At 35.7% G+C, this 144,179-nt stretch overlaps 8 protein-coding genes, 2 long non-coding RNA genes and 2 pseudogenes across 14 annotated transcripts; 6 read left to right on the top strand and 6 right to left on the bottom strand.

The window, feature by feature from the left end:
• Nucleotides 1–14,631: 14,631 nt before the first annotated feature.
• Nucleotides 14,632–15,640, bottom strand: LOC124444531. Its single transcript, XM_046995153.1, has one exon. The coding sequence runs from the start codon at nucleotides 15,553–15,555 to the stop codon at nucleotides 14,824–14,826; it is 732 nt and encodes a 243-aa protein (XP_046851109.1). The 5' UTR covers nucleotides 15,556–15,640; the 3' UTR covers nucleotides 14,632–14,823.
• A 6,806-nt stretch (nucleotides 15,641–22,446) lies between these two features.
• Nucleotides 22,447–36,799, bottom strand: LOC124444318 (cadherin EGF LAG seven-pass G-type receptor 3-like). The gene is made up of 16 exons (XM_046994900.1): nucleotides 36,525–36,799; nucleotides 31,916–32,050; nucleotides 31,231–31,554; nucleotides 30,652–30,897; nucleotides 30,229–30,357; nucleotides 29,844–29,968; nucleotides 29,524–29,684; nucleotides 28,767–29,040; nucleotides 28,094–28,379; nucleotides 26,708–27,055; nucleotides 26,192–26,515; nucleotides 25,708–25,822; nucleotides 25,368–25,542; nucleotides 25,062–25,155; nucleotides 23,433–23,998; nucleotides 22,447–22,804 (listed from the first exon to the last, which is right to left on the bottom strand). Exons 1-16 carry the CDS (start codon nucleotides 36,661–36,663, stop codon nucleotides 22,511–22,513), a joined length of 3,735 nt encoding a protein of 1,244 aa, XP_046850856.1. The 5' UTR covers nucleotides 36,664–36,799; the 3' UTR covers nucleotides 22,447–22,510.
• LOC124444319 lies at nucleotides 34,747–35,181 on the bottom strand. The gene is made up of 2 exons (XR_006947937.1): nucleotides 34,944–35,181; nucleotides 34,747–34,876 (listed from the first exon to the last, which is right to left on the bottom strand). It is a non-coding gene; the product is annotated as an uncharacterized LOC124444319 (long non-coding RNA).
• Nucleotides 36,800–39,826: 3,027 nt separating the features above from the next.
• On the top strand, nucleotides 39,827–42,815 carry LOC124444611 (annotated as a pseudogene).
• Nucleotides 42,816–47,142: 4,327 nt separating this feature from the next.
• Nucleotides 47,143–58,718, bottom strand: LOC124444059. Of its 4 annotated transcripts, none has more exons than XR_006947809.1 (4): nucleotides 58,560–58,718; nucleotides 52,013–52,214; nucleotides 49,636–49,922; nucleotides 47,143–47,616 (listed from the first exon to the last, which is right to left on the bottom strand). It is a non-coding gene; the product is annotated as an uncharacterized LOC124444059 (long non-coding RNA). The 4 variants fall into 4 exon arrangements; XR_006947811.1 differs by having other exon boundaries at nucleotides 52,013–52,208; XR_006947810.1 differs by lacking the exon at nucleotides 58,560–58,718 and adding an exon at nucleotides 52,444–52,699 and having other exon boundaries at nucleotides 52,013–52,268.
• Nucleotides 58,719–62,257: 3,539 nt separating this feature from the next.
• On the top strand, nucleotides 62,258–91,586 carry LOC124443562 (protein ELYS-like). 2 transcript variants are annotated; one of them, XM_046994031.1, is made up of 30 exons: nucleotides 62,259–62,947; nucleotides 63,477–63,760; nucleotides 64,185–64,396; nucleotides 65,004–65,075; nucleotides 65,157–65,265; nucleotides 65,780–65,834; nucleotides 67,129–67,287; nucleotides 67,893–68,001; nucleotides 71,668–71,724; nucleotides 72,403–72,535; nucleotides 73,332–73,428; nucleotides 74,003–74,096; nucleotides 76,197–76,258; nucleotides 81,119–81,244; nucleotides 81,544–81,631; nucleotides 81,971–82,060; nucleotides 83,101–83,238; nucleotides 83,863–83,912; nucleotides 84,124–84,178; nucleotides 84,762–84,786; nucleotides 85,217–85,291; nucleotides 85,510–85,630; nucleotides 86,709–86,765; nucleotides 86,896–86,952; nucleotides 88,244–88,336; nucleotides 89,238–89,328; nucleotides 89,973–90,099; nucleotides 90,760–90,826; nucleotides 91,021–91,070; nucleotides 91,461–91,586. In XM_046994031.1, the coding sequence occupies exons 1-27, from the start codon at nucleotides 62,768–62,770 to the stop codon at nucleotides 90,008–90,010; spliced, it is 2,727 nt and encodes a 908-aa protein (XP_046849987.1). In that variant the 5' UTR covers nucleotides 62,259–62,767; the 3' UTR covers nucleotides 90,011–90,099; nucleotides 90,760–90,826; nucleotides 91,021–91,070; nucleotides 91,461–91,586. The 2 variants fall into 2 exon arrangements, with proteins under 2 accessions (XP_046849985.1, XP_046849987.1); XM_046994029.1 differs by lacking the exons at nucleotides 89,973–90,099; nucleotides 90,760–90,826; nucleotides 91,021–91,070; nucleotides 91,461–91,586 and having other exon boundaries at nucleotides 62,258–62,947; nucleotides 89,238–89,656.
• Nucleotides 90,847–107,576, top strand: LOC124443563 (flocculation protein FLO11-like). Its single transcript, XM_046994032.1, has 9 exons — nucleotides 90,847–90,851; nucleotides 98,321–98,322; nucleotides 103,022–103,195; nucleotides 103,652–103,691; nucleotides 103,838–103,885; nucleotides 104,453–104,486; nucleotides 104,753–105,187; nucleotides 106,263–106,438; nucleotides 107,215–107,576. Exons 3-9 carry the CDS (start codon nucleotides 103,087–103,089, stop codon nucleotides 107,405–107,407), a joined length of 1,035 nt encoding a protein of 344 aa, XP_046849988.1. The 5' UTR covers nucleotides 90,847–90,851; nucleotides 98,321–98,322; nucleotides 103,022–103,086; the 3' UTR covers nucleotides 107,408–107,576.
• Nucleotides 107,577–108,137: 561 nt separating this feature from the next.
• On the bottom strand, nucleotides 108,138–113,574 carry LOC124443564 (SUZ domain-containing protein 1-like). The gene is made up of 8 exons (XM_046994033.1): nucleotides 113,431–113,574; nucleotides 112,774–112,901; nucleotides 112,087–112,154; nucleotides 111,321–111,387; nucleotides 110,495–110,622; nucleotides 110,040–110,090; nucleotides 109,868–109,927; nucleotides 108,138–109,291 (listed from the first exon to the last, which is right to left on the bottom strand). Exons 2-8 carry the CDS (start codon nucleotides 112,834–112,836, stop codon nucleotides 109,252–109,254), a joined length of 477 nt encoding a protein of 158 aa, XP_046849989.1. The 5' UTR covers nucleotides 112,837–112,901; nucleotides 113,431–113,574; the 3' UTR covers nucleotides 108,138–109,251.
• A 163-nt stretch (nucleotides 113,575–113,737) lies between these two features.
• LOC124444608 (cytosolic acyl coenzyme A thioester hydrolase-like) lies at nucleotides 113,738–121,673 on the top strand. The gene is given in 6 exon segments (XM_046995221.1): nucleotides 113,738–114,578; nucleotides 115,590–115,608; nucleotides 115,672–115,862; nucleotides 115,864–115,889; nucleotides 120,473–120,598; nucleotides 121,109–121,673. Coding segments are annotated over 6 exon segments (1,059 nt in total). The 5' UTR covers nucleotides 113,738–114,042; the 3' UTR covers nucleotides 121,270–121,673.
• Nucleotides 121,674–122,620: 947 nt separating this feature from the next.
• On the top strand, nucleotides 122,621–124,432 carry LOC124444684 (beta-4C adrenergic receptor-like). The gene is made up of 2 exons (XM_046995311.1): nucleotides 122,621–123,586; nucleotides 123,712–124,432. Exons 1-2 carry the CDS (start codon nucleotides 123,131–123,133, stop codon nucleotides 124,210–124,212), a joined length of 957 nt encoding a protein of 318 aa, XP_046851267.1. The 5' UTR covers nucleotides 122,621–123,130; the 3' UTR covers nucleotides 124,213–124,432.
• Nucleotides 124,433–133,300: 8,868 nt separating this feature from the next.
• LOC124444089 (olfactory receptor 2AK2-like) lies at nucleotides 133,301–134,845 on the top strand. Its single transcript, XM_046994666.1, has 2 exons — nucleotides 133,301–133,777; nucleotides 133,981–134,845. Exons 1-2 carry the CDS (start codon nucleotides 133,322–133,324, stop codon nucleotides 134,479–134,481), a joined length of 957 nt encoding a protein of 318 aa, XP_046850622.1. The 5' UTR covers nucleotides 133,301–133,321; the 3' UTR covers nucleotides 134,482–134,845.
• A 4,484-nt stretch (nucleotides 134,846–139,329) lies between these two features.
• Nucleotides 139,330–141,652, bottom strand: LOC124444607 (annotated as a pseudogene).
• Between the last annotated feature and the right edge of the window lie 2,527 nt (nucleotides 141,653–144,179).

The following is a 144,179-nucleotide window of genomic DNA, read 5'->3' as shown; positions in this document are numbered from 1 at the left end:
AACACCAATCAGTTCAGCTATCTTATAATTAGATGACGTCTAAACAAGTGATGGTACCATGTGAATTTAAAACAAACAAAATTTAGTCTGGCTTGCGTAATCAAATATAATTACATCTTGATGTTTACAAGGCTTGTTGTCAACACGGGCAATTTGATGATTTTTCTCATTTCACTGATTTCCAATGTGAATATGTGAAGCATATCTCACTGTTAACGGCGTATGAAAAAACCGAACAGTTAGGAAAACGTCACCATAGTCATCAGCGCGCATGATTTGCTAGAAATTTCGATGGACTGCAAATGTTTTATCTGACAATATGAAATTGTGTAGCCATTTTTGGTGTGAGAATTGTGTTACGGGGAAGAACTTTGGCCGGAAATAGCTTGCGCACATAAACGATACATCTTCTAAAAAGCAATTGGAAAACAAAGGGTTAAAATATAGCAGATATTGTTCAGCATAACAAAGTTTCGGAAAATTTGGCTAAAGCGTACGCAAATGCTAACAAATGTGACCTTAAATTAATGCAAACATGGTTAATTGATGAAGATTTTTAAAAACTTCTAACGGCCTAACCATAAAACAGTTGGTATTACGAACTTCATAAGTGAATATAAGATACATTTATCGCGACGCAGACTCGCGGACAACATGAAAGAGACACAAAAACATAGGAACAGGAAAACAACATTCGAAAAACTGAAGAATGTGGCTTTCATAGATAATTTTGTGAGAGCGTCTTAGAAAGAAGAAAGTATTCTTGCAACATGCAGCTGTTTTTTCAACATAACATATCTCTTAATTAGCTACCATTATAAGTTACAAATTACTTCGGTTTGAGGTCGATAGCTTTGTACAGAACTGATATGCTATTCTTTCCGTGGGAAGATCATTTATGACGATGAATCTTTTGGAAATACGTGATTGATGACAGGAATGACAACAACCGCAAGAATGTCGCCATCTGCATTCCAAACCACCGCGTGGAATGAAAACAGCTTATAAAAGTCGTTACTCTGCCTTATCAAGACAATGTTAGGTGGGTTGCAAGGTTGCCGGCATTCTTTGCTCTGATTAAGTGCTGTCAAGCGAACAACTAAACTCAATCTAGAGAAGAAACGAGAAAAATTAGAAATCATGAGTAACTTGATTTTGAGTTGTTTCATATTTCTTGTTGCCATGATCTTTGTATCGCATTCCGTTTCTGAAAGTTGGGACTGGGATTATGAGGATAAAGAGAAAAACTGCAAATGAAATGGACACAAGCTCACTCGAAGATGTGATTACTTCCAAACGGTTTGGCAGGCAATTGTGTGGATTTACAAGGAAGTGGAATTCCCGGTGTGGGTAGGCCAAACTTCAACAAAATATTCACTACATTATAAAATCTCCATGTGTTATAGCTAGGTATAACACCTGACTTAGAATTAACTCGTTTTTGTTCTTCAGCTAATTTTTCATTCCTACTTTTCTCTTCGACGGCAAACCAACTTCGTGATTTTGATCAATTTTCTAACTCATATTATGAAACGTGAAAATGTGTTTAATCCAAAACTCACGCAAAATGTAAAACAAACGCGTGAATGAAAAGAGAGACTGGCTAAGCTACTCTGAAAACTCGACTTTTGTTTTCATTTCAAACCAACAATTGAAAAACAAACAATTTTTTATTTTGATAACAACTCTTCGTATATAGAGCAAATATCATGATAAATTGCTCCACAAATGGACAAGTTTGGTGAGAGTAGGAATCGCAGCTTGTTTGGCACTGACCTATTCTGCTTACAATTTTGTAAAATAACTTACCGGTCCACGTTAAGAATTTAAGATGGTAGAAATGTACGGATCGATCTTTTAAAACGATGACGGAATATCTAGATATTTCAGCCGCAAAAAGGCAAAAAAATTGTTAAAGTTCGTTGGATATAGGTGTGCTTGTCGTGTCGACATTGTAATTATCGATTGGCTGATCAAACGTTTCCATCAATAAGGATAAGTTGGAAGCAGATTAGTCAATTATTAGAGCTATAATTAGTTCTAATTGTCCCACTGAAGCCGCCAAACAAACTCTAAAGTCATTAAAATATTTATGATCAGCGAACAGAAGATGAACTTTGGACAACACAAAGTCAATTTATCATCAAAATGTCATGAAAATAATCAAATTGTGATCATATGAAAATGTGCAACATAAGTTCTCAAAATGATTTTAAAAAGAGACAAATATAAAGTGAAAGAGACTGGAAAAGATTTAAAAAAAGGCTGAAAATCAATATACATCAAAAGAGGGAAAGCTCAACGCAATGTGTGTATTAAATTTAAGAGATACAATAACCCCTGTGGGCATATAGGTACAACTCCTGAGGCTTGTGAAACAAAAGAAGGGCGTTTCACGGCAATGTGTGTATCAAATGTAAGAGGAACAATATCCCTAAAGGGCATATAGGTACAACTGCTGGAGGTTTGTGATTATAATTTTTGATGAAAGGCAGAGCACAGCAAGCTGAGGTTGCCCACAGGTTTATACAATAAAAGGCGTTAATTCTTTTCTAACATTTGAAAACCTTTATCGTTTCCGTTCTAGGATGCAAACTACAAACGACGATTGTTTTTCAGATCATTAAAAGATAACAAATAAATTTGGCACGCTAAAGGAAAATCATAAAGAAAAATCTCTGAAACAATGTGAACATTTAACGTACTGGCAAAGAAAAATTAGCTCATGTGCTTTAATCAAATTAAGGAATGAAATCTTCAGTTAAACTAACTATATAACCAAATTTGCAGATAATGCAGCATTTAGCATGTAAACGTATATATGAAAAAAATATAGTCATTCTTATTTTTCTTGCTCATAAATAGCTATTGGTGAATATTGCCGGTAGTTAAGGGGCCAAATGCCGGTAGTTAACTTGCCATTGCAAGATCGCGGTCAAACCCACTCATTTTTAGCGCATTTTCTTTCTTTTTCCTTGTTTATTTTATTTCTCTTTAAGCGTTTTTACTGTCAGACTTATTGCAAATTCCTGCTCAATTTTCTTTCAGCTGCTCTCATTGACATTTACTTTCAATTTTTCTTCAAAACACATCTCTAAGCAATCTTATTTAAAGCATACTTTTCTATAAACATGATCACTGCTCACATTTCATTTAGGATAACGGAGCTGCTTTTATTTCCTTTTAAGCTAAACAAACTCTGGACTCGTTTGAAAATCGTCGCACTTGATCTTCATCTCGCTCTTTCCAGCTACAGGCTTTACTTCTTCAAGGGATTAAACAATCTCGTTCATTTACTTAAACCTACCGTAATCATTTTGTCGATCTGTTTGAATTATGTTGACTGAAAAATTATGCTATATTTGTAATTCTATTTTAATCGGTTTGTGCATCGACTTTCTCAACTGTTAAAAAATGCATAATGCAACCCTAGGTAAATATTATTTCATCGTTTTCTCCACTTCACCCATTCTCTCGTTCTGCTATCGTCTTTCATAAAAATAATGACCACGTCGAATATTCTCCATAATTTAATTAGACGATTACGGATAATAATGAGTCGCTGCATTTTGTCCTTCGAAATAAAACGCCATTGATGATAAAGTGCTCAAAGATAATGCTATTAAAGACACAGCAAAAAGAATGTATATTTAGCTATTAATAGAATTAATCAACGTAAATTAATTTTGCTGTTTGTTTAACAACTCAAGACTATCTTCATCGTCATGATATCAGATATAACTGATACACATGTTGCAACGCACACATTACTAAACTCGGTAGTTATTATATGATAATTAAAGCTTTTAGTGACTAAGACACTCAACAGCAGCAAAATTTTCTACTATAGCCCATGTTGTTACATCTTTCAAATAAGAAAAACCATGTAGTTATATATATATATATATATTCCTTAAACCATTGGCGTCAATCCTGTGTTGATTGGGGGACCATATTCTCATATTCTGCTATGCCTGGCTAATTTCTTTTCAAAACAATTTCACTTTTAAAAGAAATTAGCCTGGCATAACAGAATATATGAATATGGTCCCCCCCCTAATTATCGCAGGATTGACGCCCATGCCTTAAAAAAGGACTTCAAAAAATGTCTGTTTAATTATTCACTATTCACAACTTGTTTGCGCAAAAGCGAGCTCAATAAGCAAAGTATTTGCAATTGAGACGTATAGAGAAAGGGAAGCACATGTTCGTCTTGCAGCAAACACAGTGAGTAAAGATGTTGTAAAGTTTCTAAAGTCTTTACATACTTTGTAGTCTTAATCTATAATGCTCGCATATTTGACACGCGCCCGTCAATTGTACTTATGTTTTTTTCGCCACGTTTAAGGTTGAGAGCATTCACCTTTTCTTTGTCTTGTGACTACTTCATCGTAACAATAATACAAAAATAACAACGAAAAACATATCTTTGCCGTCTAAAAATCCCATTCGTATTTGACTTTTATTAAACAAGTATCCATGCATGGTCATATTAACAATTCATGGAGGGGTTGGTCTATGCCACATAATACCAAATTTTGTCTTGGAAAGATGCCGATTGCCACATAAAATACCACATATTATCTTTGAAAATTCTGAATGCTACATAGTGTCCAAAAAAATGGCAGTAAAATGTTGTGATTTGGTAACTGCCAAAAAATCACATTGAATTCTTAATATATTGACGATGAGTATAAATTCAATAAATGTTTTTTGCTGTGCATTCCGGCTTTTGAACTTGTGAATTGAACAACTTGATACCGGCTATATCTTATAAATATTTGCTGTTCTGTAGCCAACAAACTTTGTTTCAATTTTTTGTGACACATCAAGTGCACAAAAGTTAACATGTTTCAATTTTTTGTGACGCATCAAGTGCACAAAAGTTAACATGTTTCAATTTTTTGTGACACATCAAGTGCACAAAAGTTAACATGTTTCAATTTTTTGTGACACATCAAAAAGCACAAAAGTTAACATGTTTCAATTTTTTGTGACACATCAAGTGCACAAAAGTTAACATGTTTCAATTTTTGTGACACATCAAAAGCACAAAGTTAACATATTTCTTTTACATCATATATACAATTGTATGTTACTACTTTAGAAAGTTTCATGTTGCCTTGTGAGAGTATAATGCATTGTATAGATTTTTTAATTTTAAGAAGTTGCTCAAAATGTGTGCAGTTTTATGAAGTTTGGAACAATTTATTCTTTAGTCTATCATGTTTGATTTCTCTTAAAACCAAATAAATAAGAAATTGAGCGTAAAACAACGCGCTATAGCTCATTCAATCTCCGTGCAAGTGATAAAAATTGAAACATTCACCTTAACTTATAAACGATTGGATAATACGAGTAAAGGACGCTGCTACAACATCTTTAATTTTGTTTTCTGCATTTTTTGGATTCTTATGCAATTTTTTTTCTCCCAACCATTTTACACATTAATTGAGTGGTGGTGTTTTTTATAGTAAAACATATAATAATGTAAAAGATTTTTTACTTCTTTATTTTGGAAGACATAATCACAGTAAAAATAAGACATGGCGTTTTTGAGTGTACACAGTTCTTAGACACTTTTCATTGCATCTCGTCCACCGTGTCCAGTCAGCGTCTGATTCAGCTCATGCATGATAAGATATAGGATTTAAAATAAAAATTAGAAAACCACTTGCAAAATTCAGAATATCATATGTATTTTCGATTTCGTTTATTTCAACCCAGTTTGTATATTTCAGACTTCCAAATTCAAATTTTAAGGTTCTCCGTTTGGCCAACTGAGCCATTTGTATCCTTCTTAGTATTGCTACAGAGACACTAATTAACTACAGAGGCTCTTTTGTCGGCCATAGGTGAACCTGTTTTGCCTCGTATCAGCTACGTGATATGTGTATGTCATACGAGTGCATTCTTGGATCAAACATTGCTGACTTGAACCTTGCTATAAATGCAGCTGCTTTTTTCAACGTAACATATCTCTCTTAATTAGCCATCATTATAACTTACAAATTACTTCGGTTTGAGGTCAATATCTCTGTACAGAACTGATATACTACTCATTCCGTGGGAAGATCCTTTATGAGGATGAATCATGTGGTCGAGGACAGGAATGACAACAACCGCAAGAATGTGGCCATCTGCATTCCAGACGACCGTATAGAATGAAAATAGCTTATAAAACTCGCTACTTTGGTTTATCAAGCAGCGCACGATGTTAGTTAAGTGGGTTTCACGATTGCCAGCATTTGCTGCTCAGATTAAAGTGTCTATAACACCCTCAGGGAAATAATTTATTTAGATAGAGTTGAAGATTTTAAGAACATTTGAAAAATATTTTGAAAAATAAGACAAAAATTTGATCTTCTTTGACTTTTTGGGCCTCAAAATTGGCTCTTTTTGTGTTGGACTGTGAGGTGCAGTGACTGGGTCTAGTTCATTGGATGTGACGTCATTAGAGAACACACTGTTTTTAACGCTGTCGTTTATAGTAAAATTTGTAGCAAAGTCCAAAAAATTTTTATCAAGCTTGAGTTATATTGTGCAATTTGAATCACACTGTATTTTTATAGCGTTAAAAAGCAGCGTGTCCTCCAGTGTACGTCACATTACAGTACCCCTCAGTCAAACTAGAAAAAAGCCAACTTTGACGCCAAAAAAGTAAAGACGATCAAATTTTCGTCTTACAAAATATATAACAAATGTTCTTAAAATAGTAACTTCTATCTAAATAGATAAACTTCCTGTAAGTGATATAGAAATATCTGAGTACATTGTTAACACTCAACATACCGGCAGAGAACAAGTAGCTGACGTGATTTATTCTAATCAATAAACGTGAGCTTCAATTGAACTAACTATATTATACCTAATGTCGATATTACTTGTATTGCAGGCATATATTTGTGACGTAGCTACGCATAATAAAGAGAATATAGTAATACATATTCTGCAGCTTGCTCATAAATATCTTTTGGGACCAATGATAATTATTATTTGGACTAAGATCTGGGTTTTATCTTCATCTTTTATGTGCACATTTAAAAGTCAACCCATGCTGTTATTCTTGTGATCAATTTTGCTCAGAACTAGAAATGGTGATTCATCTGACACAATAATCCACATTGTTACAGCGATTAGAAAACTGCAATAGTGATGATACATTTTCATACAGTTTCGCACTACGTAAGGTTAGTTACCACGTGAAATGAACGAATTCCACAAAACTGTATTAGTAATGACACATTTTTATACAATTTCGCACTACGTAAGGTTCGTTACCACGTGAAATGAACGAATTCCACAAAACTGAAGTAGTAATGATATATTTTATACAGTTTCGCACTACGTAAAGTTCGTTACCGCGTGAAATGAACGAATTCCACAAAACTGTAGTAGTAATGATACATTTTATACAGTTTCGCACTACGTAAAGTTCGTTACCACGTGAAATGAACGAATTCCACAAAACTGTAGTAGTAATGATATATTTTTATACAGTTTCGCACTACGTAAAGTTCGTTACCGCGTGAAATGAACGAATTCTACAAAATTGTAGTAGTAATGATATATTTTTATACAGTTTCGCACTACGTAAGGTTAGTTACCACGTGAAATGAACGAATTCTACAAAACTGTAGTAGTAATGATATATTTTATACAGTTTCGCACTACGTAAAGTTCGTTACCGCGTGAAATGAACGAATTCTACAAAACTGTAGTAGTAATGATATATTTTTATACAGTTTCGCACTACGTAAGGTTAGTTACCACGTGAAATGAACGAATTCTACAAAACTGTAGTAGTAATGATATATTTTTATACAGTTTCGCACTACGTAAGGTCCGTTACCGCGTGAAATGAAGGAATTCCACAAAACTGTAGTAGTAATGATACATTTTTATACAGTTTCGCTTTACTTAAGGTTCGTTAGGAAATGTACAGAACTTATATGCTATTCTTTCCGTGGGAAGATCATTTATGACGATGAATCTTTTGGAAATATGTGATTGATAACAGGGATGATAACAACCGCAAGAATGTCGCCATCTTCATTCCAAACCACCGCGTGGAATGAAAACAGCTTATAAAAGTCGTTACTCCGCCTTATCAAGACAATGTTAGGTGGGTTGCAAGGTTGCCGGCATTCTTCGCTCTGATTAAGTGCTGCCAAGACAACAACTAAACTCAATCTAGAGAATAAACGAGAAAAATTACAAATCATGAATAACTTGATTTTGAGTTGTTTCATATTTCTTGTTGCCATGATCTTTGTATCGCATTCCGTTTCTGAAAGTTGGGACTGGGATTATGAGGATAAAGAGAAAACTACTGCAAATGAAATGGACACAAGCTCACTCGAAGATGTGATTACTTCCAAACGGTTTGGCAGGCAATTGTGTGGATTTACAAGCAAGTGGGATTCCCGGTGGGGTAGGCCAAACTTCAACAAAATATTCATTACATTATAAAATCTCCATGTGTTATAGCTAGGTATAACACCTGACTTTGAATTAACTCGTTTTGTTCTTCAGCTAATTTTTCATTCCTACTTTTCTCTTCGACGGCAAACCAACTTCGTGATTTTGATCAATTTTCTAACTCATATTGTTTGAAAAGTTATGAAATGTGAAAATATTTTTAATCCAAAACTCATGCAGAATCTAAAATAAACGCGTGAATTAAAAGAGAGACTGGCTTAGACTACTCTGAAAACTCGACTTTTGTTTTCTTTTAAACAAACAGTTTTTTGTTTTGATAACAACTGTTCAATTATTGAGCAAATATCATGATAAATTGCTCCACAATTGAACAAGTTTGGTGGGAGTACAAACCGCAGCTTGTTTGGCACTGACCTATTCTGCTTACAATTTTTGTAAAATAACTTACCGGTCCACGTTAAGAATTTAAGATGGTAGAAATGTACGGATCGATCTTTTAAACGATGACGGAATAAGTAGATATTTTACCCGCAAAAAGGCAAAAAAATTGTTAAATTTCGTTAGGTTTAGGTGTGCTTGTCGTGTCGACATTGTAATGATCGATTGGCTGATGAAACGTTTCCATCAATAAGGATAAGTTGGAAGCAGATTAGTCAATTATTAGAGCTATAATTAGTTCTAATTGTCCCACTGAAGCCGCCAAACAAGCTCTAAAGTCATTAAAATATTTATGATCAGCGAACAGAAGATGAACTTTGGACAACACAAAGTCAATTTATCATCAAAATGTCATGAAAATAATCAAATTGTGATCATATGAAAATGTGCAACATAAGTTCTCAAAATGATTTTGAAAAGAGACGATATAAAGTGAAAGAGACTGGAAAAGATTTTAAAAAAAAGGCTGAAAATCAATATACATCAAAACAGGGAAAGCTCAACGCAATGTGTGTATCAAATGTAAGAGATACAATATCCCTAAAGGACATATAGGTACAACTGCTGGAGGTTTGTGATTATAATTTTTGATGAAAGGCAGAGCACAGCAAGCTGAGGTTGCCCACAGGTTTATACAATAAAAGGCGTTAATTCTTTTCTAACATTTGAAAACCTTTGTCGTTTCCGTTCTAGGATAAAAACTACAAACAACGAATGTTTTTCAGATCATTAAAAGATAACAAATAAATTTGGCACGCTAAAGGAAAATCATAAAGAAAAATCTGTGAAACAATGTGAACATTTAACGTAATGGCAAAGAAAAATTAGCTCATGTGCTTTATTCAAATTAAGAAACGAAGGCTTCAGTTAAACTAACTACATAACCAAATTTACTGATAATGCAGCATTTAGAATGTAAACGTATATATGAAAAAAATATAGTCATTCTTATTTTTCTTGCTCATAAATAGCTATTGGTGAATACTGCCGGTAGTTAAGGGGCCAAATGCCGGTAGTTAACTTGCCATTGCAAGATCACGATATAATGCTCTTAAAAAAGACACAACAAAAAGAATGTATATTTAGCTATTAATAGAATTAATCAACGTAAAATAATTTTGCTGTTTGGTTAACAACTCAAGACTATCTTCATCGTCATGATATCAGATACAAATGATACATATGTTGCAACGCACACATTACTAAACGCGGTAGTTATTATATGATAATTAAAGCTTTTAGTGACTAAGACACTCAACAGCAGCAAAATTTTCTACTATAGCCCATGTTGTTACATCTTTCAAATAAGAAAAACCATGTAGTTATATATATATATGTGTGTGTTCCTTAAACCATTGGCGTCAATCCTGTGTTGATTGGGGGGGGGGGACAATATTCTCATATTCTGCTATGCCTCGCTACTTTCTTTTCAAAACAATTTCACTTTTAAAAGAAATTATCCTGGCATAACAGAATATATGAATATGGTCCCCCCCTAATTATCGCAGGATTGACGCCCATGCCTTGAAGAAGGATTTCAAAAAATGTCTGTTTAATTATTCACTATTCACAACTCGTTTACGCAAAAGCGAGTTCAATAAGCAAAGTATTTGCAATTGAGACGTATAGAGAAAGGGAAGCACATGTTCGTCTTGCAGCAAACACAGTGAGTAAAGATGTTTGTAAAGTTTCTAAAGTCTTTACATACTTTGTAGTCTTAATCTATAATGCTCACATATTTGACACGCGCCCGTTAATTGTACTTATGTTTTTTTCTCCACGTTTAAGGTTGAGAGCATTCACCTTTTCTTTGTCTTGTGACTACTTCATCGTAACAATAATACGAAAATAAAAACGAAAAACATATCTATGCCGTCTAAAAATCCAATTCGTATTTGACTTTTATTAAACAAGTATCCATGCATGGTCATATTAACAATTCATGGAGGGGTTGGTCTATGCCACATAATGCCAAATTTTGTCTTGGAAAGATGCCGATTGCCACATAAAATACCACATATTATCTTTGAAAAATTCTGTATGCCACATAGATAGTGTCCAAAAAAATGGCCGTAAAACGTCATTTGGTAACTGCAAAAAAATCACATTGAATTCTTAATATATTGACGATGAGTATAAATTCAATAAATGTTTTTTGCTGTGCATTCCGGCTTTTGAACTTGTGAATTGAACAACTTGATACCGGCTATATCTTATAAATACTTACTGTTCTGTAGCCAACAAACTTTGTTTCAATTTTTTGTGACACATCAAGTGCACAAAAGTTGACATGTTTCAGTTTTTGTGACACATCAAGTGCACAAAGTTAACATGTTTCAATTTTTGTGACACATCAAGTGCACAAAAGTTAACATGTTTCAATTTTTTGTGACACATCAAGTGCACAAAAGTTAACATGTTTCAATTTTTTGTGACACATCAAGTGCACAAAAGTTAACATGTTTCAATTTTTTGTGACACATCAAGTGCACAAAAGTTAACATGTTTCAATTTTTTGTGACACATCAAGTGCACAAAAGTTAACATGTTTCAATTTTTTGTGACACATCAAGTGCACAAAGTTAACATGTTTCAATTTTTGTGACACATCAAGTGCACAAAAGTTAACATGTTTCAATTTTTTGTGACACATCAAGTGCACAAAAGTTAACATGTTTCAATTTTTTGTGACACATCAAGTGCACAAAAGTTAACATGTTTCAATTTTTTGTGACACATCAAGTGCACAAAAGTTGACATGTTTGGAAAGTTTCATGTTGCCTTGTGAGAGTATAATGCATTGTATAGATTTTTTAATTTTAAGAAGTTGCTCAAAATGTGTGCTGCTTTATCTAGTTTGGAACAATTGATTCTTTAGTCTAACATGTTTGATCTCTTTTAAAACCAAATAAATCAGAAATTGAGCGTAAAACAACACGCTATAGCTCATTCAATCTCCGTGCAAGTCAAAAAAACTCAAACATTCACCTTAGAGTAAAGGATGCTGCTACAACATCTTTAATTTTGTTTTCTGCATTTTTTGGATTCTTATGCAATTTTTTTTTCGCAACCATTTTACACATAAATTGAGTGGTGGTGTTTTTTATGATAAAACATATATAAATGTAAAAGATTTTTTACTTCTTTAATTTGGAAGACATAATCACAGTAAAAATAAAACATGGCGTTTTTGCTTGTACACAGTTCTGAGACTCTTTTCATTGCATCTCGTCCACTGTGTCCAATCAGCGTCTGATTCAGCTCATGCATGATAAGATATAGGATTTATAATAAAAATTAGAAAACCACTTGCAAAATTCAGAATATCATATGTATTTTCGATTTCGTTTATTTCAACCCAGTTTGTATATTTTGGACTTCCAAATTCAAATTTTAAGGTTCTCCGTTTGGCCAACTGAGCCATTTGTATCCTTCTCAGTATTGCCACAGAGACACTAATTAACTACAGAGCCTCTTTTGTCGGCCATAGGTGAACCTGTTTTGCTTCGTATCAGCCACGTGATATGTGTATGTCATACGAGTGCATTCTTGATCTAACATTGCTGACTTGAACCTTGTTATAAATGCAGCTGCTTTTTTCAATGTAACATATCTCTCTTAATTAGCTATCATTATAATTTACAAATTACTTCGGTTTGCGGTCAATATCTCTGTACAGAACTGATATACTACTCATTCCGTGGGAAGATCCTTTATGAGGATGAATCATGTGGTCGAGGACAAGAATGACAACAACCGCAAGAATGTGGCCATCTGCATTCCAGACCACCGTATAGAATGAAAATAGCTTATAAAACTCGCTACTTTTGTTTATGAAGCATTGCACGATGTTAGTTAAGTGGGTTTCACGATTGCCAGCATTTGCTGCTCAGATTAAAGTGCCTATATCACCCTCAGGAAAATAATTTATTTAGATAGAGCTGAAGATTTTAAGAACACTTGAAAAATATTTTGTAAGACAAAAATTTGATCTTCTTTGACTTTTTGGGCCTCAAAGTGGCTCTTTTTGTGTTTGACTGTGAGGTGCAGTGACTGGGTCTAGTTTATTGGATGTGACGTCATTGGAGAACACGCTGTTTTTAACGCTGTCGTTTATAGTAAAATTTGTAGCAAAGTCAAGAAAATTTTTTATCAAGCTTGAGTTATATTGTGCAATTTGAATCACACTGTATTTTTATAGCGTTAAAAAGCAGCGTGTCCTCAAGTGTACGTCACATTACAGCACCTCTCGGTGAAACTAGAAAAAAGCCAACTTTGACGCCGAAAAAGTAAAGAAGATCAAATTTTCGTCTTACAAAATATATAGCAAATGTTCTTAAAATAGTTAATTCCATCTAAATAGATAAACTTCCTGTAGGTGATATAGAAATATCTGAGTACATTGTTAACACTCAACATACCGGCAGAGAACAATTAGCCGACGTGATTTATTCTAATCAATAAACGGGGCTTCAATTGAACAAACTATATTATACATTAGGTATATATTAAGTCAATATTACTTATATTGCATGCATATATTTGTGACGTAGCTACGCATAGTAAAGAGAATATAGTAATACATATTCTGCAGCTTGCTCATAAATATCTTTTGGTGCCAATGATAATTTTTCTTTGGACTAAGATCTGGGCTTTATCTTCATCTTTTATGTGCACCTTAAAAGTCAACCCATGCTGTTATTCTTGTGATCAATTTTTGCTCAGAACTAGAAATGATCATTCATCTGACACAATAATCCACATTGTTACAGGGATTAGAAAACTGCAATAGTGATGATACATTTTTATACAGTTTCGCATTACGTAAGGTTCGTTACCGCGTGAAATGAACGAATTCCACAAAACTGCAGTAGTAATGATACATTTTTATACAGTTTCGCACTACGTAAGGTCCGTTACCACGTGAAATGAACGAATTCCACAAAACTGTAGTAGTGATGATACATTTTTATACAGTTTCGCACTACGTAAGGTTCGTTACCGCGTGAAATGAACGAATTCCACAAAACTGTAGTAGTAATGATACATTTTTATACAGTTTCGCACTACGTAAAGTTCCTTACCGCGTGAAATGAACGAATTCCACAAAACTGCAGTAGTAATGATACATTTTTATACAGTTTCGCACTACGTAAGGTCCGTTACCACGTGAAATGAACGAATTCCACAAAACTGTAGTAGTAATGATACATTTTTATGCAGTTTCGCACTACGTAAGGTTCGTTACCGCGTGAAATGAACGAATTCCACAAAACTGCAGTAGTAATGATACATTTTTATGCAGTTTTGCACTACGTAAGGTTCGTTACCGCGTGAAAAGAACGAATTCTAACTTTATCTTTTCTGTTCACCTCAAAGATGTACACGTATGCGAAAAGCAAAAGTTAAATGCGTGTCGAATATATGCTGTAATATACAGTGAGATAGTTTCCTCTTTCCCACGAGTGAAAAGCAAGTATTCCCACAGCTGGCTCAGTAACTGAGTGTTTTTACTTTTCAACTTCCCATGCCGAGTGCATGTGCAAAATTAGTTCCCCTTTTTCAATACTCGTTACGTGTTTAAGATGCTTATGCTCCATATGGCTACTATTTTGTAGATAACTTTGACATACGCCATAATTATTTTTAACATCAGGCAAATACATATTACATAAACATCACATATCAAAACATACAGTTGATATATTACAGACGTGACTCGTAGAAAAAAAAATTAAGTAACAAGAAAAATGAAAACACGGCAGACTGTATTTATTTTTTATCATCTTCATGTTAGCTACTTCCCAGTTCATTTACTCATAAAAGCAACCGATCAATCAAACATACAGTTATTCAATAAAATTGAATGGTGTATAGTTCTAAAAAATAACGCAGTGAAGAAATGTTCTGGCAGGGAAACCATGTTTTTGACCTTATCTAGCTTTATAGCATTTTGATGTATGATTTGACCCGAGCTCCAAGCTTCTGCGCAATTGTTGGGCGAACTCTGGCGTATACTTCCTCGTTGAGTTCAAAGATATTTGCCGAGATCTTCAGTTTGACATCAGTACTTTTGTAGGGGACGAACAAAAACTCTTTGCTTACATTTGCAGCTTCAAAATAAAATCCAACAACGACAACATTTACATGATCATTTTTATCAATCTTCACAAGAACCATTTGAAAGTTGGCTGAGTTTCCAGAAACGCTGTGTGTTGCAAATAATTCTCGGTCAGCCAAAATCGAATGTTTCATGGCATCAATCGTCTCCTTGATAACCTCAACAGAGCTTTTCGACAAGCCCTGTATTGACTCGATGATCGCATTTGAAATCTCAAATGTCGACTTGGTTGGTGCGTAATCGATGAACGAGCCAGAATGAGGAAGATTGTAGCCAATATTCTCGAGGATATGAATGTAAAACTTGTACCAGTTTACGTAGTCTCTCGCGCGGTCGAATTTTCTGTCGGCTGCTAACTGAGCTAAAAGCGTGGAATACAGCACGTCTTGCTTGTTCTGCTCGGATACAGACCCAACAAATGATACTAAGCTGCCGTAATCTACATATCCCTTGTCATCTGTTTTCGTTAATCCTTCCAATCGCGAAACTGGTACTGGTGTAGTAGTTTTACATATGACAAATACAAAAAAAAACACGGAACTCAAAATACCCATTTTTTCAATGGTTGTTCGTTTCGAATTCACTTTAGCGTTCTTTGTCGTTCTGCGGCGCAATAATCGTTCAAATGACCCTTGCAAGATTTGTATCAAGGTCGATAACAATCATCCAATAATATTCAACCAATGATATTCAACCAGTTTTGTTCATGCATTTGAGAAATTCAATGATGTAACATATACGTGTAAGTGCGTCAAACAACGAATGTATTACATATTGCAAAATCTAGAGTACGCAAGGGCTACGTTGGTCATTTGTTATCCTAACCATTTTCATTTTTATTCATTTTTCAACAATTCGACTCATAAATAAACACAGTTTGTTCATGGATATGACAAATTTAAGAAATATTAAATATTATACTCTCGGGCATTCAAGAAATAGCAAATGTCGGTAGGAGGAGGAGGGAGGGGGGGGGGTAGTGAGAGTGGAATACAAATTCATCAGTTGTGTATCTAGACTACCCATGTAGTATGAAGATGTCATCATCTCTGATATCTGCATCCACCATTTAAAAGTGTCTGCATTATTTGAGTATATTTTATAATGTACAAATTTGTTTTGTAGCATTTGCATTTTGATGTGTGTACTAACAACTGTAGAGACTTAGTGTGCTACTATACTTAACAATTAGAATTACGAGCTCGAGAATTCTATGAGGTGATCATGGAAATCGAGGGCGAGTAATCTAATTGTTTTATTAGAAGCGTACTCGTGTTCTGGCGTAAAGAAGTGGTTGCTATAGTTTTCCTTAATTTGCTGTTTTATGCATTTGTTGTTTACATCGTTTGCATTAAAAAGTGAATCACTCTTGGTCATTGCTCTTCGTTATTTCAACATAATTGTTGGGTGTTAGACCTTTCAATATATCAACGTATTTTGTGGCAACAGAGTTGCCTTTTGAAATAAACAAACGAGTTTATAGAAGTTTATGTAGTCAGAAACCTTGGTAAAACGCGAGAGGGCAGGGTCTGCAACCATGTTCAGTTTTACTACTCGCTGTCCGTTGCTTTGGTACTCGTTATTTATTGAAAAATAGGTAGAGTAGCCAATCAAATTGAAGCATTTTCTTCAGACTGTTAGTATGACCTAAGTATTACCAACTATTCACCCAACTATATCAAACCAACTATTCACCCTCTTGCTTCAAAATCATCGACACTGCCGACACCTCATTCACCCTTAAAATCAAAGAAGCACTCCACATTAACAAAACTAACCTTGACCTCAATGTTCAAGTTTTTAAATTCAATACAATATTTAGCTTATAATACGCTCGTACGCTCCCCATTAATTTATCTTATTTCCTTTTTATTGTTGTAATTTATGTATCATATTACTTTTATATAAACCTTGTATCACTTATTATTTCACTCATACTGAAGATGGCATCATGAGATGTCGAAACATGTCTATTTTAAAAAAACTTGTCGTGTATATTAAATGCGCATTAGTAATATTGCTTTTACGAAATTGGATACACAAGTATACACAAGAAACGTAAAGCAGGACAACCGCCTCCACTACGACCAATAATCTCATCAACAAACGCTTACAATTATAATTTAGCTAAGTATCTCAGTTCTATACTAACACCACTCATACCAGATGACCACTCCACTAAAGATTCTTTCACTTTCCTCAACGAATTCTAATCTTTCAACTCATCAACTTCATGTCAAAAATTCTTCATCTCCTACGACGTTGAAAGCCTATTCACTAACATACCGCTTACTGAAACGATCAATCTAACCATTGACGCTATTTTCACCAACAACCCTAAGTTCACCATGACCAAGACAGACCTAAAACAACTGTTTTTAATAGCAACGGCACAAACACATTTTTGATTTGATGGAAATTTTTATGACCAGATGGACGGTGTTGCGATGGGCTTTCCCTCAGCACCCATCCTTGCTAACATTTTCATGGGCTCACATGAACGAAACTGGCTAAACAATTACAACAACAAACCACTATTTTACCGCAGATACGTAGACGATATTTTTTGTGTTTTTCTAAGGAAACTGAGGCCATGAAGTTTTATAATTACATTAACACACAGCACGCAAACATTAGATTTTCATTTGAAACTGAACAACAAGATCAACTGCCATTTCTTGATATTTTACTAACAAAATCCCATGACAGCTGTACAACATCTACATATCACAAACCAACATACACAGGACTTCTGACGAACTATTTTAGTTTCACACCACTTTCATACAAAACCGGACTTATACGCACACTAATCGACAGATCATACAAACTTAACAATACGAACAACGGCTTTCAACGAGACGTAAAAAACATCACATCCACTCTTTTACGAAACTCTTTCCCACTACACTTTCATAACAGAACCGTAAAACGATATCTCGACAACAAACAAAGCAACAACCTCAAACTAGGCACCGAAACTCCTGACACGACGATCACGACCAACACAAATGAAAATTCCAAAATAACAACTCTATATTTCAAATTACCATATATCGGACATTACTCACGACACACACAGCGCGGACTTACAAACATTATGAAACGCTTCTGTACAGATATTGACATTCGACTAATTTTCACATCATTCAAAATCAAAAACCTTTTCTCATTCAAAGACCCAATCCCTGATTCAATTAAATCAATGGTAATATATGAATTTAATTGCGCGTGATGTAATTCCCGATACATTGGCGAAACTTCGCGCCATTTATCCACCAGAATTAGGGAACATACCACAACAGACAAAAACTCTAAAGTAAATGGTTTGAACCCGGGAGTATCGTTATATGTTTGTAAATGATGATCGTCCAAGTTAATAAAGTCCTCAGAAGGACTGTTTTCGATGTTGTTGACTGATGTTTCGAGTCAAATGACTCTGAAGATGACTACCGCTAAGGTTGTCGAAACGTCAGTCAACAACAACAAAAACAGTCCTTCTCAGGACTTTATTAACCTGGACGATCATCATTTTCAAACAGACAAAAACTCTCATATCTAGCGACGTCTTCTTAAATCTCACTCATGTAAAACCAACTATTCACAATTTTCATTGCTTTTAGCTAAATCGATTTTAAAAATTGAAATTTCACTTTGCAAGCAAATTTATTGCAAAAATTACTCCATGCGGACTAAGATCAAGATATCATAAAAACAATTTGTTGCTGCAACTAATAAGATTGCAGGAATAGCATTAGAAATGTGTAGATAAAAAGTTATCAACCAAATTGAAACAGTTCAATGTTAATCATCTAACGAAGACATACAGCTACTCGAGCATTTTCACCCAGATTTTCACAATATTGGGACGAAAGTTTCGACCATTTTACTTGAAGTTTGGACTATTTTCAATCTCTCAAAATTACTTCCTATCCCACTTAATCCAAGTTAACAGGATAAAGTGGCGTAACTAAGGGACAAAATCACTGGTAATTCACGATCAAGCCTGTACAGCGCATGGAAAGAGTGTGAAATTAGGCCAGTGTGAACATGACCTTTAGGTCTTGAAAGCATTCTTTCTGCTTTCAAAATTCAAATAACACAAGTCGTTTCTCTACAGTAAATCTACAACTGTCGATCACAAATGTCATGGTAATGTTGCATGAAGACAAAGTCTTGGTTGTTATACAATAAACGAACAAAATTCCAAAAATTTTCTTGTGCTCGTAGGAATTATTTTGATTCATCTTCGATAACAACTGAGATGGGTCGAAATGTTTACACTGCAAGTACATTTTCTATCAATTCTAGACAATTGTCCACAAATTATGTCGAGAAATCTTGCCTTCCGCTTTCAACCAATCTCATGAACGAAAATCGTTTGTAATATCACCCTTTTGCAAGTAAAGGTGCTTTTCTTGCAAAGGCTCAACATGTAATTCGGAGAATATTAAAAGACATGCAAAGTTCGATTGTCATAGTCAAACATAATTTGTGGAGATTCTTCAACTCCACCTAGTCGCAGGCTAATCACTTTCTGAAGCAGCGTCTTCTTCCTGTTCAACGACCTCCTTTAGTTTTGAAGTCCATGCATCAACTTCGTTGCCGTATATCTGATAGAAAAAAACGCAGACGAGTTAACGAGAAATAAATGATCACAGATCGGTGGATTAAAATTGAGCAAACGACATTGATCAGCCAATAAATGGCTATCTTTCAATTTGAGAAATTAGGGGCATAAACACCTTGTGTGTTTGGGATGGGAAGAGAGAGAGAGTAATGTTAGCTACCTCAATAGCGATGTCGTCAATAAATATACAATTACAATTAATACGTGTATTGATCAAATCGACCCGTAAATAAACCACATTGACTGTTAAAGATACATAGAAAATTTCATCATTGCACGTTGAGTCTTTACTAAATGAACAAATGCATCTTTTAACTAAAAGGAAAGCATTACAATTGGCCTTGGTAAATGTAGCTACATTGGTTAAGAAAGAGACGCCTCTGTCAGACAATGCTAATGATTGAAATTGGTCACAATGCTCTTTCTTTTTCTGCAAAGCGGTCACAAACAATTAGAAAAAATACGCAGTTCTTTCAACTATGTGCAATCTGTGTGAGCCATTAAACTTAAATGAAAAAATTGTTTAAGGCTCATAGTCATGGCAATGGCCAACTGAATCTATTTGTACTAATTTCAGACAAAATACCTGGCTTAGTCACCAATAATTAGATAAATCATCTGAGCGCATGCGCAGTCAGTTCAAGCATGTGCGGTCGACTTGACCAGCTGCCCAAATTCATGGTCATGGCAACGACCAACTGCATCTATTAGCCCCAATTTTGAATTAAATAGCATGCTTAGTAACAATTTAATAGAGAAATCATCTGCGCATGCGCTTAAGCATGCGCACTTCACTTGACTAATTGTTTATAGTCATGGTAACGACCACCTATATGTACTTGCACTATATTTGTGGCAATTAGCTCACTCAGTTGCAAATTATAAAAGAAATAATCTCGGCATGCGCAGTAGTGACTTTAATAATACCACAACTTTCGAAAGCCTTTAAATTTTTGTATATATATATATATGAAGCTAAAACTTCATATAGTAGATGTCAACTAGCAGAGGAAGCTGAGTGCGATATAGTATGCAGTAGCTTAGGGGCCCAGACTTCAGTCGCGACCGCACTCTCCCTGCGTACCCCGAGCAAAGCCTATCGCAGGTGATCTCGGGGTCTGATGGGCGGAAGCTTGCTATTGCATCTCCCAAGTAGGATAGCGTGGAGGGGCCGAAATCTCCTACCGAAACGTTAACATGCGGCGTTCTAGTGCTTTAAGATTAACAAGGTATGGCCCGAAAACTGGGTTTTTTGCTTTCGAATTTTATCTTTTTGTTTACAAGATTTCACCTCATAAAACAAAACAAGCAATGTTTCAATAATCGTGTTCTGACACTGTGCCTTTTTCTGACACTTATAATTTAAGACATAATTTGATAAAATTTTTATTGGTTTATATCTTTCTTATTTAACTCTCTCATTTAATGTTTCTCATGTATCACGGGCAAACCATCCATAGGCTTCATGGCAAAGAAGGATTATCTGGTTCCCTTAATTTAACAGATCTCTAATGCGACGCTCTAATGCTCAACTTTTGTCGTTCACATCTGTCACAATGACACTGACATTACACGATGAGCTGTGATCTCCATTGTCTGTCACTTTGATGGTGATGTTATAGATCGGCACAGTCTCCCTATCCAAGGTCGTGTTTGTAATCAATACACCAGTGCTACCATTTATACTGAACGCATAGTCGGTGTTTCCAGATGTTAACATGAAAGTTAAAGGGCTTCCATCTACATCGGTCGCATTAAATTTCACAACATTCGTTCCAATGGCAACTGACTCGCTAACATATAGAATAGGTGAACCAGGTTCAAAGATAGGAGCGTTGTCGTTTGCATTTTCCACAGTAATGTTGACCAGAGCTGTATCATTCAGTGATGGACTACCACCGTCACTTGCTGCAATCAAAAAATGATTGAGATGTGTTGTTTCACTACACCCCTGGAAGACGAGCAGCCAAGTTAGGAATTATGAGAATTTAAATGAAACTCTGGGAGGGGGGGGGACTCAATCTGCACACAGAATGATGGATGAATGTCTTTCGGCAATAAAACTCTGGGAGGAGAGAGGGTCAATCATTAACTTCATGCCAACTGCACACAGAATGATGGATGAATGTCTTTCGGCAGCTACAATGATGGATAGACTGGAATTTATTAAAAATTTAAATCTAAAAGCACTACCTTTAATAGTAAGTAGATAATGTTTTTGGGATTCATAGTCAATCTTCCTGGCGGTAACGATAAAACCATTATCTTTATCGATATTAAAATGATCACTATTGTCTCCTCCTGTAATACTGTACTCAATTTGACGATTGATTCCTTCATCTCTGTCTGTAGCCATAACCTAATGGAAAGACAAAACTAACATCAATATATGATATAATCGAGATGGCGTTTTTATGTAATATCACACCGATTATTTTCATTTTTTTATGTTTTTAATCACGTTCCAGTCCATCTTTTTTAAAATGAAAGCATGACTGTAAAAACCGTGGTTGTATTCCAACCATAAGACCTCTACATCTACCTGAACAACAAAAGAGCCAATTGAAACATCTTCAGCAATCACTCCTTGATATGGATCGTTGGTGAACATCGGTTTATTGTCGTTAACGTCCATCACTTTTATGGTGACGTCAATGCTTGACGACTGACTCGGCGTTCCACGATCGCTGGCTCTCACAGTAACACGATAGCTGGCGACGGCCTCCCGATCTAGCGACGAGTTCACCGCAATAACACCAGTCGAAGGATGGATGGAAAATCTTGAAATTAAGTAAAGTGTAATCATGTGGAGGCACGTTAACACTTACACATTGATATTTGTGATGACACAGATGATTTCCCTATTTAAATACAAACACTTACGTATTAATATTTGTGATGGTAAAGACGATTTCACCGTTCAATCCTTCATCTTTATCATTGGCAAAAACTCGCCCAACCATCGTACTCAAGGAAGCATCCTCACTGACACCAAAACTGAAGGATGACTGATTAAATCTTGGTTCATTATCGTTTAGATCATTTACAATTACGTTAACGATAACATTGGAGCTTTTACTCGGTGATCCCCCGTCTTTTGCGATGATCTCAAGCACGTAGCTGGATGTTTCTTCCCTGTCCAGACTTACCAAGGCCTTTATTTCGCCGTTGTCCTAAAATGAAGGAAAACATTGTCGGAAACATGAAGGAAACATGAAGGAAAACATTGAAGGAAAACATTGTAGTTGCAAGAAAGTTTAAGCAAAAAAAAAACACAATCTAATGGCCATTTTTCGTATGCTAGGAAACAACCAAATTCCGCTGCTTGTTGACACAAATAAAGCCTTGAGTTAAATTGGAGTGATGTTTGATGATCCTAAGTTCTTAACACATGTTGAAGTGGTCGTATCAAACGTTCTGTACAATTAATATCGACACAAATAAAGACGATCATTCACTACAGCCATGAACAAATTATCAAAGAATTTTGAAAAAGCTGAAAAGTGCTGGGCACGAGATTTGATTTTAGGCTTTACAAAAATATACTAATCTTATCATAAATGTAATTGGTTCGATAAGATGTTTGCGCGACTGCGTTAAGAAACTGAGTGAAAATTTTTCTTCATAGGATATTTTGGCTAAAAATACCACTTCAGAAATTGATCATAATCAGCTTTAACATTGAAAAATATTCTGGAAATATGCACAGTAACGATAATAGCAAGATAAAGGCAGGCAAATGTTCATCAGCCAAAATTAATATTCGACATGACAAAACGAGAGACGAAAACATTCCTTTACCTTATCGACGCTAAATCTAGAGTTTTGCCTGGCAAACTCATACGAAATAGAAGCATTTTCGCCAAAGTCGTCATCCAAAGCGCGTACGCTACAAACTCGAGAATTAATGGCAGAATTTTCATCAATAGTACAGTTGTATGGATTCTCAAGGAACTTCGGTGCGTTATCGTTTTTATCCAAGATAATTACTTCGACAGTGGTAGAGGAGGATAACATGGGATTGCTTCGATCAGTTGCCGTCACTACTAGAGAATACCTGGTGACACTCTCGCGATCTAAAACCTTCTTTGCTTTTAGAATTCCAGTAAAATCAATCACGGACCGAAATTGACCCGAGTCTGCATCACGTGCAATGACCGTGCCAACCACGTGGTTAGAGTCAAGATTCTCGCTCTCGGACCCAGTGTATGGATTGCGATCGAATTTGGGAGCGTTATCATTGACATCTGTGACGCTAATCGAGACAGATGTGGAGGTCTTTAACCCACCTCCGTCAGTTGCTACCACCGTTAGATTGTAAGAGTTAACTTTTTCGTAATCCAATGGAGTTAGACTACGAATACGACCTGAAGTAGAAAAAAGATATAAATTACAAATAGCAACGGACCATAAAGATGCCGCCATCAAAGCATGACCGTAAGAAGATCGATAATTGGGAGGGGGGGGGGAGGGGAGTTAGCTAATATTCACATATGCATGATATGCTGTGTTAAGTTCCTATGAAGTCAGTGGTTTTCTACGAATCACAATTTATATAAATGAATGTGAGCCCCCCCCCCACAAATTATCGATTTTCCTACACCCATACATGAAAGTACTGGAGGTTATTATTGTGGAAAACTTTTCATGGGTCAGGTCAAAGGAACTTTCTCTACTTAATAAAAGTATAAATTCATGTAGTATTTCTTAGTTCAGACGATTTAAACAATCATCTAATTATCGCTTGTGTTTCAAACCTCTCTCACAAAAAGGTAATGTAAATGTCTTCCGTAGCAAAGCCCACACATGAAAAGGTAATGTAATATCTTCCGTAGCAAAGCCCACACATGAAAAGGTAAGATTTTTACACAAAAAGGTGATGTACATGTCTTCCGTGGCAAAGCCCACACATGAAAAGGTAATGTAATATCTTCCGTAGCAAAGCCCAAACATGAAAAGGTAAGATTTTTACACAAAAAGATAATGTAAATGTCTTCCGTGGCAAAGCCCACACATGAAAAGGTAAGATTTTTACACAAAAAGGTAATGTAAATGTCTTCCGTGGCAAAGCCCACACATGAAAAGGTAATGTAATATTTTCCGTAGCAAAGCCCACACATGAAGAGGTAAGATTTTTAAACAAAAAGGTAATGTAAATGTCTTCCGTGGCAACGCCCACCCATGAAAAGGTAAGATTTTTACACAAAAAGGTAATGTAAATGTCTTCCGTAGCAAAGCCAACACATGAAAAGGTAATGTAAATATCTTCCGTAGCAAAGCCCACACATGAAAAGGCAAGGTTTTTACAAGAAGCATTTGTTCAATTTTAATATAAGATAATCACAAGAGTATTTTGTAATAAGTAGTGGTTAATCCAGGCTTTGTGTTGTACATTTTCTTGATATCGTACAGATAAAAACAATACTTTACCATTTGCATCTACAGAAAATGTTTCATCCAAAGGAGCATTGATGCTATAGGTTATACTACCAAACACGCCATTATCTTCATCTGTAGCAAATACCTATGTCACAAAAGAAAACTGTTTTTAACAGGCTCTTGAATGGGAAAAAATTCAACATCGCGGGTTAAAAACATAGGATTGAAAATAGCAAATGGATAAGTGGAGAATCATGTGACCGAACAAAACAATGAAAAAGCAGATAGTTAATTCAAGCGCTACAATTGGTACATGTATAAGGACACGTGATCGTAAAATGGATGATGATTGGTTACCGTAATCAAAGGATTTTTGATATCAGCATTCTCGGGAACAGAGATCGAATACGGTGTGCCTTGAAAAACTGGAGAATGGTCATTGGCATCGCCAACATTAATCTTCACTGTTGTCTCAGTACTGAGTGATGGCGAACCAGAATCCTTAGCTTGTACAACCAACGAATATGAAGATCTAAAAATGACGTGAAATGTAATGTAACGTAACATGATGACTGACAAAAATGACCATGTGTACTGACAATATCATAAATCTCAAGTAATCGCATCAGTCCTAACAACTTTAAAGTAAATTGTCCTAAAAGCCATATAATAGCTCATGAAAATGATCAAAACCTACTTTGTTTCCCTGTCCAATGTCAAGGCAACTGTTATAACACCAGTATCAGCGTGAATTTGAAAAGCACCATCACTATTTCCTGAGCTTACAGAGTACTTTACTTCGCCATTGACACCTAAATATATACATTATGACTTTTTACAGTGGAGCTGTAATTTCTCACGGACAACTTTCAACATTCACTTGAACTCTTTATTCGGTAAACTTTTTGGTCGATTGACTTTCATTTCCTTTTCAAATTGTTGCAAATTTGCAAGCGCGTCGATCAAAAGGTTAAAAGTGTTCATTTACTCGATCCCGGCTTTACATAAAGGTTTAAAACTAACACTGGGGTTACATTAGGTAACTAATGATCACTTTGAAAGAGGAAGAAGGATTTTGGTTGAAATACATCAAACTGTTGGACACTGTTCTTTAAATATAAAAATCATGCATGCAATCATATAATTTAACGAGTTTAACGATTTAACTCTAGTTTTCATACCAGAATCCTTATCCGTAGCGTTCACATTTATAACGAATGTGCCAATGCTAGATTTTTCCAACACTTGCACGACATATGGCGTTCCTTGGAACACAGGTTCGTTGTCGTTCACGTCTGTTACATTCACAATGACCATTTCAGAAGCATTATTGTTCCCGGGTCCTTGGTCGCACACAATGGCAGTTAAAACGTAACTCTTCTTCACTTCGTAGTCCAGTGTACCAGTTATTGTTATAGTCCCGTTGTCTTCGTTGATACTAAATTTGCTTGAATCCACTCCAGTTAAAGAATACTTGAGCTCAGCATTAACACCTTTGTCATCGTCTGCAGGTGAAACAAAGATTTGCATGAATATAGGAAATTATTCTGAAAGCCTCTCAGCCAAGTAAATATTGTAAATTCACACTCTTAATAGTTTACGTTTTAAAAGAACATTTTAAACATTAGGATAAATTCGTTTCATACACAAATTAGTCAGTCGATGAGAAATGAAAGTGAAGAACAGATAGTTTATACCTGAAGCTTGAACCTGTAAGATAGGGGTGCCAGATGCTTCACTTTCAGGTACATTAACCTTATAAGGACCGGAAAACTTTGGGCTGTTATCGTTCACGTCACTAACTGTAATGAGCACACGAATACTATCAGTCAGCGGTGGCAACCCGCAATCTTTGACAGTGATGTAAAACATATATTGTGCCTGTGTCTCGCGATCAAGCGCAGCCTTGGTTAGCAAATCTCCATTGCTGTCAATGCTGAACTTTTCTGCTTCTACTCTTGGAACATTGTACTGAAAGGTACAATTTACATCTTTATCTGGATCATTGACGATTAACTTGCCGACGTTCGTACCATTTCTAGACTCTAGAATAACAAAATATGTTTTGATGTTTGGCATATTTTTTAGCAGGAGCAAACTTAAATTTTAACATATGACGCTTTAGTGCCCTAAATTCCCAGGGTGTCGGGAGGCATGAACCAAAAACTTGATTTTTTGGTTCCAAAATTTTTTCTTTTGTTTACAAGTGTTTTTATTATAAAATAAACTGTACTATCCAAGAATACTACAAAGTTTCAAACGTCTTCTCTGTCTTTTATCCTTAAAATTGAAGACAACCTTAAACATTTTTCATTGGTTTATACCTTTCACAATTCAACACTCTCATTGGCTGCTTCATATATTATGAGCAAACTGTCCTTTTTTCAAGACAAACAAAGATAATCTGCTTGTTTAGGATTACAATGAATACAATGATAACATTTAAAAAGCCAAGCCCGACTTGTATAGTCAACGAGAACTCAACTTTCAATCCTTATGTTATGACATTTTATTTCATTTTGGATAAAAAACCGATTTAAATGAATTTATTGAACTATTAGCTCATCAAGTGCTCACTTGCAGCAAAACTCATGATAAAGAGAAACATCAAAATTATCATGAAGTAAATTATAAGTTCTCTTAGTCAATCTACCAAAAAGTGTAGCTGTGTTTCTTTCATTTCAATTGGAGAGTGTAGTTTTTAATTTCGAGGCTTTTACTCGATAATTTTTGACATCTGAGAGCGTGGCGTATGCATGGAAAACAAAAATTTTCAAATACATCGAAAATGTCGGACACCTGACCATGAAAAAGTTAACGTACTCTGACATGTATCGTTCTTATACTCATCGTTCTGCAGTACTGCAAAGTTGCCTGGCAATCTTTCACAAAAAATATCAGAGTTGACAAAAGAAATCCAAATTAAATTAAGGGTTCGAAGAAAACATTTGAAAAACAACACCGTGAAGCAGTAAAAATAAATTATAACAATTTATGATGATTCAGAAATTTATAACGACGCGCGACAAAAAAGGACTAAGTACTAACGATGCACGACAAAAAGTACAAAGCACTAGTCATACCTTCTGATACCGTATAAATACAGTTGGCACTACAACTCAGCTTCAGTGCTTCATTAACATTTGTGACATGTACAACCAACTGGACAGAGCTGGAACGACGATTTGGTCGACCGTTATCCTCTGCCTTGATGATCAACGTGTATTTACGCGTCGATTCAAAGTCCAAAGAACCATGCACAGTGACATCACCATCAACGTCGATTTTAAACAAACCATTTTGACTGCCTGATGTAATGGTGTATGTAATACGTCCATTATCGCCAGAATCTGCATCTGTGGCAGACACCTGAACACCATTCAATAAAAAAAATTATAAAATTAATCTTGTAATAAGTAACCATACCTACGATACGATTTACGAAAACAAAAACTCAACATTTCTACGCAATTGATGATCATTTAACTTCTTATGTGTTCTGACAATTAAAAAAGGAGGCGAACAATCGTTACATGTTTGTAGATGTAGATCGTCAAGGTTAGTAGAGTCCTCGGAAGGACTGTTAGTATTGATGTTGATTGATGTTTCGACAATAATTTCGGTAGTAATCTACAGAGTCCAATGAAAAGCAAATGTCCAGTTCCCCGTGTTTTTTTTTGCACAAAAAGTCATCAAGACGGCACTAATCTAAATGATCAACATCGACAAACACGTAAATAAAAAAGCTAACATCACCTTTATAACATGAGTTCCAGCCCTCGAGTTCTCAGGAACACTGGCAGTGTAACTATTCTTGTCAAATTTTGGACTGTTGTCATTAATGTCAATGACATTGACAATAACGAGCGCACGGCTCTTATGACAAGGATTCAACGTATCAATTGCAACAACGACAACGGTGTGTTTTTTGGCCGTTTCATAATCCAATGCTTTCATCGTTGATAAATTGGGTGCCGATGAAGTAACGGAGAAAATGGACTTGTTTCCGTCGGATATTTGGAAAGTCAAACTAAAATAAAAATAAAAACTGCTAATAAACGTTAAGTTTAGGATCGTATACAACAGACATATCTATCAGTTGACACATCATCCATGGTTGCTAAGTCGTGTGATCAATCTCACACTCTTCCACCCAAAACATTCTCTCCAAAACTCATATACACCAACTCTTATTCTCACCAAACTTTATCTTAAGCAACTCTTATTCTCGCAAGCACTTCAATTTATCAACCATTATATCCTCACAATTCTTTATACGCTCCCCAACCCTCACACCCCCACCAACCGTTACCCTCATCAACCCTTATACTCTCATCAACCCTTATACCCTAATCAACCCTTATACCCTCATCAACCTTTATATCCTAATCAACCCTAATACCCTAATTAACCCTTATACCCTAATCAACCTTATACCCTCATCAACCCTTATACCCTCATCAACCCTTATACACTCGCCAACCCTTACCCTCATCAAACACAAGTTACTTACTTGTAAAGGTTTGGTACCAAACTCAATTGTAGTATTTCACCAGCATTTCCACCTTCAATCACATTCACTTGAAATTTTCCACTATTTGCAAACAAGTTATCCCAAAAGGAAAGAGTAAACTCATTTACGGCAGCTTGTCCTTGTACGGCAACATATACCGTCTACAAGTCAAATAAATAGTCGAAGAAACAAGTCAGTAAATATATAAAGACGCCAAGTCTCTTAAATACCAAGAAACTGTGTACATATGAGCTCGCTCGCTTATCTTCACCATCAACGAGAAAATATTTTTTAAATATATCAAATGCAATTATATTTACCTTAGTAGTGTTGTCAACAACAACGGACACAGCTTTAGGCGAGGTATTCTCTTCATTTTTAACGCTAGCTGTATCCAAAGGTCCGGGATTCTTACTCCTGGAAGATGCGTACAAATGGCTCACACCTATTAAAGCGAAAATAATGATCATAATATGAGGAAATAGACAAGGTTTTTGACGAAATCAATTAAAAGAATAAAAACCCACGATGCACATATGGAAACTTGTAAAGTCCAATAAATAAAATTTATATGAAACGTTTTTGAAACAACCACATAATGACTGTTGAGAAATGAAAAATACCCGATAAAAAGTGTATATCTCCCTTCATAACCTAAACACACCACTAAAATCATTAATGTAGAATCCACACACCCAGTAATACCTTTCAAATCCCTGATTTCAATGCTGACCTCGGAGCTCGTCACGACGACAAACGTTGTACGAAAATATTTAAAAGAACCGCTATCGACTGACGTTTTTGCCACTTTGCATGAATCGATCGAAGAACCCTCTGTTAAGACAACGTTGATTACATTGCAATGACATTAAAAAAGAGAAGTTAGGAATCTTAAAATTAGGATTTCGTGTCTTCTTTAGATGTAAAATTTAAAAATATTACTTAAGTATACAAAGAAGACTATAGAAAGAAAAACACAAAACTTTAAATAATTTTTGCAGTAGTTTTTAAGTGATGTTTGTAATTTGACTAAATCCCCTTCTATAGCTCCAATAAATGTTTTCCTACGCTTCAGTAATAATTTCCTGACAAAATCGCTCATAAAAAGATACATGTAGTACTCCTTACCACCACAGGAATCGGAGCTGACGCGATCCACGAAACTCGCAAGTTCATTGAAATTACTCAGAGTAAAAACATAATCCTCGTCAGGATCAGAGGAAATCTCTCGTAGTTCTGTTTGTGATATGGAATCACCAACGCCAATACAAAAGATACTTACGCCGGCCGCTCGTAACTTAGTGGCTGGTATGATTGGTTTAACATTGCCGTTCGAGTGACCGTCGGTTAAAAGAATTAAAATCTTTGGAATACCTATAAAGGGGAAAAAAATGCGTGAACAAACTGCTAAAAATTCATGTGATGTATCAAAACATAAAATTGGCTTATTTATTGGCTCAAATTTGATTGGTTAAGTATTTCTGGTTGAAAGCGAATCAGCTTCGAGAATGAAGCATAGTATCCACTATGATTGGCAGACTTCTCAGTAGCTTTCGTCTGTTGCAAAAACATGACCACGAAACAATGAAATTAAAGTAAATGAAGATATTTTTAGCAAATCAACACTCGTCCAATCGAAAATTACTATCATCGACACTCAACCAATCACATCTCACCATCGTAAAAAATTCACCAATCACAACTTACCATCATCAACACGCATTCCAGCCTCCTTTGTCAACACACGCTGGCGTACTGCATTCAAAGCTTCACCAGTGTAAGTAAGAAAACCGCGATACTCGACATCATCCACCGCATTCCTAAGCTGGGTTTTATTGAAATACTGACGAAGTTTGAAGGCAATATTTACAACAACATCATATGTGACGACTGAAACATGTGTACCGTCGACTCCAATGTTAAAAAAATTGATTACGCGCTTAACAAACTCCTTTACTTTTTCGAAATCATCTTTTTTGACACTACCAGAGTTGTCCAGGAGAAAAACAAGGTCAATGGACGTCTGACAAACTAAAAAATACCAAAAAACAATCGAATTGAATAAAGTCCCAATGTAACTGGGTTACTGTTGAGATAATTTACCCAAGCAAATTAAAATATAAAAAGATATTACACAATTCGCACACAAGTTATGTTTTGAGCAAGGGAGTAACGTTACATGTTTGTAGATGTAGATCGTCCAGATTAGTATAGCCCTGAGAAGGACAGTTTAGTGTTGACTGTTGTTATGACATCCTTATTAGAAGTCATCTTAAAAGTCAACACTTCTCAGGACAGCACAAACCTTGACGATAAACATTTAGATCACAAGTTATGCTCAAATTACAATAACGCTATAGGATGGCTGCAACGGGGCAATCCAAACACTAACCATCCGGGATAACAGATGCCCGTATGTAATTCGGATCATCAAACGTGACCCAATCAAAACCAGCTTCAATGGCAAGGCCAGCCAGCCGCTCGAGATTACGCTTTCCACCTGTAGTCGTAAGTTTTAGAGAACGACCTGAAGGAAGAAAAGCATGTACAGAGTTAGCATGTTTAGAACATATCTATAGTGAGTCAGGTCTGTTTCAAACGTTGAACTTTACATGCACCGAACGCATTAAAGACAAAAGAAAATGAGATGAACATCCTCATTATCTTTTGTTCTAAATGCGTTTGGTTCATGTAAAGTTCAACGTTTGAAACAGACCTTAGCCTTCCATATGATACGTGAATGAATCGATGTTAATGTCTTGGTATCCCCCCCCCGTTATTCTGTGGGTGAGTGCAAGCGCATCACACAAATGTAGTAAAAAATTACATGTATGGTTACACTGCTTCAGTTGTCTTTAAAACGAGGCGATGCAAGAGATCAATAGACACCAATAATATTTCTATATATCAGCATGTAAACAAGGTGGCCGTATTAACATGCATGTAACTTGTCACATCATATTTTATGATATTATTGATGATGCTCGATCTCATTTGATATTAGGAAAGATTTCATCAAAAGATTACGAAGAAAACAGATAAAAAACTTCAAGGAACATTGAGTTAACTCTAAGATAATAACAAAATGCTTTTAGCTATATTGTCTTTTGAAACGCGAGCCAAAGAAGGTTTTGTCGTCTACGATCATAAATATTTTTTCGTATATTGGTCTCATCGAGTTTCAAAAAAGCAAACGTGTATTCAAATCACCTAAATCCAAACTATGTTCATATCATAAAACTTAAAAAATACGGTAAAGATATCACGTCAAAGCGGAAATTGACACGAGTGGTGCCCATGACGATCCCTTGTTATCTCTTTTATTTAATAAAGTAAATGGTTTTTTATTTAATGTCAACTTTTTTTAATCCTTTTTTTGCGAGATAAGCTAAAGGGATGAAAATAAACTTCACGTGTTAAACACTTCACGAAAATGACTGCAGTATTGAAAATTGAAACGAAGTTCAATATTTTAATCGTGTGAATATGTTAGTTCGGGCAAGTAAAACCGGCAATTGACAGATGTCAATAGTGAAATGAAGACAAATTTAAAAGGGGAAGAAGAAACGCAATGAAGTGTATTCTACGATAACTTACAATTACATGTCTCTGCAAAGTTGTATGTATGTTATTCATTCATATTTTTCTCAAATAAGGTGATTAAGATTAATAAGGCACTTGGTGTATGTAAATAAATTCCAAACGTAAATATTCACTATTTCGAGTGGAATTTCTTACAAATGTCATGTTCATATCGGGGAAAGTAGAGAAAAATTCATCAGCTACACTCCGACAGTCCGACAGGAATTTTCAAACACACTAAAACCTTTCAAAAATGCGTCGATGTCATCGAAGTCTTAAAGGACACATGCAACATAAAATTCGGATTGTTATTTTTGTACTTTACATAAAGGTACAGCTCCAACTAATAGTTCACCAAAGTTTGAGACTCAAAGGATAAATATTTTAGAAGATATGGTGGTTTAAAGTTGATGCTTTACTGATAACGCATTGAAAATGCCCGATGAGCTAACGACGGCTACCGATTGGAAAAAGGTCGTTGTGACGTAATAGTTGACATTCGCTTAACGCGGTCAATTGCGCGCTTCGTTCAAAATATATTGGTAACTTCTTCATAACACGACGATTTAGCATTGAAAATTTGGTTTATTGTGCCGCATTTAATTGTAAAAACGGTTCTTCTAAGAACCACCAAACGCAGCAAAAGGTTTCTTTTTTTTCGTTTTCCGAAAACAAGCGCATGCGAGATATTTGGATTGAAAAAATCCGACGCAAAAATTGGAAGCCAACAAAGAGCTCAAAATTGTGCTCGCAACATTTCGAGAGTTCGTGTTTCGTGCAAAATTTTGAAGCGATGCAATCAGTAGGATGGACAGCAGGACGGCTTCGCCTTAAGAAGGATGCTGTACCCACGATTTTTGAATACTCTGTGGAACCCACAAGTGTAGCATCTAAAAGGAAGCAGCCAACAAATTTTAGAACTGCATTTGAGAAGAGACGAAGGCAAGAGGTGATTATTATAGTTATAGTTAGCAATATTTGTTTACATTTATCAACAACAAAGCTATTACCATTACCAAATTGAGGACAATTTTATAATTTTAGATTATTGACGACGTTCTTGCAGAACATGACGACTTTCTTGAAGGAGACGACCACGATGTGTCGACATCGGCTCGAAATGTCAAAATATATGTAGACAGCGAAACACAAACATATACAGTGGTAACTAATTCAGACTAATGTCGTTTGATTTTTTCTTTGTTATTTTAACTCAGAAAATTCCTTAACGTACCTTAGAAGCGCAATGTGAAATGCCAAGCAGACATAACAATCCGTCCGCAAAAACACGTAAGGTCAAGAACCACTCAAACAAAAGTGCCAAATATGATAAGTAGAGGTATAGACTTTCCAATTCGGCCATTTTGATTTTTGTGAAAAATCCAGCAATACGATAATTTTACGCTAAGGTACGGAGGTTGAGTTAATTTCAACAAAAAATCACAGCACACAAACGACGTCATGTGAAATTGAACATTTTGAGGATAGCGCTGTATGGTCTGATACAGAAAGCACGTCGACGATGAGCAATAGCTACAATGGATCAGACTCTCACTCGTTTTCTTCACTCTCAGGCATAGGTCCAATGTCATGTGTGTACACGACCATAGCTGTTTTTACGACAGCTTCGTTTGTACACACTGTGGCAAACTCTTCCTCTTGTGTGATGCAAATATGATCGCCATGTATCAGAGGATCAGTATTGTTTACCTCTTGGCAAGATATACTTTCCCGTCCTGTACTCATGACCACACAAAAGCCACACTCACACCTAAAAGATAAAAACATTGTTTTTACTTTGGGAAAAAACAATGAAGCATCAATAAAATGCAACTAACCATTCAACATTTCCAATTCTGTGAATGTGTTTATCTTCGCTTTCCGATGACGGAGAATTGTCATCATTATGACCACCTTGCGCGTGGCCAAAGGCTCAAACATGTAAGGTTGTACCTTATTGTTATTGATGATAATATAATAATCGGCTTCTTCTTCAGAAGAATCCATTAATCTTTGATAAATAAAAAAGAGTAATAGCAAACTACCGAAAGCCGTGCAAGCACTGCATGCAAGTCGTAGAACGATATAAGAACGATGCTTGTTTATGTCAACTAAAACGTCACTCTTTCCCAGTTCCCAGACTTAAACAATCTCACGGCGTTTTAGCAATGGTCATCGAATATCGTGTTTTTACCGATTATAATCCTAAATATCTTTTGAAATATTTTGCGGACAACTTTGAAACTTGGTAAGTCTTATTTTCACGCTATAGGCATTACAATAAAATAAAGTTGTTTTCTAGCGTGCATGTGTCCTTTAATAGGATAAGTAGGAAATCTTGCCAAGTTTTCAAGATGTTCTTGACAGGAATACTTGTACACCGGAAAATACTTTGTGCACTTGTTCATACGCGCCTCGATCCAAAATAGGCCAACAACAAAAAATTGGCAATCACGCTACTGTACGCAAGTTCAAGTAAGAGTTTCATTACGTGTAAATTTATGAAGTTTTTTATTCGACAGGCATTACAATATTTTGCTCGTTGCAACGGAAATTAGTTTTCCTATCGTTAAGACAAGAGACAACGCAACAACGACGATAGCAGTGTCAATATTTATAATCCGGAGGTCATAAAACACTAACTGCTTGGACGACACCATTACTCAATCACAAAATACAACAATATGGCAACAAGAAAAACTGAAATTCGCAAGTTTTTTTTTTATCAAAAATGGACAACCACGATATTGACGTTGCATCGCGAAAAATTATTGTAAAGTGTAAAACTTTCATATCTTGTGTAACCAATACAGTTTTAAAGCTATTAACGCTAGGACTTAGTGGTGGTAAATCTAAATGTAGCATTGTGCTTGAAAATGCGCGAATGAAAATGCGCTGTAAGAACAAAGATTCCAATTAACATTCCAAAATCTTGAGTAACGTATATCTTCCTGGCCACTTCCAAACATTACAAAAACTCGAAGAAGTCTTCTTCAGAAACAATGAAATTGTTTCTGTCGAGTTCATGCATCCTAGCGATCAGTTTTAGGATTTTTGCTTAAGACCTAGTTGTAGTTTTTGAATACACAATGAATTTTGTCGAATTCAATAATGAAGATATAGATATATATATGAGAGATCATATAAAATCCTCGCGAAATTCAAGTCAACAACTCAGGATTTCTAAAATGGAGTTTCTTAAAAAATAAGAAGAGTTCATTTGGGTCTGTCACTTTCGTTAAAAATGAATGCAAAAAATAAGAAAAAAACGAAACTGAATTATCATTTCCATTTCGGAAAAAAATCGGTCCGATTGTTTTGTGGCCGATTGCCTTTCAATACATTAGTATAAATAGCAGTCGCATGAGTCAATAGCTGAAATATAGTTTAATACAAATCAATAAATCAAAACAACATACCTTCATAATGCAATGAAATAGGATCATCTTCACGAACTTGATCTGTCCACGCTTGAATCACGCGCACCTTCTCTCTTTTCAATACATTGTTTACAAGAGATGCGAGGACATCCAGTTTGCTTTTTGCACGAGACGTCATAAAACGAGCGTCTTCGTTTTCATACTCTACTTCATTATTTGTGTTTCGTATCAAAATCCTGAAGAAGCGTCCTGAATTGCGAACGATAACATCGCGGATGGTACCACAAACATCTAGCTCATCTCTGTTGGGAAATCTTTCGTTTCGAGATAAGGTTTTAGGTGGCTTGGTAAGAACTGCTACGATGAACAATAAAACTCCATAAATAACTAGACGAGAGCGATACGACATTGCAGTACGCCTCTTCTCCACGGCGTCCAAAACACGGTGAGTTTGATACAATCAATAAAGTATACACGTATTTTACTTGGCTGAAAAACGATCAGGTTGTCTTTTCAACTTTTCACACAAGTCATTGAAAAGAGTTCCACAGTGAGTCTGTCAAAAATTCAATATGATGGTGAGAATATATGGGCACAGGAAGTGACGTAGTACTTGTTATAAGTATATGCTCGTTATGCTAATATACTTCGTGATTATTCGCAAGCGCACCGGAGTGTTTTAGCACTTACAGAAATTTCACATATAAACTAGACAACAAATTCCCAATTTTTAGACATTGTACATCTACGTACATTGTCATATATCGATAAACATGAAACCAAACGACCCCAAACGTCCCAAGGAAAGGATTTCCCGAGGGAAGGGCGATAAATGTAGTAAAGTGTATATATTTGCACCTGGCCAATTGTGGTACTATAAATATATGAGAAATGTCATTTTTACTAAAAAGGTATGACTGATATAATGCGAAAAACCATTTAAAGACAAACTCTTCTGCATGAAACAAGTTTTATATTTGACAAAGAATGGGCGTAAAATTTAAAGACGTAAACTTTAAGAGTCCTTTCCATGGTTCACAAAGAGATGGGTGTAGATAAAAAGCGGACCCGGACGACGGACGCGGACGGTGGACGCAAAACGCGCAAATAAAATGCTTTTACTCCGTTTGTAAAAATACTCTTATTCTACGTCAAAAAATAAACATGGAAAAGCTAAAATAAAAACGAAACTAAATGATGCTTTTAAGATAAGGCACATGCAACGGACTAAAAGCATTTTATTTGCGCGTTTTGCGTCCGCCGTCCGTCGTCCGGGTCCGCTTTTTATCTACACCCGTTGCATGTGCCTTATTGTATTAAACTTAGATTGAAGAATGAGCATGAGATATTCCTTCGGGAATTCGGCATAATTTTCTAGACAAGAGAATCTATTTTGGTGTTGTCATATAGTTTAGGTTTAACAAAAATTATTTATTATTCTGCTGATCTCTTTTTTTGAAGTTTGACTTAAATGCAGTGCAAGCAAAAAGGTCACCTCAAAATTAAGTTTCAAGTAAATTATGTCGAAGAAGATGAACGTATAACATTAAATATACAATTTCAAACTCTTCACATATTTTGGGTTCATTGCCTATTCATTTCTGCATAATTAAGTCTTTCAAAATTTAGCTGTAAATATCATCGTACAATCATTAAAAACAGAGCTGCACGAAACTGTTTCCACTGTTTGCCTATACCTATGTCTCTTAAAAGCATCATTTAGTTTCGTTTTTATTTTAGCTTTTTCAATATTTATTTTTCGACGTAGAATAAGAGTACTTTACGAACGGACTAAAAGCATTTTAATTGCGCGTTTTGCGTCCGCCGTCCGCTTCCGTCGTCCGGGTCCGCTTTTTATCTACACCCACTCTCATATTCTTCCTGTCATTAGTAAATAATTAAGTCAAGTGTAGCTAACTAAATGATTATTTTAAGAGATACTTATGTGCAATAATGACAATATTTTTTATAGTTCCTAATAGCTTTCCGTTGATTGTAAATTAACCATATTTAGTAAAGAAACAAATATATCCACACGTAATATCTTGTATAAATAGAAGTAGTTTAACCTTTGTAAGATAGATCGTAGACAACAGACATTGACGTTGAACATTAAATGTGATCATAACAGTTATCTGTAATATCTCTATTTGTTGGTGTAAGTCAATATATACTAAAGAAGGTAGATGGCTACATCACAAAACCTAACATTTCCTCATTATCTTTTGTGTTAAATGCGTTCGGCTCATGTAAAGTTCGACGTTTGAACCAGGCCTTTTAAGCACTTGTATGACAACAACATCATTTTAATAAAGCATATAAACGCGTTTGCAAGCAAGGCCACGATATTCTTTGTTCAGATCAAAGAAAAACCGTCGTTTGTAAAAAGTGAAGGACTTCATGTCTTTCAACTGCTTGTGAAGCAAAATTTGGCTTTTAAGTGATAGTTAACAAAAGAGAACTTAAAAAAAACACAGCAATCTTCTAAGGGGCTATTCTCATGAGCCTGGTAGCCGTGACTCAGCACAGCATTAAATCATTTTGGCAAATGGAAAAGATAAAATACTTCACAACAAACATTTTCTTTATGCAAGTTCCCTATGCTCTGACTTTTCAAATTCATACTGAAACCTTTAAAATAAAAACAAATAATTTAGCCTGATTTGAAAATTACGACTTAAATGACTTATGACGCTTAAAGTCCTGTTTGATAAAACTATAAATCGAAAAGCAAAATTTTTACTTTATGTGGAATTTTAAGTTTTGACTTATGCATGTTTCATGTCAAAACTGAACTTTCGAAACGTCAATAAACACATTTTATCGAAACTCACACATGCACCCAATGCTTTGGTTAAAGACACACTTAAATTTTTATCGATTTTTCTTGACTTTTATTTCTGATCATCAAATTTTAGTTTCGACTGTTACGGACTGTGCTCATCCGTATTTTTGAAACGCCATAGCTAATTTCAACAAGACATAGCTGTAGCTACAAAAAGTGACAATCTCATCTTCATTTTGCAATAGAACACGGTTATATTGTCTTCTATATAATAATTTATTATCACTAAAAACCATCAGCACGATAAATAAATAAAAAAACAGAATTCAATCTATGCTGGTTAAAGCATAAAACGCGTTTCTATATTTCCACGTGGCCTCTAAAGTTTGATATAGATAAAGAAATTTGCATATTGGCGAAATCTTATGGTACTGTTTTCTTTATATATACACATATCTCGGGTCTGCGAATTCTGTTTGCAAGAACTTAGTGTTTTTTATACTTCTTTGGCCCATTTTTTAGTACTTCGTGGCTCTTCGTGCTAGTTTTTAGGAAAATGGCTAGCAAAAATTCCGTACAAGCTGGTCGTCGTGTTCTTCATCGATCCGACGTCCCATTGTCATCACGTAAAAATGTATTTGTTGTGTGACGATATAGAGTCCAACGGCCATCGTATTCTTCACTCTACATCAGTAGCTATAATTCTAGGAAATACAAAAATTGTCGCACTTTTAGTTTAGAACATATTTTAACAAATGTGAGACTCTATTAACCCTCTAGAGGTCGTTGTTGCTCACAGGCAACAATCACCAAACGCGACGCGTACAAACTTTTGAAAACGCCCGGCTCCTAGAGGGTTAATGGCAAGGACTCAAGTAAGAAAGAACAATCTTAATTTTGTTATACAAACATTTGTACGAACAAAAAATAAATGATTTGAATCCTCGTAAAATGCATAAGTGTATATGTTATGTACTGGCTGGGATGTCTGTATTGAAAAAATATTTTCGCAAGGTCTCAAAAGCGGCCAGATGCGAATAGCCGTGGGACGCTTCTGAGACCAAAGAAAATGTTTTTTTAGCTAATAAGGACCACCCAAAACGGTAAATAACGTTTTTATTTTTCTTTATTCTTATGAAGCAATTCACGTTGTATGTGGCTTATTGAAAGTAGAATTGGATTTTTTTGTACAAAGCTCATTTCGTCTGGATGGTAAAATTCACTCTCTCTATGATAACTACTATCAGAATAAATTCTGCTTTCTCCTTGAACAATTTACATGCATGGCTTTCGAATCAAGTTTAAAAATTTAAATTTCCTTTTTGCCAGGAAATATAGCTATATGTTTGTAAATGTAGATCGTCCAGGTTGGTATAGTCCTGAGAAGGACTGTTGGTGTTGTTGTTGACTGACGTTTAGTCGACCTAAATGGTAGTCATCTTCAGAGTCAAAAATTACATTTTTTGAAGACGACTACCGCTAAGGTTGTCGAAACGTCAGTCAACAACAACAAAAACAGTCCTTCTCAGGACTATACCAACCTGGACGATCTACATTTACAAACATGTAACGATACTCCCGGGTTCAAACCATTTACATTATTACGAAATATAGCTATTGCAAAAAATAGCGCTTTTGAAACTCGCAGTCAAGATATTGAAGAAAGCCGCCCGCCATCAAATCACATTTGCAGAAAATGAAAAAATAACCCTACTCATGAAAGACAAAAAACTAAACATTGTTATTTTGTAGATACACAAGAAAAACACTTGACCTTCTTTAAAAGACCGAAACGCACATATGTGGTCTCATTTTTAAAATTGATGTTTATATATGAATGAAAAATAGAATTCATATAAATACAGCATTGGAGGGGGCTTACAGATTTTTTTGTACTCCAATTACGGATTCAAGCCACTCAATAGAGACGACAAATAATCTCATTGTTATTTATTATGAGTAGTTACATTAATTCATCATTGATGCCGGGCTTTGAAATCGACATTGCCGGTCGTAGCGATTCAATTCACTTGCTGTTATATACATGAATATAAATGATTTGACCTCTTTTTAATTCCGTTTTTTTAGTAGCTTAAAACCGCGGCAGATTATCTTGTTAAAAAGTGCAGCCCTTCTGAGTCACTTATGTTTTTCATGTGCATGTAGGTAGTATCGTGTCGGAAATTGTGATTCTTGCCCAGCAAGACCCAAACTCAAAAACGAACAATTTTGCCACGTGTTAGAACGAAGAAATTTTACTACTTTGGGGGTTTTAATTGTAATTTCGACAACCTAGCTTCAGCATCTAGTGGTCATGCAGGCGGTGAAATACAGCTGCTTTGAAATTCAGTAGCGTTTAACTCCAGTTTCGAGCAACTTTTTGTATAGAAAACTGATCTTGAACAAATCATATTTTTGTTGTATTTCTTAGTTTAATGGAAAACTTCACCAAATGAAAAATGCAATCGATTGTAAGAGAAGTTTTCATCAGGCGTTTTGTTGCAGCTGGTTTTTAATGCACATCACTGTTTGCGCATGAATCACAGCGATAAGAAGTCTACGTACGCGTTTGCAATCTGCAATGTCTGAAAAGCGCCAAATTCGCTAAAAGCATCGGCTTACTAGTGTGTTCTTATACGATTTAAAATTCAGAACATAAGAAATATTATTTCTTTAGAAATCTATTCGTCTTACAGTGGGCAAAGATCGGAATATTTACATAGCATGAGCAACATTATTTGCTGACGATACCAAAATCTACCGACAGATAAATAATATCGATGATTCTATTGCTTTACAGATAGATCTGACAACCCTCGACCTATGGGCGGATCGTTGGCAGATGAAATATAATTCTACCAAATGTGAAGTCATGAGAATTACACATAACAGAGACAAAAAGTCCACGCGGTACAATATATCGAGTACAGTGTTGAGGAATGTATCTAATTACAAAGATCTTTGAGTTATTATGTCTAGTGATCTATTGAACAAATAGTTCACAAAGCAAATAAGTTTCTTGGCTTACTTAAACGCACAGTAGGCGGTAAAAACAAAGATATTTTTTCAAACTTGTACAAAACCTTGGTTCGTCCAATCTTGGAATACGCCTGCCCGGTGTGGTCACCACACCTCATGAAAGAGATCGATGAAATTGAGAAGATACAAAGAAGAGCCTCGTGAATTGCCTTAGGCCAAAGAAGACAAGAGATGGCGTACACGGAGAGGTGTAAAATTCTTAAATGGAACTCTTTAGTACAATGGAGAGATTTCCTTTTCTTAGTGGAATGTTATAAAACTATATTCAATCTAAATGGATTGAATTTCAGCGAATATTTTGAACTTTGTAAAAACATTAAATCGAGATCTAACCACCCATGTAAACTACAACTCAAACTCGCAAGACTGAACTGTTAAAAAATTCTTTTTTTGTCAGAATTATCAAACCCTGGAATAATCTTCCTATTAATTTATTTAATTTTTGTGACAACCCTAACGTTCGTGAGTTTAAATCAAAATTGAAGAAACACATGAATATTTATTGAATCGTCAGTTAATTGATATTTAGCTGTTTCTTATTTGACATTTTTTTTATTTATTATTTACTATTTATTTTTTTATATTTATTATTTTTTATTTTTTATCGACTAGTTCTGTAAGATTTTTTACATAAATAGGAGACCCTTGATATAGGGCTAACCTCTGGGTTTCCTTTTTCCTAATAATGATGTATTTACATGTTGTTCTGAAATAAAGTATTGTAGTAAACATGCGGGTTGGCTAAGTCAATGGCCGAAAAATATTCTCACCCTTCGTCTCCTCCTGCGTCCGCATCGATATCTGACAAATCTGATACGACATGTTCGCCTTCTTCTATATCGTCGACGTCGCCTTCTCCAGCGAGAACCCCGTTTTTCTCGTGATATCACTTTTTCTCCAACAACTTTAAGCAGGCATTCATATTTTAGTCTGTTCGTCAACGCCGCACAATTGCCAATCGCATACGACGTTTCACACTGTAGGATGCGTAGATTAAGTATGAAAACGAGGATCACAATTACGAAGTAATTAATCTCACTTCGCCCACATGCAAAACCTAAACAGAAACAGTAAAAGATGGTGATTTTTGCCAGATAGCTACTACCAATGATCTGAAACCACGAGTCGACTAGATTTACCGATGACAAAAATCGCTGCATCATCATATTTTTAGTAGCTAATTCTACAAAATAATTTTGCCTTAGTTACATGTTGAAATTTAGGATTATTCTCGGATAAACCCTTAATAAATTTGCTCTTTATTCTCGCAAGTTGGTTCCATGGTAAGTAATCTCACGAGAAACAGAACTCTACCATTCTCACACAACGAGACGATAACCAATATGTCATCACACCAATTAAAAGACGAAGAGCTAGAACTCCTGAAAAATGGCCTTGGGTTCAGCATTAAACCACTGCGACTCAACTCAACCGACATTCTGGCAACATTCGAAAAAATCTACCAAACTATAAAACACAACATTCGCAATCAAAATTTGGAAAATTTATGACCAGACGGACGGTTTTGCGATGGGCTCTCCCTTAGCACCCATACTTGCTAACATTTTCATGGGCTCACATGAACGAAATTAATTACAACGACAATTACAATTATAACGACACTAAACCACTATTTTACGGCAGATACGTTGACGATATTTTTTGTGTTTTTACTAGCGAAACCATGCAGTTTTATAATTACATTAACACACAGCACACAAACACTAGATTTTCATTTGAAACTGAACAACAAGATTAGCTGCCATTCTTTGACATTTTACGAACAAAATCCCATGACAGCTGTACAACATCTACATATCACAAACCAACATACACAGGACTTCTGATGAACTATTTTAGTTTCACACCACTTTCATACAAAACCGGACTTATACGCACGGTAATCGACAGAGCATACAAACTTAACAATACGAACAACGGCTTTCAACGAGACGTAAAAAACATCACATCCACTCTTTTACGAAACTCTTTCCCACTACACTTTCATAACAGAACCGTAAAACGATATCTCGACAACAAACAAAGCAACAAACTCAAACTAGGCACCGAAACTCCTGACACGACGATCACGACCAACACAAATGAAAATTCCAAAATAACAATTCTATATTTCGAATTACCATACATCGGACATTACTCACGACACACACAGCGCGTACTTACAAACATTATGAAACGCTTCTGTACAGATATTGACATTCGACTAATTTTCACATCATTCAAAATCAAAAACCTTTTCTCATTCAAAGACCCAATCCCTGATTCAATTAAATCAATGGTGATATATGAATTTAATTGCGCGCGATGTTATTCTCGATACACTGGCGAAACTTCGCACCTTTTTTTCCACCAGAATGAGGGAACACACCACAACAGACAAAAACTCTCATATCTACCGAAATCTTCTTAAATCTCACTCATGTAAAACCATCTATTCACCCTCTTGCTTCAAAATCATCGACACTGCCGACACCTCATTCTCCCTTAAAATCAAAGAAGCACTCCACATTAAAAAAACTAACCCTGACCTTAATGTTCTAGTTTTTAAATTCAACACAATATTTAGTTTATAACGCGCTCCGACGCTCCCCATTACTTTATCTTATTTCCTTATTATTGTTGTAATTTATGTATGATATTACTTTTATATAAACCTAGTATTAATTATCATTTTACTTATACTGAAAATGGCATCATGAGATGTCGAAACATGTCTGTTTTAAAAAAACTCGTATATATTAAATGCTCATTAGCAATGGTGCTTCTACGAAATTATCTTAAAAACAAACCTTTACTGCATCTTGCAGTGATGTGATATGACGTTGTGAAATGAGTGTAGATCTTAATTCAATTCTAACTGAACACTAGTCATCCTTTCATAATTGTTCATCATTTGCCATGGGCTATAATCTAAATTTAATCTTAATATGTTATATTGGCTTGAATACATAATTAATATATAACAAAGTAAACATTTACCACTTGAACTCATGCGGTTATTGCACAAGATGACAACTCTCATGACAACATTTTACTTTAATTGATCTGCAGGATCAATAAAATTCTTTTCATGGAAACACAAACATGCTCACATAAATGCTATTGTCATTAATTGCACAATCAGTAAAAGACTTTGCTTACGTTGAAATCCGAACTTTTCACGTGTGAACAAAAACAAATTAAACTGACAATGGAATTTAATGCATCCAATTTCGTTTCGACTTCACACAAGGCTCTTCAAAGTCAGACTTTCAAAGTTTGTGATTTCCTGTCATTTAAAATCAATTTTCATGTTAAATAGTGTATGATTGTTGTAGACAACATATGACAAAAAGTTTTCAACACATGTTATTTACAGGCTGGCAGGTCCGTACTGAAAAAATATTTTTCAAGTAAGGACCTAAACGGTAAATAACTTTTTTAATGAGACTGAAATTGGATTGTTTTCTACAAAGTTCACTTCGTCTGGATAGTAAAGTTCATAGTTCATTCTCGCAACGATAACAACCATCTAAATACATTTTGCTTTCCCCATGAAAACCCATTGTAAAAACCACGTGTTGCTACAACCAATCAAGTTGCAAGAAATAGCATTAGAAATGTGAAGATAAAAAGTTATCAACCAAATTGAAACAGTTCGATGTTAATCATCTAACGAAGACATGCAGCTACTCGAGCATTTTCACCCAGATTTTCACAATATTGGGACGAAAGTTTCGATCATTTTACTTGAAGTTTGGACTCTTTTCAATCTCTCAAAATTACTTCATATCCCACTTAATCCAAGTTAACAGGATAAAGGGGCGTAACTATAGGACAAAATAACCGGTAAATCACGATCAAGCCGGTACAGCGAAAAAAAATTTGGCAAGAAGTGTTCACTGTCAATAAAAATTCTCCTACAAACGGCTTGTGTCTTGTTGTGAAATGATGACGTCTGTTGATTATGTGTTTCCAGCGCATGTGGTGAAGTTTGGCTGATATGCCAAACTAAACAAAGGCAAAAGACGTGCAGCATATATGAGAGCTTGTTTTGCAATGTGATGGTTATATATACTTTATGTAAATATTTCCTGGTTAAAAATGACTAGTAAACAACTAGCGGTAGGCATATTCAATTGTATAGATCTTCAGGCCATGATATTCTTTTTTCAGATCAAAGAAAAACCGTCATTTTTAAAAAGTGAAGGACTTCATGTCTTTCAACTGCTTGTGAAGCAAAATTTGGCTTTTAAGTGATAGTTAACAAAAGAGAACTTAAAAAAAAAACACAGCAATCTTCTAAGGGGCTGTTCTCATGAGCGTGGTAGCCGTGACTCAGCACAGCATTAAATCATTTTGGCAAATGCAAAAGATAAAATACTTCACAACAAACATTTTCTTTATGCAAGTTCCCTATGCTCTGACTTTTCAAATTCATACTGAAACCTTTAAAATAAAAACAAATAATTTAGCCTGATTTGAAAATTACGACTTAAATGACTTATGACGCTTAAAGTCCTGTTTAATAAAACTATAAATCGAAAAGAAAAATTTTTACTTTATGTGGAATTTTAAGTTTTGACTTATGCATGTTTCATGTCAAAACTGAACTTTTGAAACGTCAATAAACACATTTTATCGAAATTCACACATGCACCCAATGCTATGGTTAAAAACACACTTAAATTTTTATCGATTTTTCTTGACTTTTATTTCTGATCATCGAATTTTAGTTTCGACTGTTAGGGACTTTGCTCATCCGTATTTTTGAAACGCCTTAGCTAATTTCAACAAGACATAGCTGCAGCTACAAAAAGTGACAATCTCATCTTCATTTTGCGATAGAACACAGTTATATTGTCTTCTATATAATAATTTAATATCACTAAAAACCATCAGCACGATAAATAAATAAAAAAACAGAATTCAATCTATGCTGGTTAAAGCATAAAACGCGTTCCTATATTTCCACGTGGCCTCTAAAGTTTGATATAGATAAAGAAATTTGCATATTGGCGAAATCTCATGGTACTGTTTTCTCTATATATACACATATCTCGGGTCTGCGAATTCTGTTTGCAAGAACTTAGTGTTTTTTATACTTCTTTGGCCCATTTTTTAGTACTTCGTGGCTCTTCGTGCTAGTTTTTAGGAAAATGGCTAGCAAAAATTCCGTACAAGCTGGTCGTCGTGTTCTTCATCGATCCGACGTCCCATTGTCATCACGTAAAAATGTATTTGTTGTGTGACGATATAGAGTCCAACGGCCATCGTATTCTTCACACTACTTCAGTAGCTATAATTCTAGGAAATACAAAAATATCGCACTTTTAGTTTAGAACATATTAATGACTGTATTAATGACAAGGACTCAAGGAAGAAAGAACATTCTTAAACTTGTTATACAAACATTTGTACGAGCAAAAAATAAATGATTTGAATCCTCTTAAAATGCATAAGTGTATATGTTATGTACGGGCTGGGATGTCTGTACTGAAAAATATTTTCGCAAAGTCTCAACAGCGACCAGATGCTAATGGCCGTGGGACGCTTCTGAGACCAAAGAAAATGTTTTTTTTTAGCTAATAAGGACCACCCAAAACGGTAAATAACGTTTTTATTTTTCTTTATTCTTATGAAGCAATTCACGTTGTATGTGGCTTATTGAAAGTAGAATTGGATTTTTTTGTACAAAGCTCATTTTGTCTGCATGGTAAAATCCACTCTCTATGATAACTACTATCCGAATAAATTCTGCTTTCTCCTTGAACAATTTACATGCATGGCTTTCGAATCAATTTAAAAACTTAAATTTCCTTTTTGCCAGGAAATATAGCTATATGTTTGTAAATGTAGATCGTCCAGGTTGGTATAGTCCTGAGAAGGACCGTTGGTGTTGTTGTTGACTGACGTTTCGACAACCTAAACGGAAGTCATCTTCAGAGTCAAAAATGACAATTTTTGAAGATGACTACCGCTAAGGTTGTCGAAACGTCAGTCAACAACAACAAAAACAGTCGTTTTCAGGACTATACCAACCTGGACGGTCTTCATTTACAAACATGTAACGATACTCCCGGGTTCAAACTATTTACTTTATTACGAAATATAGCTATCGCAAAAAATAGCACTTTTGAAACTCGCAGTCAAGGTATTGAAGAAAGCCGCCCGCCATCAAATCACATTTGCAGAAAATGAAAAAATAACCCTACACATGAAAGACAAAAAACTAAACATTGTTATTTTGTAGATATACAAGAAAAATACTTGACCTTCTTTAAAAGACCAAAACGCACATATGTGGTCTCATTTTTAAAATTGATGTTGATATGTGAATGAAAAATAGAATTCATATAAATACAGCATTGGAGGGGGCTTACAGATTTTTTTGTACTCCAATTACGGATTCAAGCCACTCAATAGAGACGACAAATAATCTCATTGTTATTTATTATGAGTAGTTACATTAATTCATCATTGATGCCGGGCTTTGAAATCGACATTGCCGGTCGTAGCGATTCAATTCACTTGCTGTTATATACGTGAATATAAATGATTTGACCTCTTTTTTATTCCGTTTTTTTAGTAGGTTAACACCGCGACAGACAATCTTGTTAAAAAATGCAACCCGTCTGAGTCACTTATGTTTTTTATGTGCATGTAGGTAATATCGTGTCGGAAATTGTGATTCCGTTATTAAATTATTGACGTTCTAGAAAAGTAAGATTCCAATTAAAATCTTGCCCAGCAAGACCCAAACTCAAAAACGAACAATTTTGCAACGTGTTAGAACGAAGAAATTATACTACTTTGGGGGTTTTAATTGTAATTTCGACACCTAGCTTCAGCATCTAGTGGTCATGCAGGCGGTGAAATACAGCCGCGTTGAAATTCAGTAGCGTTTAACTCCAGTTTCTAGCAGCTTTTTGTATAAAAAACTGATCTAGAACAAATCATATTTTTTTTGTATTTCTTAGTTTAATGGAAAACTTCACCAAATGAAAAATGCAATCGATTGTAAGAGAAGATTTCATCAGGCGTTTTGTTGCAGCTGATTTTTAACGCGTGCACATCACTGTTTGCGCATGAATCACAGCGATAAGAAGTCTACGTACGCGTTTGCAATCGGCAATGTCTGAAAAGCGCCAAATTCGCTGAAAGCATCGGCTTACTAGTGTGTACTTATACGATTTAAATTTCAGACCATTAGAAATATTATTTCTTTAGAAATCTATTCATCTTACAGTGGGCAAAGATCGGAATATTTACATAGCATGAGCAACATGCGGGTTGGCTAAGTCAATGGCCGAAAAATATTCTCACCCTTCGTCTCCTCCTGCGTCCGCATCGATATCTCACAATTCTGATACGACATGTTCTCCTTCTTCTATATCGTCGACGTCGCCTTCTCCAGCGAGAACCCCGTTTTTCTCGTGATATCACTTTTTCTCCAACAACTTTAAGCAGGCATTCATATTTTAGTCTGTTCGTCAACGCCGCACAATTGCCAATCGCATACGACGTTTCACACTGTAGGATGCGTAGATTAAGTATGAAAACGAGGATCACAATTACGAAGTAATTCATCTCACTTCACCCACATGCAAAACCTAAAAAGAAACAGTAAAAAATGGTGATTTTTGCCAGATAGCTACTACCAATGATCTGAAACCACGAGTCGACTAGATTTACCGATGATAAAAATCGCTGCATCATCATATTTTTAGTAATTCTACAAAATAATTTTGCCTTAGTTGCATGTTGAAATTTAGGATAATTCTCGGATAAACCCTTAATAAATTTGCTCTTTATTCTCGCGAGTTGGTCCCATAGTAATGGCGGCACATTCAAATTTCATAATTTGTCTTCAACTTTTGCGACAGATGCTTGATCCAGTCTTACTTCGAGATCAGTGTTAGTATTTATTACTCTCAGATAGTTTCATGTGCCATCTTACCTATGCGTTTCTGTATGAGATAATTCAATTTTCGGTATACGTGATCACTGTGCCAACTACCACAGGCAAAAAAATCATATTTTCTCAAATGGGTGAATTATCATATGGTGTAACACAATTGAGTCAAAACGTCATGTTTCACGGAGAAGAGCCTCAATTTTTCTTACTAAAACATGCAAATGTGAGAACAATACTAGAGCCTAGCAATGAAAGAGTTGTGTAATGCGTCCCCTTTCATCAACCGTATCATCAAATGGTAACTATTCCAAAACCTCAATTTCTTTCTTAAATTTGCCCAAACGTAATTATATCATCATTTTAGTACGGTAATGCGCTGTCAAATGATCAAAAATACCAAGCTTTTAGCGTAAAAAAGTCATCACCTGTGTATTTTTGTTTTGGGTTTTTTGAATTCTTTGAATAGCAAATCTCTGTTCGCCATTGTGGTTGTCAAGCGCGGCGTGTGGCGTACTTATGCTTTCATTAGTATTAATTAGCTAAATGAAAAAAGATGTTCAACATGCTATTTGCATTAGCTACTACTTTGTTTCGCCCTTACAACAATTTTACTTCTTCTACTGAATATTAAAATAAAATTATAATAACCGTAGAAAATACTCGCACCGCGTAAAATGCTCTCGTGATCAATGATTGATATGTGTTTTAAGTAAACATCAATGTTAAAATAACACAATACATCAACAAAATTCGAATGCTCAGTCATTATTGAAATAACACAACAATACGACAACCGAGCGACAAAATAAAATTCTTGAATGCAAGTACACATGTTTCTGAAAACTATGAGATATTTAACTCTGTTGAAGCTACAACTCCGCCCATTTGAATTCGAATTACGGTCAACAAATTAAAGAGGTTTTCTGTGAAACTTGTATGTTGACAAGTCCATGTAAATGCTTAAACTTTTCTGTGACGTCTTTGTATTGTAATGCACATGCACATGTATTCAACAAAATTCCCAGAACGCTCAAGAATTGTTCAAAGCTGGCAAAGACCTTCACTTTTCCCTTTCTCATCTAATGACTCACCATGCTGTTTTGCTGTCATTCTGCTTCCAATTAAATTTTCCACATTCCAGTCACGAACGAAAATAATTATATGATATAACGATGATGGAGAATTGTCGTCGATGCTACAAAGTACAGTGCTATTTACATGTTTTCATGCACGTTAAAACTTTTAAAACTTTTAGCTTTGAATATAAGAGTGCATTAAAAAAAACTACGAACTACAATGATTGCTTCTTATTTATTAGACATAAAACAGGACACCAAGTTAACGGTAAATCATCACTCGGAACCTTAAATTGCAGTAAGACTACTGTCAATAACGAAGTAATGTATTCAGAAACATATTTATATTTGTTTATTTATGCATACTGATTAGATTGAGCCTGCGTCATTGTTTGTCGGTTATGTGTTAAGAAAAGACTCGGCAGATGTTTCCTGCTCATAGCGTTATGTGCAAATATTTTCTCATAAAGCAACAGGACACGTGATTATGTGCCTCGTTTTTCTGAGTTTTACTTTTAAGAGATAAAAGTTAATGATGCCTGCAGTGGTCACTCAATAAAAAATTACCATCTCATCAGATCTGTGTAAGATATTTGCACTCGTTGTCACGCGCGTAGCATTATTCAACACAACTTTGCACAGAGCAGGAAGTTTTCTTCCTCAAAGGAAAAGTTAACTTTTCAACTAATACAACTATCGACAAATGTACCTTTCTACTTTCCAATTTATCGATCCTTCTTCCCTCAGATAGCGCGAAAACGCCGCAAAGTCGCGTTCAACGTTTTTATTGTTGCATATTTCTTCGAGAGTGAAGACAATTTATATCATGTTTCAATTTGGAGGTAAAATTTATCATCAGTTGCTGATTGACAATGACGTTAATACCATTCAGATTGCCTTCCCCACTGTTACTATGACGGCAAAAGATTGATATCATTTTACATTGCTGCGCCATAGAATTTTTTCTGTAATAAGCAAAGTATCGGCTTTACTATGAAGATGATCAGACAGCAATTTTGCTTAGCGATCAAAGCTACAAATACATCGCACATAAAGCATTATAATACAGTAAAGTTTACATCGCCACCTTTCACATAAGTACCTCAATTAAAACGTATATAGTTGATAGAAGGCACTTACTTTTGAAACAAACTCACAAGTCCTTTGGAGAAAAGCAAACAAGATCCAAATTTTCGAGTCTGATCAATATTGCTGAGTATTGATTGTGCTGTCTACATGTTTAATGTAAAGCGTGGTTTTAAGGGGAAAAAAAGAAAAATTATTTTCCAGACTCCTTGGTGCGTCTGTTTCCTACGAGATCTGGCGCGTCTGCCCTACTCTGCAGTCTGGCCGATGATCTATATACTATAGCTCAAATATTTTTCTTAGAAGCAATCATGGTGACCACACACAACATCTTACACACACATGTCTTTTCCAAATTTGGCAACAATTAGTTTTATGATTTCAGTTACGCAACTTAACCAAAATATTAATAGACTTAGATTATGAAAAACATACGAGCATTTTGCTTGGCAGCTTGCAAACTTCGAGTAATTTCTCTGGTATCGTTCAGAAACATGCAATTGCAACACGTTTGACAAGATAAACGTTATTGAAATCACATTTTGCCACCATATAAGAGAGACACCAAAGATTGATAATTGTTTAAAGAAGGGAGAGGTAGTTTTCCTATATGCATATTCTGCTTTATTCTGTTTAAATCAATTGTGATAATGTGATTACAGATTATAGCATAAACAAATGAATATGAGTCTCCTCAATGATTAATCATCCACTTTCTCTGAATGTCCATACATTGATTGGAAGCAAGGAAGCCGCCAGTTTGATACCTGGAGGGAGGGCAATATCCTAAATGCATATTTCGCCCCATCAAATGAATGTATAAATATGCTTTCCATATGATTATCAAGCTCTCGATCTCGGGCTTCTTCGAAGTGAAGAAAAAATCTAGCTCATTTAAATTTACTGGCAGATATCTTTGTTGCGGCAATTCAACTACGAAAGCTCTGTTGCTCATTAGCGACAGATAAATAACCGTTCCCTTTCATCATATTGCGTGATCTCTGTTATTGTAATCGACGTGTTTTTTCTAATTAAGATGGTGTTTTGATATCACTTAATTAAGGGTTTATTTGAGGGATTATTGCAATTCGCAGTGTTGGAACGTTTGCTGATTGACATACAAGACTGTTATTTGGTTTGTCCAAGAAACATGAAAGAAACTTAAATTAGAGCATGTAGGATTGCAAACAATTTTGTAGATTTTTTATTAACTGTCAATGACAGCTTTTGTCGCCCCTTTTTTTGATTACTTTTGCAGCTTCCTTAATGTTCCCGTTGATACATTCGTGTAAATAGTTTTTCAGCAATATCAAGTAATATAGAGAAAAGCAGGCTTCTATAGACTAGACTACGTATGGTATTAGTTAATTAGCAAACTGTGTGTCAGTCAGTACATGCATCCTCATTTGTAGTTTACAGACAAGAAAGAATTTTGAGAAAGGAAATTGCTCTACGCTTAGGTTTTAGCTAAACTTTGCAACAGTGCAGTTTCCTACAGCAAGCTCCTGTGGATTGTCTCCACAACAATTGACATTAAACATTAAACAAACATATACGCACAAACCACCAAGTGAAGTAGCTGCGTTGTCACAAAGTGTTCCAGATGTGCGAGCAACGACAATACCGAAGGTTTTTTTGTTAATCGTTCTCATCAATATATTATATGCTGTCAAGTATGTTGTGCGGTATATCTTACAAAATAAACAAATAACGATATCTTAGTCTGATCAAAGCAACGTGGTCTTGGTTGAGTTATCCTTTGAACATTTTAATCTAGGATTAAGTCTTAGTCCCGTATGAGCAGGCAAAGATTTTTAGTTGGATTTTTATCACTACGACAACAGAACCACCATAAACCAGCTTCTATCAGCATGAGCTTCATTTTTATGTTCTGTTAAAGTGTCTATGAAGCGAATTTTCTAATTTCATGTTCTTGTAGATTTATAATGTGTAAAATAAAAATAAATCAAACAGTACTCTCTACCCAGCATAGTACCTAGCTCAATAGAGCTAATTAGCGCAAGTGCTTGTTACAATGCACAAAAATGACAATTGATTCAAAAGAACTTAGCACAGCAAAATGATGCAATCCCCCCGCTCCCCACCTTCATTCCACTATCTAGCTACGTATGCTATTGGCTATACCTGGACTAAACTACTTATGGAGTCACTGTTCTATCGTCCAAATAAATGTTTATACTGTATTATAAGTGATATCAACTATATATGTAGCTAGTAGTATATTAAGATGAAATTCATATTGAAATATTAGAACATCCGGTAGGCTAAATCTGCTCTAATTGTCATTCACATTAGTTAAATTGAAAAATTCATATTCGTATACGCGAAGAATAACCGTTAGTTACATTCTTAATGCGAAATAATACACCTCAGGCAACATGCCTGATTGACAAACGTTATAATTTCGAACTATGAATATGAACTATGTTTGTTTTTGTATTCGTAATGATAATAGAGAGCTTTGGCAAGAGGAGTACGACTACGACAACGAGTACGAAGTTTGAAAGTGTAAGGGAATGGCACGAGGAAGTTTGTCAACATGCCTGATTGACAAACGTTATAATTTCGAACTATGAATATGAACTATGTTTGTTTTTGTATTCGTAATGATAATAGAAAGCTTTGGCAAGAGTACGACTACGACAACGAGTACGAAGTTTGAAAGTGTAAGGGAATGGCACGAGGAAGTTTGTTGTCGTTGTCGCTTCGCCAAACTTTTGTTTTAGTTGTAAACAACAGGACGAGCCTTTTTATTATGAAAAACACCGACGTTTGTGAAGCAGCTACGGCTCCATTTGTCAATAATGATATCAACTAATCGGTAATACTGGTTTTGCGAGAATATAGGACTCTTTAGAGCAGGGGTCTCCAAACTACGGCCCACGGGCCAGATGCGGCCCGTTGGGCCTCTCAATCCGGCCTGCAGAGAAACTTAAGAAAAAAAAATTATTAAACAAAATAAACTTTGTGCAGAAAGTTCATGTTATGACGCAAGTCAACTAGCAAGAGTGGCATACGTCAACTTTTGTCCCAACTTCCTACTTCCGTTTCAAGCACATTGCGAAATTTAAAAATCTGAAGGATGACGTGGAAATTCTTTATATTTCAATGCTTCATAATGGCCGATAAAAGAAAAAGAAAATAGATGATGAATGTCGGCGATTTCAAGAAGAGTGGAGTGTAAAATACTTCTTCATGATGTTCTTCGTTATGTACTTCGTTTTAAGTATTCGCTCTTTGACCAGCGGTATACGGTTCGTCGGCCCTCAACATGCTGGATGAAAGTTCATGTGGCCCTCTGGCTAGAAAGTTTGGAGACCCCTGCTTTAGAGTAAAAAATCTTAACTATTTTAAATTTTATGTATTATATATTTGTACTATTTTATTGTTTGTTTACCGTTTATTTTGCGTGCGAAATACATGAAAGTTTTCAAGGTCATATTTTACTTTTAAATGTACATATGCGCTCATAAAAGGTTCTAAAGTAAAGCCTAGATGCTCGAAAATAGTACTGTAAACTAATTTCTTACACAATGAAAAAAATACCTACTTTCTATGCTTAAAAAGACATCGTAGTCGCGACTACGAATTTTTTACAAAACATCGTACTCAAATTGATGACGGCTACGTGTTGTTGTTGTCGCAACAATGTTTTCGCGCCAAAATGACGTATAATTCGTATTCGTAGTCGTTCTCGTAGTCTTTGCTAAAGCTCCCTAATATCTTTTTTTGTGCGTTTAAAGACAATTTATAACTCACAATTCACGTGCACTTTTGACTTAAGCATCCTTTTCGATTAGCATTTTACAATTGGAACTTCAACATCACGGCAAGAAACTTTAAAAGAATCCGTGTCATTTGGATGCGTGCTACATAACAGAGCTAGTTTTTACAAGCTATACGAAGGAATGCAATATAGAATACGAAGAATGAGTGGACCACAAGTAATAAGGCATAGTACGCTATTTTTTATGGTAAAATGTTCAGAAGCGTGCAGGATCTCGCAAGTTTTCCTCCTGCTATAAATTTCAGTGCGTTATCATTATTCATTTCTTTAGAAATCTATTGTTTTTTGCAGCGAGTGAAGGCTAAAAAAGTTAGACAGAAGCAAAACCAAATTTGTAGCAGGCTGCGCCACTGTAATATAATATATAACTAAAATGGCATATGGTTGTGATCATTTTTTATACAGACGCGATGAGAGATAGTAAAAAAAAAATTTTTCATAGAATAGCCTTTATAGGTTCTTTCCAATACGAGAAAAGCAGCTAAGAAAGGATGTAAAATTGTCATGCTTAAAATTGCTTCATGCTTAAAATCTTCAAATGTAAACTAGAATGAACAGGCGCTGTTGGACAATTTACAACAAAAAACACGGGATCGAGCCATATGGTTCTCAACACACTTCAGTCTTTGTCAGGCATGTATCGAAAGCAAACCGCAAGGTGGTTGTACAAAAATATTATTGATGATTATTCATGTGATACAGGTGTAAATTTCGACGTCATGCCGTTCGTAGGATTGAAATATACCAAATTTCAGAGAAGACCGACTCAAACCGGATTTAATCGCGCTTATTAAATAAAACTTGATTCCAACCTTTCCGTTATTGACACGCACTCTGAACTTAATCAAAAAATTTTGTTATCAAAGAAAGGAATGAAGAAGTTAAAGTTGATGAGCAATGGCGTTAGCAGGAGTCTTGGTCACTTTCGAAAGATGTTTCATACAACATGCCGGTCGAGAAGCATAAAAAAATACTGATTTTTTTCCTCGACCAACTGTACTGGTTCGTGTGATTTAATTTAATTAATTGAAGAGTATTTGAACCGGAAAATGCTCTTGAGCACTGCTGTGTAGAACGAGACTATGTCAGCCGTACACGGAATTCAACGATAATTGATTAGTCATGAAAAGTTATTGAAGAAAACAAGCTTATGAAACATTTCTAGCAGTTCTCTGGGCAGATACGCTAACGACCAAAGTTTTTGAGAAGCTGCTTTGCTTTTGGGTGCCTTCTGGTTTTTGAAACCTGCATTCCAAGGGGAACTACTAGCACAAAAATTTTTGATGTGTGTTGTAATAACTCTGACGAAAGCAGTTCTAGTGATGCTATCGCAAGGCGTGATGAATCATTACGCAAAAGTTCAGGTCTTAAGAGTTAAGACTGTCTGAAGAAAGTCTGCTCGCCATATGATAAATATGAAGGTGTTCTGTTAGTTTGCAAAGAAGAACTTTACCACCAAAATTAACTGATAACTACACAAAAGCTACTAAAACTAGACCTTTTTTAGGCAAAGAATGCAGATGCACTAATCACTATAAGTACATCTTAAAATATATATTTGCATGCTTAATTAATACTTTGAATGCATTACTCATAATCTTGTGTAAATACCGTAGGTAAACATTGCCTTTGCTGTAATGCTGCAATTCATCAAAGATGGCACAACGCTTAAAGATTTGGCATTTTGATCATTTTTGGTCAGTGTGATCTCGCGACCACTTAAGCATTGTTTATTACTCTTTTCATAAAAAATGATTTGAATGGAAACTTTGATTCTTTTTAACCATTTATTCTAGTGTCTAAAAACAACAGCATCTCAGCACCTGAGAATATACAGCTTGAACACGACAAATAGGGATCCACGCGTTGTCGTGTTTGTACGTTTGTCGTGTGCCAATACTGTTTACACAAATATACCAGAAAGAAATGAGCGCCGTAACTCAGCTTGATTATCATTTTAAGGTATATAGTTTTAAAGTTCGGAAGCTGTTCATTGGTTACAAGCTTGTAGGGTTTTTTACAACCATTTCTCGTTGTGTAAAAACACATTCAAACGTCAAACATGTAGCTACAAATGTCGTTCAAAAGTTTGAACCTGCGCTTTATCTTGCCTGTCCAAGGCGCGCATCAAAGTATACAGGCAAAAAATCTTGATAAATGTTAGACAAGGCTTGATACATATGAAATGAATTACCACACAATTAGCAACATTTAGTTTCTTATTGAAGGGTGAAGATTTTGATCGCCATAACGGATTGGACGCAACTACAATTTTTAAACCAACGCTATTTTTGCACCGTCAGGCATTTGGCATCGAGAAGTGTAAAACACGACTATATTGAAAGCAAAGAAACATCTTTACCTCTCTAGGAATCCGCGTTCACCTCTGGTTTGAAAAACAGCATGTACACAAGCACCAGTGAAAGGATGAAGAATCTCTAGCTGCGCAAACTTGAGAACAGGAAACCACCTTTGAAGCAAATGCGCAAACAAAAAGTGGTCAAAAGGTCAGTCATAAGAAATAAGTCAAATATTTATCGATGACAGTGCCATGTCATAGTCGACATGCGTGGTGTAGCATTGTCATTATATGAGCAGGAATGTCCAAAAGCGTGAATTTGAAAACCACCTCGTCGTGTTCGATGTCTGCACGAACACCGGAAATAACTTGCATAACGGAAGTCTTTGAAAACTTGAAACGTGAGCCACGCCAACTTAAACCGCTCAGCAGAAACACAAGCCGAAGCATGCGATTTGTGCAAGTGCTTCAAAATTAGCACAAATACGCGCAAATTTTAAGCGTCTCATACCTTGGGCGTATGTTTAAATTAAACCTAGATCTTTGACGGTCGTAATATGACCAAGAAAGCTATCTCTAGTCTTTCGAAGCAATTCTTCTAGTTTTATCTAGTCTATTGTTTTTCAAAGCAAAACAATAACAATCCTGTGTGACCAGTGTTACTCTTTTCACAGCATTTCACATCCAGAACTGACAAACATATTGAATTAGCTGTTCCTGACGATTTCCTTAAACACCTGCCTCGAGAGGTTTTACGCCGATGAAGCCGAAAAATGGCGCATTCCGGGGAATGTGAAAATTTTCGCGACTATAAATATTTTTTATGTTCTGTATTGCACAAATTGCAATTAAAAAGGTAAATTAGCGAAACTAGCTCAAGCTTGGACGTAACCATCCATGTGGTAAGTATGGTAACGATAGATATTAACCGGTGTTACTGGTTCATGTTCATTACAAAATAATTTCACTATAAATTTATGAAAACATTTATCAAAATTTTCAGTGCTCAATGTATTGTATCCATGAAACAGTTAGTTTTACGTTATTAGCATTCCTTCCTGTGAGTTTCACTCCTGCTATGTAAATTAAAAACATTGTTAAAAATTAAGTACTACAATTTTCAACAAAAGTTATGTTTGTTAGTGCTGAAAGATTGCAGAAAACCAACACGACGATATTTGTTTATCCGAAAGTAAAAAGACTGATAATTGGGGCGAGGGGGCTCGTATTCATTTCATTCATACGTTTTTATCCATAATCACAATTGATTTCAAGTGTAATATGCTTATTACTTTATATTACGTAGAACATTATATGCATAATTTCTTTTTTTTGACTCTGAAGATGACTACCTCTAAGGTTGTCGAAACGTCAGTCAAAAACAACAAAAACAGTCCTTCTCAGAACTATACCAACTTGGACGATCTTCATTTACAAACATGTAACGATACTCCCGGGTTCAAACCATTTACTTTATTATATGCATAGTATTACATTATATTAGGACATTATATGAATATCAGACCACCCCCCGATTATCGATGTTCTTCTATGTTTTTAATCAAATAATCACAACTGATTTCAAGTGTAATATGCTTATTCATAATATGACTATTAACCTCTCACCAACTAAAGATTTTTCTCGATTGACGTATGAGAAAAACTTTACTTCGCCCAAACTTTTTTCCTTCATACTTTCTTTCGGAGTCAATTCAACAAAAACAGTTTTTGTTTGCTAAATTATAAAATATTGCAAACTCATCTGCAAATATGTATTTATATTTACACTATGAAATAATCATTGGAATGTACAGAATGTTAAGTTGGTTTCAAGCCAAAAATATTATTATTACATCGCCTTATGTAAAGATGTTGCATAAAGCATCGTCTAAGGTGCTGAGTCTAAGTTTCCGGGAAAAGTACTCATTTCAAATAATACATTGATCGTAAAAAAATGTAAATTTGATAAAAGAAAGAACTGCCTTTTATAAAGAACTGTCACTTCTCACAGTTCTTCCTTTTCCATTCAAAGCATTCCAGCTTCAAATTTTTGAGTTTTATCGGGTTTGAATACAGATCCGTTGTGCATGAAAACATTGCAAATCGCAACACGCCATTACAAAATTAATTAAAATCTGCTACTCCACGGTAGACAGAAAGTTTCATTGACAGACACGAGCAAATAGCAACGTTATCAAAAACATCTTATGTGTTCTCGAAGATACGATGTTTTTTTTTATCACCGTCTGTCTGAATCTTTAGCGCCTTTGACTAAAATTCTCACCAAGAGGCAAGAATCGTCAATGTATCATATGCAATAACGAGCTTTGTTTTGTCTTGCCAATCTTGCATACAAGCCGACGTACATTACTCCTCTGAAGATGTTGCTAACAAGCCGCTGTACTGTACATACACATATATTCAGTTGTGCCCGACTAATCTCTTAAGAAAGCTAGTACACTTTCAATGGAAATTAGTTGGGCACTATTGAATACGTGAATACTCATTCAAAGGCGGCCAGCCTGCAAATTTGGTCAGTGCTGGTGCTGTGTAATATTTTTATCATTAGCATTATTCATTTTTTTTAGAAATGTATCATTTTTACATGAACTTTTACGGGCTGGCTACGCCACTGTTAACACCCCCTCCAATTAATGTTCGGAGCATGCTAATTATATTTTAGAATTTTTTCTAATCCAACCGTTTTTTGACTTATGTTGAGAAGTATGAGATACACTAAAGATCTCAGTGAACTACGAAAACCTTAAAATAGAGCAGCTCTGTTGATCATAAAATTGAAAAATGAGTATGGTTATGACGTACGTCCCTGCTATGGGTAACACCATGTTTAGAAGATGCAAATACCATTTATGATTAAAATTTAAGAGGATTCGGAACCGGGGGGCTGAAGCCTCTCCCCTCTTTTAGAAATAGCAAAACAAAAAATATTTAGACTGAGCTGAAGTTGTTGTTTAGAAGTGTTTTTTAAGTCACTATAGTAGAGTTGAATACTTAGCTTACACACGTCATATGTTGCTTTATCGTCCCTGGGCTTTACAGCCAAACTTTGTATTAAAAAAGCAAAATCGGAATTCCTAAGAAAAATATTAAATGTAGTAAATTGAAACTCTGGCCGAACCAAGCCTATTTCAGGGAATACGAAATTATTAAATTATTTTGTCTTATGCTCTCCTCATCATCGACCTTAATCTAATTTGTAATTTGTATCATCTTTTCAAATTTTTTATGTACGTTTAAATAAAACTGTATAGTGTTTGTGACAAATCCCTTTTGAAAAGCAGCATTTGCTGAAAAATGTAATTAGTGCAAATCAAATTAATCATCATTATGATTTATGATAAAGTAAAATAGTCATCTCACTATTTCTATTTTTATCTACTCGTTGAGTTTCACAAACAGATGTCAGCTCCAATTCATTCTTGGGAGAGTGGGTGTTTTTTAAGGATTTCTCACGCGTGATGACGAATGCTCCCATGACGTTTGCCCTCGTAGGTTTTCTAACCACACGCCCATCACAGTAAATCATGCCAAATGACGTAAAACGAGCATTCTCAAACAACCCACTCTTTTTATCCTCGTAACACACGCATTAGCTATGTTTATTAAATGCTCGTAACAAGCTGAAATTGTCTGGTTAAATTAAAAAAAAAATACAAAGTGTTGCCATGTTATTGAGCTCAATCATGTGTTTGTCTCATTTAATTTGCATTTAACACGTTGAGTCAGGCAAAAACATATTTGTATCGTACAACGTATTATCGTCTGTTTAAAGGCCGATAAAATAATCAGTACAATTTTTCTCAATTGCATACCTTCCCTTTTTTTGACATTCTGGTTACGGCCCTGTGTAATTTAAGCTAGGAAATAATGTGCGTCTATACAATCCCAGCTCTACTGCCTTGCGGTTTCTGATAATTTATGAGCTTTAAATTTGCTTAGAAAAAGGTATGCACTTATTGTAAAGTTATGCGTAAGCGTTTAAAAGGCTGGACATGAGCAGCATAAATTGCGCGCTATTATGGCCGTGTTAGGACTGAAACCAACATCTCTCCTCACTCACTTGAAAAATCAAATAAAAACATGGCGATTGCTTGAGTCTCCGCACGTTGCAAATTTGAACTACGTATTGAACGTGTTTTACGAACGGTAACTGTTGTTTCAAGCCTGGAAATAACTTTACATCATTAAATTTTTTCAAGACAATCGCATTGAAGCACGGATTTGTGCAGGATAGCGAAAATATCATCAACATGGCCCGTCCTCTACGAGAGATACAACCGACACAGACGTCAAAGTTGAAATTGTATTCAAGTTCAACAGTCGAGTGTCTGGAGCGCCTAGAAGGAAACGGTGATACGGCAAGGAGAATTTGCGGTAAATCTAGTCGATGTGGAAGGTATTCGTGGCTGTTTCGTGGTTCTGCACTGGAGGTATAAACGTTTTGTTGCAATAAGCTTATTCCAAATAAATAGACATCTTATTCCACTTATGAATCTGGCAGAATTTAAACCTTGTAATATAAAACTAATATTTTTTGTCCACACATTCTATATATCTTCGCTATGGTGATTATCACGTTTTCTATGATGATGAGCCAGTCTGCCAGACTGTAGTTTTTCTCTTTGTGGACACTGGAAAGTATATATAGCCAAATATAGGTGCTTCTATGGACTACTCTGTTTAGATAAAGGTTTACTGCTGGTATTATTTTGTAAAAGTAAGGCACTAGGGAGTAAAGCAAAGCCATCAATAAGCATTTTTTGCCTTCCCCCTGAGAAAATTTTCTTCGGTTCAAAATTAAATACATATTAGATGGCATCAAATGTCATCAGAAACCAATCGACACTTATTGCTTGATGTTGTTTGACAGTCATTTCTCATTGTGCGGACACTAATTTTCACAAAGTTAATGTTCTGCTTTTTGAAGATTTTTTGTTTTTTTCAAATCAACAAAATTAGGTTATCAATCCAGTTTCTGGTTGTCGTCTTTCGGCCTGGCGGTTTGGGTGGAGTGTGGGCAAAAAATTATCGTTAGTCATCAGTTGTGCCATAGAATATCCAACTTCCAATGGCATATATATACTGGTCGGCTTGCAAAATGTTACAGTCAACACTGGTATGTTGTGTGTATTTGATCCTGTACTATCAAGAGTTATCAAGGCCATTGAACTTCCAAGAAGCATCACATTTATTGAATATTTGACAACATCTGGAGGAGTCAATGCACCACATCATTCGATTAGGTGAATTAGATTTTCTCTGTCTTGAAATTCAATCACATATTAATCAAAGTTTGTGCTGAAAATAGAGGTGATATGATTCACTCCACTTTGCCAACAATTTTTCTAACATGCATTCTTCAGCTTGATTCACAGCATACTTTTTCTCCCTACTAAAACTCTTCTTCTCCTGCTCCACAAACTCCTTCCTTGTCTTCTTTGGTCATCCTCACTTCGTGTCTGCCTTCAAATTTTTATACAAATCAATTGATTATAGTTGTATACTTAATGTTGCAACATCTGTACCTCTTATATTTTTTACTCATGGTATTCCGAACATGATTCAGATTACATTTCTTACTTTACTACAAGTAGGTACTTGCAATTATTAATTTACTTCAACGATGAGGGCTTTTTCTAATTTCGTAATCAACTTCCGATTTTCCAGCTCTTCGTTGTGCGAGTTTTATGGATGTGTAGCTGTTGGTGCACGTGGTGGTCACGTGTACCTAGTCGACCTTCGTTTGGACGATGATGTTGAGGAATTTGACGAATGGAATCCGAGCACTTTGGAAATTGTTGACGCGGATGATCCCGACACTGAAGTGCACAGGATAAGCTCAAGAGAGAATGGCACACATGTCGCCTTCGAACTCGGAGGTTTGTATTGATAAACTTGCTGAACTTTAGTTTAAAATTACATTTCTTTCCATGCTTTTTCATTTATTCAAACATGCAAATTGTTTGGATGGCATTACTGGGAAATTGGACGTTAATCAGGGCATGGGAAACGGAGCATTTCCTAAATAGCATCTCAATGATTGGGGTTCAATACTTTATGTTAGGAATTAAAAAAGAGCATGAAGAGTAAAGCAACGTCTGTGCCGAATGTATTGAAAAATTTATGCCCTTCACAGTTATACGCATTGACATAGTGACGTGATTGTCCGTCGTAGAGGTACTTTAAGACCTGGGGACTACAAACGTTGTGCTCGTGACAGGCACGTGACAATTCAATAGAGACACCTTTTTGTATGGAGGCATTTTTGGTTGTCATTTCAGGAAAACTTTGCTTAACTGAAAATTCCTGTCTTTTATGTTACGATCATTATGTTCGGGTTGTTAACAGGTTGAGCCTGCGATTTGAGTACCACAATCAGATTAGTCGTAGAAAACATTTTTATATTTTCGCTATTATATCGAACTGCGTTGAACGGAAGCTGTTCACAACAAGAAATGGAAGTGTGATATAAAACTATGTCTGTAGGTGAATGTCACGACTTTGGAAGATTTACTTATGTTTCATCCGAAGGCGAAGATCTTGGCAGTTATCCTTCAAGTACGTCTTCTTAAAAGCTAGCTATAAATATTTTAGCCCAAACATCCTTCTGATTTATCTAGCTCGCGTTTCCTCGTTTAGATGACGTAAGCGTGACATGTTTAGCGTACATACGACAGTTGGGTTCATTGATTGTTGGATACAGCTTCGGTTGCTTTCAAATTTGGGATTTGGAACAACATACGAGAGAGTAAGTGAATTAAAGAGAATTTATCTAACGCGATGAGTCGTTTAATAAGTTTGAGCCGACGCTTATTAAATAACTCGTACGTCATTCGGTTTTTTAGCCTACCCGCTTAGCTACTATTTGGTCCTGCAATTTTTTTTCTGGCCTTATTCACTTCGAAAGAAACTTTTTCAAAAATATGAATAAGGATAATGTTTTGAAATTTGCAAAGCAGGACTAAAACTTGTGGGCTGGCTACGTCACTGTATATGGTAAAGAACGCTGTTCGAAGCCGAAAGATGAAGTCCAACAGAATTTGTTGAAGTAAATACGTCGATAAAAATGAAAACGCAGTTTACATAGTTCTATATAAAAAAGCAATGCTAAAGCAATATTACACTAGTACTTACCGTCAATATGGCCATTCACGTGTCCGTGTGTGCAGCACTTGCAGTTTATTCATTTTTGTGTTTCGCAGTGACATTAACCGTGGATGTTTTTATTGTTTATAAATTCGACTTTTTCTTTTTTTTTCTAGGTTCAGCAGTTCGTTCGGTGTGTATGTTTTACCTGTGACTCATGTAACATACCAGGTGGGTAACCTTGCTCAAATGTAGCCGCTATACTCCTCACGTGCTCAAATCATAACCATTAAAAGATAACGCAAATCAGTCCTCATGCTCTTTAGAATCTTTTCATCAACTCTCATGTCATTCACAACAAGCGCTGCTTTCTATTCGCTTTATGCCGTATATGCTTTACAACTGCATCTGCGGAAACGCACATAAATTATGTATTCGCTGCAAGTTTGTGACCAGCATCCACAACAATTCAATAAACTTGACAGTCCTGTGCCTCTGGGATTTTATAGGGTTTGTAAAGTATTCGTTAAATCAAAGCAAGATAAAAGTACTGTCATAAACTGATTTTCATCTCAAATTTATCACACAAAAGCTTTGTAGAATCAAAGCGACATTAACTGAGTTACACCCATTGAACTAAAATACAAGTGTTTCGAGGTTCTCTCGCCGAGTGTAAATTGATTGACTACACACGCGTGTCTGGGTGTAAAATTTGGCTTCAAGAATGTATTGGAATTTTCTATTACAGGTAGTGTTTCATGTATTTTAGCTCAATGGTTATAACAGCCACAAAAACGTCATCAGATTTTCCATGAGTTGTAGCGAACATAGAAAAGCGTATGACTAAATTAACCTGGCGGAACAAATAGCTATGGCATACTTGATATTTTATTCAGATTTCATTTTAATGCATACATAATTATTTGTACTGGTTCCTTTTTTTTTTTCGGAGACACCCTGTATGTGCAATACATTGCTTTTTACAGTAGGTCATCAAGGGATTTGAGTGGGTTACTTTGATAGAGGATTTGCGCAGTTGATTTTCATGTTGGTACAAAGTAGGTCATCAAGGGATTGGAGTGGGTTGCTTTGATAGAGGATTTGCACAGTTGATTTTCATGTTGATACAAAGTAGATCATCAAGGGATTTGAGTGGGTTACTTTAATAGAGGATTTGCACAGTTGATTTTCATGTTTGCACGTACAATGTTGGTCATCAAGGGATCTGAGTGGGTTACTACGTATGATAGAGGATTTGCACAGTTGATTTTCATGTTGATACAAAGTAGGTCTTCAAGGGATTTGAGTGGGTTACTTCGATAGAGGATTTGCACAGTTGATTTTCATGTTGATACAACATGATGTCTTTACATGACATGGCAATTCTTGTCTAAATTCTAACTCCGTGATGCTTGGTATTTTAGACTCGAAATGGGACGTTTGTTTTTGAACGTGTATGAAAAAGTATAAATCTGTTTGATGACACATGAACCTATTACAGCGTTGTTCATTTGTTTGTTTGCAGGAGCCTGAGAACGACCCACGTTTGTGCTGTTACCTGTGGGTTGCACGTGGACAGACTGGAGACGAGGATGTTGAAGATATGGCCACTACCACCATAACCTTGTATCAGTTGATCTACGAGCGAAAAGAAAATTTACCGGGTTATGGTCGTGTGTTAAAGGTATCTATTTTACAAGAAATTGTGTCGATAGGGGAGTGGGAAGATTTATTACGGTTTGATGGTTGCCATTAGGGGTAGAGATGAATGGTGGTTTGATGGTTGTTCTGCCGTTAGGTGTAGAGGTGATGAATGTTTTGGTGGTAGTGCTGCTGTCAGGAGAGGTCTGATTGATATTTTAATGGTTCTTCGGTTGGTAGGGGAGGAGTAATTGATGGCTCTACTGTGGGTAGTCAGGAAGGGGTTGTTCATTTCGGTGTTCGTGAAGCATTTTTATGAATTTAGGCCCCATGGTGTTGTTTAACTTTGGCATATTTTAGAATTTTTTTATGTGCACAAATTGATTTTGCGCGTGCTGCCGATTATAAAACTTTCAATGTTATCATTTACTCCATTTTCATAGACGTGGAGTACTCTAAAAAATGTTTATTTATGTCAGATTGTATAAAAAAGTGTAAAATATTTCATGATGTAGTTATAGCACAGTCTTTGCGCAAACGACTTATGTTATTTGCTTTACAAAACGCTTATATTAAGTGTATCAAGTTTACAATAGACTACCTCACGTATATGTTCTTCAAAATGATGCGTTTCATTTTATATTTAAGGACTTTTCTGGCTGCGGTGGACGATTCGAACACCAGCTGACAGGCGATCCTTACCATTTGGCAGATGCCACCACTTGTGGCAGTAAAGTACTTTGTTTTTACACGTTAGGTACGTTCATAAATATCATGTCTTGAGTTTCTTGTATGGAATGCATGTCTCGAGTCTCATGATTTGAGTGCGATCTTTCGTGATTTGAGACTCATTGGCGAGCTTACGTGGAGATAAAATATATCAGAAGAATTTCCGCACAATCTGTACGAAGTGCTGGTTTACTGTTCTCAAAACTTCACTCGAACGATGGGACTGTATTTTGATAATTATATTTAACACTTCGATAGGATATTTACAGTGGTTGTGCACGATTTTTATGTTACGGAGTTCCTAACGTTGGTTCTTCGCAATACGTAATATTTGAATTGATATCGTTAAGATTACGGACAACCGTCAATCCTTTATTGCCTTCGACTGCTAATTTAATCAAATTTGTATGACCAGTTCATACACCAATAACGTCAACTTTTCTGAAACCCCGAACCAACGCTTGCAAGCTTATATAATTATTAGGAAGTGGTTTACGCGTTTACATGACTTGCAACTTCTCCATTCCGTTTCTAGAGTTTTGTTTTTACCTACATCATACCGCAATGACGCATTGCGTTGAGAAAGCGTTCCCTTGACATGACTGTAGTATTTTAGTTTTACGTTCAGGATTTCCACTGACACCACAATTTTTAACTACGTATTTTCCATCAATTTAATAATATCAGTTTTAATCTTATAATCTATAGCTATAACACAGTCACACGCTACATAACTTCACATGACAATTTACAACAAGAATCTTCTCGAAGCGTTGTTCCGTTCTTGCCCCCTGCGTTCATTTTCTTCCGTGGCCAGCAGTGTTATTCAAAAATCAGCTTATCAATTGAAAAACATCGAATTGAATGCAAAAACCCTATTTTTGTTCCAAAAGCATTGTTCTGAATGCACAACAAATTTGTGACGATACAAATTCAGTCTAAAGTCACGAGGAACTTTATTAACGCAATTCGAAATACAACTGATTTCCTGTACAAAATCAGTAGTAGCAATGCATAATCAAAGTTTATTCAATGCGAGATAAAAGTCTATAGTGTAATAAATCTATTGAAGACCGGGAACGAGAAATTATATAACTGGGGCTCTTAATGCATGTTTGCTTATCATAATTTAATAGAGCTTAATGGTTATTATTCGTACCAGTCAATCCAGGCTTCGAGCAACCGGCCCTGTTATTTTATATTTACATTTATATTTTAATGAATCAATAATGAACAAAACGTTTTGCGCTGTTTGTGGACATATTTAGCAGACTTCATTCGCATTCTATCCGAGTTGTGAGTTAAAGAAAAACGGTGATTCCACTGATGCTTCGTAGTTGGCCCACTTTAGTAATACTTCGCTATTAATTAACCGAATCTAGTTTTTCCTGTTCCGGTTCGATCTCTAGTATTTCTTTTGTTTCTCCTCTGCCAAGCTTGTCTATCTTCACGAAAGGAAAAAACCCTGAAATGAATGACCTTCATCGTAGAAAATCAATGTTGTGGTCATTCCTAAAGGTTTTGTACCCTGGAATGAGTTTTATTTTGCATTGCGTCGATAAAGTTTCTCATAGCATTTGACTGAATTTCTATCGTCGCCAATTTTTTGTGCAATCAGAAAAAAGAATTTTGTATCGGAAACAATGTTTCGCATTCAATGCAATATTTTTGGTTTGATAAATTGCTTTGATAAATTGCTTTGATGAATTGCACTTTGATAAATTGCACTTTGATGAATTGCACTTTGATAAATTGCACTTTGATGATTTATGAATTGCTCCTATGGGCCACCGTAATCTTCTCTATAGATGAAATTTAATGATTGTGTCGAAACAAGAAATATGACAAACCTTCAGTCACTGTCCTATCACTAATGTATTTCATTCTTATCAAATGCATCAATTGCGTGAAATAAAATATTTTAAGTACTTTAGAGTGTAGTATAATTTGACTGTTCAATGCGGTTTGGGTATTTAGTGACTGTATTTTTATATGTGTGTATGACAGTTCAATGTGCTTCAAATTTCTAGCTGCTAAATTTTGTCATCCCTTGGTATGATTTACAAGAAATTTGTTTTTGCACAGCTTGTATTACTTTTACTTATTCGACAGCTTGGTCAAACAAACATGACAACGCTACAGTTTGTCTGTTTGAGTTTGTGATATTATGCTTTTGTTATCTGGATTATGTTTCTGTGATGTTGTTCTTTGCCCATGTTTCCGTTCGTGACGACAGATCAAAAGAATGCCGATGTTATTTTATTATTTTCGTCGTCAATAATGTGTCGTCATCTCGTTTTTGATGTATATCATGTTTTGTTTAACTGCTATTAACCGATAAGTTTGCCTCTCGCCGACAAACGCCTTGGTGCTTGGCATGTGTCCATCAGTATCTTGATTCGAAAAACATTTGCAAAAATTCCGCTTCTTAACAAATGGGACTGACTGTGAAAGGAAGTGAAAACGTCACATTAACCAAAGCAGTTTCATGCTATAAGACGATTTCAACCGCTCCGATGTATTTAAGTATTATTTAGCCAGACAAGCCACGGAATGATCAGAATTTGTAATTACTGTACAACATTTGTCATTACTGACAGATATATCATTCAATAAACATGTTAGATACGCAGTTTGTTACATATAAGATGTAACTAATGACAGATATTCAAATCTTGAACCCCCCCCCCCTCACACACACACAGAGGAGTTCTTATACGTTGTTCATACGTTTACAAGAGCTAAAACATCTCGATCGTAGTGTATTTGAATGTCGAAATTCAAACGCTGGAAAACTTCGCAATTTAAGGTCGCGTTGTTCTACCATAAACTTATTCTTCAATTGATGAACCTTTTTATTCAAAGTCTCGAAAATATCACGAGTCGCTATGTTTAGATGAAAATTGCGTCATCACGACTTGATATGACGTCACGAGATAAACCAAATCAGAGGAAATCAATATGGCTGATTTTAAAATTGCTCGAGACTAACTTTAAATTTTTCGAGACTCATTTCGATCGGGTCGTATCAACTGAAGTCTGGTAAATGCATATTTTGATGGAAATTCTGACACTGCTTACAAATATTGTCGAAGTACATAGCTTGAACGTTTATTGGGGGTGGGGGGTGGTTGTATATTCATATATTCAGCAGTGCCCAACTGACTTCTTTAAAAAGCGTATTCGGTCTCAACTGAATATATGAATGAACACCCCCCCCCCTCCAATTACCTTTTTAGCTACGTCTGTGAGCACATCACAAGATACCGATTCCATCCTTGCTGTACAATTTATTAATAAATATTCTATCGATATTTTTTGGTTACAAGAGTTTTCGAAGTGTCAGAGATACTTTTAGAGATACTTTTAGATACTTGTCAGAGATACTCGAAGTGTCAGAGATACTTTGATTGTGCATTACCTATGGTGACTATATTTTGTTTGGTCTTTTCCGCATCTTTCGGTCACGTGTTCATGGCGTGAGAATATCTGTTCGTTTTTAAAACCCTTCCAATATTGTTAGATTAAGTACAACGTAAGAAGCTAACTCTAAGTTCTATCAACTACATCCTACAGATCCAATTCGATTTTGATAACTTTTTGAACTTTTTGATAACTTTATATTGGATACGCTAGTCAAACGATATGCACTTCATTAGCATAACATTTTCATATCGGCGTTCGTTTTTCTTAGATCGGGACGAGGTAACAGTGGACGTGACGAGGATGGACGATAGTTCTGACGAAATCGGTATGACTGCAATTCACTCATATTTCTATTTGTCTTTCTTTTGTTTTAAGAATAGTTAACTTCAATGTATATGAATTGGTTGCTCAAATGTATTGCTGGATTCATGAAAACTGTAGCGGAAGATTGATGATTAAGGGGGGGGTGGGGCTACATTCATTTATTCTTGTTCTATTGTTTTTGTTTCTATTGAAATCAATTGTGATTACGGACTATTTAATACGAATATAAGAATACGTCTCCCTCCCAGGACGTACCAGATATGCACGATAGATTCATTAGCTTTAAGCGAAAATTGAACGTATAGACCACCAGATGATGCTACGAAAGATTATTTATTTTCTTGTGGCAAATAAATGGAGCTCGTTGAATTCCAGCTTCGCGTCATTTCAATTCGTCCGCGATTTGTATGTTCACAAGAATTTGAAACGAACGTTATGTTGCTGAGGACGTTTGCCAAAAAGTGGAATCTTCAATGTAAAACAGTCCCAGTTTTCTCGCACAACCTCCAAACATTGTTGATTAATATTGCTATTCTTGCATATCAAGTGTGAAATGTATAAGTTCTATAATGTAGACAGGAACTTTAAGTTTTCTCTGTCGATTCGAGATATTTATGTGTAAATTTCAACTTGTGAAACGTTACTGTTCTTGCTTGTTGTTTATTATTCTTTTGTTCAGTATCACGTGATCTGACCTTGGTGGTGTGTGTCTGGGAAGCTCCGGCTGTGGAACTCTATTCCAGTCCTTCGTGTCACATGGCAGTGTTCGACATCAATCGCTGGTACCACTCACAGATGCCCCCAAGTGTGAGGTACGGGTATAAATATGATAGAGACATAGATTAAGATACCATAGTTATGTCTATATGTTTATAGATGTAGATCGTCCAGGTTAGTAGAGTCCTGAGAAGGACTGCTGGTGTTGATGTTGAACCACCTTTTTAGACCCACCGAGCTTATGATGGTATTTACCATTGCCAATATATGCTTTTTAAGTTTCTTACCACAACCAAGTCTTGTGTTGTATTATGATTTTTAGATTATATTAAAAAGCTTCTATATTTACCTACTTGCATGAAGTCGTGGTTTGACGTACGAAAAACATGTTATACGAGTTCCTGATGCTCATTTGACAGTAGGGGTGCAGATTTTCTGAGAGGGGTGTATCGTTATCCTAGCCCAAGTTGCATGGGCGTCGGCTATTGCGGATTTTTCGGCCTTAGAGATGAATGAACCTTGCGAAATGAAAGTGTTACCACCTTTTCAAAAATATTTTTTTTACGGAATGCGCATTTAGTAATTTATTTAAATTTTGATGTTTCAATTAAAACGCACATGGTAATACTCAATTGGAAATGGTGGTGGTGTTAAAATATTTCATTTTCTTTGAAGTGAGAAACTCTATCTTTACTTAGTCTTATTGTACAATTTCATAGCCGCTAATACTGTCGTACTAATCGTCTACAATACGTAATACCATTTTAGAATTTTTCTTGCGAGGGGCTAGAAAAGTTTTTTGGGGTTTGCACTTTCCTGCACTCCCCATCAGAAAATCCGCCCTTCGTGGCGCATTAATTTTAGTTTCTACTATGTTTTTATCATGTATAGGGATGCGATGTACGGCAGCAAGGATCCCACGTGTCCTTTCTTATCCGTTTATTCACTCGCTGATGTATTGGATACTGCAACACCGGATGCTCTTGTTGTAAGTGTATGGTTATATGTCCATATTTATCCATATGCATCCATCAGTGCTTTGATTTGTTGCTGCGTCTTATGTTGATTTTACTCTAGCAGTGTTTCACTTCACAGACTGAAAATAAACCATGAATTTTTTATATTACACTTGAATACCTACGTATTTTTCATTTGCTTTGTTTTACTCGCTGTTCGATGGGATGATGTTGAGATCGATGATAAAATCCCAAAAATTTTTGCTCGCTTTGCTCTAATTAAAATTTTATCTTAATTGTTAAAGGTAGATAACATTGCATGTTAGTAGATGTAGATCGTCCAGGTTAGTAAAGTCCTGAGAAAGATTTTTGGTGTCGATGTTGACTGACGTTTTGACAACCTTAGCGGTAGTCATCTTCAGAGTCAAGTGAGTCGAAACGTCAGTCAACATCAACAAAAACAGTGCTTCTCAGGACTCCACTAACCTGGACGATCTACATCTACAAACATGTAACGATACTCTCGGGTTCAAACCATTTACCTTGGTAGATAACATTGGTAAATAAAAATTGTCCTCTAAGTAGCAACTTCTTTTTCTTTGCAAGGATGTGTCTGTTCGGCCGAATGAAATAACAAGATTTTCAACGACTTACGGAGCTCTACCTGAACAATTCTTTTGGGCGTCTTCATTGACATTTGGTAAGTTTTTATTTTAATGAGGTACGACAATGCTATGTCGTTCTACTTGGACAATTTCATTGGTCAAAAACCTTTTATCAGTTGTAATTTTTTGTTTCAATTGCACTCTACCTATTATATTAGACCAAAAGCCTTCTCATTATTTGAACTTGTGATTTCATTTAAAGTCTGTTTTTCAAAGACATAGTTCGTCACAATTATATAGATGCAATTCATTTGTCGCAATTCGTTGTAGCTGAGATCATATTGTTAAAATATTGTTGTATTTTGTCGGCGATATCGCTTTAAAAAAATCCAACTGACGAAAGACTGCTAAAAGATGATTTCAATTTTCATACATCAGATTGTTCATGTGGAATAAATAAAACAAATAGCGACAGCTGGGGGCTTTTCATACATCAGATTGTTCATGTGGTTTAAATAAAACAAATAGCGACAGCTGGGGGCCTTTCATACATCAGATTGTTCATTTGGAATAAAGAAAACAAATAGCGACAGCTGGGGGCCTTTCATACATCAGATTGTTCATGTGGTTTAAATAAAACAAATAGCGACAGCTGGGGGCTTTTCATACATCAGATTGTTCATGTGGAATAAATAAAACAAATAGTGACAACTGGGGGCTTTTCATAAATTAGATTGTTTGTGTGGAATAAATAAAACAAATAGCTACAGCTTGGGGCTTTTCAAGCATCTAAGTCTAGTACCTTTTTTTTAAGGGAGAAGACCCTAAAATATTTTGCAACCGACGTTTGTACGTAGTTTATTATTTTGCGTTGCTTTTCACGAGTTTCAATTTGAACGACAAATACACAAGAAAGAAATTGTAGTTCATTTTAAACCTTTTATGCGAGTTCAGCATGTTTGAAATTAAATATTTGAGTATGCATGTGTGTATATATGTTTGTTATGTAATATTTTAACTGTGTCGTTATATTTGCATCAGCTGCAACTCCTTTGACGCAATGTGAAAATATTATGGAGGATGAGTGAATTTGAAAACTCTATAAAATAACAAAAAACGCTAACGCTGATTGCTCTATAACTGTGCGTGCATTAGCCTGTGGAAAACAATCAAATCGATCGATCAATCAATCAATCCATCAATCAATCAATCAATCAATCAATCAATCATACAATCAATCAATCAATGAGAATTTGCAAATCAATCATGAATTTATTTTAAAAGAAAAGTTGAAACGTGTGTGTTAAGTTTGTTTCGCATTATTGTTATTTTTTAAAAGAAATAAAAGATTTTTTCGTGTTTCCACAGGCTTATGCAAACCTCAGAGACATTTGTAAGGACTCTCGAGCTCTTGAGCATGTGCACAACCTTCGGTCTTGGGCTTGCACTGATCTGCTCTTGAGTTCTCCCAAAGGTCTCCTCGGTTTGCATAAGCCTGTGCAAACACAGTAAACATCTTGTAGAAGCTTGATTATTCACTATTGTATAACGGTAATAAAAGCTTGCTTGAAAATATCCCCGGATGTAGTGAATTACGACGAAAGATGCATGTCACGTGAATTATGAAAACGATATATTCGATATTTAATTTTAACTGTTTTTCAATTTTATCATACGAAAATTTGTTTTTCCTAATGCTAATTTTGCAATGTGATGTCATAACGATGTCGTTTGCATATTGAAGAAAAGTTACATATCTCCAAAAAGAAAAAAATATTAAAACTCTAGTAAAGAAGCTATTAAGCCATTTTAAATTGCCTTTACAATGCAATCAAAAAACACTATGGTAAGATTTGGTATCATAAATACTTCAATTGAACGCAATGTTCAAAAGATGAGTAATGTTGAGTTAAACTGGAAATTAAACAATCAAGTTGTATGATCTTATTTACCAATTATCCAGCACCACTTATCCAGCACCACTTATCCAGCACCATTTATCCAGCACCATTTATCCAGCACCATTTATCCAGCACCATTTATCCAGCACCATTTATCCAGCACCATTTATCCAGCACCATTTATCCAGCACCACTTATCCAGCACCATTTATCCAGCACCACTTATCCAGCACCAAAACATTGACAAGTTGCGTTTTTCGTTGTTTGTTGATCCTTTGTTAATCCACGATTTAGATGTCGCGTGCTTGATGGAGACGGGCGTAGTCAGTGCTTGCTTTTATGGAGCGCAGTTACAAGTAAGGCAGACTTTAGTTCTACATGTAACAGTTGTTGAAAATTTTCATTTTCATCTGGTCACCATTTTTATTTTGCCCTGATGTGCCGAATTTTTTCTGCTTGCTTATACACTAAATTTCCAAATATAATGAATACACTAATACCGGTGTCACAGTGATTTAAGTATCTCCGTGTTTTGGGTTGTCACAGTGATTTAAGTATCTCCGTGTTTTGGGTATCCCCGTACTTAAATCACTAGTGTTCTGGGCATCCCCAGGAAATATGGCTTCCGTGTTTTAAGTATCCCTACCTGACCACCCAATGTTCACAAATCACTAGTGATAAAGGTCTCCCTATATTCTTGTTCCATTACTACGCTCATTTGAGGGGTTTCCCTTCAATGGATTTCCATTGACTTACCTGGAACAGCAATAATGTTGTATTTTTAGAGGCGTAAAATAGTCTGAGTAATACTGACTTATATTATAAGTAAAGATATTATTACAAAATTTGAACGATTTCGCAAAAGTTAGTTATATTTATCCTTCTAAATGCTAATTTCAGTTAACCATTATAAATAATCAAGTTCTAATATTTATCCTGTGGATTGGCTACCAATTTTTATTATAAGCTATGTTTGGATGAATTAACACAAAAAGTGTTAAAATTTAACACAGTTAAATTACAATTCTATTGAATAATATACGCGTTTAAATTACATCGCTATACTGCCCATACATAATCGAAGTGTGGAAATCGCCACGACAAAATCATATTTCAATGAAAGTTTATTTGAAGCAATTCATGTGTAATTTAAAAAAAGATGGCATATGAGTACGACAAAAAGTTTACCAAGTAAAAGCTTCTCGTCAAATTTCATTTTGATAGTTCTATTACACATTTCCGCTTGAAAAATATCGATTTTCGGTTAAAGCTGCTGCGCAAGCTCTAATATTCTCGGGGTTTTAGGTATTCCCACTGGGGATGCCCAGAAAACTATTGATTTAAGCACCGGGATGGTGAGAAAGTGGTGGGAGTTAACACAAATTTCAGTCTATATTGACACTGTATGTGTAAATACTAAGTTGTAGATACACACCTTTCACGTAAATTTACACCAAACAAGAAAATTATACCATTCACACCAAACTAGTGAAATATACGTTTTACACCTAACCACGGTTTAACTCACACTTTGGTACGTTTTACACCCAACCAGGGTTGAACTCACACTTTGGTACGTTTTACACCCAACCAGGGTTGAACTCACACTTTGGCACGTTTTACACCTATCCAGGGTTGAACTCACACTTTGGTACGTTTTATACCTATCCAGGGTTGAACTCACACTTTGGTACGTTTTACACCTAACCAGGGTTTAACTCACACTTTGGTACGTTTTACAACTATCCAGGGTTGAACTCACACTTTGGTACGTTTTACACCTATCCAGGGTTGAACTCACACTTTGGTACGTTTTACACCCAACCAGGGTTGAACTCACACTTTGGTACGTTTTACACCTAACCAGGGTTGAACTCACACTTTGGTGCGTTTTACACCCAACCAGGGTTGAACTCACACTTTGGTACGTTTTACACCTAACCAGGGTTGAACTCACACTTTGGTACGTTTTACACCTAACCAGGGTTGAACTCACACTTTGGTACGTTTTACACCTAACCAGGGTTGAACTCACACTTTGGCACGTTTTACACCTAACCAGGGTTGAACTCACACTTTGGTACGTTTTACACCTAACCAGGGTTGAACTCACACTTTGGTACGTTTTACACCCAACCAGGGTTGAACTCACACTTTGGTACATTTTACACCTAACCAGGGTTGAACTCACACTTTGGTACGTTTTACAACTATCCAGGGTTGAACTCACACTTTGGTACGTTTTACACCTATCCAGGGTTGAACTCACACTTTGGTACGTTTTACACCTATCCAGGGTTGAACTCACACTTTGGCACGTTTTACAACTATCCAGAGTTGAACTCACACTTTGGTACGTTTTACACCTAACCAGGGTTGAACTCACACTTTGGCACGTTTTACACCTAACCAGGGTTGAACTCACACTTTGGTACGTTTTACATCTATCCAGGGTTGAACTCACACTTTGGTACGTTTTACACCTATCCAGGGTTGAACTCACACTTTGGTACGTTTTACACCTATCCAGGGTTGAACTCACACTTTGGCACGTTTTACACCTATCCAGTGTTGAACTCACACTTTGGCACGTTTTACACCTATCCAGGGTTGAACTCACACTTTGGTACGTTTTACACCTAACCACGGTTGAACTCACACTTTGGTACGTTTTACACCTATCCAGGGTTGAACTCACACTTTGGTACGTTTTACACCTATCCAGGGTTGAACTCACACTTTGGCACGTTTTACAACTATCCAGAGTTGAACTCACACTTTAGTACGTTTTACACCTAACCAGGGTTGAACTCACACTTTGGTACGTTTTACACCTAACCAGGATTGAACTCACACTCTGGTACGTTTTACACCTAACCAGGGTTGAACTCACACTTTGGTGCGTTTTACACCTAACCAGGGTTGAACTCACACTTTGGCACGTTTTACACCTAACCAGGGTTGAACTCACACTTTGGTACGTTTTACACCTAACCAGGGTTGAACTCACACTTTGGTACGTTTTACACCTATCCAGGGTTGAACTCACACTTTGGCACGTTTTACAACTATCCAGAGTTGAACTCACACTTTAGCACGTTTTACACCTAACCAGGGTTGAACTCACACTTTGGTACGTTTTACACCTAACCAGGATTGAACTCACACTCTGGTACGTTTTACACCTAACCAGGGTTGAACTCACACTTTGGAACGTTTTACACCTAACCAGGGTTGAACTCACACTTTGGTACGTTTTACACCTAACCAGGGTTGAACTCACACTTTGGTACGTTTTACACCTAACCAGGGTTGAACTCACACTTTGGTACATTTTACACCTAACCAGGGTTGAACTCACACTTTGGTGCGTTTTACACCTAACCAAGGTTGAACTCACACTTTGGTACGTTTTACACCTAACCAAGGTTGAACTCACACTTTGGTACGTTTTACACCTAACCAAGGTTGAACTCACACTTTGGTACATTTTACACCTAACCAGGGCTGGACTCACACTTTGGTACGTTTTACACCTAACCAGGGTTGAACTCACACTTTGGTACGTTTTACACCTAACCAGGGTTGAACTCACACTTTGGTACGTTTTACACCTAACCAGGTTTGAACTCACACTTTGGTACGTTTTACACCTATCCAGGGTTGAACTCACACTTTGGTACGTTTTACACCTATCCAGGTTTGAACTCACACTTTGGTACGTTTTACACCTAACCAAGGTTGAACTCACACTTTGGTACGTTTTACACCTAACCAGGGTTGAACTCACACTTTTGTACATTTTACACCTAACCAGGGTTGAACTCACACTTTGGTGCGTTTTACACCTAACCAAGGTTGAACTCACACTTTGGTACGTTTTACACCTAACCAAGGTTGAACTCACACTTTGGTACGTTTTACACCTAACCAGGGTTGAACTCACACTTTGGTACATTTTACACCTAACCAGGGTTGAACTCACACTTTGGTACGTTTTACACCTAACCACTGTTGAACTCACACTTTGGTACGTTTTACACCTAACCAAGGTTGAACTCACACTTTGGTACGTTTTACACCTAACCAGGGTTGAACTCACACTTTGGTACATTTTACACCTAACCAGGGTTGAACTCACACTTTGGTACGTTTTACACCTAACCAGGTTTGAACTCACACTTTGGTACGTTTTACACCTAACCAGGGTTGAACTCACACTTTGGTACGTTTTACACCTAACCAGGGTTGAACTCACACTTTGGTACGTTTTACACCTAACCAGGGTTGAACTCACACTTTGATACGTGTAAATTGTTTGTTTACACGAAAGTTGTTTGTTTGCGCTTATACGGTGTATGCTGTAAACTTTGAAATTTAGAATAATAAACTGTAAAACAAGGAATGAATTAAGAAATGTTTCAACATAAAAGCAAAAACTTTGTTCAAAGATTGATCGAAAAAATTTATGCAATGTGAAATTCGATTTGAAATTTGTTTTTACTCTGGTTGTTGTCCAGTGTTTTTCATTTTTCATATTTTATCGTCATTCAGCTTGTTGTTGTTAATCGCAACCATTGTCGTTTCAAAGTTTGATTGCTTTTCAACAAGTAGTAGTCTCCTCCCTTCAAATCTATCAAACATTAGTAGTATAATACTATTATTATATTGCAAATGCTTTAATTTGATTGGCTACTGTACTCGCTATTTAATTTTGGATAGATAGCGAGTAGCCAAATGGCTGTTGACCCTGCCGTGTTGTGTTGTACTCAGGTTTCTGACCATAAAAGGCAATATAGTATTTGTAATTACTTCAAAAGGTAATTCTAGAGAAAAACCCCAAAGTTACCATTAAGTACAATGTATTTAATGGTAAATACGATATTTAAAGGTAAAATTAACAAAATTCAATTAAAATAGCCAAATCATGCAATGAGCAAGAGTCGTTTTTTTTTTTAATATAGACAATGTCAAACTTAACAATTACATAAAACAACAAATGAGGAAGAATTCTAGAAACCCTTTTCTCTGAACCTTAGCATGATTTTAGTAAAACCACCAGATTACTCGCTCTCGATTTCCATAATGCGATAGTTGATTTGGTGGACTTCACTCTCATCAACTATCAACTCATAGAAGACTCGACATTGTTGTCTAGTTGTTATTTCTAACCTTTAGCCATTTGGTCAATCTTGTTTTCTTTCTTCATTTCGAAGGTTTTGAATGATCTAAAGAGAGAAGGGATCAACGCTTTGAACGATGCCTACGAATATTTCCATAGATGTTGGACAGCCAGTTTGATGCCGAAGAACTTCGACTTCTCTCGTGCTCAGGAAAAGACGGTGAGTACAGCTTACCGCGTCTTGTTTGGCTAAAGGAATTTAAATACGAATCAATGGTCCACTCTTACGGATAAAACTGCAAAAATACCTCACTTTTATGTTGATTTGGATTTTTTTCTGAAAATAAACGAAGAAATAAAATGAAGAAATATTATCCTAAAGAAGACAATCTTTGTATTGCTTTGATTTGACACTTCATTAACGCGCTGTTAGTCTCAATCATGTCGAAATAACTCATATACTGTCAAATACCATGTCTTGAACAACCGTGAAGATTGACATTTGTCTCATCTCTTCAGTTTCAAGTTGAAGGCCTGTTGTCCGTCGCTTTGGAGCACAATCTGACCTCGTTTATTATATCTTGTATTCAAGAACTTGGCGAAGATAGTAAGTGAAAACTTATTTCAGATAAAAAATTCAGCATGTTCATAATCAATGTTACTCTCTGACGATTTATTGCGAGAATCGACCACTTAGACAAAATACACGAAGAATTTGTAAATGCGTGTTTCAGTTTCGTTGTATTATAGTTTTGCGTTGATATAATTTCTCACCACCACACCCCTCACCGCCTCGACCCCACACCACATCATCCCACCCCCGCGGTTTCTTGCAAAACATGGTTTCATATTGTATGTATTCCACCATAACTTAATTTTATTTTAATTACAGTGGAAAATTTACGAATCATGATAAGCTTTCCTCACCTCACACATATCTTTACAGATATCACGTACGCTGGATGCAATTTACGTGTCATCTTGGAGTGGGCCTGGGATCAAGTGATCCAAATGAAGCATCACCTGGATCAGTTGTGTACGTAAGAAGGGACAGATCCGCGATGATTTTGTAAGGGGGGGCTACTCTATCTTTTATAAGGAATCGTTTGGTCAGTCTACTTTGGATCAGATTTTGGTTGCTCCTTTGTGGGTGTCGTTATGTCATTCACATGTCAGACTTTGTGGGTTCAACTTGAGACCGCAGAAAATGTGTAGTTCGACAGTTGTTTTTTGCTTAATTGGTTGGTATATTAATATTTCGTTGCGAATTTTGCACCCCGCCACTCGCGGCACTTCATCTCTAAATCCACCCCTGTGCGTAAGACGATGAGGGGTTCCATTAAAGACAAAACGCGGGAAATTTCGCAGTGTTTAATGTCATTTTACGTGATAAAAAACATATTCCAAAAACGTCTTCTTGTAAACTGAAGATTCAAGTTATATTAACAAGAGAGAGAATTTATGAGCAAAATTGTGAACTTATTTCAAAGTCATTATCAAGCCAAGCGATTATATGCAAACAAGCATGATCCTTAAATAGTTGTCACAGGGAAATGAAGTGAGCAAAGAAAAGAAAGTTGAAATTTTACTAATACAAGTAGATGAAGAGATTAAGGAAAATGACCTGTTCTTTAGAAGCTTTAAAACCGGAGTTCAGTGGACGCTTCTTGAAACGTATATAAAACGCCTCAAAAGCAAGAAATTAGGATTTTTATAATGAAGACTGTGTTAAGTTTTATTTTGGAATATGATCACAAGTAGAAAAGTGATGTGGCGAATTTAGTTCATCATGCTTGCGTTATACAACTGATATAAGTTGAAAAATGTATGTGTTGTGTTGTGCTGTGTATCATGGCCTTTACTAAATGATCACATAAGTTGAATGTTTACAAGATGATGATATTCGGAGTACGTTTGCTTTCATATCTCTTCGGCTCAAGAAGTTTTTTACCTGATAATTGATAATTCAAGCAACCTTACTCAAACGAATTCGCATCTTTTATTTACGAATTTACGGAAAGCGACGCTCATTGTTCTAGTTAAAAAAGCAACAACTGTAAAAGGTCTTTTTTCCAGGTGTACCTTTGTTTGATGGTACGGGTATATTTGTGGATAATCAACTTGTCGCCATCTTGGATCATTACAGTGTACAGCTGAATAATCTCGTTGATATCTTTGAAACTTTGTCTTCTGCCGCGCTAACAACGGAACAAGGTTTGAGAAACCATTACATAGCCGAGCCCAGGTCATAGACCCGTTCTTCTCATATGTGTTTGTGCAATATTGAAAGAAAATATGCAATATTGAGCTGTCGCATAAATTCTACTTCTTAATTAACTTTGTAATTGCTATTCGCAAACATCTTATGTGACAGGCTATCGCGAAATGTTTTATTTACTGCTTGGTTGTGTATCTTTCGTAAATTTTGCTTGTAGTTTTATCTACTATAAGGGATGAAAATTTTGTAAGTGATTGTATCAGAACAGAGTGGCAAGCCGTTCGTGTGAGCTTGAATAAAGTACTATATAATTTATGCGACGACTCAAACGTTTGTGACGTATGTGAGGGTAATAATGCAAAGACCCATGGGACTACATAACCGAGCATATGCTGCGAATGATTTATAAACTTAACTTTTTGAGACGAAGTCGGCACGAATGTAAGCCGACAAATTTCAAGACAAAAATAGATAACATCAATAAGTGCTTTAACATCAAACGAGATCGATGTGATAAAATAGTATCAAACCAATGCTTTCTCTCTTCTACTTTTCAATTATCCTTTCAAATATGTTATACCTGTGTTTGTGTTAACAGTTTATTGAATATTTTTCCGCAGGTGTAAAGGAACTTGAGTCACAGCATACTGTGTGCTTTCTATTAAACCAGGTAGTCAAAATTCGTAAATACTGTAATTAAAACTCTGAAATTAAGAAAGTGAAAGTACGTTTACATTGTGGTTGATTCAGAATTTAGAGTAGGCCAAAATCTTAGCCGACCACATAAGCCTTGAGTCCCTTGACCGCCTTGTTTGTTACAGTTTTTTTGGCTTGTCAACAGTTAAGTTATAAGATTCCATCTCTATTCTTGACTTTTGCAGTATCTTCGGGTCGTGTTGTTCTTTGTAAAACAAAGACTTTTACCTGAGCTGTTTGGTGAGTATTTATGTAACTGAAATTTTTCCAATATATGATTCCCTGGTTTAAATTGACTATTTTAACGGAATTTTCATAAAGTGCTTATAATTCCACTTAAGAACTGCGTTTTCGAATATCAAACAATTATTAGATGGGGTTGAGCATGATATCAAAAATAATTTAGACCGAGATCAATGTTAGCTATCTGTCTAAGCGAAGCTGAAGCAGATGACATTGACCAAGGTCTGAATTATTCTTGATATCATGCGAAAGCCGAGTTCAATAATTGTTTGATTATTCACTTTAACGAACTGAAATATTATAGAAATATATCAATATAAAACATTTCTCAAGCCCTTCGCAAATTTGTTTTTTCAGACGGTTTATTCAAGTTCTTTTGTTTTAGATATGTTGTAAATATTCTCAAAGCCAGCTTCGCCGCTTTTTTTTGTTTTCTGCATCCTTTTTGTTTGAATGCTATTGTCGTTTTTAGAAACTGTGGCTAACATCGATATTATATGTGATTTTTTTCAAAAAGTATCGTAGTAATTTTTATAATAAGTGTATATTATAATTGGAATTCTTGTGAATTTTACTGTAGACAATAACGAAGAAGGAGAATTAAGGTTAGTTAAGTTAGTTTGTCGATGCTGTGAATAATTCATAGCATTCAAATCAAGAATAATAATTTTTCATTGGTTAATATTGATGGTTCAACATACTTGTACATGAGGATCATCAGCGTCAGGGCAGTCATAAGAAAGGACTGTCAATATTATACACAAACAATCTTTCTCAGGACTGCAACATAACATGGACGATTCTCATCTTCAAACATGTACGATTCTCATCTACAAACATGTACGATACACTTTCAAGCTCAAACTATTTATGGTTTTGATAACTTTCAACTTTCATTCGTAAACCTTTACCTCATTATTATTAGCTTATACTCCATAGAGTTTTCTCGCGCATCAATCGTCGTTTATAACCACATAATAAAGTTTTACTTTCATTTACGTCATACATTTTCTGATTTTTATAATGTTTATTTAGTTCCCAGTACTATCCGGGCGATGCTCTTTTGCGGGAGTACGCCACCCGAAGAAAGGAGTTGAAACAGTGTGATAGGTAGGCTGGATTGCCTATTTTCACCGAAGACAATTTTAATATTTCTGTCGAACTATTGCCTAAATATTTTTTGTTCGTTGTCTTCTCGTTCATGGCTTATATCTCTGTACGTCAGTTTACTACAGGATAAAATATGATTCAAATGATATTTACTTATTGACGTGTGTTGCTGAAAGAATTTCTGTCCTAAAATTCATAAAGTCTTTTTTTTTATTTAGTGATTCTTTAGGAAGTCTGATGATTGACCGCATTTTATCGACAGTATGCGAGAATATGGACGAAAGTCTGTGGACATCTGGAAACCGCTGGCCGGATTTGTACCCTTCGCCAAACTTGCATGTAGGTTTTCAGCAGTGAACTGTAACATTAACTGGAACGCTATCTCCAATATTGGGGCTACAGACCATTTTTAAGCCAGCCAACCTTTTATCTGCGTTTTTAGGTATATTACATAATCTCGTGAGATATAATTTATCATGGCCTTTTGTGCTACTGTATTTTATGTATATCGTTGTTAATTTTATAAAATGATACTATGGAAATTCAGAAAAAGAAGCATCAGTATATCAGTATTGGCTTCAAAGATGACGGTTCTGTTAGCGTTCCAGTTAATATTACAGTTCACTGGTTTTCAGTCGATTGCAGGCAATGTAACAGCTAATTCGCATATCTGGCTTGTTCCGCTTTGTGTCATGATTTTGAATATTTTACAATGTAGTACAAGGTATAGATCGTTTCTCCGAGGGAGTTTTTTTTAATCATTTCTCTGGTGTCATTTCCCTCTCGTATCTCAGCGGTTGTAAACAAATCTAAGTTGTCCAAGTTAAAAGTTTACAATTTGACTTCGAATTTGATGTGTTTTCTCGCGAATTAGGAACACACATCAAATTTGAAGTCGAATTGTAAACTGATTGAAGTGGATTTATCTGCGAATTAAATTGATGTGGTGGTCTGTAAGGATCTTTCAGCTTTAATTTAATGCAAAGGAATGGTCTGGCTTCCTCGTTACAAATTTTATTGCTTTCCAAAAGCAATAAAATACATCAGTGGCGGGCGGATCAATGCTCATTTGCCTGGAGAGAAGCAGATTTTCCAAGGAGATGCATCCCTGTCCTAGCTAAAGTTGCCAAGCCTTGGGCTATTGTAGATTTTTAGGCACACAAATCAGTGAACTTTGCGTAATGAAAATGTTTATGGGAGGGGACGCTAAAGATTTTTTGTGGGATGTGCATCCCCTACACCACTCAGAATATTCACCCCCGAAATAAACGTCCACATTTGTCACTTATGTTTGCGAGAAGATTTTATGTTGGTAGGGGGGAAATAGCTTTCAAATTATATTCATGCAATTTTATGCTTTGAACTTAATTCTACAATTTATCTTACTATTTATTTACTTGATTTCTGTATCTTGTAGGCTTTGTGTAGTTTGATTCTGCAGGAGAAAATTAATCCAACTTCAAAGATTTGTATTGTATCCTTTTTTGTTCTTTGTGAGTGGACGGGGCTGTTGCATGAAAAGCGTACGCCATTTTTAACGTTTTCTTTCAAAAAAATATTTTAAAAACATATGAACGTCAAACAATTCTTGATTCACGACGAAGATATATTATGCTTTGCTCGATCTATGCTCGTTAAATCCGCAATTTCGAACGAAAAAGGTTTGTGACGTGTTATTGACTGAACCTTACTGGATTTGCTTTAAAGCATTGATTAACAATGTGTAAGATTTTGTCAAAATCAGGGGCGAAACTGGAACGTTAATTTGGAGGGTGTATATTCATATATTCAGTTGTGCTCTGCTGCCTTCTTTTAAAAAGAAATCAATAGAGTATAACTGATTTTATGAATATACACCCTCCCCTCCCCTATTAGCGGTCTGGTTTCGCCTCTGATCAAAACTAATTAATGTCATTGACTCTTCATTCATAGTTATTAAGTGCCAAGTGCGTCAATATTTCGACTCGCACGAAATATTATCAGGCAATTTGAAACTTTGTCGTATTAAGAAAAAATTACTACAATTATTGAAAACTTGATGAAATTTATTCTATCAATCTTGATGATATTTTTAACAGCAAACTTCATAAAATTTTTACTGGAGCTTCGTCGTGTAAGCAAAACGTTCTGTCTTCTTCTGTTCTTTTTTTTTGCCCAAAACAACAGGGCTTTCGAAATTAGACAATATTTTGCATGTTGCATATATTTATTTGAAGAGTTGAATCGATTTTGACTTGCATCAGATGATTTTGCATGTTTCGCCGTGCACCCGAGAATTACCGAGTACGTTCTGCTGTTATGCACTGTATATACAACAATCAATGATCTGATCGAAGCGACTACTATCATCTCAGCCCTAGATCTTATTCTTTTTTTCAATAATCCCCATTAATTATGGCGATTTTTGTTCATACGACCAAGTTTTAATTTGCCTATAATGATAAATCGTGTGATTTGAAATATTGACGCATTTGGCACCTCATAATAAGTACTTCTCATCATTTTAAAAATATTTTATTTTGTAATTAGTTTTATGTTAGTATATCATATTTTATTAGAGTATATATCAAATATCGATAACGTTAGTGACGAAAATATATGTTATATTACAATTAAGACATAGAAAACATTTCACGTTATATAAACACGTGGAAATGTTTGGCAAGAAATGAGAAATTCTGTGGGATCTCGAATTCTCTCAAACTTTCACAAGTTTTTCCATAATTCTCATGGAACAAGTAAATATGTTTTCTGTTTCCTTCATGAAATAGTCTTTTAGGAGCAACAATAAAAAGATCATGTTGTTTTTATTTTTGTTTTTAACTTTCCTTCGCAATGAACGAGCATTCAACCAATCTTGCGCACATGTTTTTTTCAAAAACTGTTTTATTATATGCAATATTATTTGTGTTATTATTGTTAGTTTACGTGCTTACCGTGTTGTTCATTAAGGTTGCGGATAAATTTGCTGCTGCCTTTGGACTTCAACCGGTTCTAGTCAAGCTTTTTCATGGATTTTGGTGCTTGGATCACAAAGACTTTGATGTATGTAGAAAATTTAGCTATATCTGCTTTCACGAAATCATCTTCATTGAAAATAATTTGTCATTTACATATAACGTATAAAACAACACGTTCATTACATAATTTTCAATTCATTCCGTTAAACAATTAATGGAGAACGTGTATTGTTGCGTAAATTTGTGTTTCGTTTTTGACTTCATTTTGTCGCTGTGTTTTAAACATATGGGAGCTTCTTGCGCAATCAATGTGTACAAATATTCACAGCTCAGAACACTTGTCTTGTCCAAAATTTGAAGTAGTAAAATTCTTGCACGAAACAGAGAACTTTTCAGGGCTCCAATATTTATCTTCACTAACTATAATAGAAGGTTCACCTTCATCGATCATCTGTTCATCGATCTAGACAATACGAACCTGTCTGAAGTGGTAACTATAAAATACGCCCTATGATTGGTCGATATTGAAGTACCATACGAAACACGCCTTATGATTGGTCGATATTGGTGGACCATATGATATACATCATATAAAAATTTTTCTTGGAACGTTTCACACGCGAGTGTCAGGAATGACACGTATAATGAAACATGATTTACATACTTAACATTTTACCACATGTGAGATTACATTGCCGTGAATTTCGTTGTGCTATTTTGGCAACTATTGCTAAACAGTGGCGTAGCTAGACAAAAACAACTGGTCGTGCTATAGCGAGAACAAACATGAAGTTCCTGTACAGTTGGTGGCAACATAAGTTGTCTGTACATGTTTGTAAATGTAGATCGTCCAGGTTGGTATAGTCCTGAGAAGGACTGTTTTTGTTGTTGTTGACTGACGTTTCGACAACCTTAGCGGTAGTCATCTTCAGAGTCAAATATTATTATATATTTACGGTGAAAATATCTTTCTTTTCTATTTTTAGAATGCGTTGAAAGACCTTATCGCATCTGCCGATCAACTAAACTTGGCCCCTTGGCAAAACTCTCACATCGTTCGTTTGTTTTTGGAGCAAGGTAAACGATTGTCTCTTGGTTGCTTAGTGTTGAACATCCATGCAAAGTTTTAGGTCTTTTTCGTGAAATGTTTTGTGTTTGTTTCTTGATTCATGCATGCGATCGAACTATTGAACTTTAAACATTTCTCATGGCAATCATCGCCGCATGTAAGTAGCAATTTGCTTTCCTTTCCGTTGACTCCCATATGACAGTTAAGTCTGTAGAGGTCGACCTATAGCTCTGCAACTCTCTAACGAGTTTCGGATACTTCGAGAAGCGTAAAACTCTTTATTAGGAACTGTTCGACTTAATGAAATACAAATAAATTCTAGAAAATACCAAAAAAGACTAAATTAATCTAACTAATTACCGAATTTCGCGTTACTAGCCAGAGAAGTTCTCTTTGATCTTGTGCATACGAGAGTTAGGTGGCCAATGTCCGTTCTCTCTCCATCTGACATCACATGAGCTCAATAAACTATGATTGTCATATTTTCATATTCAATTTGAAGAAACGGAACGTTTTAAATCCAACAGTATCTGTGATGTTAATATTTGGCCTTTTAGTATCTGTGATGTTAATTTCCTCGCGACTCATTTGCTATCGATTTTAACATTGGCTCATGATTTCCAACTGATGTAGGTATTTATTCATTTTCAAGGTGAAAGCAAAAGGCACTTCTGTTCATTAATTCAGTGAAGCCTGCGATGATATCTTCAGCGGATGTCGGACTTCATCTGTCTGTTTTGATAAAGAATGGTCTAATTTTCGAGGCGTTTCAATTTCAGGTACGAACAGCCTTCTCAATAAATTCAGATTACCGTCGGTGGAATGGTGTGATACTCGTGACTAGCTACTTTGAAATGTGAGACTCGTTTTGATGGCAGTAAACTTGACTCGTTCATTATCTTGATGATGAATTTGGAAAACGATAAAATCAAGCTTTATTCAGTTAGATAATGTATCAATGTATCGTATTTTTGCTAAACTTGCCGAAATAACCTTGCCGTTAGTTAAGAAAAATGATGTTTACCGTGTTTGCACAGGCTAAAAACCGAGGAGACCTTTAGGAGAACTCGAGAGCTGACCAGTGCAAGCCCGAGACTGAAGTTCGCGTATTGCATTTCCTCGAGAGCTCCGAGGCTTGCATTAGCCAGTTCAAACAAGAAAAGATCTTTTATTTCTTTTATAAAATAATAATGCGAAACAAAAATTTAAATCATGATTGTTTTGCAAATTCTCTTTGATTGATTCATTGATTTGATTGGTTGAGCTCAGATCTGTTTTGCACAGGCTAATGCAAACACAGCTATAGACTAACCAGCGCACGCGATATACTTTGTTTATTTGATGAACGTTAATAAATATATCCATTAAAGGGAATTTCTGATTGAAGAAAAGTGAAAAACACAATTTCATTGTTAGCGTCACTTTGCTTATCTTTTCAGCGCGAATGTCGTGACCCAGTTAGAAGAGAAGAGCTCCTGCACTATTTCTTTATGGGATGTCATGAATGTAAGTACGCTAACAGCTCATACGAGTGATAACAACAAAGTTGTTGTCGGCTTTGGTGAAAATCCAAGCTGTCTGTCTGTTGTTGATCAAATTAACCATAACATGACTTCTCAGATATCTTTATGTTTCTTGCTTTGTTTTATGTTGCTTTTAGGGGGTGCTTGATCATGTTTCCGTTTGTTTTTTGAATTTAGGCAAGAGTATGAACAAGATTTTAAAACTTCCTTTGGGTAAAGTTGAAGAGGTTAGATAAATATGCTGTGTTTGATCCATTTTGCACAACGAGTGTAATTTTATCAGGTGTTAAATTGTTCGCTGAAGCTAGATTTTCGTTTTTCACGTTAACATTTTCATCTTGCCGCGTGGTAATTTACAGCAACATTAAAGCAACCTTCTTTTGCTCACGTTCGCATTTTTTAAGTCATTCATCGCATCTTTTCTCTCTGTGAGAAAACAAAAAGAGTTCGAGTTCTTGAAAATCAGCAGCCATAATCCTCCCACATTCGCGTGTTGCTAATCGATCCAGTAATTTTGCCGCCAATTTTTTTGTTCGACTTTGACACGTCAACATATCATTGGACTGCATTTGGCTCTTGCTTTTGTCGCGTCACGTGTTTTGCCATATTTTTTCTAGGAATATCTCATCAGATTTCTGAATGAGCTACCATTCCCCCACGCGCGTGAACTGCTCGTCATGTTCTACCTTCAGCGAGGATTCTATGTCGAAGCCATTCGCCTTAACGAATTTCTGAAACAGGACTCGATGGTAAGGAATGCTTTGAAAAAGTTGAGATAAATTTTGATGCGAGGAATTCAACACGGAGAATTGTTTCACGATGTTGAGTTTGATACCTAGAACCATCCAACCGTAGTTAAACAAATTTTTTAATTGTTTTTTAATGTGATTAGTCTAGCCATCACTAAGAGTCTTGACGAGGGTAAATAAGGCAAACTAAGGTTTGATAGTTATTGATAATACGCGTTACCCAAATTAAATAATTATTTTGTGAGCTATTTCTGTAATTTCATCCATGTGACATCCTCACTTAACCTCGGATGTACTCGATTTAACTTTTTTTGAGATAATCTTGTGAGCCTGCTATATGCTTGCCAGCGGTGTGGTCTCTTCATACTTGTGTAAAGACAGACAGACATACGTGTTTACAACTTTGCATTTTCTTCGGTAGTTATTGTAAAAATTTGCTATGTGCAGATATGTATGTTAGGTAATATACTTTTTCAAAGGTTTATATTTAATTGGCACTGAAGTAACAATTCTTTGCAGCAATTGTTTGTAGCTAGTGAAGTTTAATGACATTTTGAATTTTGTGAAAGAATCAAAAAGATCTCAAAATGTCGTAGAATACAACAATTAGAAAATTCTGTCCTTCTTCAACTGTCAAGATGTTCATAATTTTCGAAGCCTAATCTTAGTACAAATGACCGTGATCTTGGAAATTTGAACTAGCTGACAACAATGAAACGTCGAACAAAAGGATATCACATGGCTTTTTATCCAGTACATCTTTGTCACTTTATCATGTATTTACCTTATGTATTTCTTCTGTTTTAGAGTGAATGCGATATAGCTGCCCAGCAGAGAGCTACCGTGAGAAACGTCATATTACAAAAATATTTCGACCTGCTGCCGAGGTTCAACAGGATCTTGCCATGAGGCGGAATGCACCCGAGAGAAAAAAGACAACACAACACATTGAAGGTTTGATTTACAAAGTTCATGCTGATACATTGTAAAGGTTTTCCATTCTCATGAATTGCAACGAATGGATGTCCATTCTAGACACGTAGATTTATCAAACCATGCTATCGGTATGACTATACTCGTCTGTTTTTTACCAAATTCTGTCTTCTGTCAGCTGAGATAGAACACACCCTGTTCTGAACTTTGTAACTGTATAAAGCAGGTGGGGATTTCAGGCTCATCAGACAAAATCTAGAAAAGTTAGCGTGCATTGCCACACTGCATGCATGCTATGCGTGGGACAAAAATTCACCCTAACTTATTTCCCGCCTAAAATACCGTCCACTTTCATGCATACCTACAACTCTTCGGCTCTCCCGCCATTTGTAGTTACCGCCATAAAAATATCGAGAGACTTGTATCATAAATCCTTTATCTCGACATTGCTAGTATCTCAAAACCATTTTCTCTACACTAGGAGTAGCGACATTTGATATGAATTATCCTTTAAATATGTTCACTTCACCTTTCTAGTACCTCGACCCAGGCCTCTCTCGACTGTCGTGAAACATCAGATGAATCCTCGTCTCGTATATCGGACTGCGGTGATCAATGCAACGTTAGAAAAGATCGCCGAAGCTAGGTAGTAATAAATTATTTATGCAAAATCTATTTCACATCGCTCTATACAAACTTGTTTGAAAATATCACGACAATGCACTAAACAGGCGTTTTATTGGAGCAATCATGGGCGTACAGGCCAGCGTTTTCAGGGGGATGGTGGGTACATTTTTAATCTTTATCGACGTAATTTACACAACTTTCCACCTCCCTCTGCCGCCTAAACGCCCATGGGGGCAATGCAACGTCCATGGTCTTTAACTGTTTTGCTTTGTTTGTAAAGTTATTCGATCTACCTTAAATTCGTGTACATTTAATTTTAGAAATTGTGATGTGCATGAATCGCCTCAGGAAGTTTTGTCACAGGAAGCCCCGTTCACTGGCACTCCTTCAGCAAAGACGAAAAAACTCTTGTTAAGGTCTGTGTGTTGCGTTGGAATATGCACCAGTGACGATTCACTGAATAACATCCGAGGTGGCACGACCATATACGCAAATTTTTTACTAGATTTGGTCGGATAAGCTTAAACGCTTAGAACTTTTCAATTTTATAAAGCAGGTAGAGAGTTTGAACTCATCAGACCAAATCTAGTAAATGAAAACTGCGTATTTGGCCACACTGATATAAGGAGCACTGTCGGATCGAAACAGAGTTTTATTTCCATCCGACTTTTACCGCTAAGGTTGTCGAAACGTCAGTCAACAACAACAAAAACAGTCCTTCTCAGGACTATACCAATCTGGACGATCATCATTTACAAACATGTAACGATACTCCCGGGCTCAAACCATTTACTTTATAAGGAGCACTGTCGGATCGAAACAGAGTTTTATTTCCATCCGACTTTTCATACTGACGGATCCGACTGCCGAAGGCTCACTTTGTATCGCTCACTATCAAAACACGATCCGGTTTTTAATCCGACCAAATCGGATACGACAAATCTGATCGTGTGAACGGGCCATGAATAACAGTTGAAAGGCTCGATAAGTCCAAATTTTAAACATATATATGTTTTTATTCCAATTTATGGATATCTAATATTTTAGTGATATCCATTCTGTCAGCTTCCCCAAGCTTGAAAGTGAAGAGTCGACGATGCTTCCATCTGAGTCTAAGGTAAATGAACAACGCTATTTTTAGAATTTTTGTTAAAGTCGTATTCCAAGTAAGCGGAAAATACAGAAGGCTTTGAACATCTCGCTTTTATTTCAAATCCGTTATGCTTGTGGTAATATTTGGGGAAAACTCTCAGGCAATCTATTTGTCGATAAAATAAAGCATTTTGCTATCTGTCATTCATATTCTGTTTCTGTGGACGTTTTCACTTTTTACACATTAATAACTTTGTATGTATCCTGTATTTTTTTAAATTTATGTTGTTAGATGTTTACAAAAATATCACTGCCAGAGATAGACCGGAAGTTGTTGACAAAACAACGGAACCGGAGTTGTTTTGACCTCAACTCTATCTATAGGAGAATAGATCAAAATCATGTCTGCTGCACAGCACTAAGTTAAGCACGTGTATTACACATGTATAACTTGTGTTACATTGGTGTTTCACACATGTACTTATATTAGTTACATTAATGTGTAACACACGTGGTACAATAATGTTTTACACAGTGGGTTACATTTCTCTCACTCATTTTTCACTTGGTTTACACTAATGTGTTTAAATTAATGTGTTGCACATGTTTTACATGCGTTGCAATATATTAAATATGTGTCAAACACGATGATAACCTTTCATATTTCAGATGGTGAACTGTGTTTGCATTTTGTCGATATTTTTTCTTATTTCTTAGAATCAACCAACTCCAGCTACCCAACTAGATACGATAATAATCAGCCCCATGGCATCTCGTCTTAGGATAGACAGGCATGTTTACGTATTTGTTTGTGAGGTTCTTTTCTTAAAGCACGTGACCAGCTCATGATTTGTCATCTAAACGATTTTCATTTCAGGGCGCGAAAACTCTTCAAGGGAGCTAATGCATTATCACTCCTTCAAACACCTCCAGTTACCAAGGTATTCATACAATATCATGCATTATCACTCCTTAAAACACCTCCAGTTACCAAGGTATTCATACAATATCATTCATTATCACTCCTTCAAACACCTCCAGTTACCAAGGTATTCATACAATATCATTTATTATCACTCCTTCAAACACCTCCAGTTACCAAGGTATTCATACAATATCATGCATTATCACTCCTTCAAACACCTCCAGTTACTAAGGTATTCATACAATATCATTTATTATCACTTCTTCAAACACCTCCAGTTACCAAGGTATTCATACAATATCATGCATTATCACTCCTTCAAACACCTCCAGTTACCAAGGTATTCATACAATATCATGCATTATCACTCCTTCACCTCCAGTTACCAAGGTATTCATACAATATCATGCATTATCACTCCTTCAAACACCTCCAGTTACCAAGGTATTCATACAATATCATGCATTATCAGTCCTTCAAACACCTCCAGTTACCAAGGTATTCATACAATATCATGCATTATCACTCCTTCAAACACCTCCAGTTACCAAGGTATTCATACAATATCATGCATTATCACTCCTTCAAACACCTCCAGTTACCAAGGTATTCATTCAATATCATGCATTATCACTTCTTCAAACACCTCCAGTTACCAAGGTATTCATTCAATATCATGCATTATCACTCCTCAAACACCTCCAGTTACCAAGGTATTCATTCAATATCATGCATTATCACTCCTTCAAACACCTCCAGTTACCAAGGTATTCATACAATATCATGCATTATCACTCCTTCAAACACCTCCAGTTACCAAGGTATTCATACAATATCATGCATTATCACTCCTTCAAACACCTCCAGTTACCAAGGTATTCATTCAATATCATGCATTATCACTCCTTCAAACACCTCCAGTTACCAAGGTATTCATTCAATATCATGCATTATCACTCCTTCAAACACCTCCAGTTACCAAGGTATTCATACAATATCATGCATTATCACTCCTTCAAACACCTCCAGTTACCAAGGTATTCATTCAATATCATGCATTATCACTCCTTCAAACACCTCCAGTTACCAAGGTATTCATTCAATATCATGCATTATCACTCCTTCAAACACCTCCAGTTACCAAGGTATTCATTCAATATCATGCATTATCACTCCTTCAAACACCTCCAGTTACAAAGGTATTCATTCAATATCAAGCATAATCAATCTTTCAAACACCTCCAGTTACCAAGGTATTCATTCAATATCAAGCATAATCAATCTTTCAAACACCTCCAGTTACCAAGGTATTCATTCAATATCAAGCATAATCAATCTTTCAAACACCAACAGTTACCAAGCTATTGCTTCATTATCGTGATCATTGCGAGTGTTTGTAAATTTACCTTACTAGACAGAAACAGATGCAGTGACAATTAGACGACGTAGTGACAAATTTTAATTCAGTGTGCTACAAGCTCGAAAAAAAGCGATGAAATTATAAAAGCGCGCAATGCATCGTGGTTGACACACATTCTTAACACATTTATAGTTCTGACATCACTGTTTACGTTTTAAAAAGTCGAACTTTTTCCAAGCCCCAATCCTAATTCTAACTCGGAGACTCTTCTTGTATTCCATTGTTTTCGTTGATGAAAGTTGAAAGATTGAATCGATTTGGGGGAAGAAAATTTATTCATCAAAAATTGACGAGACCTGCTTCTTGATTGTATAATTGATTTCTTTTTGTCGCTAGCCGGGAAAAATGCATTTAGGAAAAAATTACTTAATTCCTCTGCACGGTCTGAAATGGTAGTGCAATATAGACGCGCAAATCTAACTCCTTAAAACTTGGTTTGTAAATATTGACAACAGTTTAGCTTAAAACACGTATGCGATCTAACATCTCACACTTCTGGCCGATTTTTCTACTCGAGATATGTGCACCAATGACCTAGAACTTGATCTACTAGAGATCTGACTTCGCCAAAATTCTGAAAGGTCGTAAAACTGAATACATTTATGATTAATATCTGCTTTTCCTCAGTTGTAAAGTTTAGGTTTAATTTTTAAAATGTTTGATAGGACTGGGTTTTTGAACGTCCTTTGCTGGACTCCGCTACGCAAACTTTCACGCACATCCTACACGAATGATGACTCCGTAAAAAACCTGAAGATCAAGTGCCGTATATCTAAGCACTTTCATTGTAGAATATGCGCGAACATATTCAAATGACAAGACATGTATTGATCTCTCTTCAAGTGTTTCGATTCTTTGTGATTTTGTCTTGTTCTGTGCTATAAACTCTTCATAAAATTATCACAATATGAGTTGACGTTTACCAACATGCTTGTATTTTGTAAAACTGGAACATTTTTCACCATTGTTGTACTACATCACAGGCCTGTATATATATACATGTTTTCCTTTGATTTCTTCATATTGTCATGTGGCATCATTGGTTAATGATGAGGCTCTAAGAAACATATATTATTGTTTTGCTTTATTTGCGATGAGCCTCGAGAGCTAGTTGTCATAGAACGGCAAACCTGATTTTCCTTTCAGCATTTGTCTTTTGCTGCGACACCTAAAGTTCAGAGCTCTACGCGACCAGTTGCAACGCCGCATTCCATTTTGAAGGTACCCAGTCATTCATGTTATTCTCATGAAGTGGTTGTGAAACAAAATATTATCATGCGGTTTTCTGAGTGTGTTGTACAGAACATTTGAAATGACTTTACATTTTCAAAAATAGATTTGTATTAATTTACTTATTTCTAGAAATATTTAACTTTATTAATTACGCAAATAAGGTCACATTACATAATAATATTTCGAAGACCATTAATTTTTCGCATCGCGAAAACATTTAATTCGCATATAGCTACAATATTTTAATAAATAAATGAGTAGGTGAAGATGTGTAAAGATGCCAAAGTTAGATACTTCACGACACATTGTCGACAAAAATTTCTATTTTACAAATGCTATTTATATCCTGTAATATCACAGTAATGTTTTTGCATATTTAGTAAATTTAAATAACTCTAGAAAGATGAAAAGTAAGATTATTCTACTGAAGGCGTCATTTACTCCTTTCAAATGGTCTTGGCAATGCAATCATAAAACTGTGGTAAAGAGCAAAAGAAGAAGTAAATAAAACCGCAAATTTTTTCTTGAAAGGAGCTTTGGAGATTGAAAAATGCATTTACAACTGTTATCAAAACACAAACGTGTTTTCAAAACCCAGAAGCATAATTAGTTGGAAGCCATTGAATATCTAATGCATAATCTCGTGCATACTAATTATGGTATTTAAAGTTTTTTTGCTACAACCTGTAGAGCAAAAAAAAAGACAAAAGTCTTGTCGTTTATGCTTAAGATACACATGTGAACTGGACATTAAAAAGCACCTGTTTCATGTTGATTTGACCAATTCCAACTCGTTATATGTCACATTTATAAATCACAATTAACGTGATGGCATTTTGCTCCTTCCCTTAAAACTCCTCTCACCATGGTAATAATCAGTCGTTATCGCATTTTTACAGCCAACGAGGATCGCTCGACGCAGTCCCTCGCCAAGTTTTGTGTCACCAAGTCTGCCGCCACGTGTTCGACGCGTGTTTGGTGACCGTGTGCCTTGGATCGACTCCAGCGCTGGTATGTAATGATGACCATAGATGGAGAAAGAGATCCAGCGCTATTTGTCTCTGTAAACAAAATAGGGAGTGGCTTTCATTGAAATTCATTGTTTTCAAATGTACATTCTGCCTTGCTTCAGTAGTTACGTTTCATAATTGATTGCAATCGATTCTACTACGCAGTTCGTTTTATAAAAAGAAAAGTTTTTAATTAAGATTTAAATAATATACTATTTCTAATGCTATGAGTTTTTAGTTTATTCCAAATTGACGGAGTCGCGTGCTCAAATCGTCGGTCACCAAGAGTTTTTCTCTAGTTTTGGCAATGAAGAGTAGTCTTTAATCACTGCATCTCCGTTGATAGCATGACTTTTGCTTTCCAACAGCATTTCTAACAGTACTATTTGCTAAATTTTGTAATAAGTATAACTATTTTAATATACGTTTGGGTACGAACGGCTGGAGGGTGAATTATGGGTAATGCTGGGTTGGATAGGATTTGAGATGCATTAAGTTTGCTCAGGTTGGAAGATGTTTGGTAGCTTTTCAAGTACATGAAAGTATCTACTCAATCAATGCTTGCTTCACTTCATTTAGATAAAGAAGAAACGCGTCCTTCCACCCAAAAGAAACAGATAAGGCATGTGCTATAGAGACATCCATTCGTTGATTGTTCATAATGTTATATGTGTTATGAACTGTTGTTAGTGTTGTTTAAAGCTATCAAAACTTTGCTCAAATGACAAGCCCGAAATCCCGTTCATTTACTAACCTGTAGCCAAGGTACATTCAGTTGTGCGAGACTGATCTCTTTTGAAAGTGAATTGCTTACTTACGTATGTAAATTTCTTTCAAAAGCAATCTACCTGGCAGAACTGAATAAATGAACGAAACACACCACCCCCTCCCAAATTAACTTATAAGCACAGCCCTGCCTGCAACCAAACACCAGTTTATCCTTGTAATATTGAAGGATAACAGGTCTTTGAACGCGAAAATTAAATAATTGCATTGCGTAGTTAATTTCCTCGTATTGAAAATTGTAATACTTACATAGACGACGTTTCAGTTTTTTTGCTGAACGCATGGATTTACTCAATCCTTTGTCTGTGTGTTTGTATATTTGTTTTTGATTAATTCATTGTTTATTTTTCAGATTTAAAAGTTTATCTCCAGCAAGGTATGTTTTTTACGAGACACTTCATGTATGCATCTATAAAGTTGCCCACGCGTTGGTTATGTTTGAACAGCTGTTTCCCCTTAGTTATGACGTAATCTAAATACAACTAACAGTTTGGGAAACTCAATTTCATAATGAGGAAACACCCATAAAGCGTCATGGTATTTGTACTGATTGTGTGCTAAAAAATTCTCAGCTTACAATGCCCTTACACCCAACTTTAATATTGGCATTATATTGTAAAACAGGCCAGTAGCGGATCTTGGATGCTTCAAAATAAATTACTGCAATACATTTTAGAATATTTATTAAATTTCTAAGCCCCTTAGAGACAAGTACATTAGTAAAAGTACTTTAAATTTGAAATTGACATCCTCAAATTAGCCGCAAACGCAGTTCAAAATAACGGCCGGTCGACGGACAAGGCTTGTTGCCGACACCCCCCTAAAAATCATTCCGGATCCATTCATCCAAAAGTTATTTGGTGAAGTGTAGAAAATATTATTGAAGCTTGGTCTTCTGGGAAAAATCTCTTTATTTAGGTGTGTTAACGTGTGCAAGTTTTAAAGGGCATATGACTCGAAAATTGTGCTGTTTAAATTATATTTTCATTGAAAATCCTAGTATATTTTATAAAACAGTTAATTCATATCACATTTCATTCCCAAGATTTTGTTGTTTACTAGTATCCGCTTTACACAAGTTGTGACGCCACATTACTTAATGAGAATTTGAAATAGCAGATATATTTGCTGACATGTTACTTCAACTGAGCAGAGTTCCCTTCATTGTGAAGAATTAATGGTATAAACAATTGCCCGATCGTTTCAACAAAATGTTGCCTTGAATTTGAAGGACGTTTGAAACTTTGCAGCTACTCATAATGCAAAATGACGTCAAAAGTTGTGTAAATGGAACATTACGAAAACTTCTATATGTTGGAAACGAAAAGAGTCATGCATAAATTGTTTTTGAAAATACACTATCATCATTTTCAAAGTTCTGTTGAATGAAAATATAGTGTAAATAGCGAAATTTTCAAGTCATATGCCCTTTAATATTTGGTAGAATTTGCCATGGTATCAGGGACTGGCAATTCCAGACGAATACCGTTTGGATCTAGGCTCATTTTCTTGTTACCTGTTGTGCCACAGAGTTTCTGTCAAACAAGTTTGCATTTGCTTTGTTTTCTTTGTCAGTCCAAGCATTGAAAATGTGTTCTCTGACGAAGCCTCGTTCACGAAAAGGAACGTTGATGTAATAGCTGAAGAAAGCGACGATTTTATTGAACCTGAGACGAACTTTAGTGGTGAAAATAGCTCGAATAGCGTTTCGGGATCTGGCAATAATGAAGGTATCGTCAATTGTATGAATTTATCTCATATATGCGTTTATAGTGTTCTTGTTGTGGGCAGGTGTCTACAGTAGTTTCTACCTGCAAGTTTGAAGAATATTTATTAATGGTGCTTGACTATCCATTTCTTTAATATTAACGCACGCGCATAAAATGACTTCACTTCCACTTTTCTTATGCAGGCTTTCGGTTCATAGAAAGGTTTTCTGCATCTGATATTCAAAAATATCATTACTTCAAAAAACATGGGCGAACTTATTTGGTTAATTTTTTTCTGTTACAGGTACAAAGCCGCTGGAATCCGTCAGCGCCATTGACGAATCGGACGATGAAGGCGCCGAAAGACTCGAACCTAGTAATGAGAATGACTTTACTTTAGTGTCAGTGAGGACAACGGTAGTGGTATGTTCTGCGCCTACTTCGGTTGCTGAACCGTAATTGTCAATGAGACAATTGTTGGTACTAAAGCAGATTTAATTTGTCGTGGTGAAAACGCCTTATGAAGCGCAATGGTGAATGCTTGAAAACCAAGAGAAACCAAGAACTCTGAAAATAACCGTTTTAGAATTAGAACACTAACCCGAAAGTTCTGAAGACTTCTTCAGGTGTCAACGTCTGCTATCTGTTAAGGGTGAATTAACTTGTATATATATCAGTCGTTTTGATGTTGACTCATCCAGCATAAGGATTAGTCATCATCAAAATAAAGCCAATATGAAAATGAACTGCTTCGGTCGACGAAGGACCTGATCATTAAACGTGATAAATAGCGCCTCCGTTGTTTTTAGAGAAAATTTGCATTTGCATTTGTGTAGGATACGAAATTTTGCATCTCTGCATGCGTATAGGAGGATTTTCATATTTTGTGGGTGGTGCTAAATATTTTAGGGGGTGAGCTAGTAAGAAAGTAATGTAAGACAATGTGAGGTATCTAGAATCTAGGGTGGTCTGATACTGCAGCTATCGAAGGTTGTGTAGAAAGTAGAAATTGTGCCCTGAAAAACTCAGTTCAACCCTTACTTCTGATTTCTTCTTTTGAAATTTCATTTGGGGTAAATGTTTTGTAGAGTAGAAAATAGTTTATTCAGGGAGGGTGTGAAATCTGATGTTTAGGGAGTGGTACCCCCCTGCACCCCCGGTAAATCCGTCCATGTTTGAGACTGACCATATTCCTCCGGCGCTACGGACGATATGTGTGATTTGTGTGGAACAAAAACGTATTTACATCTTTTGCTTTGCATTAAACTAAAGTAAACATTTATTAACACGTTGCGATACATCAATAAAACTTTGGAATACACATTTAAATGAAAGGAAAATCACTAAGGTTCAAACAGATTAATTGATGACTTAAGATGAAAGGTGAAATTCAAGAACACTTAAAGAATTCAATAAAGCAACGCTAAACATTCATTACGAACAAAATAATTGCTTAAAAGAGTTGCAAAAGGTGTATTTTTGACGGATCATGGTCTACCCGTGCAACCGGAGACAGGTTTATTATGTTTTGGTTACTGACAGGGTTTGCAGACAAATCGTTTGTTCCCTTAAATCTGTGCACGACGCAGATGGTGGGTTTATATGTTACAGACCAAATGACTTGGGTGTTTTTTGTTCTAGGTCTGCGCTTTCTATTCAATTTTAGCTTTCTATTCAATTTTTAGCTTTGGAAGTTCCACGACTCTTCGAACCCGTCAAGTTTGATTTGTCTCAATCGGGCGATTCACCTCATCATGTGATGTCGTCTCAGTCCGCTGGCGAGGAGATAGCATCTGGGACTGACGTTCATGTAGGGCTTTTGGTATTTGATGAAGAGGAGGATGACGCACCTGAGAAGATTGAGAAAGGTAAGTGGAAACTTCATAATACGAAATAGCGAAATCGAGAGTCAGATAAAATATGAACAATTCTTCCTTGAACTAACCTTGAAACTAACAAGGCCAGTCATCAATACTGCTTGATACCTGCAATATATTTTAGTGCAAAGTTCCGTTGTTGTATGGAAATATAGTCAATACTGTATATTAATGTGTTTGTTTTTTTATTGCTTTTCGTAAATCTATTTGCATTTTTTCCACCCATTTTAAAGCAAATAGTAAAAAATTCTGCCACGCATTAATGCCTTTGTAATGTTTTAGTGGTAATAGATAATTGCTATGATTCGGGGCTTGAGGTGTAGAACTAGCTTTAAATCATTAATTTTTTGAATTGTCGAGCGAAAAACGCAGTGGAGATGTTATTTCGTATCTATTGCGTTCAGTTTGAAAATTACGTGTACATAATTTCTATCTTTTATTGTACAGGAAATAACGAAGCGACGTTACCAGAAGATGTTGTTTCTAGGTTGGTATGCGTCTTCATCTTTGACGTTTCAATCAAAATATAATTAAGAGTAGTTAATCAATCAGAACACTGAAAATAGAAGTTGGGTTTTGTAACAACGATCATTGTTCATTTTTAATTTCATCCCGTGATCTCATATGTTTTAGCATGCCTTCGACTTCCTTGGTAGGACCAACTATTGTCGAACCACCAACGTAAGTGTTATAAACAGACTCTCAATTGTTTAAGAAATATTTTGTTTATCAACAATCAATGTGTACGCAGTGATTGTTTTTTAATGCAGTTGTTTGTTCACCGAAGAATGTCTTTTGATTTACAAAATTTGTTTTTGCTAGACTAACATATTCTAAATTAGCGTACCTCCACCGTTTCGTACATTCCACCCGAAGAGGAAGATAGTGTTTCTATATTTAATGACCGGCTCGAATACTATGTGAAGTCTGGTGGTTGTTCAGGATCTGATTTAAACGCTCTTATTAAGAACACAAGTCTTTCAGACGACAATACTTTGTTAGCTGTCACATGCTGTATTTTTTTCAACATGGACTCACCCGGAAGGATTTCAAATTGTGATTTTAGGAGCAGAGTTTTAGCTTAATTTTCGTGAAATTGATATTCAAATTGACATTCAATCATGGTGCTGCCGGTATAATTATCTGTGATTTGACCATCTAAGTTATTTTGTATTTCACTCGTCTTCTACCGTTTTTCTCATAAAAATTTTTTCATCATTCGCCAACTTGGATCATTAATGTTTTTAGGCTAATGGAAATCCCGATGGAAAACACGAAAGAGGTATGTAACTGCATTTTCTTTCGAACACAAAAATCAAACATAAATCAGTTTTGAGAACATTTTAAAGTTGTCGCAATTTTTTTATACTAAAAGCAATAAATGATACATAAGATCATCCAGACGTTATCCTTGAGAAAAACTAGTTACAGAGTATTCCTCACTTTATAATTGAATTGAAGTCTGTGGTTTTACTCAAGGAAAGTTGCTGACGTTTTTCCCGTAAACTATTCTGCTGGATTATTAACTTTGTTCGAATTTATTTCAAGGCTACGTATGAATCATCGTCGTCGGAAACGGTCGTCAAGCCTTCGTCGCCACTTCAAGCCTCTGCCACTCCGACCACCACCTTCCCGGCTCCTCCACAACGAACATTTATGCCTTTGCGAGATCCAGAGCCCGTCGTGCTAACATCTCAAGCCACCGAAAAAGAAACATCTCACTACCAAGTCCCATCGTTGAATCTTAATAATTCTGCTGCGAAGGAAAATGCATCTGAAGACGCTGGCCTTGTATCTTCCACCACTAGTAGTACACAGCCAACTGTTGCTAAGGAATCGAGTGAAACGACTATCGGTGTTACAGTCTCTCCAGTCACCATTAGCAATAGCCCTACGATACAAACACATACGACTGTATCTACAATGACACCGCCAATGTCACCTCCTCAAACTGACCAACTTTTACTTTCAAGAGCGACGAATGTAAGTATTTTTAACCCGTTGGAAAGTTTTTATTCTAGATTGAGCGAGTGAAGTTGAACAGGTGTACTTTAAATGATTGCTACAGTATACAGTGTGAAAAATGCGAACTAGCCAAGAAAGTGATACACCTTTCGACATCTGTAAGCAGGGATCGTTCCAGATATTACATTTCAATCACACTAGGTTGACGCGGTCCAAAAATGCCCCTCCCCCTTTTACTCACAATGACCACATAATTTAGCTATTGTTTAGCGATAGCTGCAGAATTCATCAAAAACTATTTGTTTTCCTTTGTTTTTATTGTAACAGTTGACATAGTGTTCAGAGGCGCGTATTATGACTTAGTCCAGTATTGACTTAATCCAATGGTGCTACCGACACTTTACTTAGCTTTTGTTTAACAGTAAAATTAATGTTGATATTACCATTTTAACTTTCCTTCATGTAGTAATATGAAAGCAGCTAATAACTTATTGTGGTGTAATGTATTTTATTTCCGTACCCGTGCAGGCTATGTTAGGCACATATATTTTGAACACGTTGTTCATTGCCGAACTTTAGAAATTGAATTGTTCATCGTTATGTTGTTGATGCAGTTTGCTTCCAAGTGTGTTGTCCAAAGAATAGTAGATGTTTATTGCCGGCAGTCATGTTCCAAATTATTTTTCAAAATGAACCAACAAAGTACGATGAACTACGTGGAGTGTGAACCCGCCTTTCTTCGTATTTGGTTTATGCCAAGGCTTTGGAAGCTTTAAAAGTTGTGGGTGTTCCATCCTTACTATGTGATAACTCGCAAGAGTTAAACTTGTAATGAAACTGGTTGATCGGTTTTTCTATCAACTGCATCATATCAAAATGAAGAGGTTGCTTATTAATTTAAAAATTTGGTATACCTAAAACCTGACATTCAATACCGTCGTAAACATTGAAGCTAAAGGCTAAATTTGTGGATGTCTAAAAGCTAAAATTTTAGGTGTCCTGACAGCCACACACCCATAGCTTTCCAAGTTAATTCTTTTATCTAGTCGGGGAACATAAATTTACGTGTATTTTCTTCGTTCACTTTGTCCAGGTTTCTCCTCGTCTATTTTTAAACGACGTTTCAATGTCTCCCACGCAAGCTAGTACCAGCAATAAGTCAACCGTCGCCGCGAAATCTCAGTCAGATCGACGTCGTTCTCGTTCGCCTCGTCGGATCACTTCGACCAGATCATCGCCACCGTTGACACGGTCGGCTCAACGACGAAGGTGAAGTACATCAGTTGGGAGGGCTGTATGATACTTAAGCTAGCCACTCCTGCGACATCTCTATATTTTCCCTTTTGCCTCAGTAAAATCATGTTTTAAAAAAATCTCATTACTAAAAGCGACCGCGATTCATTTACTTCTATTCATCCTGATAAGATGGCAAAAGGCGATCTTTATCACTAGAGGCGGACACTTATTGGAGGGGGGGGGATCTTTATGAAATACTGGAGCATGCCCGTAGGTATATTTCTAAAATTTGATCTCTAGAAATTTAATTTAAGGATTCCTACGTACACATAATCCTACACACACAAGGTTTAATGCGTCTGCTAGTACGCGTACATCCTAGTTATGTTATGCAGGTGTGATTTTAAAGATTTGGTACAGAATTTTTAATTATTCAAAATTATGGGGGCTAATGTCAGCCACTGTTTATCATCTTCAGTAGAAGAGTGGCACATCAAGGTAATTTTAGTTGTTTTCAACAGGCAGGTAGCTAAACTAAATTATACTTTTTGAAAGTTCGATCGATATGTAGTTTAAACTAAACGACAAGCAATGTAGAAAATCTAAGTTAAAGACCAAAATTCTTCTCCTAACGTCTCCCATTTTATAAGTTTGTGACGAATGATCAACCCGTCAGAAATACACACACTACGTCAGGGCCATGTCACGTGTCTGCCTACGCAAACTGGCTGTTTACATTACCGTTAGGATGTCATAAGCGTGCGCTTGGTTTGGATAATTCTCAATGGTGAATACACCTATGTTTATAGGCTTGCTACGCCCCATCAGTCGCCGACAGATAGTCCCATATCGTTTGTCACTCCGGTGCGAAGAACGTCCCCTCGAAGAAAACTACCGGAGCAGAAAAAACCGGCGAAGTTTGCCTCACACAGCATGACATTGCGGGCACGTAGCTGTTCCAGTAAGTTAACAAGAAGTGCGAAGCTACCGAATACCACCTGAAGTCTTCTATCATTTTGTAAGTTTTTCTTTTAACATGTGGCACCGGCTTTTGAAATTTTAAGTTCTAGGTTTGACTGTACGTAATTGAATGTAGAATCTATTGTTTTACGTCATTTATTTTTCATGTAATTCTTCATCTGGATAACGAATGTTTACCAACATTTTTAAATGTGGTTTAAATGTCATTGTTGGGGGGGAGGGAGGCATGGGTACTCATGAATTCTGAATGACATCGATGCAAGGCAACTTTCAGGTTTCTCCCTCCAAGATCTGAAAAATTGTTATCTCCTATGAAATACTTCTGGGATTTGTCCCGCATTATCCATTGGCTAGTAAAATTTCCAACTACGTAAAAAGGTTGTTTGTATTTTCGTTACGGCAAAGAGATTTTTTAATCTCAAAAGCAATATTTTATTTCAGTGATTGCTCATTTCAAGCCTTATATTTTCCTTTTTAAGAAGTTTTTTAACCGTTTAAAAAAATTTGCTGCTATCTAATAGATAACGCTATCCTGGCTTCATGCAGCCGGCTCCCGGTACGTAGCAACTAGCTACGGGCTTACGATGGACAGTACATCGCAGTTTTATCTTCCAGATAGCTACATATCCACTGGGTTGGACATTTATCGATTGTATAATTTATCCAGTAGATAACCCATCAGCCTTTGATACAAACCGGCCCCCGGCGTCTTATATTGCAAATTGAAGTATTGATTATAAGTCGCAACAGCTGATTTTAAAATATTAAGTATTGCATTTTTACATACCATTTACAAGGTTTAAAATCACCACCTCCCCCCACCCAACCCAAACACTGTGTATATATATTTTGGATTCCCAATAAGATTCGCGATGGGTTGATTAATTGAACCCCTAGGTTAGAGGCTGCTTATATGATCCCGGTTAACCGGAATTCAGCGAGGCGTGAAGCTATTTTGAGGCGTTGAATGGAGTCGAAACTTCTAGCGTAAAAAATGGAACTTTGTTAAGCACCATAAGTAGAAGTAATTTTATGTATTTATACATATACTAATTCCTGCAGTAATTTTTAAATTGATACAAAATAGTCTTTGTGGTGTATGTTTATGAAGTGCTAAATGCTTGTAAAATGCTCAAGCAGATTTTATATAGTATTTATGGGCGTAATGGTGTATTCATTCACGCAAGTTTTATTACAGTATAAAAACATAGCAAAATATTGCGTCGTTTTAATTTGCCAAAATCATTTAACGTTTCGCTGAATCATGGCTAGTTTGGGTCATGTAAGCAGCCTCATTGTGTAGGTGAAATTTCAGCTCTAGTAGCTCAAACAAAGTTGAAGTCTCAACCCCGGGATGAACTCAGCCCTATGTCGAAATATTGTCATGTTATCTTGCCCTATCGTTATATAAAAAGGATTTATGATAAGGTTGAGTTCAACCCTCGGATAGAAAAACGTTCCATGCAATAAGCCTTAAGTTTACACAAATTGATCAAGTCCAACTCGCAAGTCCAAGGTTTTTAGTAAAATGTTCACCACAAATTTTGGCCGAAAACGGATATGCAACCATCGCCGACGTTTGATATTATTTTACTAACTTATCTCTTTCACAAATCATTTATTTACTGCAATGTACTGTTTGCAACAGCCTATTGACATCTTCCTTTCGAAAGATTTCGACGTTCTTCCTTTTGCTTCTTTGCACCGAGCGGCGCTGTTTTTCTTTCTGCTGCACCGAAATCGGCTTCCCATTTTCAATCCAACCAAGAGCATTGTGCATCGTAATCGAAAACCACACGAAACGCAAATGAAATGTGCTCAAAGCTTTTCTGGCCTCCTACACGCATTCGTCTGATGGTCAGCTATCATCTTTTTAATGCAAATCCATTTGTGCCATCTGGACCCCTGATTGTTTGTATGCGTGAAAAAGAGGTACATGAAACACAATTCAGTAAAAACAGGTAAAATTACGATGAGGAAGGCAGCACAGTCAGAGATAATTAATAGTTGCCGTTTGTTTCTGCCATTGAAGTAAATATGTCACCCTTTAGTTTTTTCGTGCAACGCGTATCTTATTACGCATGTGATGACTATAGTGGCTGCCAGTCAATTGCTTTTTTTGACCAGTAGGTATGGTGAAATGGCTAACGACAGCCTTTAATCTAATTAAATATACAGCAGCCAGTTGCACAGCGAAGTGGACTTTGACTGGAAGGCTACTTTATATAAACATGGCTGTACTTACATGCAGCAACTTTCACCCAGGTGAAATTCCACATTCTACCTTATTTTGTTGCAGTTGATGTTTTTTTGGGCAGTGCATGCAAACATAGTATGAGACTAGTTGAATTGCCTGGTTAAAATTTAAGCAGGACTGTTTCAGTTATATACAACCAAAACTGACATTTCGCAGACAACTCAAGAATGTTCAAACAGAAACACAATCAAAAGGCCATGCAATAGAAATTATAATCTGCTCACCTTGGTTGACGAATAATGTTATCTGGAAGCTTTTCATCAGTCTTGATTTTCATTTCATTGCTGAAAAGGAGGCCATGCAAAAAAATGTACTTTTCAATATCGATGAAATCAAAACTGTACACTAACAAATACGATAAGCGGAAACATTTTTTACAACCCTCAATATAATTACCATGTTTCGTCTTCACTGCCATCTGCGGCCTCCTCCCCGAGAATCCTTGCCCTTAGAGATGAAGAATAAACATGATCATTCATCTATGGATAATTTTATACATCATCACATGTTTAAACTAACAATGAAAAATGTTCTCCTTTTAAGTAAAAAAAAGTGGCAAAAAAATTTAAGAAAATTATCAAAAATTTGGGGCTAGTTGCATTTGCAAAGCCAGCCTGAACTTTTACTCCAACAATGAAATTTTTTTAGCGAAAATATTTGTTTCTTCAGAAAATCACTTCCATTCATTGTTATTCCAGTGATTGAACACAAAAATATTTCCTTTGTAATAAAAAAGTAAAACACAAGCATGCTTCCCTAGTGGCAAGCGCAGACTTCATGTTTTTAATTTTAAAATACTTGTGTATGATGAGAAAATTATGATTTTAAACTATAGCTTTCTTTAAACACACCGTGCATCTGCATATTCCTTTTCTCGTTGTGCTAAAGTCTTGTGGATTTTCTTGTTGCTACTTTCACCACTAGGTGAAGTGCTGTTGATAGCTGGGCTTTCTTTGGGATCTCTACGCAAAATACGCACCTGAAAAATAATATATAACCATCAGTTGCATCATTGATCAATTTCGATGTGGAGTTAGAAAGTTTCAATTCAGAATCAATAGGTGATCACCTGTAATTAACTGTTAGAATACATGACTACATGACCATATAGCAAGAAAAAATTGAAGTGTGTGCAAGAATCTGGGATTCACAAGCTAGACTCAGGTATCTATGTCAAAAAGCCATTGTCAGGGGTGCACATACCCCCCCCCTCCCAAAAAAAAATTCTAAAATGGTATTACCTACTGTAGATGATTAATACAACAGTATTAGAGGCTATGAAACTGTACAATAAGACTAAGTAAAAGTGCAACTTCTTATTTCAAAGGGAAGTACATATTTCCCAACCACCATTTGCAATTGAGTATTTTCTATGAAACATCCACTGACAAAAAAAAACACTTAAATTTTTTTTTGAAAAGGAAATTACACTTTGATTATGCAAGATTCACTCATCTGTATGCCTAAAAATCCACAAAATCCCACGTCCTTTGCAACTTAAGCTCGGATAATGATACACTCCCCCTTGAAAAATCTGCACCCCTCCTGTCTAATGAGCATTGATCCACCCCTGCATATTATTTTGGAAACCTCATTGTATAAGCACTGTACATATTTCAACTATATTTTTTCCAAATGAAATATGCAACTAAAACAACAGCCAGTGAGAATATGCACCTGCGGAATATATCTTGTTCTGTTTGAGTCATCATCAAGCAACACCCGAACACCAGGGTCAAACAATCTAAATAAATGTAGGATTTATATCATCATATCAATTTTATTAGGTAGTCTTTGATGTTCTAAATAGTCTATTTAACACATAAATGTATTCTTGTTAAAAGAAAGTAGGCTAGAATGCAGTTTAGCAGACACCAGTAGCCACTTTGCGGTGATCAGGAAGATTGTGGGCTCAAATTAGCAGGAACATGGCATTCAAAAACAAAACTTACGTGAAAACATAAAATCAAAGTTATAAAAATTAGCTTCACGGTTAGGATTAATGTCTGGACTATGGCTAAGGTGAAAGTCCAGCTTTCAAAATTTCAAATTTAATCCAAGCTATCAACTTAGTTGAACTCGCATGATTCTTTTTTATACACTTTCATGATTTTCTAAGCCAGCTGCACTTTTGAGTTGATCAGCAACATAAGGTGTCTGCTAAACTGTATTTGACCCATGAAATTATACATCTACGTAACACAAATGACGTAAGGAAAAACACCCACAAATGAACTGGCGAATGAATTGTTGTGACATGACATGATGCAAAAGAAATTGGTAAGTTTTTAATAAAAAAAAACAGAGAGCCTATGAATTGCAGCCATTGAGAAATGCCAAAATGAATGATAAATAGTCTTTAGTTAGATGTTAACCAAAACTTTTCACATGGCATGAATAAGATTTTATTGACAATCTTAAAAATTTCAAGAAGTTAGGTTACTTTTTGTCAATTTCATCTCGTAATCTCATATGTTCTTTTTCCCTTTCTTCCATTCGCCTTTCCAATTCCTAAAATGATGAGACATAAACATCAATATTTAATGCAAGCAATTTTTTTTCAATTCTGCTAGTCAACATTTGAATGATTTACTATGCATGAATAACGACTAATGCCTCAAGCTGAAGATTTTTTGACCATTGCTCAATAATTATGATTCATCACCAATCACCACAGACTAGATGTTCACAGCAATAGGCTATTAAGTCTGGCTACTCATACATTAAAATCAACGTTTGATCAAAATATACCATTGCATAGTTTATGCCAACACGTTAACACGTTCGTCAAAGTATATTTTCTAGGCCTAAATATAGTATAAAGCAAATTCCGAAAAAGCAAGACATCTTGAGATTGCAAAATATGCATCAAAACAAGACGAGAAGTGAACTGTAAATTTTCGACTTTATTTCAAAGTCATCCTCATACAGAATCAATTATTCTTTAAATTGTCGGCTGGTCATGGTTTTAGGCCTAAATAGTTCGTACAATGTGAAAGTTTGATGCATCGTCATACTTGACATACTCAACTGAATGCCGATGGGGTGAATATACGATTAATTATCAAGCAAACTGCCTAAAACGGTTATTCAAGATTAAGAATTTTGCGCAGATGTAACTTCTCCTTACCCCAGAGTCAGCCATATCTTCCCACGAGTCCCACACATCTTCGTCGTTTTCTTGCTCTGCCATTTTATCGCATGTTGAGTGCAAGACTGAATAACATCGCCGAGAGGTTGATCTCCGTAGTTGACGATCTCAGGGCCTGTTATATGGAGCCGAGTTACCCGGCTGAGCGAGTTACTCGCCTAATCGGGTAACTCGGCCCTTATATAAAATGTATGCATTTCCCGGTGAATCGTTTATATGACACATCCGAGTAACTCGCCTTGCCGGGAACTCGGTTTGTGTAAGCGAGTTACTAGGCTAGCCGGGATGAATTTTTCCATATAAACGCATTTGCCGGGTAACTCGACGAGGCGAGAAAATTGGCTGTGTTGGTACGCATGCGTACTAAGCCTTGTACTTGCAGCATTATTATTCAAAAACATAAACATATCATAATTTTCAATTTTATATTCACCCATTCCATTTTTGCTGCGAAACTGTGAGGCTTTTTAAAATCTCGCGCCTCTACTCGAAGTTAGCACTGCCAAACTTCATTTAAGACAAATGAACGGAAGTACTAGCCGAGTTACCTGGTGCCATATAAACAGATCACTTTGTCAAACCCGGTTGAGCGAGTAACTCGCTCAGCCGGGTAACTCGGCTCCATATAAACAGGCCCTCAGTGTTAAATGTACTTTAAATTCCATGTTCTTGTCAAGATATGAAAAATTGACAATGAACATCAAACAGAAATGTTTCTTACCATGTCAAAGTCGAATATATTGTACATCGTTAAACGTTGATAAAAGTAAACATTTTCTGACAAGTTGTCATGAAGCTCTCATAGGTCTCATTAACAAGAGTATAAGACTATGATTAGGGTGGTGTGTGATTCTGAACTTCACAGTGATGCACAAATGGTGATGCACAATGGTGATGCAGCGCACGTTTATGACGTATGACCAACTAAAACGGAAGAAGATTCCTTTCCTTACATTGATGCGGCAAAATAATGAAAAATACATGAAATACGACACCCATTAATCCTATTTGAAACTGAAATAAATGATAGTAATAATAGTATTAATCGTAAATTTAGTAATAGTAAAGTATGAACCATCGTACTAGTAGTTTGACAATTCCACGCTCCATTGCTGAGAATTTCCCATTACGTAATGTTGTTTACAAAGATAAATTCAAATAAACATACGCTGAAAAGTTGAAAACACTGTGTATGACAGTTGGGAGATAAACTCTATGTAAATACTTTAATCCATATAAGAGGCTAACATGAAGAAAAGAAAAATGAGCACTTCAAGCGAACATCCAAGCGTCTTGTTTCCCGAAGGAACCATCGAAGTAAGTCGCTTTATGTCGCCTGAAGATGCCAATCTAGCTGGAAACGTTCACGGCGGGACGATACTTCGCATGATGGAGGAGGCTGGTTGCATAATAGCGACCCGTCATTGTAACAAACACCGTCCCGAAGGCCAACCACCAGTTTGGGCAGCGTTGGCCCGGGTTGAACGGACAAACTTTGTCAAACCAATGCTTATAGGCGAGCTTGCCACTGTTCATGCTGATCTTACGTATAGTTCTCAACGTTCCTTGGAAGTTCGCGTGCTTGTGTTTGCAGAGAACCTTCTTGATGGTGTTCATAAATTATGTAATAATGCCAGTTTGTGGTATGTGCCAGTCCAGAACGAAGGTACCGTTTGTGATGTACCACAGTTAAAGTACAAGTCGAAAGAGGAGGAAGAAGCTGGAAGGCAACGATATGAAGCACAGCTAAAATCGAGAAAAGAAAAGAAGAGCTTCTTTCAAAGGTAAACTTTTATTTAATGAATCTTTTGTTGTTGGGATATAAATTTATAAAGGAAATGTTGAAGTTTTAACATGTCACACGATAATGAAGCATTTTTGTAAAATATTGAATTGAGTTAATTGAATTGAAATTTTTACACTTTGTGCCCACCATAAGTCTGCACATAAACACTACTCCAAAGTACTTAAGTGAAATTACAAAATAAACACAATGAAACCCTTGTGTTTGCATTAGCCTGTGCAAAACACATCTGAGCTCAACCAATCAAATCAATCAAAACAATCAATCAGTCAAAGAGAATTTACAAAAATCGACCATGAATACATTGTAGAGGAAAAATGAAAATGTTTTTCGCATTATTTTATTTTTTATAAAAGAAATAAAAGATGTTTTTTGTGCTTGCACTGACTTATGCAAACATCAGAGACTTTTGTGAGAACTCTCAAGCATGTGCAGCCTGAGACCGAAAGTCGAGAAGAAACTTGGTTTGGGCTTGCACTGATCTGCTCTCAAGTTCTTCCAAAGGTCTCCTCTGTTTGCATAAGCCTGTGCAAACACAGTAAACATCTTTATTTTTAAATATATGTATAAGGGGTTGAAAAGACAAGGCCAGCCAGGTATTATTTTCTGAAAAGTAAAATAAATTAGGTCATTTAAAATTGAAAATGTTTCACCACCCCTCCCCAAAAGAATCAAAAAATTCTATCTAAAAGAAGATTCTATCAAATTTGTATTTGATAATCTTTTAAGCAATTTGATTTAATGGTCAGACTGTTTCTCAAGATTCAAGACCATAGCCATTTGGAGAAAATATAGTCAGCATTCTTTTTTCTTTCTGATGATTATAACCCTCCAAATATGCTTGTAAATTTTGCCAACATCATAGTATCTATTTTCTATTTACCAATATGGGATTTACCATGAAATTTTTTTGAGGAAAATATGTGCAATTTCATCCCCATTTTGTGAACTTTTAAACCATCTTTGATGTGTTGATGTAAAATTTATGAAGAAACTCCATTTTCCCAAATGTACTTTTTAAAAAAATGGCAAACAAATGGAAAATAAATGAATATATTTTGAACAAATTACAGATACCGTTTGGGATAAAATATCCAATCCACAGCAATGCTGGTAACATCATCGAACACAGTGTTGAATACTCTGCATCCACATTAACTCATTCTGTCCAAGCATCAGACTGTAATATATTTAACTACTGTTACGGTGGTGTAACTATGAAATTGATGGATAATGTTGCTGGCATGGTTGCATTTCATCATGCATTGCAACATTGTTACTGCATCTATTGGTAAGTTATGTCAGCTTTTATGTATCTTTATTCATAACAATAGAGTATAAGATAGGTATTTATTGCATAATAATGTTTTTCAAGAATACTCATTGAGTTTGTCAAAGTTCATACATGAGGAACGGAAATAAGATACAATGTTACCACAATATAGAGAACATACAGTAGGCCACTCCATTGAATTTTTTCATGCCATGCATATCTTATTACACATGTGATTACCATATTGGCCACCAGTAAATCGCATTGTGTGACCAATAGGATTGATGATATAGCAGCCAGTAAACTAATTAAATATACAGCAACCAGTTGCACAGCAAAGTGGCCTTACTGTATATTCCTATACTCTGATGTGACATTATGACATTAATTAAATATCATAATGTATTCTAACAAAATAGTCAATATTCATTTTGCATAAATGAATGTATAATCCAACAATGGGATTATACATAATGATTCTTGTTTATATTTTAGATAATATACAATGCATTCCTTTAAACATTATTTTGAACAACTTGACTTCAGACAATTCTTTCATTTTACAATGTGTGGAAAGTTTTTCAGCATTATCACCAAATAAGCCAAATGAAAACGTAATATTTCGATTGCTTTGTTTGTCAAAATAAATCTTTATGTATGTACACCAATAATAAAATAACATCAAACATCTGCATAATTTATTAAACGTTATAAGTTTGACTGTATAAATGAAAACAATATGCCTAAAATAAGGATCTTCATTGGTCATACGGCATTTGTCACTAGTGAAAAACACCGTATCGTCTTTTCCCGCCAAAAGCAATCTCTTTGGATTGTATTTTTGAAACATCAATGGCTTCACGACACTATCACTTTCCTTAAAGTGCTACTGAAGTGAAATTTTGGGTATGGATTTTTTTTTATAATCAAATAGTTCAATCTTTCCTTTGGTATAATTTTATAAACAGCGAAGGACGAGATCATCAATAAATTCTTGCTCAAAGTTGCGTTATGCGTGCGAATTTTACTCCTCAAATATTATACGGTGTGACGTAATTAAAAGGACGGAAGTCGACGTATGAGCATGGATTTACTAGTATTTGTTTTACACGTATTCATGGCTGCCACTCGTAGGGGAAATCCCCTACAGTAGGGGGATTTAGTGGTTTGTAGGTGGTAGGGAAAACCTACGGGGAAAACTGTAAAATGTAGGGGATTGTAGGAGAAACGAAAATCGTTTAAAATGAGCCTCATTTTGCCCAAAATACTCTTTTCTTCCTGTGATTTCACCATTTAATAAGTGATTGTAACAGAATCTTTGTTTTGGCATAATTTGTGACCATATATGGCAATAGAAGATCAGCAACTTAGCATAAACTCAGTGTGTCATTTGCGCCACCTTCTTAGTTTTCGATAAAACTAAGAAGTTCTTAGTTTTCGATAAACCTTTTTTGTATGCATTTTTAAAACAGACAAAAATTTCAATGGTCCGACCGACGTAGGTATATAATTGGGGATATATGTTGTGCAGGTGAAAAGTAAGGGAAAACAAGGAAAATCACAGTAGGGGAAGGAGGGAAATAAAGTTGTCCCCCATAGTAGGGGGAAAAGTTGTCGTTTACGTTAAATGCATCATTTCAATCGTGCTATTACGAAATTATGAAAATAAAATTGTGGTAGTTGAAATGTGCATACACAGAGTGGCAGCACTGCACGTATTCACAATGAAATTTGAATTTTTCAAGTAGTAAAAGCGAATGCCGTTCGGATACTGAAAACTCTGATATAGCAAATGAAAATTTACTTTCGAATTCCGGCGTTGAGGATATAATAGTGGTTAAATCAATTGTTAATTCGTACGAAAATGAACCTCTAGCGAACGCAGTCTGAGAGAATTGTAGGTCGAAGAAGACGCAGATGGCTCAGAACCTCAAACATTAGAAGCGACGTTCTAAGGAACCGTTCAATTAGATAATTGGTGAGTTGGGTATATGTTATTAAAACTCTGTAAGAAATTGAAAATGTTATTTTGTCCGTATGTCGTGGTGTGTAAATACAATAACAAACAGTATATTTTATAGGTGTGCATGTAGCTTGTGTCTTACTCAACTGGTGACTGATGCTATTGAAGTTAGTAAATTTTGATTTCTAATTTTATTTTGTGAGGGAAGATCAAAATCTTGCTCGGATCTTTACCTACATGCATCTACACAGACAACGATTTAATGCTAATAGCATCGTAGGTTATTTTATCACTAAAAGTTTGCCTGCTAAGAATGTTGGTCATATAATTCTTGTGGACAATGACTTTTTGAATGTCCTTTCACGGGCTGTCCACACTTTTCACACAAGCCCATTTTCTTTGGATGTCAACGACCTGTTGAAGCAGTTTGTTTATAACTTTGTCCAAACATTTTTCTTGCATTATATCTTGTTGCTGATTTACCAAATAACAATTTATATGTTTTTTCTTTTAGATTGTACTGGCCATAAAGTTTATACATACATCTTAGCATGAACAACTTACATGAGGGAAACAATAGTGTTGAAGAAAGGTCTTTCCTATCCAACTGTCGTTTTTTGTCGTTTCATATTTAGTGATTTGCAACCGCTGCATTTGCGGTGAATGCAGAATCAGCGAAATGCATTGAACATAGTACTGAGTACTGCTGAGGAACAATTTTTGCCTATGTCTCCTTACCACTTTTGTCCATTTACTCAGCCTTTCCTTGTCTTTCATGGGGAAACGATGTACTGAGACACCTTCTGTGTGTTGACTGTTTTCACAACTTTTTCTGTTCGTCCAACCATCAACACAATATTAATTGTCTTCATCAACGCTTTTTTGCAGAATTTTGCCTACTCGCCATATTTTTACTTCCAGTGTGTCGTTATGTTACTAACTTTGTAAGAAAATTATCCTTGTATTATGTGCATTCTTATAATATTGCATGGGTTACAAAACCGCAGACTGCGTGAAGGAATGTCCCCGTTTCTTCGAGAATTACAAGTTTTCTCGAGAAGTTTATAAAACAATAATAAATGGAACTAAACGAATTGCAGTTAGTTTCAGATAACATATTGCGTGTGTATTAAACCACAGACTGCGCAAGGATGCGGCACCAAGTATATCGAGAATTATAAGTTTATTTTGGAAGTTTATAAAAATATAGCGGATTGTTTATGTTGTTTACTTATTCGTATTACTCTTTTTCACCAACTATACTAGATTTTTGGAGAAAGAACTCATAAAAAAAATGTAAAATTCATTTTGGAAATGTTCTGGCTCGTATATATTTTTATTAACTTAATAGCTTTAAAATTGAACTTACGTCCTTTGAGTGACGTCCGCGCTGAAATTGGAATTCACATCAAAACAAGCAAATATGCCATGTTTGAACGCAAATTTCGATGCGTTCCTGTCGACCAAATTCAGTGTACGATACCTCAAAATGATCAGTAAAATGCAGAGAAAACGTTTGTGTCAAAAAACGAAAGCGGAAAATTTCACTTCAGTAACACTTTAAGCGAATTCATTGAGCTTCAGTGTAATGATAACACCAAGAAAACATACTGGAGGATACTTAACTTCTTCAAGATTTTTTACTGTCGAAAAACGGAGTCACGATTCACGAAGCATCGAGGACTTATTCATCGAGAAAGTTAATAAAGTTAAATTCATCGAGAAAGTTAATTTTAAAAAAGTTAAATTCATCGAGAAAGTTAATTTTAAAAAAAAAGTTAAATTCATCGAGAAAGTTAATTTTTAAAAAAAAAGTTAAATTCATCGAGAAAGTTAATTTTAAAAAAAAAGTTAAATTCATCGAGAAAGTTAATTTTTAAAAAAAAAGTTAAATTCATCGAGAAAGTTAAGTTAATAGCGAATTAATTTTTCCTTCCGAATTAGGGAAAAGGCAACGAAGAAGACGAACGTAGATCCGTCGTAAGAAAATAAATACTTGCATTCTAGATTGTTAAGAAGGAAACAATGGCAAAAGTATTTTGTCGTCTTGAACAATTCAGTTGCATTTATAGTGTACTTTTTTGTGCAAATTACTGATAGGAATATTTTCTATAGCTCAGCGAATAATTTCACTGTAACCTACTATTCAGTACTCGTATTATAAAAAGTTTTCTTTGTGCACGGTTTCTTCTTCTGAATCCTCAAATTGAGCTTAAAAATCGCACGCACTCACGAAACAAGATGTAATCTATAAAACATCGAACATTTCCATTTTATGATTTATTTATAAATTGATTATATATTAATTGTGCATTTATTAACATCAGAAATGTAAACATTCAAATTGAGACATAGTTGTATGCCACTGTACAGTTCACTTTCAATTATTCTAATTGAACTCCTCCCCTCCCCCTAGTGATATAGCATTCCTGGCAAATTTTCCGCCCCCCCTGTAATGTTATGTTTTACAAATATTTTATAGTTTAAACGAAAATTATGCCTCCCCTTCCCTTTGACTGTCCCCTAGAAAGAAAATCCTGGCTACGCCACTGCTCCCCTCTTTTGAAAGCCCGCATGGCTTACCAGCGATATAAATCTAAGTAAGAAAGATCGTAATTCTTATATTTTATCAACTTAGACGCGATCGATTTTCACAAACCGGTTAAACTTGGCGAATTCATGACTATCACTGGAAGAATGACATTCGCGAGTGAAAGATCGATGGAAATAAAAGTTGTTGCTGATGTGGAAAATTTGCTCGAAGGTAGGAGTCAAGCATAATAATAGCTTGCATTATTGTGCTGTGATTCTTTATGGTTAGTAAGGAAACAAAATTACATTGCCAATGTTTTATTCAATGATTTTTCAATTTCTTTCAAACATAGTGTTTGGTCTCCACGTTCACTTGTTATTGTGTAAAGTATGGTCTCCATGTTTACTATACATCACCCATATTTGTTATTGTGTAAAGTATGGTCTCCATGTTTACTTTACATCACCCACATTTGTTATTTTGTAGTGTATGGTCATCATGTTCACTATACATCACCCACATTTGATATAGCATGAAGCATGGTCCCCATGCTGAATGTTAAACCTGCTATTTTTAGAAGCTCCTCTACTTATCCTCCTTGTTCATCAATCCATTTCGCAGGATTTTCTCCATATTATTGGACATGAAATCTTTTGTAACTGTAATCCTGCGTTTTTCTTTGTGTGTTCATTCCCTCTTATCCTGTATTTCTTTCTCAATCATGAATTTCTTTCAAATCAGGTCGGTGTTTTCGAGCGCTGAGTGCATTTTTCTATTTTGTGGCTTTGGACAAGTCTGGTCGGCCGGCTAAAGTGCCGGCTTTACTACCACAGACGGGCGAGGAACAACAGAGGTTCGAGGAAGGAAAATGTCGCTATAAGGCTAGAAAGCAAAGAGATTAATAAACTAAGTTGTTTTATCTGTTTTAACTAATGGAACTAACATAATTTTATCGTAAAGATGTACAAATTTCTTTTAATCTATTTTCCCCTATTTACAAATATATCGTTTGAAAATTGGGTGACAGTAAACATGTCATGTGCGTACGTTTTGAGAAGTTTTTGTTTTTCTCGGTGTTAATGTTTTTTCAACACGAAGTCAAACAAAAGATGAAATATGGATAAAAAGGCCGAGAAAAACAGCAAATGCTTTTTGTAGCATTTGTATTTTGAAAATCGTCATGTGTCATTTGCGCATTCACTCAATTTGAACAACATATTTGATTCGTAGAGTTTCAACTTTGTCTTTGGTAATTTTGTCGAAATGGTTTTTTTTCATGTATACTGTCATTTCTCTTTTCTGTTTATTTGCTGTTGGATTCATACTCTGAAGTTTTCAGGTCACTAATTCTAATGCTTTAGCCAGCAACTGGATTGCATGAACTGAGATATGTCAGGACACTTCTGGGCTCGGGGATGAAAAGTAAATGTGTTTGGGAGAGTGGTGGAGGACTTGTTCTGAACCAACTAAAACCAACGATGTTAGATTCAGCTACGTGCAAGTACAACGCAAAGAATATATATTGTCAGATATTCACGCATCGAACTCGCTATCCTGAAGGAGTTCGAGAACCACCAGCTTACCTCTGTGTGCAATTTCATCATACCGCACTTTCAAGGTAATTTGAATTTTCATGACTTTGAAAGAGTCGTCGGAACAGAAATCGTACAGAAATTTTTTGTCGTCTCATTATTCTGACGTCAATGGTTGTACAAAATGGACATCACAGAAACTTCAATAGCTTGAACATTAAAAGAGATATTCATAAACTGTTTTGCAAAGTCTACTGTTAATTTAAAAGTTATGCCGAATAGCAGATTCAAGCAAATTTCGCGTCGTAGGAACCCTAAATACATATATAACTCGATATTTAAACCCACGCTCGCTCTACCCTTAACACGTGTAATGAATTTTTCATAACAAGAAGTTATTTATATGTTTGTAAATAATGATCGTCCAGGTTAATAAAGTCCTGAGAAGGACTGTTTTTGTTGTTGTTGACTGACGTTTCGACAACCTTAGCGGTAGTCATGCCGAATAGCAGATTCAAGCAAATTTCGCGTCATAGGAACCCTAAATACATATATAACTCGATATTTAAACCCACGCTCGCTCTACCCTTAACACGTGTAATGAATTTTTCATAACAAGAAGTTATTTATATGTTTGTAAATGATGATCGTAGTTTATATGTTTGAAACTGTTTTGTTGTTGTTGACTGACGTTTCGACAACCTTAGCGGTAGATCATTAACCTGGACGATCATCATTTACAAACATATAACGATACTCCCGGGTTCAAACCATTTACTTTAAGAAGTTATTTGTTCGGTTTCTCAGTGGCAAAGAGTATAACCAAACTGAGATGATCTCTTGGTTTGAGTACGTGTCTGCATTAGCATAAAATTTAGAACTAAATCAATGTGCAGTGCAGCTGGAAGGTGTTTATTTGAACTGACAAATTTGAGGTGAACCTTGCAAAATGAAAAAACATATCAACGATAATGCGAAAGGTCAAGTTTTCATGACAGTGTGAGTTCTAGTCTACTTTTATGAAATTAAGTTTTTGTGTCGATAAATACTGAGTAGAACTAAAGTTATTTTACTTATCACACTAAGTCGTTGTCTATTTTTAAAGGTTGTGTTGCGCTGCGTGCCTGCGTCATTCCATATTCCACCCCTTTTTGCATATTTGCTCCGTTTAAATGACCGCGAAGCAAATGCAAATTGCCAGAAGGCTTGATAACGCGTCTCTGTAAACGTGATGAAGTCTTCAACTGATCACGTCAATAGCACATGTAGTTTTGGTTTCACTGTTGTACTAAAAAAGATTCCTTCAGAAGTCTTTTATACCAGCCAAATGTCAGTCATAATATTCAACAGCATTTTACTTGTTGCAACTGCGTTCCTTAATGGCCTTGCGATTGTAACGATCTTTAAATCGTCTTACTTGATGGGAAAGCCTTGCTACTTCATCATTTTGCTACAATCGACCGTCGACTTGATATGCAGCCTTCTGGCTATGCCATTATTTCTCGTTCACTTAGTACTTGCAATTTATGGAATGGTAAACTGCGTCGTTTTTGTCATGTCTATGTTTGCATTGTATTTTACATTAGGCGTATCTAATATCACTTTACTTGCTCTTACATGGGAACGATACGTTGCCATCTTGCATCCTTTGGAATATGGCAGCAAAGTCAGCAAAAGAAAGTTGATGGTAGGTTTCAGGAAATGTATAACTCTGCATAGAAAACATTTAATTTATCTTGCTTGCAAGCTGCCGTTTGAGGCAATCGTCTCCATTTTACATGAAATAACTCCATTGCGTCATTTTTGCTATAGGTTGGTGTATGTTTTGCTGGGGTCATCGACTGTTTCATGAAAACTTTATTTTTAACAAAATTTCAACATAGAGAAACAGTATTGTACAACCTGGTGAAGGTCATGATTATTTTTGTGTATGCTATATTTGCATACACTCGTATCTTCTTGGTAGTAAAAAAGTTGGCTCGGTCCAGTATAACACTATGTAGTCCTGTCGACAAAAGCAAGACGACTAGAAGGAAGCTGTTCATTCAGAAAGTCAAACATGCAAAATCATGTTTAGTGGTTGTCTCTTGTTTTTCCGTACTCTACACCATTCCATCGTTTGTACACTTCATCTTCATGAGACATGTGCAAGCAGGTGATCTCTTTCTTATTCGAACTTGGGCCCAAACTCTCGCGTTTACAAATTCCTTGTTGAACTCCATCATATTCTTTTGGAGTAAAACGATGTTAAGAGAAGAGGCATTAAAGCTTTTAAAAACGATAAATGAGAAAATAAAGTTATCTTCACTCTAATCTTGATCTTAATATATATAATCATTCATTTGATTAATATACATGTCTCGTGTGACAATTTGGAAAAGTTGTCCAAAACATTGAGTTTCATTTTAAAATCAACCTATTTACTATAGTAGTCTCAGACTTGGAGTATTGTGGACAAAAATCACCGTTTCTTGCATAGATCATGACCATCAGACTCGTATTAAACACTGTATTAAAGATATTTATTAAACAATGACTCAGTCTGAATTATCTCAACATGTAAGCTCACAGCTTCCTCGCACGTCATACTTTGCAGGTGGATATATGTATCTTCGTGTTCATTCATCAAGCAAGTTTGTTAAATCCTTTATTAATCTGGATTTTAATTATGATATGTGGAGTGACTAAGCGAAAATATTTTTGAAGGAAAACTCACCATGATGTCGAATGTAAGATAAAAGTGAAAATAGTTTTGAAAAAAAACTTACATTAAGGCAGAATGTAAGACAGAACCGCCAACGTAAAACCTACCTCGCTGAGTTAATCTTATATGCTTAAATAGAAAACATATCTAGAACTTACACTTAATATGCTACACTTAAAATGCTTATTGTCTAAAACTTTATGTATCAAGGAAAATATAATATCGTATATCTTTATTGCATCAATTTTCTTCTTTTACATAATTTTCTATCTAAATATATTGTATAATTTAAGTGATTATAATTTTAAAAGTGTTAATATTCTGAGTTTCATGCCGATGCAATCTTCAGGCAACAAATGAAAACTGCATCGGCACGAAACTGTTACTCAGTAGCAACATTCAGTTTAAAATTACAATCACCTTAACTTTAAACACTTCCGTATTGAGCAGCTTCATTCACATCAAACAACTTTATACGAAATTCATTTATAATTTACGTTATATTGTCACATACTTTCTTACATAAAATTTTTCTTTACGTCATAACTACATTACATCTGTCCTTAAACTATTTTGCTGTTGCATATTACTGTGTGTGCGTAGAGTTTCATCTTTTGCTTTCATCCTGTTTGCATATGGAATGGTGCTACAGTAAACCTCTTTTTATTGGACGACCAAATAATGCCATTGCTGAAGGTGAAACTATAAGATGTAGTCCAATCATTATGCTCAAAACAATGGATTTCCTCGTTCCAATTATTTCCCTTCATTATCTTTTTAAATGTCTTTCAATTTCCCCATTGCGTGATGACCAGTAAGGAGTAAGTTCTGTGATTGAATGCAAAGTATTTTAAAATTCTTGAAATTCTTTACTGTTGATTGGTGATCCATTATCTGAACATATCCATGGTTTTCCGTTATTTCAAATTATGAAAGTGTCTTATCTCAACATGGTACTATGGTCTTTGTCGAAGTCAACCTGTTAAAAGGAATTAAACCAGTTGTAATATTCATATCTTTGGACACGTGACACAAATGACGTCACATATGCCTGCTCTTCTCTTATGTGCTTTTCACAACAAATGTCAACAACACTTTATTCTTTTATATGAAAATTCAATGAACCATTGTGCATTAACTGATTATTTTAACGCGATGAAGATTACGCCAAGAATCTCGTCTGAATAAACAAGCGTCATAGAAAAACCTCTATATTTTTTGGGGGGGAGAAATGTTTGGTTTTGAAGACAACCAAATATCCATAAATTGCTTGTAAAGAAAAGACTTGGGCAGACATCTTAGGATGAAATGCATCCCACTTTCAAGAAATGATTTGTGTATGTTCGAAAACTCTGATCTACAAAATCAATTTGCCGTTGAGGACTCGCTGTGCAAATAATGGATTTCTAAAATATAATGGAATTATGATAATATTTTAAGGAAAAAAACTTGCGGGATGGCTATTGCTTGTCAAGCATCACGTTTATTCTTTACGTATTGAAATTATCACCTGGCAACGAATAAAAGCCCAATATGTTGCTTGCAATATAAATAATGGCGCATTTTTTTTGTTTCTATGTTCTTATTTATGCGACAGTTACATAAGCTTTTTTAAAAGCTTACGTCAATTAAAATTGGCCAGAATTTTTACTTCCATGATTATTTAGAATGATGTAGGAGACTTCACATTCATAACATATGAGCTAGACAAAATGAAAATCATCATGTGTTTTGTCCGACTAATTATTAAATAAGAACATAGATAAAAATTGAGGTGTTGTGTGCGTCGCGTCATGTTTTGCTAAACACGATTTAAAGTTATGTATATTAGTGTTTCAAAAATGAGGCAAATTGAATCTGTAATTATAAAGCGAGACAGCTGGTTTGAGTTTTCTCTTCGACTTGTAAAGTATGATTATGCTCCGGTTTTCAACGTAGGTGAAATAATAAATTTTTATCACTTCCTTCACCATTAACAACAAATTAAAATAAACCCATTACTTTGTCCATCCACAAATCATGTTGAGCTGTGTTTTCTGTGCGTATAAAGAACAAATAGTTTGGGAAATAAATGGCTATGCGCGTAGAGCGCTTGCCGAATTATAATTTATTAATTTTTTACAAATTAAAGAAGTTGAATTTAACGTAAGAATGCTTTCATATTATTTTCACAGAAAATGTTGAGGATAAAACGCCACAAGGACTGCTGGATAGGCAGAACTCACCCTGAGAACTCACCTCATTGAACTGAAAAACCCCAATGCGAAAACTGTGGCCTTTGTATATAGGAGCGTCGAGCTCACAATGTTTGAGTGCTTTTGGTAAGATGGCATCGAAATGTCTTCGTTGCACTGGGTGGCCATCCACTGTACGAAAAAAGGGGCCCTCTGAAAACCCTCGACGAGTAATATACTTCTCTAAGCTCTGCACATGGCACGTGTCTAATCGGTGATATAAGTTGATTTGAACAGACTGACAGTTATAAGAATGTTTGAAATCACGAAAAATGATCTTAAAACCAACCGTAGAGCCACCACTATTCAACAATCTCGTCACCGGCTAAGCTGAATGCATGAAGAGGAACGGTTGCTTACTGTTATTTCGCCAAAACGCAGGAATGCAAAAAAGGCTGTCGTGAACATGGTTTGAAATAAGGAAGTTATATAACCACTAGAACTAAAAATTGCACAGCCCCTTTAAGTCTGTAGAGGATTGGTAGAGTGGTATCCATTCGAGTTCCCTTTTTACTATAACCTTTCAACATTTCCTGCATCCAAAAAACTTAGATGGGATCCGACAGCCCAGCCAAGCGGTGACAGTGACCGGGTGAGGATACGTATCTGTGTGCTGTTGAAGCAGCATAATGATGTTGAAACATAAATGCAATAAAAGGGCGAGTCCATAAAAAGAATAAAAAAAAACCAGATTAGTAAATTGGTAACGGCAAATGGAATATGCGTGTCGAAAATTAACTGTAAAATTTCCATGCTCTTTTGTATATTGGGATTGACGATGGCTGCAAGCTTGAAGTAGCAAACAAGGTAGTTGTATCGACCAACAACTAGGTAAGAGCATTTCCGATACTACCGTTGGACATGGATGTCTGCCCGGCGGCGCGGCTTGCTTGAATGATTTGACCTGCAAACGGGACAAACAATCAGCTAAGACATTTGTTACCCCAAGAACATGCCTCGCCCAAAACAAAATGTTGTGTTGCATGCAGCCGACGCACAAAAACCATTACTCTTTTTTCCCTAGAAGTTTGTCTTTAAATAACTTCTACCAATGCAGCAATGTCCGTGAAGAAGATGATGCGTTGGTTTTCCATGAGGTTACTCCACAGAAGGCACTAAGGACAATAGGATAAAGTTCCAACATCGTAATATTGAAGCTTTTCCATCGCTCAGGCTACTCACCATAGCACCAATATGGCCGAAACATTGTCCCAAATCCTAAACTACCTGCTGCATCCGTATATAAGTTTAAGACATCGGAATCTTCCACTTATCATAAAGAAAAAAGGTCCTACCATTAAAATCGTCTAGAAAATTTTTCCAAACGTGCAAGTCTTCCTTAGCCTAAGCTCTTAGACGAATAAAATGTATAGCTGAACGAACACCTTTCGTGAGGTCAATGAGGCGACGAATGAAAGCTCGACCGGGAACAATAACAGAGCATGCAAAATTTAAAAGCCCAATCAAAGACTGCAAGTCTCGCAACTGTACTTTCTTCCATCTGTTGAAATGTTGAAACTAGGGAGTGGGATTTCGCTTATTCATCTTTGGGCAATCGAGCTTCCTTTCGTAATGTGTCTAATTTGATACCTGCAAAAGTAAGAACATTCTGTAGGCCCGCCGTTTTATCATGCGCTATTGGCACACCCAAGAAGTCACACAACGGCACAAATTTCTCAAGGCTAATGCGGCATTGGCTGAATGTACGAGCAGCGAACAAGGAATCATCCAATATATGGATAACATGTGGAATTTTGTAAGTGGCGTTGTGTAAACCATTCCAAAGCTATACTAGCAGATGCCCAATAGATTATAAACTTTCGGTCGAATAGGAATAATGCAAAAGACATTCTTAATATCTAATTTAGCAAGAAAACAACATGGTCCTATTTGCTGAACAAGAGCTATGGCATTATCAACTAGGGCATAGTTCACTGAAGTGAATTCTGGAGGGATATACTCGTTGACTGATGAGCCACCTGGGGGGATAAAAGATGATGTATCATCCTAACCTCGCCAGGGAATTTTCTAGGAACTAAGCCCATTGGCGAAACCCTAAAATTAATGAATGGAAGACTGTCAAATGGCTTCACCAATCGGCCTACTACTAATTCTTTAAAAAGTTTTGTTTAACAATATCCCGATTTTCGATAGCTGAAATCAATTTTTTTGCATAAAAGGAGGTATGAGGGCCGGAAAAATGAAGAGGAAAACCAATTTTGAAACCTTGATATAGAGCATGCACTGATTCTACATCATAACTATGTAGAATCGTGGCCAGAGATTCGCCAGGCGGAAAGCGAATTTTCAATATGAACATAATAGCCCAACATAAGACTTTTAAAAAAGCCATCGCAATAGTAAAATAAAGAAAGATTTATTAATAACGTTTCGTCTTTAACTTAAGACATCTTCAGATTATTTGAGATAAATTATATACATGAGGTTTTAAATACAAGCATATATTACAGGGTGTTAAATTACATGTGAGGGGAGTAATAAGTTTAGATGACGGAATTAAGTGAGAATGGCGGTATATTAAAGAAAGTGAAGGGGGATTGAGCTGACTTGGGTGTTAAGAGAGGGCTTAAGTTTGGATATAAGAAGGCTTTCATGAATCATAAGGTCATAATTGTAGGAGGAGGAAGAGAGAATTGAGAAGTCATTAAAATCGGCAGAGTGAGATGTATTTATTATATGGGAAAGAACTGCAGATGGTGGTGCACATAAGGAAGGTTTCCCTGTTAAGGGAGAGATTCTCAAGTGTTCCGATATTCTGGTGTGTAAATGACGCGTAATTTGTCCCAAATACGAAGCAGATCAGCATCGACACTTAAATGAGTATACAACACCAGATCTCAGGAGCTTGGGAACCCTAGCTTTAAAAGGAAAGAAAGAGGAGAGACGCCTGGAAGAACGAAAAACAAAGCAAACGTTGATATGAGGAAAGGCAGCATTGCAGAGTCGAGTGATTTGAGTGCGAATCTGAAGACAGTGTAGGCGAGTGAAAGGGAGACAGAAGTACATGATTTTCTTAGGAGCAGTGTGAATAGGATCTTTGGGTTCAAATGCATTGTTGAGGAAGCGGTGAACATGATTGTCAAATATGTATGAGGGGGAGTTGTTTAAGGTTTCGTCGAGTGCTTTTTGGTATGGTGCAATTGTTTGGTCAAATGATGCTTTGTCGGATGATAAGGATGATAGACGTTTGTTGATGGCGGCGGGTATGTTCTTCGTTATGATTGGTGGATGGTTGCTTTAGCTGTGGACGTATTGCAAAGAAGTGTTGGGTTTTGTGTAAGGTCGATATGAAGAACTGTTAAGATTGAAGGTGATGTCAAGAAAGTCGATGATTTTTTTGTTTGCTTCGATAGTTATGCGTAGTCCATTGTTGTTGAAGATGCAGAATATCTCCTTTTTGATGTTCTCTGTTTCTCGTGGTGTAGTGTTTGAAATGGTGAGTCCGTCCTCTCGATAAAGTCCTATGTCTTTTGTAATGTGTTGTAGTTGAGAAAGGAGGTAGCTTCTTACGAGTTCGCATGTCTCAGCACCGTCGAAGCTACCAGACATAGGACTTTGTCGAAGCTACCTACACATATTTACGCTCTGCTCTCGGGCATCGAGCACTGTTATTTCGGAGAATCATCAAATATAAACTTCATATATATATATATTACAAACTTATACAAAGTGTATTACAATGTGCCCTCCCGGCTATCACCATAATAAAATGGTGACTCCTAAATTTATAGGAGTCACCATAGTAAAATGGTGACTCCTACTATTACAAACTTATATATATATATATATATATATATATACAAAGTGTATATACAATGTGCCCTCTTGGCTATCACCATAGTAGCATGGTGACTCCTGCACTTGGGTGACTCCATCTAAATACATTTTTCTTTCTCGTTTATATCATTTTGAATTTTTTTTTAAAATTTTAATTTCACTTCGTAAACAAATACATCACAAAAATATTACGGATCAGATCGAGGGAAATTAAAAATATCGCTTCGCTTGCGGCATGCAGAAATAAAAAAAATTAAAAAAATATATGTAAAAGTTAAAGCACATCAATGGGAAATGAAATCACGAAAGAAGGATCGACGTATCAGTACCCTATTAATACTTTAACATGGTACAACTTTGCAATTTGGTTTGTTGTCAATGAAATAGAAATATATTTGTTGTGCTGAGGAGGCTATAAAAACGTACTCTGCAAATAGAACATATGTCTTACCTACTTAGAATGCGCGCTGTGCATTGTGGTCTTCGTAGCCACAACAACAACAACAACAACAACAACAACAACAACAACAACAACAACAACAACAACAACAACAACAACAACAACAACAACAACAACAACAACAACAACAGCATGGCTATTATGAACGCTGATGTTGAGCTGTTATTTGTCTTTATTCAGAGGTAACTCAAACAAATAAAATGCTAGTTCTTTTCAGAACTCTTGCACGGGTATTTAAGAGTTGGTTACATCTGAAATTGATGGCAAGGAAATTTCAGAACGTTGACGAAGGCAAGGAAACTTTGTAATTTTTAAGAGTTCTGAAACAAGAGTTCTGAAAAGAAATACGGCTTTTATTTGTTTGAGTTACCTCTGAATGACGACAAAGAACAGCTCCACATCAACATCCACAATTATTGTTCACCGTAGTAGCGTGACTACTAAGACCACAATGCACAACGTGCAGTCTGAATAAAAATTAATAAGGCATATGAACTATTAATGCAAAAAATGCTCTTATTCGGTTTCAGCTCGTTGTTTTCGAGTGCTAACTGTGGGTTTCTATTTCTTGGTTTGGACATGTCAGTTTGGCCGGCCAAAATACTGCAGCAGATGGATGAAGAACAACAGGTTTGAAGAAGGCAAATGTCGCTATGCTGCTGTAGACAGTTATATTATTAAACGAATTTAAATTTTCATTCAATTCAGCTTCTACATATGAATGTCTTTTTGCATGCTGTCATCTGTCTCTTAGAATATGCTAATTATATTGCTTTAGTGACTGCATTCTATAAACTGGAATACGTCATTGTGTGGACGCTATTTGAGCTCGGAATGAAAATTAGATGTGTTCCGAAGAATGGCTGAAGATTTGCTACGAACCAATCAAACTAACTGTTTTAATTACAGGTACGCTGAAATATTAAATGTAAACAATTTCAAGGTGTGTCTGATATTGACGTAACAAGCTGCTTTGCTGATTGAGTTCAAAAATTTTCTGCTTCCTTTAATGTGATTCTCCACCGTAACAAACTTGCAGGGTTTTTAAAATTTCCATTTCATTTTCTTTGCTTGCAGTAACTGTAATGAACTCGTTATATAATGTTAAATATGTTAAAAATCAATAAACTGCTGATTCAACATTGCGGACCTGTAATTTTGCCTTTCAAGTTCAAACTATAGAAGATTTCATTACAATTCGTTGATATTTCATGTTTATTTGCACAATGCATTAACAATATGTTTTAATTATTTACTGAAATAATTGAAAATTTACTTTACGAAAGCAAATTGATCTTTTTGTTAAAATTTTGAAATTGATGACCTTTACCGACTTTTGTAATTTCAGCTTTTTCGATAAAGCCGCAAAAGCTTGCCAGCAGCTTATAGCTTAGCCTTATAATTGCCGTTTACGCGTTGTTAAATATAGAGGCAGGATTAACGAGTCTTACTGATCTCATCGTCCAAGAACAAATTTTTTGCTTGTTCGCTAACCTTTTGACTTATCAAACCAACCTTTTGATTTTCAATTCTATTATGATGAAAATGAATTGAAAAATATGTCTCCAATCACACAGAAATACACTCCCGTAGACTCAAGCCAGCTGTTTGAGCTGTGTTGCAAAAATTGTATGAGTACATTATTAATAAGGTTTTTACATCGTAATAAGATAATATTGGATGTTTAAATATATTGCGAATTCCTGCTTAACACTTCAATGATCTTTTAAATGCAAAATATCCGTACTTTGGACGCTCAGTGACAAAAACTTCTTGTAAAATTTGTCGAATGTTAACATTACACATTACTACATTACACTGTGTAACTACGTTACACTGTGTAACATTACACATTACTACAAATGCTCATGTAATTGCTACTTCATTACAGCTGGAACATAGTGTTTGTTTGAACGAGGATAAGGTGAAATGTGAATTTCACAAACATAAGTCAATGATTATGAGAAACCTCATAAGTTCTTGGAATTGACTGTTTGTAGAATACTTTCATTAAGATCTGTTTGGCAAAGACAGGAAGTTATTTTACATATCACACGAAATGATTTCCCTTTATTTCTCTTTTCCGGACTCATTTCAAATCAATTATTCTGCTGCTCTGCATTCCAAATTCCGCGCACTTCCTTTAGCACATATTTGCTTCGTTTTAATGACTGTAGAGCAAATGCAAATTGCCAGAAAGCTAGATAACGCGTCACGATAAACGTGATGAACTCTTCAACTGATCATGTCGACAACATATGTAGCTTTGGTTTAACTGTTGTGCTGAAAAAGATGCCTTCAGAAAGATTTTATGTCAGCCAAATGTCTGTTATAATGTTCAACAGCGTTTTGCTTGTTGCTACTGTGTTCCTTAATGGCCTTGCGATTGTGACGATCTTTAAATCCTCTTACTTGATGGGAAAGCCGTGCTACTTCGTCGTTTTTCTGCAATCAATCGTCGACTTGATGTGTAGTCTTCTGGCTATGCCATTATTTCTCGTTCACCTTATAAATGTAATTCATGGAATGGTTGACTGTGTTGTCTACGTCATCACTATGTTTGCAACTTATTTTACGCTGGGCTTATCTAGTGTCAACTTACTTGCTCTCACATGGGAGCGATACGTTGCTCTCTTGCATCCTTTGCACTATGGCAGCATTGTCACCAGAAAGAAGTTGATGGTAGGTGGAAGGACTAGTATAACCCTGTATAGAAAAGTTTTAATTTGTCTCGACCGCAAGTTGCCGTTGGTGGGCATACATCTCTTCACGGGAAAAGCCTATTTGTTTCCGATTAGTTCGTCATCTTTAATCCCTAAAAATGAGGTGTTCATTCTTTTTACGTAACATACCTTCATAACTCTAAGACTTCAATTTTCCTTTAGGTTGGTGTATGTTTTGCTGGGGTCATCGACTGTTTCATGAAAACTTTATTTTTAACAAAATTTCACCATAGAGAAACAGTATTGTACAACCTGGTGAAGGTCATGATTGTTTCTGGGTACGCTATCTTTGCATACACTCATATCTTCTTGGTAGTAAAAAAGTTGGCTCGGTCCAGTATAACTTCATGTAGTCCTGTAGAGAAAAGCAAGACAACTAGAAGGAAGCTGTTCATTCAACAAATCAAACATGCAAAATCATGTGTAGTGGTTGTAGCTTGTTTTTTTTTTCTGAGCCCAATTCCATCATTTGTATACTTGTTCTTTAAAGGACGCGTGCAAAGAAATGATCTTTCGCTTATTCGAATTTGGCTCCAAACTCTCGCATTTTTAAATTCCTTGATGAACTCCATCTTATTCTTTTGGAGTAAAAAGATGTTGAGAGAGGAAGCATTCAAGCTGTTAAAAGCAATAAATGAGAAATTGAGGTTATCGTCATCCTAATCTTCATCCTTATCTCATTTCTAATCTTGATCCTAATCTGTAATTATTCATAGGACTAATGTAAATGGCTCATAAGACAATTTAGAAAAGTTGTAGAAAACATCAGGTGAATGTAAGGCTTAATGAATGTAAGCACTCAAGCTTATGAAAACGATAAGAAGGAAGCTGTAGTCAACTTGATCCTAATCTTGATCCAAATATTGTTCTTAATGTTGATGTCAATCTATATCCATTCATAAGAAAAATATACACATGACTTACATTTATAACAGAAAAGTTAAAGAAAACGGAATACTTGAAACTACATAATTAAGCATTATTTGTAAGTCATTAAATATTTACAAAAGCTGGTAGGGCTTTTTTTAAGGTTTCTAGTCGGCGTTTATCTTAATTCTTATTACAAAAAAAACAGTTCAAATAATCTTATATATATTTTACTAAAGCGAATTTCCAAAATTTCTGCCACTCGAGCAAAATCAATTGAAACATGGAGAGACAAGATATACCGATATATCCTGCTCATTTGTACTTTGTATTACAGAGCTTTGACAAAAAGTGCGTGCTATAAAAATGTAATTTGAGTATCTAACGAACTAGTTGCACAAATCTATTTAGCTACGGAAGAGGTCGCTGAGCGTTACTTCTTCTACAAAAATCACCGTTTCCATGGGCACGCATTCGTGTGAAGAGAAATGCGATGCTGTCCATTTTTTGCGAAATATGTCTAAAAAATCGGTCCAGAAACTGATAAAAAACGAAAAAGGTCGATCTGGTTGAAATCGTGATTTTTTCTTTTAAGCAAGACGACCAGAACACTGTTTGATTATAATTACCGATTATAATAGTTACCATCAAATAGTAAAACGAAATTCACGGCATAATATGTAAGAGCGTCATGTCTCAATAACATTTCATTAATGACGCTCGCGCGTGAAATGATCAAAAAAAAATTTTGAGTGGTTCAACCCTTACAAAAATTTCACATCTGACTTTATATATGAAATGATATGTAAAACTTATGTGAAATTGAAACATTTCATATATGAAATGTCTATTTAATATATGAAATTCCAATTTCATATGTGAAATCAAATGTGAAATTTTCGTAAGGGAAGGACTTCGTGGCAGTAACGCATTATTTATCTAATCAAATGCCGTTATAGGAAAACCCCGAATTTTATAGTCTGGTTTACCTTCAATGTTCTAGTTAAAGATAAGACAAGATTTTGTCCCAAAAGGTAAAAACCCCTTAGTTTTTTGCAAAGTGCTGCCCAGACTGTTTAAATATATAGAACTTTTTTTCACTTTTCTTTTGTTTAGTATTAGTTAAAGAAGAGCTATCAAAATCACTCATTGTATAATAAGTAAGTTTATTGAGCAATGACACTTTCTGAAACTTCTTGACGTGTGCGCCCACGGCTCTTTCGTACGTCATAGTTGGAGGAGAACGACATTATAGAAGATTTTATACTAAACAGGTGGACATTAAGGAAAACCGATATCGATAATACTAATCATTAATATCGATGAATCGTATTATTGATATCAATAAATCCAATCACTGATATGAGTAAATAGGATCACTGATAAAAAATTATTGAATGAGATTAAGCATGATAGTAAGAATTATTCAGACAGGGGTGAATGCTATCTGTCGCAGCGAAGCTGAGGCGGATAACATAGACCAAGGTCTAAATAATACTTGATATCATGCGAAAGCCGAATTCAATAATTGTTTTATCATTCACCTCAACTAACTGAAATTGTATTAAAGCTGATCAATGTATGACATTTTTAAAACTTCGCTAATTTGTCCTCGTCAAAAGGTTTTTTAAGATTTCCTCGTTTAAATATGCTGTAAAATATGCCTAAAACCAGCCTTGCCGCTTTTTTAATGCTTTCCGCATCCTTTTTGTTCAAAAGGTTTTCCATATCGTTTTTGAAAACTGTGGCAAACATATTATTCGATTTTGTTTTCAAAACGAGCTTTTAGTGGCGTCAATAATTGTAGAATGTGATCACTGACATTGGCATTTATGGTTTCATGCAATAGTAAAGTCTTCCTTTTTTCCTGCTACCTATGATGTGGGGTCGGCTCGTCGAAGATTCTATGGGTGGCATGCTTCTTGATATCAAAAACACAATCGATGTTTCTTTCAGTTTAGTGATTCTTTCTTGTCTTAAACTATAATTACAGACATTGCTCTAAATTGGGGATAGCTCCAAGGCTTTGTCTCTAGATATCCTATCGCCATATCTGCTAAATTTATGATATTTAACGTCCTTTAGGAAAACGCTTTGATGGGGTAAGCTCGTATTTAAAAAATAAAAATGTTTATTGTGTTTGCGTATGTAATTGCAAACCGAAGAGACCTTCGGGAGAAGTTGAGAGCAGATAAGTTAAAGACCAAAACCGAAAGCCGAGGGTTATTATTTCTTTTATAATATAAAAACAATGAGAAACAGACAAATTTTAAACATTAAAAACAAATTGATTTGAAAATTTTCTTTGATTGATTGATTGGTTGATTGGTTGAGCTCAGATGTGTTTTGCACAGGCTAACGCAAACACGGCTAAAGGCCAGTCAGCGAACGCGTTTTATTGTTGCTAATTTATAAGTCGAAACACTGGACTTAGTAAACGTTCTCTGTCAGCGGTCAGTGAAGCAGTTTCACTATCCATTATTGTTAATTTATCATTCCGTTTTATCAAAACCCCGGTCAATTTCTTTTATCTCTTTCGATCATTTATTCCAGTCATGATCTTTTATTGGAATTATCTTATATTTGTAATTGTATGTTATCTGTTTGGGTTGTTTAACCAAAACTTACAGGAATGGTAATACTCTGCTTACGGAATCTACTTCTCTTTTTGATACATGTCGTTTCGAATTTCTTGTCACCCACGATCTATCGTGCGCTGATGATTTACATTTTTACAGCGAAGTATATTTTAATACGCTCATGACTGAAGACATCTTTCGTTATAAGCAATCCATCTGTCATTATATGCGGCTTATTCCTCATATGCACTGATCTTTTTATTATATGTGGTCCATTTGTCATTATATGTAATGCACTTTTCATTATACCTTAACTTATTATGTGGTAATTTCGTTATGTGGTTATTTCATTGTGGCCCTTTTATTTCTTCGTTATGTGATGTCTAACATGAAGTACCTTTCGACTAACTGAAACACAGGCTCAAATTGAACCATTTGTAATTTGTAACAAACGATTTGTTCGACACGTTGAATAGTCAAATAGTCAATAGGCAATAGTATTTGCGTTAATAGCCCTGCTCTTAACCAATTAGAATTGAGAAATTTTTTCATGTATATACTAATAATGAAATACATGATATAATACTATGTATAATACGCAATACGGAATAGGAATAAAAATGGCGTCAATCGGTGACATGCAAAGAGTTTTGGAAAAGCTTGGATTTAGCTCTCATACTCAACGTTTTATAGAAGAACGCGTTACTCCAGATATTGTTTGCGGACTTTCATTGCACGATTTTAGGCAACTCAGCTTATCTAATCCTAGTGAAATAATTTCTTTGAGAATCGAGTGCACGAAGTATGGAAATGCACAGCCATCAAAAAGAAGTCCAAATGAGACTACTCATGCTATGTTTGAAATAACGAGGGAGCTATTGGAGAGTTTTTTAGAAGAAGATTTCTTGATAACGAAATTGCAACAATGTTATCTGTGTCTGAAAGCACAATATATCGTCGAATGAGAGTTTACGGTCTTAGCAAATTCAGCTTTACTGACATTTCTGATAATGAATTGGAAGTTCATGTTTGTGAAATGGCCAGAGAATTCCCGTAATGTGGCGAAAGTATGTTTAAACAGTTGCTTAAAGGGAAAGGGATAAGAGTTCAACGACATCGATTCGCGATGCCATTCATCGAGTTGACAGCCAGGGTGTAGCAAATAGAAAGAAGGGTAAACTTCATCGTCGAATTTACAACGTTAAGGGACCGAACCAGCTATGGCACATCGATACAAATCACAAGCTTATAAAGTGGAATTTTATTATTATTGGAGGAATAGATGGCTTTAGTAAGTTACTTGTCATGTTGGTTTGTACTAACAACAACAAAGCAGAGACATTGCTTATGCATTTCATAGATGCAGTTACAGAGTATGGCTTGCCAAGTCGAGTAAGAACAAACAAAGGATTGGAAAATGCTCAAATTTCAGAATATATGTTGGAGAAAAGAGGAATCAATCGTGGCAGCATCTTGACTGGATGTAGCACACACAATTAAAGGATTGAAAGATTGTGGCGGGATATTTACCAAGGTGTTCTGACCTACTATCTCAGTTTGTTTTATTTTCTTGAAGATGAAGGATTGCTAGACCCATTTAATGATATTCATATTGCTGCTCTTCATCATACATATATGCATGAGATCAACAATAAACTTATTATGTGGCAGAAGGGTTGGTCAAATCACAGCATGAGATGGATTGCTGGACAAGCGCAGAATCTCATTGCAATCGATATCTCCAGTGAAGACCTGAGAGAGTATGGTGTGGAAGGTCATGTTCGTGATGAAATTGCTGAAGAACACGAAGGCAGACCCATCTTTACTGCACCAATTCTTCAACTGAGTGAAAATTGTCTCGCCGAACTATCCTCACTGGAAAAAAATCATAACAACTTTAGAATTGAAGTATATGCTTCCACAGTACAGATCATTGAAAGGCACACAGAAGTGTTTCGTTATGACAGTCTTGAAAATAACCAGCTGTGAAAAAATTTTGCAAACAGATGAAAAGCAAACATCATCGAAATTTCCATAAAACTTATACAAGATGGAGTTGAACTAATTCCACATAAAGCCATTAATAAAATAATGGCATAGTGCATTCAAAAGACATTCTAATTTATATTATTTATCAAACATAACTTTAACATATCTTAAAATTACATATTGCTCTATGATGAAATTTTTTAAAACATTTTGAGAAATATTTCTTAAAACTTTTCAGTTTAAATGTTACCAAAAGGGTTACAAAAAAAAGCCTCATCGTAAAGGGAAAACAAGACTTCCTCTACTGGCATCTGTAATTCTGACGTTTAGGACGCATAATACAATGTCATGCAATTAATGCATGTGTTGGCTGTTGGTAAGAATGATGTCGTTACTTCAGCAAAACGAATTGATGGACTTATTTTGAATCCTAATAATGGCTCTTCATCAATTGATGTGGCAAAATAGAGAACCCACCCAAGAGTTCTGCTTCTTCTTCCAGCTGCATTTAAATAAATGAAAGTATTAAGAGTAATCATTGAATTCAAATTCTGAAAAAATATAAAAACAGTCCTACAACCAGGCAAACCCACCAGCAACTTCTATCAAGTACTTGCATAAACTCCTGATTCATGTTTTCTTTTGTTTGAGCCTTCAGGACTGAATTGTGCAATCATGAACATATTTATTTTTCGAATTGTGAGGACAGATGTTCGATTCTGATGGAAAATCTCTTTTACTTGTGGCATTAGTTGACATACCTAGTTATGAGTATGGTGCAATTGATTACATGATTGGAGGTGAAATTAATACTTATTAAACTTTTCTGTTCATTGCAAGCAGTACAGTAAAAGAAAAAAATTAAAAAGATATTTCCGACTCAATTATTTTCACTTGGAATATACCAACTCTTTTTAGTCCCTTTATCAAATTTTATATAGGAATGGCTGGAGTTTCTGCCTCAAATATTTCGTTCAACAGATCATCTGATATAAACTGCGGAAGTTTTCCATTTTGCAGTACACTAAGACCTAGATGAATGAATTATGGTGCATTAATTATCAGCTAGCATAGTGTTTTTTTCTTCATTGAGAATATTCCTGTGTCGCTTAGTAAAAACAAAGAAAAACTACTTTGTAACATTGTATTATCAGAGTAGGTCAAAACTAACCAATTGTAGCAATGCAGATGAAATACCCTTAATAGCTCTTTTAACATGATTTGGATATCTAACCATGTAATACAAACAATTTTATAAACTTAAGTTCTCACCCATTATTATTCCCACGCAGATGTACTCATCAGCCAAAAGGTGACGCAAGCCTTTATCAAAGTATTTTTCCTAGATTTCTAACAAAATCAAACGAAAAAATTCTTTTCTTGGACCTCCTCGATCTTGTGCCAGCTAGAATTTAAAGTATATAAAAATGAAGTAAAACTAATAAAGCACCAAAATATCAATTAATTGTGCCCATCAACTGTAGAATTGCAAAAATTTTGGCATTACCTCTCCATAAAATTGGACTTCTAAAGTAAGAAATATGTCTTCTAATCCAGCAATTTCATCCATTCCAGTTTGGAATATATTAAAACGATCAACCAAGATGTAATTGGTTGCCTCTTCTAAACACTCATTCTCATTTTCAATTTCCAGACTTCTTCCTTTTAGTGCTTTGGACTGCAACAAGCTTATAACTTCTTTTGTGCTGCAAATTTGGTTTTCATCACAATATTGTAAAACAACACTCACGATACTGTTGATGTCTTGAGCAACCAGTGGTTCATTTGTATTTTCATCTGGTTCATTTGTAAGGTCAGTTTATTTGTCTATGTTTTTTCTTGGACTGTGAATAAACCTAGTCTTCATTAAACTTTTCAATATTGTTTTGTTTAAAGATGTTTGACTTTTATATATTTCCTACATTTCCTTTTGGTGGTGGTAAAGTCACGATTTGCAAATTTGATCGCGTACAGTGGCGTAGCTAGCGAAAAACATTTGGTCGGGCTCACGAGGCGCCACCATGGTTGGCGACGAGCGAGAGAATTTTCCGAATTTAGACTCCCTAGAACGTCGGAAACGGCTATCTTAGAAAGCAAATGCGTGATATTTATGCAGGAAATAGAACCATTTTGGTTAATTTAAATTGCCGAAGGATCTTATAGTAAAGCAAAGAAACAGTTCAAAAATAGTTGCAGATATGTGATTTATTTTCTCAACACCACATACATAAATAGATACCTATGTACATCTTGTAAAGAAACTTTGACAAAAGAACCAAAAAAGACTCAGATTTGTCATCAACAACTATCAAAAGTTGTGATGCCGTTCATTGTTGTGCTGAAATGACAATCAACATTGCCTGCATTAAAAAGTTCCCGGAAAAATTCTCACATGCCATGGACGTAAGACATCATCAGCTTGCTATCAGCCATATATGAATACCTATTTGTATAAGAAAGCAAGTCTTCATGGTTTTTCAATGAACTTCTTTACTACATCATCATGCAATGTGTTGGCGTCTTCTTTCTCTGACAGTATGTCTTTGTGAATGGAAATCCTGCAAAGAGAACTAAAACGTCCTTGGCTCATAGTATTTCTAAGATAATTTTTTACCCTCTTCAAACAAGAAAATGACCTCTCAACTGAAGCACTTGTAATTGACAAAACCCCATTTATCTTTAAAACAGTTTTACAACTTGTGGAATACTAGATTGATAATGAAACTGAAAAATATATTTCAATAATTCATCGCATGAATCACAGTGAAAGTCTTTATCTCTGTAAATAAAACAAAGTTGGCTAACTAGCATTGGTATGTCAAACATATCACCATAAACCTCCTTTAGAAGATTTATCTTTTCTGAGGGCACTTCACCTTTCCACATCTTAAACACCCTAGGGTTAACAAGGTCATAAACCTAAAACGCTCCATATCCTGAAATCGCTCAGTCAGCATAGTCACAATTGTGTCAAGAATTTCAAAGTACATTTGTTTGTAATTATGCCGTTGGTCATACCTGGTTACTGGTGGTCCCACTTTCTCAACGGCCAGGTCGTACACCTGACAATATTCTGTATCATTTCTCAGAGAAGCAACAAAGGCCTTGAATCTTTCAAACCTACTCATTCCATAATGAAAGTCAGTGTCCTTGTCTTGCAAGATAGAATAAAGTATGGATGACTGCTCAAGAATTCTCTGGAAAAAGTGTACCAAGAAACAAAACAAGAAGCCATTAAGGTAGCCAAGTAAACCAGTAACCTTACTTAACGTTTCATCATCCCAACCTATTGGATTATCAGTAAGATTTTCAAACATGTCTATCAGTTTCTCATAGTTAGAATGCAAGACATTGATGACATGAGCCCTATAATACCATCTTGTGTCACCAGGACTAGGAAACTCAAGCCTATGGGATTATAGTAAATCTTTTCTTTTGGGGGGAATTGCTAGTAAAGGTGCAGAAAGCACTAATATTAACAAAGAAAATCTTAACAGGTAAGATGGAGGATGCAGCTTGACATAATACTAGATTTAGTCTATGGGCAGCACAGTGAACAAATTGAGCATAAGTATAATCCTGCTGAACTTGAGCTTGAACACCATTGAGATGACCAGACATAACAGATGCACCATCATAAGTCTGTCCAATAAATTTCTCTTTCACATTATTATATTGACTTAACTTACCCTTAACCACTGATGATATAGCAGTTACAGTCCTATCACAACTAACATCAACAAACCCAAGCTGTCTTTCAATGACACTTTCCCCTTTGTCCATTCGAACAATTACACTCAATTGTTCTTTGGTAGAAACATCAGTTGCCTCATCAACCTGTATACTTAAGAAAGTGCAGCAATATATTTCCTTTAAAATCTCATCCTCTATTATCTTATCAAGACAATCAATCAAATCATTTTGAATATCAGGAGAGACTCCAGTAAACCGCCCTCCCACAGCAAGGTGGGTTTCAGCAAGCCTTCCATGTAATCGCCTTTCAAAAACAGAATCCATCTTGGCAAAACTTTCAAGTAGCTCTCTATAATTTCCTCTATTCATGCTGCTACTAGATTCAACATGCCCCCTAAATGCAAGCTCTTGCCTGGACTAGTATAAAACAGCTTCTGTTATGGTTTTCAACATTTCCCTGTTTTGCCTTACCTCCTCGTTATGACGCTGAATCTCTTCACGTCTGTTTGTGACATGAGACAGTCGATACGAGGCTGAAAACCGTAGGTCTTCCAGGTCTTGTAGGCACCCATGGCGATTTTGCCTTCTCATGCTTCTTACAATCGGATAGGAAATTCTTCATGTTTTGAATCCCGTCTGCGTCCATGAAGATGACGATCCAGGGAAAATAAAAGACAAGGCCAACAGAACAATGCATTCTTTTCTGAGCTACCACAAAGCCAATCTTTCTTCGAGTACCAACTTTCCTGAAAGCTTCTATTGCCTGTAGTCGCTTGTAAATTTGGAATTGGCCGCTGCTTTACGAGTATATTTTGCTCGCCTGATTGTCGAACAGAAAATGGTTTCTTTTGTAGTTCACTTATTATATCGATTTCGTTAGCCGAAGCCATTGTAATTTAAGTTATCACGATTTCCGAAGGTATATTTCGAAAGCTCAAACTTCAAGTCACGCTTTTGAAAATGAGCCCGACAAGATGTTGTTAAACGTTTGAGTGTGTTCACAGCTACTCTCAACCAATCAGATTACAGATATTCCCACTATAGATTTTATTACTTGGTCGGGCTGAATTTTCAGAGCCCGACTAGATGTTGCGAAACAGCGCATTTGAGTGTGCTCAGTTGCTGTCAACCAATCAGATTGCAGATAATCCCACTATAGATTTTACTACTTGGTCGGGCTGAATTTTCAGAGCCCGACTAAACAGCGTAATGCCTGGCACTAGAAATGCACTA

Source organism: Xenia sp. Carnegie-2017, unplaced genomic scaffold (genome assembly GCF_021976095.1).
Source record: "Xenia sp. Carnegie-2017 unplaced genomic scaffold, XeniaSp_v1 HiC_scaffold_21, whole genome shotgun sequence".
Taxonomy (NCBI): Eukaryota; Metazoa; Cnidaria; class Anthozoa; order Malacalcyonacea; family Xeniidae; genus Xenia; species Xenia sp. Carnegie-2017.
Note: the sequence above shows the minus strand (reverse complement) of the source record. Positions and strands in the feature narration are given on the sequence as shown.

Coding starts and splice junctions, on each gene's coding strand:
- LOC124443563 (XM_046994032.1), top strand. CDS start 103,087: ATGTCGTCTCAGTCCGCTGGCGAGGAGATAGCATCTGGGACTGACGTT. Junction 103,196..103,651: donor ACCTGAGAAGATTGAGAAAG/GTAAGTGGAAAC, acceptor TTTATTGTACAG/GAAATAACGAAGCGACGTTA. Junction 106,439..107,214: donor CGGTCGGCTCAACGACGAAG/GTGAAGTACATC, acceptor CTATGTTTATAG/GCTTGCTACGCCCCATCAGT.
- LOC124444318 (XM_046994900.1), bottom strand. CDS start 36,663: ATGACGTCTCGTGCAAAAAGCAAACTGGATGTCCTCGCATCTCTTGTA. Junction 30,358..30,651: donor CAGCTCCGATTCCTGTGGTG/GTAAGGAGTACT, acceptor TTGTCTTAACAG/AGGGTTCTTCGATCGATTCA. Junction 25,823..26,191: donor CGCTACGGATAAGGATTCTG/GTATGAAAACTA, acceptor GTATATATTTAG/GTGTCAATGGCGAAGTAAAG.
- LOC124443562 (XM_046994029.1), top strand. CDS start 62,768: ATGGCCCGTCCTCTACGAGAGATACAACCGACACAGACGTCAAAGTTG. Junction 71,725..72,402: donor CGATAGTTCTGACGAAATCG/GTATGACTGCAA, acceptor TCTTTTGTTCAG/TATCACGTGATCTGACCTTG. Junction 85,631..86,708: donor ACCCTTCGCCAAACTTGCAT/GTAGGTTTTCAG, acceptor TGTATCTTGTAG/GCTTTGTGTAGTTTGATTCT.
- LOC124443564 (XM_046994033.1), bottom strand. CDS start 112,836: ATGGCAGAGCAAGAAAACGACGAAGATGTGTGGGACTCGTGGGAAGAT. Junction 112,155..112,773: donor AAGATATGGCTGACTCTGGG/GTAAGGAGAAGT, acceptor TCATCATTTTAG/GAATTGGAAAGGCGAATGGA. Junction 109,292..109,867: donor AACATTATTCGTCAACCAAG/GTGAGCAGATTA, acceptor ACAAACAATCAG/GGGTCCAGATGGCACAAATG.
- LOC124444089 (XM_046994666.1), top strand. CDS start 133,322: ATGAACTCTTCAACTGATCATGTCGACAACATATGTAGCTTTGGTTTA. Junction 133,778..133,980: donor TCACCAGAAAGAAGTTGATG/GTAGGTGGAAGG, acceptor ATTTTCCTTTAG/GTTGGTGTATGTTTTGCTGG.
- LOC124444531 (XM_046995153.1), bottom strand. CDS start 15,555: ATGGGTATTTTGAGTTCCGTGTTTTTTTTTGTATTTGTCATATGTAAA.
- LOC124444684 (XM_046995311.1), top strand. CDS start 123,131: ATGAAGTCTTCAACTGATCACGTCAATAGCACATGTAGTTTTGGTTTC. Junction 123,587..123,711: donor TCAGCAAAAGAAAGTTGATG/GTAGGTTTCAGG, acceptor TTTTTGCTATAG/GTTGGTGTATGTTTTGCTGG.